This window comes from Pipistrellus kuhlii, unplaced genomic scaffold (genome assembly GCF_014108245.1).
Source record: "Pipistrellus kuhlii isolate mPipKuh1 unplaced genomic scaffold, mPipKuh1.p scaffold_m20_p_21, whole genome shotgun sequence".
In the NCBI taxonomy this organism is placed as follows: domain Eukaryota; kingdom Metazoa; phylum Chordata; class Mammalia; order Chiroptera; family Vespertilionidae; genus Pipistrellus; species Pipistrellus kuhlii.
In genome coordinates this window covers 1021251-1149370 of record NW_023425520.1, presented here as the reverse complement: position 1 = coordinate 1149370, position 128120 = coordinate 1021251, and the positions used below count along the sequence as shown (strand labels likewise).

Sequence of the window (128120 nt, the reverse complement as noted above, 5' to 3'; positions counted from 1 at the left end):
ACTGTGAGAAGCAGAGCATGCTGCTGGAGGGGCACTGATATTTTGTTTTGGGGTGGGTTTTTTGTTCATTTGTTTTTTGGTGGGTGGGTGTGTTTGTGTTTTGTGTGTGTGTGTGTGTGTTTCTGTTGTCACATTTTTATTGGGGGCCATAGGGGCGGCCTGTCAGTGGATATGCTCTCAGTCACTCCAACTTGGGCACTAAGGGTGCTGGGGATAGCTGGGGGTGTCGGGCATGTTTCCATCATCTCCAGCTAGCACTGGGTAGTTGTAGGGTGTAACCTGATTGATCCTGGCCTCGTGCTTGGTGTAGGGGCTGAAGGGGGCAGAAAAATACCAAGGCCTCCAATGGTGAAGAACTCAACCAGCCCGGCTCCTTGCCCAGGCCAAGCACGAGGAAAGCAGCAAGTCTCCCAGCCATCTTGGTCTTGGTGGCCTCCAGTCTTCAGTTTTATAGCAGGCCTTTGTTGGCCTGGCCAGGTAGCTCAGTTTGTTAGAGCATCCTGATACATCGAGGTTGGAGGTTTAATCTCATGTCAGTACACAAACAAGAACCAATGAGCCCTGGCCAGTTTGGCTCAATGGGAAGAGCGTCAGCCTGCAGACTGAAGGGCCCCAGGTTCAGTTCCAGTCAAGGGCACATGACTGAGTTGTGGGCTCAATCCCCAGTGTGGGGTGTGCCAGAGGCAGCCAACAAAGAATAAGACATCTATAATACTGTCAACAATAAAAAATTTTTAATTACATATGTAATCTAAAATAATAAAAGCATAATATGCTAATTAGACCAGATGACCGAATGACCTTCAGGATGAAGCTGGGGCTGAGAAGGCCAAGGCAGCCACTGTGGCTGTGAGGGCTGAACCCCTTGCATGAATTTCATGCATCAGGCCTCTAATTAGAAATAAACAGAACCAATGAATGCATGGATAGATAAAGTAAACTGATGTTTCTCTCTAAAATCAATAAAGAAAATAAGTGTCTTTTTGCATGTGTGTGTACATATGTACATGCATGTGTGTAATGCATGCATAATATGTGTAAATATGCATAATCAAGCAACTTCAGTACCTTTTTTTTTTTTTTTTTTTTTTTGTAAAAGCTAACAAAAACTCAGCCCTAGCCAGGTAGCTCAGTCGGTGGGCAACTCATCCCTGTGCACCACAGTTTCAAACTCTATGCCTGATCAGGGCACATGGAAGTGCCAGCCAGTGGGTACATAGATGGGTGGAACAATAGGTTGATGTTTCCCTCTCTCTAAAAAAATAAAATTTTAAAAAAGAAAAGAAAAACACCCAGATATATGCAGAATGAAAGAGATGTCCCCTCCTTCCCATCCTCACATACCAAGAAAATTAAATAGAAAAATTAATTGTTATAATGACACATCATGCATGCTGCCTAGAGACTCGCTTCCTCACATGACGAGGTCTCAGCAGTCTTTCCATGTGAGTAAATGTTCAGGTGCTATTTGTGAATAAATAACTGGCCAGAATCCAAAGGTACAGATACGGCTTCTGTTTACCCGGCCTGCAGCACCCACATCTCAGGTCCCTACATGTAGATTATCAGCAGGCACATTTCAGAGATGACCTTAAAGATGCAAACTACACTGCACATGCTACTCTGTTGCTTTTTTTTTTACTTAAAAATTTCCCCTCAATAAATTGTTTTGCCATAGACTGTCCTTTATCTAACAAATGTTCTAAAGTAGGGGTGTCGAACTCAATCAGAGAAGGGGCCAAAATCTAAAATCCAGCCTAAATCGCGGGCCGAATGGTTTACTGAACAGTCATAAACTGTCATTGTGATGGAAACGCAGCGGAGTGCAGTGATGACAGCGCGGTGCGGGCCACATTGCAAGGCCTGGCGGGACGGATTTGGCCCGCGGGCCTTGTGTTTGACACATGTGTTCTAAAGGATTGGTCCCTCTACCCTACAACACTGTAAATAAAGCCCTGGAAGTGTCATTTCTGGGGCCAAAGGGCTCTCCCTCCCCAGCATGCCTGTGCAGTCCAACTTGGGAACAGGGGGTAGGGAATGACACTGTCACAGCTCCTGTTTTTCCCAGCTGTGCCTGCCTGGGGCATGATGGGAGCCGTAGCCCCTGAGAAGCACTGGACCACAAACCACGGCCAAGGGTGGAATTTTCACTGTTTACCTCTCACATTTCTGTGTGGTTTGACATCTTTGCTTCTATGATTTTAGAATGATAAAATATTGTGGATGATAAACTCAGCCTTGGGTTTGCTTTCAAAATCAAAGGAGACGACAGATGTCAACTTCAGAGCCTATAGCACAGACTATAAACTGACATCTGATAGTCAATGGCCTCTCTGTACATTAATCCTTGAATCCAGCAAAAGCCAGCCCATTTCCCAATGGAGAAAATGAGGCCCAAGCCAGTCCGACTCCACACCTGTATTCTCAAGGATCTCCCATTGGTCTCATCTGGTTTTGAAGCACATGCACACTTGCAGCACATGCTTGTGTACATACAGCTATGCATGCACATACATTCACACACATATACAAACACATGTATGCACAGGCTCAAAGACACAGATATGGGTACACAAACTTGTATATACACACATGCAGACACAAAGATATGTGTGTGCACATGTATGCTCAAGGATGTACACAGACACCCATGCGCGCACACATCCATGCACATAAACATGCACATACTCAAAGATACATGTGTGCGTGTGTGGGCTCAAAGACACATGCACACAGACATGCATGCAAATATGTGCACACATAGTTGTGCACACGTGCACCTGCAGGTTCAAAGACACATATATAGGCACATGCACACACGTCATTCCTATTTCCCCCCAACCCCATGCTCAAAGCCCTGAGACTGACTCTCAGGAATTGTAGCTCCGTGATGAATCTGGCACCAACCACGTCCCTCAGACCCCAGGAAGGGCACCTCACAAGTTGGCCCTTCCTCTGCTTGATTTTTCTCCAGAGATTTCCCAGGTTGTCTTGGGAGCACAGTCTCACAGCTCCTGGAATTCCTGGTCCGGGAGTGAGGTTCCACTTGGACATTTCAGCATTTATGTTTTTTTGTTGTTGTTGTTTTGGTTTTTTTAATATATTTTATTGATTTTACATAGAGAGGAATTGAAAGGGATAGAGAGTTAGAAACATCGATGAGAAACATCGACCAGCTGCCTCTTGCACACCCCCTAGTGGGGATGTGCCCGCAACCAAGGTACATGCCCTTCACCAGAATCGAACCCCGGGACCTTTCAGTCTGCAGGCCAATGCTCTATCCACTGAGCCAAACCGGTCTCGACCCAACCAGCATTTATGTTTTGATGACTTGCTTTTGCCCAGAGAAAGCTCAGGGCAGAATTTAAGGGTTTGAATCCTCGGCCTTTACACGTCCTCGCTGTGCTGTGTGACCTCGAGCAAGTCATCCACCTCTGTAAGCCTCAGTTTCCTCACTTGTAAAATGGGAGAATAGTAGGACTACTACCAGGATTCTGAGAAGCAGTGCCAGCACTCCCTGAAGCTCACAGATGTCAGATGTTCCATTCCCACCGTTCTGTGTCACCAGGAAGCTGTCACTGAGGTTTTCTATCAGCCCAATTGTCCTCCTAAAAAGAAAGTTCTCAAGTCCTTACCTAAACCCCATGATACGATGGAAGGGCCGCCATGGATGGCCTTCCAAATCCAGTTCACCGAGCCTCAATTTTCTAATCTGTAGCAAGTGGATGACCTTCCTGTCCGGAGTATCAGCTGAGAAGAGTGTCTGTGAAAGGGATTCGGAGGAAAGCCATGCAGCGAAACAATAAACGCCCAAGTAGCAACCCTTCGCTGACAAGAGCCCAGAGAAATGTCAGAATTGCTAACACCTGTGCTTGCTGGCTTCCATGAGGATCACCCCAGCCTTTTCGTTTCTCACTGATGTAAAACTCATAACAAAATTCACTTTTTTTTTTTTAAATAACCACTTGAGGATCCTTTTTCCATCACTTTTCAGAGAGCAGAAGGAGGAAAGGAGAAAGAGACTCACACAACCACAGAGCACACTATCCAGGGCAAATTCCCCATTTTTTTTAAGTGAATAATTCAGTGGCATTTAATACATACACAATGTTTTTTTAAGTGAATAATTCAGTGGCATTTAATACATACACAACCAGTGCCTCTACCTGTTCCAGAGCATTCCATCGCCCAAAAAAGAGACTTTGCTCCCATAAACAGTCACTTCCCATCCTCCCTCCCCAGCCCCTGACAAACACTACTCCCCTTTCTGTCCCTATGGATTGGCCTGTTCCGGATATTTCATATAAATGGGATCAGAGCTGAAAAAGGTTTGGCTCAGTGGATAGAGTGTCGGTCTGCGGACTGAAAGGTCCCAGGTTCGATTCCAGTCAAGGGCATGTACCTTGGTTGTGGGCACATCCCCAGTGGGGGTGTGCAGGAGGCAGCTGGTTGATGTTTCTAGCTTTTGATGTTTCTAGCTTTCTATCCCTCTCCCTTCCTCTCTGTAAAAAAATCAATAAAATATATTTTTAAAAAAGAAAAATAAATGGGATCAGACAACACGTGGTCTTTTGTGTCTGGCTTCTTTTACTTGGCATGATGTTTCGAGGTTCATCATATTGTATCATGTTTCAGTGCTTCTGTCCTTTTCATGGCTGAGTAATATTCCACTGGGCTGGTGCCTTACACACTGGTGCCCCTCTGTTCCCTGAGACAAGCCACAGGGGTCAACCCAGGCTGTGAGTCCTGATGTCCATGGATGTGTCAGGAGCCTTGCTTGCTGGTGAATCCCAGGGACAAAGCAAATAGAGGGAAGGAAGGGAAAACTGGAGGGGACTTCGGATGGGAAATACCATGGAGCCTTTGGAAAAAGGAGTTTGATCCTGGAGGAAAAAGGCAAAGTAGGGGTGTGATTTTTGTAGAATGTTGTAAAATGTAGACAGATGCCCATAGACAGGGGCTTTCAGCTGTATTTGAGCAAAGAGAAGGCAGGTCTGTCCAAAGGGTCCGCCCTGGGAAAGGGGGTCCTGTTCCTGCTCCTCCCCAGCCTTGTGCCTCATTACCCCGAGACAGCTTGCCGGTGCAGCTTAAAACGAAAACCCATTGAAGAATATTCAAGGGAAGTAAAAACGACGAAGCACATGCTGGCGGCAATTGTCGGTCTTTGTTTCAGAGACAGCTGCGGTCTCAGGAAAAAAAGAAGAAGAAGAAAAGCACCAGATTTGATTGGAGACTCTCTCCCATCCCTTCCTCCCAGGCCCGGTTCACATGAGGCCCTCCAGTGTCTCCCTGGCCGTTTCTCAGAAGCCTCCATCCCTCTATCTGTTGGTTCCCTCCTTCACCCACTGGTGACCCTCCCTGAGAGGGGAAAGGGTCAGCCCTGAGCACACCAAGATGCTGATCCTCAGAAGGAGCAGGAACAGACCCAAAATCAAGTCTTCACCCTGAGCTACACACACTTTGCTTTTGACCAAGACATTCACCCCTTCAAGCGCCTCCTGCTTCACATCACCATCCATCAGGCCTGGGGAGCCCTGGACCTGGCCCTGAGTTCCACTCCCGCCCTCTCCCCTTCTCTCTGTAAAATGGACCTTAGGTAGAGAGCATCCTGTACGCAACGAACAGTTCAAGGTCACGCTGGTTCTATAAAAAGCAAAAGTGTAAAGAAGAAACTTTTCTGAGTGACAATGGAGTCCACATTGAGAGACATGTCGGGCCCAGGAGTGAGGAGGTACAATGGCTACCAGGCCCGTAGGAACAGCTGGGGGCACAGCAGAGATAGACCACGTGGCTATGGGCCCAGCGCGGGGAGACCAGCCTCTGAAGGCTGCATTCATCTTCCCAGGAAGGCACAATTCTCTTTCCCCTCAGCCCCCCTCTCCCGCACCCCTCTCCCGCCCTAGTTTCTTGTTTATCCATTCAGGGTCATGATTTATTTTCAGAGGAGAAAGTTGTCCTCCTCATTCTCTGTGGCAGCCCGCCAGAGCCATGTGCCGGCCACACGGGGAGAAGAGCAGCCAGAACAAACCCAGCCTAAATGAGAGAAGGCAGGTCCTTGGGGAAGGTTCCCATCAGGTCTCGCCTTTGACCTTCTGTCATCCTCATGGGCATCCACTAGGAGTGCAGGTGGCCCAAGTCTTCCGATTGCTCCATCCTCCTGAAGACAGGGAGACTGACATGCTGTTACAACACTGTCCCTTTGGTGGGCACGGACAGCGTCATTCAGGAACTGGCCTAGCTGAGCCGCGTGTGGTTCAGAGTGGGCTTCGAAGGGTCCAAACGTAAACACTCCTCAGGTCCTGCAGACAAATGAGTATGCATTCATTTTCATTTTAAATTGTGTTTATTTTATTATTAGATTTTATAAAGTTGAGTTCAGCCAAAACCGGTTTGGCTCAGTGGATAGAGCATCAGTCTGGGGACTGAAGGGTTTCAGGTTGGATTCCGGTCAAGGGCATGTACCTTGGTTGTGGACACATCCCCGGTAGGAGGTGTGCAGGAAGCAGCTGATCGATGTTTCTCTCTCATCGATGTTTCTAGCTCTCTATCCCTCTCCCTTCCTCTCTGTAAAAAAAAAAAATCAATAAAATATATTTTTTTAAAAATAAAAATAAAAAATAAAGTTGAGTTCACTGTCAGTTCCCAACTTTAGTTTGGAAAATTCCTATTCCCTCTCTCTCTCTCTCTCTCTCTCTCTCTCTCTCTCTCTCTCTCAAGTCAATGAACATATCCTCGGGCAAGGATTAAAAAAAAGAAGAAGAAGAAGAAGAAGAAGAAGAAGAAGAAGAAGAAGAAGAAGAAGAGGAGGAGGAGGAGGAAGAAGGAGAAGAAGAAGAATGAAAAATGATACAGGCCGTCCTGGCTAGTATGGCTCAGTTGGTTGAGCATTGTCCTGTGCACCAAAAGATTGAGGTTAGGAGACCCTGCTAGTGGTTCTCAACAGGTTGAGAACCACTGCTGTAGAGCCTAAGACCATCAGAAAACACAGATATTTACATTACGATTCATTAACAGTAGCAAAATTACAGTTATGAAGTAGCAACAAAAATAATTTTATGGTTGGGGGACACCACAACACGAGGAACTGTATTAAAGGGTCACAGCATTAGGAGGTTGAGAACCACTGCTTTAAAAGGATGGACTCTTGCCGGGACCGGTTTGGCTCAATGGATAGAGCGTCGGCTTGGGGACTGAAGGGTCCCGGGTTCGATTCCGGTCAAGGGCATGTACCTTGGTTGCGGGCACATCCCCAGTAGGGGGTGTGCAGGAGGCAGCTGATAGATGACTCTCTCTCATCGATGTTTCTAACTATCTCTCTCCCTTCCTCTCTGTGCAAAATCAATAAAAAATATATTTAAAAAAAAAAAAAAAGGATGGACTCTTGCCCTGGCTGGTTTGGCTCAGTGGATAGAGTGTCAACCTGTGGATTGGTCCTGGGTTTGACTTGGTCAAAGGCACATGCCTGGGTTGCAGGCTTGATCTCCAGTGGGGGACATGCAGGAGGCAACCAATTAATGACTCCCTCTCATCATTGATGTTTCTATCTCTCTCTCCCTCTCCCTTCCTCTCTGAAATCAATAAAAATATAAAATGAAAAAATAAAAAGAAAGACAAGTGTTGGCGAGGTTGCGGAGAAAAAGGAACCCTTGTGCACTGCTGGTGGGAATGCAGACTGGTGCAACTACTGTGGAGAACATAATGGAGCTTCCTCAAAAACTGAAAATGGAACTCCCATTTGACCCAGTAATCCCACTCCTAGGAATATATCCCAAAAAACTAGAAACACCAATCAGAAAGGATTTATGCACCCCTATGTTCATAGCAGCACAATTTACAATAGCTAGGATTTGGAAACAGCCTAGGTGTCCATCAGCAGATGATTGGGTCAAAAAACTATGGTACATTTTACACAATGGAATATTATGCTGCCATAAAAAAGAAGGAATTCTCATCATTTGCAGCAACCTGGATGGAATTGGAAAACATCATGCTGTGTGAAATAAGCCAGTCAATGAAAGAGAAACATCACATGACCTCACTCATTTATGGATGATAAAGAACATTATAAACTGATGAACCAAAAGATAGATATAGAGACAGTAAAGCAACAAGCAGACTGTCAAATTACTGCGGGGAGGGTAGGGAGATCCGAGGAAGATAAGAGATCAACCGAAGGACTTGTATACATGCATATAAGTACAACCAATGGACACAGAACTCTGGGGAGGGAGGGTATGTATGGAAAGGGGGGGCAATGGTATATGTACAGAGATAACAATTTAATAAAACATTAAAAAATAAATAAAATAGAAAGGATGGACTTTATGGTATGTAAATTATCTATATATATAAAAAGCCAGCAACATTAATGGCCATACTGACCATAACAACTGGTCACTATGACGCCCACTGTGGCCAGCAAACCAGCTGATCAGGGGGTGGGGCCGGCCAGCTAACCTCACTGCCCTTCCCCCCCTGGCAGCCTGCCCCTGATCAAGAGCTGGCCTTCAGACAAACACCCCCACACCCCCCCACACACCCCAAACCTGCCTGATCAGCCTGCCCCACAGGATAAGTCAACCCCTCCCCACTGCTGCCCACCCCCCCACCCCAATAAGGGGCGAGGCTGACTTTCAACCTCCTATAGCCCCTCCCCCTGATGACCCCGCCCCCTATGGGCCCCCACACCTTGATGGACCCCCAAGCCCTCCCCTGGGCCGCTGGCCCCTAATCGGCCCCCTAACCCTAATTGGGGCAGCCCCTTCCCCCAGCCTGTCCAAACGGGATCACCCAGATTGATGCGGGCCAGCCAGCCAACCTCCCGCCATCTACTCCTCCTGATAAGTCCAGCCTCCATCCGCCCTGATTGAGGCTGGCTGTACCCCATCTGTGCACTAATTCGTGCTCTGGGTCTCTAGTATCTCAATAAAACTGCTGAGCTTTAGCCAATTTGGCTCAGTGGCCAGAGTGTTGGCCTGCAGACTGGGTGTTCCTGGGGGTTCGATTCCAGCCAAGGGCACATACCCTGGTTGCAGGCTCAACCCCCTCTGGGGGGCACGCAGGAGGAAGCCAATCAATGATTCCCTCTCATCATTGATGTTTCGATCCCTCCCTCTCCCTTCCTCTCTGCTATCAATAAAAATATAAGATAAAATAATAATAATAATAATAATAATAATAAATAAAACTGTTAGAAAAATGAATAAAGAGATCTGGGGTACCCTTAACTCCACTTCCACCCATGGGAACACCTGCATGAATATAGTACATTATCAAAGAAAATTGACAGCAATACATGGACAGACTTTGTTTAGGTTTTGTCAGTGGCACATGCACTCATTTGTGTGCCTCACAGAATCTTAAAGACAGGGTAATAACGGCAGCAGCTGTTAAGAGAGCCAGCTACGCAGCAGGCTTACTGGGACCCAACCTCACAATAGCTCTGGGAGGCGGGCACCATCCCCCAGAAGAGGCTCGGAGGAAGAAAGTCTACCCAACACTGAATCTTGGTGGATGGTGTGAGGCCGGGGCCATTTGTTTTGCTCCAGAACAACTTCCTGAAAAGCGTTTCCGTGTCCGGGCTCACACAGGGACCAGGGATGGGGCAGGGATTCCAATCCAGAAACAGCTGACTCAACAGGGAACAGTCTCCACATCCCATGCGGGCCCGAGTCCAGCAAGCGCTGCCCTGTCAGCACAATGCAGGGACTTTTAAAAGTTTGCCAAAGGAAGCGGGCGGGGAGGTGCAGGCCAGCTCTGACTTGCTTCCTTCCCACAGAATGGTGAAACATCTCACTCAGGCTTCTGCCCACCCAGCCCCTCCTTTTTTAATTTCTTCCTTTTCCTGCCTTCTTCTGGGGAAAGATGGACATCTGGCCGTTTGTCTGTGTTCCTGTGCACCTCTTTGCCAAAGAAGTTCAAGGTCATGGGAGATGTGAACATGAGTCCCCAGGGCCACCCTCCGTCCTGCCCAGGACCCGCCCAGTCTCCCTGAATCACAGAGAAACTCTGCCAGACATCTAGGAGCCTCCTAGACTCCTCCTCCTTCAGCCTCCAGAACATTCCCCTCAAACCCTGGACCAACTTCTCATGGTCACTTCCCACTCTGGCAGGCCATCAGAGGCTCCAGGAGGCTGCCCCAACTCATCTTCGGTTTCCCTGACACTATCGTCCTCTGAGTGCCTTCCCCAACAACAGCCACAGGAAGGTTTCCAGAACTTATAAACCACACTGAGTTACTCCCCAGCTCAAGCTCTCCTAGGATTCCCTTCATCCTGGAATAGACCCTACTCCTGTGATCCCTAAGGAGGCCCAGCCCCTGCTCATCTCCCTGCCCCACCCCCGCTCCCTCACGTACATTCTGTTGGAGCTTCAGCATCCTCCATGATGTTCCTCAAACATGTCCAGCTCCTTTTCCACCCCAGGACCTTTGCATATGCTGTGCCTTCCACCTGGGACACCCTTCCTCCTGACCTCATTGTGCATGACTCCTCCTCTTTCCAAATCCAGCTCAAATGTCACCTCCTCAGAGGGTGCCTCCCTGTACAACCAGGAGACAATAGGGCAGCCCCCACTTCACTCCTCCACCCTAACCCTCATTTGCATGCTCTCCAGGCCATCTCTGCTTCCTGCTTGATTTCCTTCTCAGTGCCTGTGACCACGTGACCCCTCCTTGTTTATATATTTACCTTTTTAAAAATATATTTTATTGATTTTTTACAGAGAGGAAGAGAGTGGGATAGTTAGAAACATCGATGAGAGAGAATCATCTATCAGCTGCCTCTTGCACACCCTCTACTGGGGATGTGCCCAAAACCAAGGTACATGCCCTTGACCAGAATCGAACCTGGGACCCATCAGTCCACAGGCCTACGCTCTATCCACTGAGCCAAACCGGTTTCGGCTATATATTTACCTTTTATGCTTATTGTAACCCCCACATACAGCACAGGGCCCATAATATGGCTAGACCTCAAAATATCTTTGTAAAGGGTACTTGACCCCAAGTTCCAACAATTCGCAGCTGCAGTTGCTGCAGCGTAGTCCTCAGCTTCACGGTGTTTCCGTTGGCCAAAAACATGCTAAGTTGGAAGCATTCAGCAAACAATGGCAAGGCAGGTCCACCAGAAAAGGACGCCTGATTTCCATGACAAATATGGCAATGCTATTTTAGCTAGTGGAGCCACTTCTTGTGTTGCTACATGGACCTATACAGCAACACAAGTTGGAATAGAACGGAACCTGTCCCCTGTTGGCAGAGTCACCTCAAAGGAATGGAGAGATTAGTAATCATCCCAGTTGGTGTGATAATGAATTATTTCGAAACCAACTCATAATTGATGGCAAGTGAAAGCTCTGTGTGCCCATTAAAATATGGCATGATTAGAGAAATAAAGTACATTTGAAACCTTAAAATATATATATCTTTGTAAAATGAATGAGTGAATGGGTGAACAAGTGAATGGACTGAAGCAATAAAGGGACCAGAAGTCACAAGAACTATTCTGATGTCCAGCTACTTTTAAACAGTAACAGTATGACAGTCACAGTGAGGGAACTGTTTACACCTTCCTCAGTTCGGAAAAGACCCCGGCAATGGCCACTGGCATCTCCAGAAGGAACCAGGGCGGGATGGAGATGGGGATGGGTTGCCATGGGGCATCCCCAACGCTCTGAGCTCCAGCTTCCTTCTCTGGAAAATAGGCCTGATAATAACTCTGAACTCCTCTCTCGAATGGATGCATGAATGAAACTATTCCAGGGAGTGATGAGAGCTTTGAAGATGAAGAAGAGGACAGATGGAAAGTGCTGGAAGGGGCATGGTGGGTTGACATGGTAACGAGTGGAGGCTCCCTGGAGGAGGTGACACTGAGCAGAATTTTGGGGACTTCCTGGAAGCCAGAGATCCCCCTCGTTGTGATATCGAATTGTTTTAGTTGAAGTAAAATTTGCATAACACAAAATAATGATTTTAAAGTGTATCGTTCAATGGCACTTAGTACATCTACAATGTTGTGCAATCACTGCCTGTTTCTAGTTCCAGAACATTTGACCCTTAAGACGGCACTCCCCAACCTGCCTTTGGGAGCCTCTGATTTCAATCCATCTCTTACGATGCCAATGTCTGTAATATTTATCTGCAAATGTCAGATATCCAGAGAAACAGACACAGAGCGTGGTATGGAAGGCAGTATGGCCCTAGGTGACCATCAAAGGCTTTGAAAAGGTTCGATTTATTTATTTATTTATTTATTTATTTATTTATTTATTTATTTATTTTAGAGAGCGGAAGGGAGAGGGATAGAGAGATAGAAACATCAATGAGAGGAAACATCATCGTTTGGCTGCCTCATACATGCCGCCTCATACATGCCGCCTCATACATGCAGGAGAACTGAACCTGTAACTTGGGCATGTGCCCCGACTGGGAACTGAACCAGCAACCTCTTGGTTCATGAGTTGACACTCAACCACTGAGCCATGCTGGCACGGCTGTGATTCCACTGTTAAGGCCAGCCCCCGAAAGCATTCCTTGAGGAGGCACCCTAGATGCCCAACCACAGGGGACCAGTTTAACAAATCATGGGAAAGCCCTGATAAAATCTTCCAACTCCGGAGTGCAGACTGATATTAACCGGGGTGGGAAGCGGGCCTCCACTGAGGAGCCATGGGTACAGCGTGATTGCATTGTGGCTGAGAAGAGGCGAGAAAAAGTAGAAATCTAGAATGGAATAGGCCATCCCGTAATAACGGTGATTTCTGGGCATTCACTTTGTCCTTCGATTCTCATTCCCTCAACAGATTTTTACCTAGCACCTGGAGGGTGCCAGCCCATGCCCGCTGAGGACAGGAATGGCATCTGAATTTAGTTTGTTTCCTGGGTGTTTTTAAAAAAAATGTTTTTTTTTATTGATTTCAGAGAGGAAGGGAGAGGGAGAGAGAGACAGGAACATCAATGATCATCAATCGACCGCCTCCTGCACGCAACTACACTGGCGACTGAACCCAAAGCCGGGCATGTGCCCTGACCTGGAATCAAACCGTGACCAGGTTCATAGGTCAATGCTCAACCACTGCGCCATGCCAGCCGGGCTATGCCAGTGTGTTCTAACTTCTCAGTGAACACCAGGCACATTGTAAGTTTTCAGGGAATTAAATACTAAGACAACAGATCTATTTACATTATTTACATTAGGCTTGTTGGTGTTTCCTCTGAAACAGATTTTACGCTGAGTACATATCACTTTGCCAGTCAGAAGAGAAAATACATAAAGCTAAACATGTTAGAAGCCCTAATCGGTCTGGCTCAGTGGATAGAGTGTCGGCCTACAAACTGAAGGGTCCCGGGTTTCGATTCCAGTCAGGGGCATGTACCTTGGTTGCGGGCACATCCCCGGTGGGAGATGTTGCAGGAGGCAGCTGATCGATGTTTCTCTCTCATCGATGTTTCTAGCTCTCTATCCTTCTCCCTTCCTCTCTGTACAAAATCAATAAAATATATTTTTTTAAAAGAAAAATTACTAAACACACACACATTCACAAACATACACACATACATATGTTAGAATTTGCATGGCCCAGCATCAACGTATGAACCAGCAGGTTACATTCCATTCTCGGTCTGCCTGCTCAGTTCCCAGTGGGGTGGCGTGCTGGAGTCAGCCAACCAATGATTCTCTCTTCATTGATGATTTTATTTCTCTCTCCCTCTCCCTTCCTCTGAAATCAATACAAATATATTAACAAAGAAAAGGAAAGAAAATGTATGCATGTATGTCACCACCCTCCCCCAACCCCTGTACCACTGAGGCCACAGCAACTCCTGCTTCTCTCCAAGAATAAGATTCGTACATCCCAGCTTCTGAGGTCTACTCACCAGCCCACTAGCCACTCAACACTCTTCCCACTGTCTCAGGAGGTGGGAGGGTCCCCATGGGTCCCTGGGCTCTTGGCACGTCTCCCTCCCTCTCTCAGACGCAGTTTCCACAGCTGTAGAGATGGCTGCGACAGCTCCCACCAGGCGCAGCTTCTGAGTTTAACACTCGGATGTCACTGTCTTAAAGTTCTGAACAACTTTTCAACAAGGGCCCCTGAATCTTTCCTTGGCGCTGGATCCTGCACATCAGCCAGGCTGCCCTTGCTGGGTCTGCCAACAATCTCGTATCCTGTGCTCTGCCGTGGCCCCCCACCTGGGAAGTGGGCAGCCTGTGCAGAGTGTCTCCCCTGGGTATGCAGTTGGTGCCTAATGTGTGATCCTTTCCCTCAGTGGTCCTCCTCCCCCAGCCCAGGGGGCAACAGATTCCTCTTCTACAGGAAGCAGGTGTTTCCGTCCAGTTGGAGGCCTGGAATTTCAGTGATAAGAGGGCCTTGAAGAGAAAGAGAGAGAGAAAGGAAGGAAGGCCGGACAGGCCAGAAAGGAGGTTATTTAGACAGGCTTCCTCCCTGAGTCCCGGGAGGGGCTCCAGCACAGAGCCGGTGGCCAACTCCAAAGATAGAATAATGGCGCCGATAACAATGCCATTCGTTTATCAAGTACAAACCGGGGTTGCCCTCCGAGTGAGGGTAGCCGGGATGAAAGTCTTAACATCGCCTTCCTCAGGCCTCCTGTCACGTGGCACTCCGGTGAATTATATCTAAAACGGCCGTCCGCAAACTCCTTAGTCAACGGAGCCAAATCTCAATGGGACAACGATTGACGTTTCTTTTGAGAGCCACATGTTTGAAACGTAAACCTCTTTTAAGGCCACTTCTTCAAAATAGACTCGCCCAGGCCGTGGTATTTTGTGGAAGAGCCACACTCAAGGGGCCAAAGAGCCGCAGGTGGCTCGCGAGCCGCAGTTTGCCGACCACGGATCTAAACCATGTAAAAGCAGGTCCCGTCCCTTTCCTGCTCGAAGCCTTTCCCAGCTCCCCAGGCCTGTGGGTATGCAGTCTACATTCTTCCTTCTCCCAGCTGAGGGAGGTCCCTGCCCATCTGGCTCCCCCCTCTCCTCCCCAGTCACCCTGTTCCAGCCACACCTGCCTCCTGGCTGCTGCTCCGGGGGGGCTGAGCACCCCCCCCTCAGGTCCTCCGCACGTGGAGGCCCCCCAACCACTTCCCCTCTGAGCAGCCCTCACCCACCACCTGCGCCTGTTGCTTTGCCTGGTTTTCTCTCCTTTGCGAAAAGCTGTCAGAAGTCATCCTCCTTGACCCTTTCCTTGTCATCCATCTTGTCTACCAGGTAGTTGTGCTCTCCCTGGGGTAGGGCCTCCCGCGGTGCTGAGACCCAGTCAGGGCTCCGTAATCACACGTGAGCAGGAGGGGAACCCAGTCACAGAGGAGGCGACAGGCTCGGGGAGGCCCCCATAGAAATGGGCTCTTGGGGTCCGAGCCCAGATTGCACCAAATTCCTCTCCTGTGGGGAAACCAGGCTCCAGAGGCTGCAGGGAAAGGGCCAAGCTTTCCACCTGGCCAACTTTTGATTTGGGGAATCAGCCTAAGCCCCCTAAGTCTCAGTTTTCTCTTTTATAAAAAGGATGTTTGTCCTGGCCGGTTTGGCTCAGTGGATAGAGCGTTGGCTTTGTGGACTGAAAGGTCCCAGGTTCGATTCCGGTCAAGGGCATGTACCTTAGTTGCAGGCACATCCCCAGTAGGAGGTGTGCAGGAGGCAGCTGATCAATGTTACTCTCTCATCGATGATTCTACTTCTCTATCCTTCTCCCTTCCTCTCTGTAAAAAATCAATAAAATATATATTTTTTTAAAATAAAGTTAGAGCCAAACATCATTTGGTTTGGCTCAGTGGATAGAGCGTCAGCCTGTGGACTAAAAGGTCCCAGGTTTGATTCCGGTCAAGGGCATGTACATTGGTTGCAGGCACATCCCCAGTAGGGGGTGTGCAAGAGGCAGCTGATTGATGATTCTCTCATCAATGTTTCTACTTCTCTATCCCTCTCCCTTCCTTTTTGCAAAAAAATCAATAAAATATATATTTTTAAAAATTATGTTAGAGGTCAGGTCCATGGGGCCCTGCCTTTGGCTGCCACAGCAGGTGTCCTCCACCCTAGTGCCCCCGTTGTGCCCTCTCACACTGGGTGACACTGGGGCCCTGAGAGGTCTGGACCTACACCTGGACTCCAAGGAGCCCCAGTCCAAGGTAGAAGCAGAGCCAGACATGGACCCCTACGGGGACAGGGTTCGAGGAGTGGAAGTAGTCTGGGAAGGCTTCCTGGAGGAGGAGGTGTTGGCAGTGAGGTCAGAGGCTCAGATGCGAGGTCCAGCAGCATGGCCCATGCGATGAGGAGCTGGGTTCTTCCTCGGAGGCCTCCAGGAGAGCAGGAAAGTGGACAATGCAGCTAAAGAGGTCCTGGGGGGGGCAGAGGGAGGGCTTTTTTTTGGGGGGGGGAGTGGCCCAGAATGGCAAATCCTGAGTTCAACCCACGTTTGGAGACCGGGAAAGGCCTCCCCTGGCAAATCAAGAGACAAGGCTGCCACATCTGAGTCACCCAATTCCGGCAGGAACATTCGGCGCTGGGGCTGCCTCCAAACAGGAACACGGCCCCCCTTCTCCCCGGAGCCCCCCCCACCCCCCACTGTCTTCCCCGAGGCCTCCTGCTCTCTGTTCCCACAGCTGTTCCTTCAAGGCCACAGAAGGAGAGTGGGAGGAGAGGGCAGGCAAGGGAGAGACCATGCAGGCTGCTCAGCCAGAACTCAGGCATTTGTGGGGAGGGGAGCTTCCCTGGCTGAAGGTCCAGGGTGCCGGGGCTGTCCGAGCCTCAGAACTCTGTCCAACACGTGGAAACTGAGGCTCACGGAAAAGAAGGTCTGTACACATGCACACCCCGGTTCTCTCCTGAGAGCTAAAATTCAGCCTGGAGCCTGCGGTATAAATCTGATCACCTCCCTCCCTCTCCGGCTCCACACTCTCCCAAGGCTCCCCGGTACCTGGGACAAAACCCACACCTCACCACGGCCCATGAGGCCCTCCCTGGCCCCTCATCCCACAGAAACCCCTACCGTCCTCCCACTCACTCTGCTTTGGCCACCTGGCCTCCCTCCAATGCACCCAGTCCATCCCGACCTCAGGGCCTTTGCACATGCTGTGCCCTCCGCCTGGCGAGAGCACTCTTTGTGAGCCATTAGCCCTGTTTAATCTGTCAAGAAAAGTGCAAAGAGAGGAGATCACAAGCCCAGAAACACACAGCCAGTGGGAGGTGGCCAGTCCCACCCCCAGCCATCTCCCACCAATGGTACCACGCTGAAACTAGGCCTCCCGAACAGCCCACCTCGGAGCTGATTCCCAGCCCCTCCAGGGCTTGCCACCTCAGCTACGTGCCCAAGACCCTTAGGCCTCAGGCCCAAAGTCCCTGCTCAGGGAGCTCCTGGGCCAACCCAACCCCCACATCTCCCAGTGTCCCTCCTGCTGCGATTCCTCCACCCCAATTTCTGCCCTTCATTTGGGCAGATGCTGGAGCCTTCAAGGACGGCAAAGCCAAAAATAATCGGGCGACCTACCTCCCGAAAGTGGAGCAGCCCCGCCCAGCCACCTGGCACCCTGGAGGTAATTAGTGCACGAGGCAACGAGGGTAATTAGGTCTGTGGGATCCAGACCACGGATCCGTGTTTGGAGGTAGGAGGGGCTTCTCCTGGTCCTGGGAACGCGAGCCCAAAACCCAGCGGGTGACCCCATCCATCCCCAAGCCCCTGTGTGCCTGGGCCTACAGGTGCCTGGCTCCGTTACTTCCTGGGTGCTGTTTGTTTAGTGAGTTAACCTTGGCCTTGGGTAGATATTGAGTCGGATCTAAATTTAAAGCAGGGTGACTTTCACACACACACACACACACACACACACACACACACACACACATTTTGTTGTTGTTAATTCTCACCCAAGGGTATTTTTCCCGTTGATTTTTAGAGAGAGTGAAAAGGAGGGGGGAGGGAGCGAGAGTGAAACGTCTTTGTGAGAGAGACACATCCATTTGTTGCCTCCCACACGTGCCCCGGCCGGTGCCAGGGATGGAACCTGCAACCCAGGTTCGTGCCCTTGACTGGGAATCAAACCCATGGCCTTTCAGTGCGTGGGCAGACGGTCTAACCACTGAGCAACCCCGGGGGAGGGCCACTTTCACCGAGACTGGGCCATCAAACTCTCCTGTGCCATGGCCCCCATGCATCCACCCAATGCTGGGAGATGCAAAACCCAAGGGAGGCCTCAATCCAGCCCTCGAGGTGCCCTCAGCGGGGGAAGTCAGTGTTAGACACAAATGTCCCGAGCCCCTTGGCGTCAGGGTTGGACCAGAAGGAGAGGGTGCAGGGGAGTTCCAGAGAAAGAGGAGGGAGGCTTCTCAGAGAAGAGGACATTGAAGGTGGGGCTTTGAGGGATGAAGAGTTTTCCCCAGGCTAAGGTGTGATGCTGGCTCTATGGGCATGGCTGTAGGGGAATGAGGAGGAGGAGGAGGAGGAGGACCGGGCGGGCACACAGGAGGATATCACACCAGATTGGAACTGAGCTCATGCAGGGTTGGGACCCTTCAACCCTAAAAAAGAATATCCTAAGAGCTTTGCTCTGGATTGAAACTACATGCCCAAACACTCAAGAATAAATATGTTTATAACAGAGGACATTTATGAAGCTCCTGGGACCATGCCCTCTTCCCTTCCACTCAGTATTCTTACTGGAAATCTCAGAAGCAGCATTCTTTTTCCTTTTTTCTTCTTTTTTAATATATTTTATTGACTTTTCACAGAGAGGAAGAGAGAAGGAGAGAGAGCTAGAAACATCGATGAGAGAGAAACATCGACCAGCTGCCTCCTGCACATCCCCCACTGGGGATGTGCCCGCAACCAACATACATGCCCCTGACCGGAATCGAACCTGGGACCCTTCAGTCCGCAGACCGACGCTCTACCACTGAGCCACACCGGTTTCGGCTGTAAGCAGCATTCGTAATGCACATTTTCTAGATGGAGAAACTAAGGCACAAAGAGGGGAAACTGACTTCTTTAAAGTCAGACAGCTGGTGTCAACGCAAAAAACATTCAAACCTGTAAAGAATGTTTGTGAGTTTGAGCCGAACTGTCGACAATTGCTGGGAAGCAGAACCTTAACAAACTGAGATAATGCTCCGGAGAATGGTGGGTTTTCCTCTATTTTTATACATGGCAATCAAAGGAGGGACGAAGTTGGGTTGCATGAAATCCACTGGTGATAGACTAGAGAGGCAAGAGAAAGTAAAGTGGGCGGGCAGGGAGAGGGGTAACCCCTAGGACTGGATAAAAAGTGAAATGAAGGACACATACTTAGATAGGTGCAGGGACAATGAACATGATAATGAAGAAATTTGTGTATCTGTTCTGGCACCCACCACATCTGGTTGTGCCCCAAGGGCTCCAGAAAAAGGGAAGTTACAAGTTACCCAGACATTTCAAGGACATGTTATCATAGATGCAAAAAGACAGATAGGCTCAGTCAAGGTAAGGTTGACCTTGTCAGTGAAGATACGGGCCTAGAAGGTGACAACCCAACATAACTGCTTTTAGTTAAAGTTTAATTTCAGACCATCCTTTGTGGTTACTTTAGGTCTCTGAGTTTGCAAGCCCGACATACAGACCTCCTCTGAGCCTGTCAGGTCAGCATGTGGCCCACTCTAGTAAGAGGCAGCAGGGCTGGGAATCACATTCTGGCTCATGTGACTCTGGAGACAACCAAGCACCAAGACTGGAGCCTAGGGATCCCTTTCTTCTGGAAGCATTTACAGCGTTCCTGCTGCAGGTCAGGCTTGCTCTAGGTGTTGGAGCAAAGCTGCAGAACAATTAACATGATGATGAAGGAATCTGAAGGATAATGAAGAGGTGGATAGAACCCAAATCGTGCTATGACAGATCTAGGTGGCCATGGTGACCCATGCCGTGTGGTTGGGCGTGTGGCTTTGGGGAAGAATGACAGACTTCCCCTGATCTGATCGGACAGGAGCCCTCCAGGGAGCAGAGAGCATTTCGCCTTAGTTCAAAGGTTGGGTCAGATGTAACTAGGCAGAGGTCGTAAGTTCACTTGGCAAAGTGCTTCTCAAGAGCCAAACAAGCCATTTCAGTTCCTTTTCGGTCCCTCCTGTGACAAGTTGCTCATTCCCTCACGTCCTTCTTCAACCTGAAGGGAAAGCTGCTGCTCCTGGTCAGCCCCTCTGCCCTGCGAGGAGAAGAGGGCTGAGTCCGTGTCTATATCCAGGGAACACTGAGGAGCCACTGTTGTCACCTGGATCCTACCGGCCTCCTCCCCCACCTCAGCCCTGTGAGCATCAGCCCATTCTCCAGGTGAGAAAACTGAAGTCCGAACTGACAGAGCCACCCCCTCAGTGTGGACTTGACTAAGACAATATCAGGTTAGGGCTGCTCCAGGCCAGCACGATCCCCACTTTCTCCCTTGCTGTTGCCTTCTGCCCACGCGAGGAGGGAATCTGGCCAGGGCCCCTTCCCACGGAAGGGCCGAGTGGCCCTGGCTACAGAGCTGTAGCCTCCGGCATTCCACACGCCCTGAATGGCTTCCAGAAGCCTTGGCCCTGCCGGCACCTATCCGGTTACTATTTTTTTTTTTTAATTATATTTTTGGTAATAAGGAAAAGTCACTCTGCACAGAACAGACGGTATTCTCTTTGTTCATGCATTTCGTGGCTTCGGGCCTGAGAGCAAAGCCAAATCCTTTGCCGGTGCAGATGCCTGGTGAAGCTGAAAACCGAGTCTGTGCTTCCATTTCCCCAGCGAGGCTGGGGGACCAGGATGTCCCGCCCTCCGGAGCGCCCCGATCCGATCCGGCCACAGCTGAACACATGAACAGGTGACACACATCAGGGGTGTCACAGAAAGGGTTGGGGGCATGGGGACAGGACAGGGTGAGATCCTTTCCAAGCCCAGGTTGGTCTGACGAGCTTCTAGAAGGAGAGCGACCACGGAGCCAAGCCTGCAAGGACGAGGCAGAGTCTGTCCTGAAGGAAGGGAATGCCTGGTGGAGGCAAAGTCCTGGAGGGAGTGAACTCAGACCTTGGCCTGGGGATACGTCTCCAGAGTTCACCTAAAGGTAATTGGAAGCTAAGAGCGCAGATGTGTGATTCTTGTCAGGGAAACAGACATGAAAGAAGAGGGAGATGTGATAGAGAAGACGGAAAGCAACGCCTCGGAGTTGACAGAAAGCTCAGAGCTTCAGGGACGCGATGGCATTCTGTGACGTGGGGCAGGCCGGGCGGGGAGGCGGCCACAGCTGTTGCTGGCAGAAGGCCCTGCTCCTGACATGGGTGTGAAGGGGCGCACTGCCTCTGGCCAGAGGAGCAATCGGGTCGTGCGGACCTCCAGGGGACTCGCCCCTTTGGTGGGAACTGGACACCGACATTCACTCCCTCCATCCTGGATTCTGGGACCCTAACACCCATCCTCCAGCCGTCGTTGGCCTCGGCACAGTTGTCTTGTTACAGATCCCTGTCTGCCCGCCTCCGGAGTCTCTGCCTCTCTCCCCAGCCTCTCTGTCTCTGGGTCTGGGTCAATGTCCCTCCCTGCTCACCCCAGTCCCCTAACCCCCCACCCTTACTCCCCGCGCTCCCAGCGCTTTCTCCGTGCCCCGGGCTCTCCACCCCTTCCCCCGCCCGCCCCGCCGCGGAGGCCGGCAGGGGGAGCTGCGGCCCTCGGGACGCGGAGGGCGGGGAGGGAGCGGGAGGCGGGGCGGCGCTGCGTCGGGACCCGCTGCGATGGGACCGGAGGCGGCGCGGGCGGCGGCGGCGGCGCAGACAAAGGCGCGGGCGGCGCGGAGGGCGCGGGGAGCCGGCGCCGCGGGCCGCACCCCACTCCGCCGGGACGCTCGCGGGGAGCCAGCCGGCAGGGTGAGCCTGGCCAGCCGGGCTGCGTGCTGGCGCGGGGGCCCCCGAAGTTGCAGGGCCGAGGAAGGGAGGGCGCGGGGACCCCCGAAGTTCTGGACACGGAGGCGGGGGGCGGTCCGGGGAGCCCCGAAGCACCGGTCTTGCGGAGGCTCCGGGGCCCCAAGTTCCGGAGCTCGAGTCGGGAAGCGGGGACAGGGAGCGAGCGTCCCAAAGTTCCTCGCCGGGAGGCTGCGGAGACGCCTCCGAAGTTCCAGACCTGGGGAGGGCGCGAGGGGACCCCGACTTTCTGGACCTGGGCGTGGAGGGGGCAGGGGGTCCCGAAAGTCCGGGAATCGGGGCGGCGCGGAGGGCCCCCGAAGTGACGGGCCTGGGGTTGGAGGAGGAAGAGCATAGGGTCCCGAAGCTCTGGACCCGGAATCGGGGACGTCACGAGGATCCCGAAGTCCCGAGGTTGGGGACCGCGTGTCCCCAAGTTGTGGCAGCGCCGGGCGCCCCGCTCCTGAGCGTGTGGGGGACCCCGTCCTGCCGGGGCCCATGGGGTGGGCTGCGCCCGCTCCAGCGGTGGAGGATGGGGCGCCGGGCGGGGTCGGGCCCCTCCGGGAGGGAGCCTTAGGGCCGGCGGCGCAGGGGCATGACTCGCTGGTGAGTAACTTTCCCCGAACGTGCGAGTCACAGCGGGAGCGCCCCGCCGGAAGGGCCGGAGTTCCCGGGACCCCGGGGCCCAGCCGGACCCAGGCCTGCCCCCAACCTCGGCCGGAGCTGCCGCCCCTCCCCCGCCAGGGGTCGGGTTTCAGACCCCGTGACCAGGACAGCAGCTGCCCGGGACTCGGGTGGGGGTGCAGTCCCCCTCGGACCACGGAGACCACTAAGCCCGGGTGTCCCTTCCCCCAACTCGCCTCCTCTCCCCCAGGTCCCTCCTTAGTCCCCTGCAGATACCCTGGATGCAAGTTGGAGGGGCAGGGGAGGGATCATCCCCCCCCCCCCTTATGTTCCTGTCCCCCGCAGCTATTCCTGGCTTCTGTGGGGTGGTGGCTAGAGAGAGGCGTGTGGGGAGCCCATATCCCAGCCTTGGTTCCACTCAGCCCCGAGAGGCGATGGAGATCGGGTACTGGGGACCAGGGTGGTCCTGTTAAGCTGCATCTTGTCTTTTTGACGAGATGGGGGCTCCCTCATCGGACTCTGACACGAAGTCTGTGCCTGTGTCCTCGGGTGGAAATGAAGGGGTCCCTCTGGGAAGCCAGTGGGGATCCGTCTCCCAGGAGGCACCTGGGGAAGCCACAGTGTTTGCAGGAGGCTCAGAGGCTTGAGGAGAAATAGGTGAATGTGTGGGAACGTACGGAAGGGGTGCTGGCCTTGGCCTCCTCGACCCACCCTGGGACTGAGGGGGCTTCGCCAAGGACTTAATAACCCGGAGGAGGCTAGGTTTCTGCTGAGATGTCAGGGGCCCCCTCTTGCCCAGGGTGTCGTGGGAGCCTCTCCAGGGGGAGAGAGTCAGGGTCTCCTTGATCTGAGTGATCGACTGATTCTTTTACCTTTTTTGGTTGAAATTCCACGCATGGTGCACCTGGTGGTGAGTCCTGAGGTTAGACCTGCTTGGCCTTCTCCCTCAGCCTGTCCGGGACACACACACACACACACACACACTCACAAGTCCTTTCTCCCCCAGACGCCGAACCAGCCGCTCCTGCCACCTCTCTGGCTGCCCCTTGGAGCCCACCTAGCCCAGCCTGACCAATGTCCACAGCCAGGTGAGCCCCTGCCCCTACCGGCATGGCCCTGCGCCCTCGGGGGAGTGCTGGTCCCCGCTGAGCACCCTCTCCCCGTGCAGGGAGCAGCCCATCTTCAGCACCAGGGCACATGTGTTCCAGATCGACCCAGCCACCAAGCGGAACTGGATCCCTGCGGGCAAGCACGCACTCACCGTCTCCTACTTCTACGATGCCACCCGCAACGTCTACCGAATCATCAGCATTGGGGGTGCCAAGGTCCTGGCAGGGCCTGGTTGGGGGGGTGGGCCTGGGTCTGGTTGTAGCTTGCTGTGTGCCCAGGGATAGGTCATGAGGAGCCCTGACCCTTCCTGGGCATCAGTCTCTTCCTCGCGAAATGGCTCAGACAAGGATCTTGGAGGCACCAATAGAAAGTGATACCCTAGTTGCTCTCATATTCATTATTAACAGTTCCATTGACCTTGAACTTTCCTTTCCTCAGGCCATTATCAACAGTACTGTCACCCCCAACATGACCTTTACCAAAACCTCCCAGAAGTTCGGACAGTGGGCAGACAGCCGTGCCAACACTGTCTACGGCCTTGGCTTTGCTTCTGAACAGCATCTAACCCAGGTGGGCCTCAGGGGTACATGGTGGGAGGGACAGGGCTGGGTCTGTGTCATCTCTTGGGTGCCCTGGGGCCCTGGTCAGGTGCTGAGCCTCCCCTTTCTGGCTGCAGAAGTGGACAAGCCAGAAGCCCTTCCCTGTTCCCTGACTCACATCCCAGCTCTGCAGGACACCTCCAATTTCAGCACCCCGGCCCCTCTCTGGGTTCCACGAATGGGCTGGGCGCTTCCCCATACACACTAGCACTGTGTCATCCCTTCCCTCCGCCCGCTGCTGTCTTTAGACGTCAGTGTTGTTTTATCCATTGTTTCCCTGGATGCCTGGTTTGTGCTCTCGCTGAGGGCATGACGATTTTCTTCTGTTATATTAGCTTTTGTTTTCCTTTCATATTTAGGGCTTGAATTTACTTCTGTGGGTAGTGTATGGTAGTATTTATTCCCACAGTAGTACCCAGTTGATCTTGGGCCATTAAAAAAAAAAAAAGATATATATATATATATATATATATATATATATATATATATATATATATATATAAATTTTTTATTTTTATTTTTTTACAGAGAGGAAGAGAGAGGGAGAAACAGAAACACTCATGATGAAAGAGAATCATTGATTGGCTGACCCCTGCACACCCCCTACTGGGGATTGAGTCCACAACCTGTGCATGTGCCCTGACCTGGAATTCATAGATCGATGCTCAACCACTGACCCACACTGGCCCGGCGATCTTGGGCCGTTTTTGAAAAGACCATTTGCCCCCAGTGAATTACGCCAACCCCTTTGCACAAATCAAGTGGCTGTATATCAGTAAATATTTCCTTTATTAAAAAAAAAAAATTTTTTTATTGCTTTCAGAGAGGAAGGGAGGGGGACAAAGATAGGAACATCAGTGATGACAGAATCGTTGATGGGCTGCTTCCTGCATGCCCCACACTTGACCGGAATCAAACCTGCGACCCTTCAATCCGCAGGTTGACGCTCTATCCACTGAGCCAAACCAGCTAGTACTAAATATTTCCTTTAAAAAGTATTTTCAAACTGCCCTAGCTGGTTTGACTTAGTGGATAGAGAGTCAGCCTATGGACTGAAGGGTCCTGGGTTCGATTCTGGTCAAGGGCACGTGCCTGAGCTGCAGGCTCAGTCCCCAGCATGGGGCATGCAGGAGGCAGCCAATCAATGATTCTCTCATCATTGATGTTTCTATCTCTCTCTTCCTCTCCCTTCCTCTCTGAAATCAATAAAAATATATTTCTTAAAAAGTTATTTTCAAACTAAGGAGATTTATTTTAAAGTAAAAAAAAAAAAGGGGGTGGGTGGGTATTGTACCCTAACTGGAACGCTGATATGGGCAACAAATGTAAAAACATTAATACAGCCTGGCCAGTGTGGCTCATTGGTTGAGCAACTATCTATGAACCAGGAAGTCACAGGTCGATTCCTGTCAGGGTTCAGGCTCGATCCCCAGTAGGGGGTGAGTAGGAGGCAGCCGATCAGAAATTGTCATTATTGATCTTTCTTTCTTTCTGCTTAATATATTTTATTGATTTTTTTACAGCGAGGAAGAGAGAGGGATAGAGAGTTAGAAACATTGATGAGAGAGAAACATCAATCAGCTGCCTCCTGCACAACCCCCACTGGGGATGTGCCTGCAACCACGGTAACATGCCCTTGACTGGAATCAAACCCAGGACCTTTCAGTCCAAAGGCCGATGCTCTATCCACTGAGCCAAACCGGTTTTGGCTCATTATTGATGTTTCTATTTCTCTCTCTCCCTCTCTGAAATCAATAAAAATATTCCTTAAAAACAAACAAAAATTAGTACAACAGAAATGAGAACAGGACAGTCACTCTCACTGGCTAGGCTGTGTCATACCAGGATATTTGCATGTGTTCGCACATTAAAGCCAGATTAGCACCCGCTTGAGGCTCTCCTTGCTGAAATAAGCTGGATGGAGAGGGAGAGGCGATTCCTTTCTCAGGGTGGCTCCATGTAAGCCTCCCCCATGACCATCCCACCCCCTGCTTTAAGCTCACTCTGCCCTCTGGAGCGTCATTTTCCAAGCCCCCTTCCCCTTTCCCCGTTCATGAGCGGAGGGGATGCACAGAGTTCCCTTTGTGAGTGACGGGTGGTTCTGGCTGTACGGTAATGGGCTGGGGCCCCAGGGGAGGGCCAGGGGGTTGTTAACGGACTGTTTCTGTCCTCCCTCCTCAGTTTGCTGAGAAGTTCCAGGAAGTGAAGGAAGCAGCGAGGCTGGCGAGGGAGAAATCTCAGGATGGGGGAGAGCTCACCAGCCCTGCCCTGGGGCTCTCCACTCACCAGGTCAGCACTCCCTGTCCCGTGCCTGCCCGCAATACGGGGAGGAGAGGGGGGTCTGTGCCGGGGTGGTGATGTGCTCGTGCCCAGGTCCAGATGCTCACACACTGTGGCGGGGACCACGGAGGAGGGGAGTGTGGGTGCCATGGAGCATGTCAGGAGGAATGTGACCTAGCTTTGGGGCAGGGAAGACCAGAAAGCCAGCTCACATGGCCGAGGGGGTGGAGTAAAGAACTGGTCCGGGCCAGTTTCCCCCAAGACTTTACTTAGTGCGATTTATTAACCACCTACTGTGTGCCTGGCCCAAGGCTGGACTGGGGTTAGAGAGATGAAAAGGCAGGCTGGCCCCTGCCCTCAGGGCTCCCGAGGTGAATTCATAAGAAATTCAGCATGGCCGAGAGGGCTTCCTGCAATGGATGTTGAAATTTGGCCCCAGAGGGGTACTGTTCCTAAGGTTCCTAAGGTTTGCTCTCCCCCCCCCCCCCCCCCCCCCGCCCCGCACATTTCGAGTATCTCTGAGTTTAGACCACATGTGTCAAACACAAGGCCCGCGGGCCAAATCCGTCCCGCCAGGCCTTGCAATGTGGCCCATACCGTGCTGTCATCACTGCACTCCCCTGCGTTTCCATCACAATGACAGTTTATGACTGTTCAGTAAACCATTCGGCCCGCAATTTAGGCTGGATTTTAGATTTTGGCCCCTTCTCTGATTGAGTTCGACACCCCTAGTTTAGACTGACCTGCTGTCAGGTTTGCTGCTGGGGAGTTGGTGAGAGCTCAGGCAGGCAAGGTTGAGGGCCAGAGTCCAGGACTCTGGTCTGGGGGGGGGGGCCACGGGGAACCCTGGAGGATGGGTGAGAGGAGAAGGATGCCTGCTCTCAGCCATGACCTCAGTAATATCAGTCTTGACCTTAACCATGATCTTCTAACCGGTCATTGGCTGACACCCCCCCGTGACCCCGCTTCTGTCCACACCCTTAGGTGCCCCCGAGCCCCCTCATCAGCACCAATGGTCCCCCCAGCGACGAGAAGCTGTTCCGCAGCCAGAGCGCGGAGGCCCCTGGCCCCGCGGAGCGGGAGCGGCTCAAGAAGATGCTATCCGAGGGGTGAGGGGTCGGGCGGGGTACGGGGTCGCGGCAGGATGTGGGGCTCAGAAGCCGCCCAGGCGCGAAGGGCGGCGGGTCTGACTCTGGACCTAAATCCTGGAGACCCAGAGGCAGCTAACCCCAACCATCCTGCCCCTTCCGGAGTTCGCGAGCCCACCCCGCCCTTGCACGCGCTCCGGCTCAGGCCCCGCCTTCCGAGGGATCCTCTGCCCCCGCCCCGCTCACACCCCCTCCGGGGAGTTCTGCCCGCGTGGCCTCCCAGCCCCACCCCGTTCTGGCTCGGTCCCGCGGGGGCCCACGCCGGGCTCCGCCGCATCCCCATTGTCTCACTGAACAAACCCCCGGCGCCTGTACTGACCCCGCCTGCGGCAGGGATCGCGCCGCCCAGTCCCATTCACTCCTCCGGCGGAACCCGCCTGCCCCGGGCTTTGGCGCCTTGGCCACGCCCCGTGCCCGCCCCTCCTCGGCCCATTGACCAATTACCAGCCCTGCCCGGTATGGCCCCGCCCCCGCCGGCTGCTGCCCCGCCCCTAGCCTAGCGCGGCGGCCGGCCTGGCTCCACCCGAAGCCGACCCCTGTGTCCCCGCAGCTCCGTGGGCGAGGTGCAATGGGAGGCCGAGTTCTTCGCGCTGCAGGACAGCAACAACAAGTTGGCGAGCGCCTTGAGGGAGGCCAACGCGGCCGCCGCCCAGTGGAGGCAGCAGCTGGAGGCACAGCGCGCGGAGGCTGAGCGGCTGCGGCAGCGGGTGAGGAGACCCTTCTTCCCCCTCAGAGACCCTGAGCCCCGGGCAACTGTGGAGCCTCTGCCCGAACATGTCGCGTCTGTCCTGGGTTCACCAACTGGCTGTGTGATCTCTATAGGTTACTTTCCTGAGCCTTAGTTTCATGCTCTGTAAAATGGGTCTGATTTAGAGCCACCTCTCAAAGGGGTGTCAGATCTTAAAAGTTCCCTGCCAGGGCTGGGGTGGTAACCTCAAGCAGAGGGTACAGACTGAGCAGAAGGCAGATTCCCCAGAGAGTTGCTGACCATCCTGTCCACCCAGGTGGCTGAACTGGAGGCCCAGGCAGCCACAGAGCCGATCCCAGTCAGTGAGAAAGAGGGGCCAGGCCAGACGCTGGAGCAGCTGGAGTCCTTAGTGCAAACCAAGGACCAGGTGAGCACTGAGCGTGAGTACCTGTGTCTCCGGGCCTCACCTTCCCTGACCTCCCACGGGAGAGCCAGGACCCAGAACACCCTGGGAACTCTTCTCCACTAGGAGATCCAGACGCTCAAGAGCCAGGCTGCTGGGCCCCGCGAGGCCCCTGACGCCGTGGATCGGGAGGAGACGCAACAGAAGGTGCAGGTGTGTGTGGGTGCCAGGAGATGGGGTACATGGGCAGCCAGCTTCTGGGGTGAGACAGACTTGGTATCTTCCCTCCTGGCTGGCCCCTTTTAGCCTGTTTCTCCATCTATACACGGGGTCAGGAAGACATCTGCCCTAAGGTGAAGGATTGGGAAGAGCAGATTGCATGGAAGGTCTGAGGTTGTTTGTAAACAGTTGTTATCCATACAATTGGTTTTTAGATCCATTTACTCAACAAGCAATTTTTGAATCCCTGTTGAACTTTCTTGACCCCATCAAGTCCTCACACCTCCCCAGCCTGCATTTCAACACAGTTCTGGCTGGCCTGGCTGTTAAAAACTTTACCCAAGAAACATTCGTGGGGCCCTGAGATGGGGCGGGTATCAGTGTGTCTAAGGAACCACAAAGCCAGCGAGGCCGAGTTGGAAAGAGAAAGAAGGGGACATGGATTTCATCCCCAGCCTGATGGGTCACGGGAGGACTCTCAGAAGAGGGACGCGATCAGTTCTGTTTGACTTGGCTGGGGGTCAGGGAGGACATGGAGACGGAGGGGGACTCGGCCCACGGTGGGAACTGTGGAGATGGCACTCAGAAACAGATGCCCCAGTCAGGGCTGGTAACCCTGCCCACCCTCCCCCTGCAGGACCTGGAAACCCGCAACGTGGAGTTGGAGCACCAGCTGCGGGTGACGGAGCGCAGCCTGGAGGAGGCGCGGGCTGAGCGGGAGCGGGCGAGGGCCGAGGTGGGCCGGGCTGCGCAGCTGCTGGACGTCAGGCTGTTCGAGCTGAGTGAGCTGCGGGAGGGCCTGGCCCGCCTGGCCGAGGGTGCGCCCTGAGCTGGGCCTGGCCGCCGGTCCTTGTAGGAGCTGGAGCCTGTGGGAGCAGGTTCCACATGGATGCTTCCCGTTTGGGGCCCGGGCTGGCCGCAGGCGGCCCAGCAGGCCACTTGCCCTGGCAGGGACCAGGGCTGACAGCCAACGGAGGGCCTGGCTGCTTACAGCTCAGGGGCTGTTGGGGGCTTTTCATTGTGTAAGATTTCTAGACTCTCCACCAGGGCACATGCTGGTGCCCAGATTACATTTCTAAGCATGACTGTGTGTGTGGTGTGGACACTAAATGCCGTCATTGGACCTTCTCCCGTCTCCTCTCCAATACGTCTTAGCTGTCCTCTGTTCATGTAGGGCTGGAAAGTCACTTGAGGTGAGCAGGATGGGGTTTAGAGCCCAATTGGGGAGCAGTGCCTAGGCCACTCAGCCTCCTCCACCGCAAACAACTCCACCTCAGCCTCCTCCACTGCGAACTCCTCCACCGCTGGCCCCTTCCCCTGGGGCTCAGCTCATGTCTAGACCAGTGTTTCCCAACCTTCTCTCATGATGAGAATCACCTGGTGGAGTTGTTAAAACACAGATTCCTGAATCCCAACTAAGAAGTGCTAAACTAGAATTTTTGAGAACATATAGGTAAAATTGCATACCTAACTTAAGTATACAATTTTACCTATATGTTCCCAAAAATTCTAGTTTAGCACTTCTTAGTTGGGATTCAGGAATCTGTGTTTTAACAACTCCACCAGGTGATTCTCATCATGAGAGAAGGTTGGGAAACACTGGTCTAGACCAGTTTGGACTCAGGTGGCCCTGGTTAAGCCTCCCTTCACTCTGGCTGCAAACCCTCAATTCGATGAGGTGGGCAGGCACTAAAGCTGGACCACAGCCATGCTCTGGAGAAGAGGATGCTCTCCCCAGCCTCATGGCCACGTTTGAAGGGGATGCTTTCATAGCCTCATGCTTTGTCCATTTTCTTTCTTTTTTTAAAATATATTTTATTGATTCTTTACAGAGAGGAAGGGAGAGGGAAAGGAAGTTAGAAACATCGATGCGAGAGTAACTGATCAGCTGCCTCCTGCACACCCCCTACTGGGGATGTGCCCGCAACCCAGGTACATGCGCTTGACCGGAATCGAACCCGGTACCCTTGAGTCCGCAGGCCGACGCTCTATCCATTGAGCCAAACTGGTTTCAGCGCGAGGCAACTGAGACCCTGGGGACTTCATCAACCCAAGGTCACCCACCTGGAGCAGCCAGCACTGCAGTTCAAAGTTTTGGCTGGCCAACAGGAACGAAGAATTGGGGGGAGAGGGGGGTGTCAGAGTGACATGAGGTTCCAGGGGACTTAAAAGGCACAGGGAGCCATACCCTCCTCTCCTAGTCCTATTCCGAGTCAGACGGTAAGGCAAAAGACCTGTTTATTATCTCCTGCAAATGACACACCTTCACTTTTGGGTCCACAGCTCCCCCTCCAGTGGTCCTGGCTGGAGCCACTGTTTATGGAGATGGGCCAACCACATGGCCAGTGTTCTTCCCTTTACAGCTTGCCCTGGCCAAGGCTTCGAGAAGGGGCCAGCTGGGGCCACAGGGTAGAGCAGCCACGTCCTGCACAATGTGGGTGTCCATGGGCTCCACTGAGGGGGGCTGGGCAGCCTGGGCAGGGGAAATCTGCCCTCCAACACTCCACCCCTCAGTTTGATGGAGTCTTCGGCTGAGCCCTGGGTAGACGGCCCCTGTGGCCAGCCCCCCCGGCCTTCTGCCGCTGCAACGCCTGCTCCACCTGCTCCTTGAAGCGCCGGTTCTTCCGCTTGATCTTGGCCAGCTCGGCCTTGCGCTTGGCCTCCAGGTCAGGGTCCTGGCTCGGGGAGGACAGGGAGGTGGCTGAGCTGGTTATGCCCGACCTCAGGAACCTTGCCTCCCACCTGCTGGCTCAGCCCTCACCTTTCCCTCCAGGATCAGCTGCTTCCGCTTGTTAATTTCCTTCTTTTCATCAAAGTTGGCTGCCTCAAGTTTCTGGGGTTGGAGGGGAGAGGGAGAGGCTGTCATGGGGGAGAGTTCCCATCTTGAAGGGAGCACCCTGGGTCCCAAGGATCAGCTCTTGGACACTCACAATCTCACATTCTCGCCGCACCACGTTGACCTGTGTGAGAATCTGCAGCACCTCAGCCTCCTCCACCGCGAACTCCTCCAGCTTCTTCTCTGTGGGGACACGGGGACACACACACACACGACAGGGAGAGGGATTTCAGCCAATAGTGAGTTCCCAGTGTGAGTGGGGGGTGGGGCATGCAAGGTGTCTGGGGGTCTTAACACGTCAGGTGGGCAAGACCTGGGACCTAAGTAAGATACAGACTGCTCTTTTGTGTGTCTGTGTGGTTACCAACGCTAAGAAATGGATTGGAGGAAAAGTACTTTTTTTGGACAGTATTCTTTAAAGTCATGTTGCTTCTGAATTTGAGGACAGTCACTGGTGATTACACATGCCTCAAAGTCCCTGCCCTCAGACGGCCATTATGGGGAGCTTCTCTTTCAATAACTGGGTGAAAGAAACTCCTCTGGGGGTTATATAGGAAGGAGAGTGAAGTCTAAGTTTGCCTGAGTGAGAAGGTAGGTGGGTATCCCACTCCTGCCCCTTACTCACTGATTTGCTCCTCGATGGCATGAACCAGGTGGATGTCATACTGTGTCACCAGGGTAATGGCCTGTCCCTGCCGCCCTGTAAGGACATACCACAGTCACCTGCTATGTGCCAGGGGCCAGGATGAGGGGCCAAGAGACAGGTCAGGGCTCCTCTTGAGAGGAAGAGAACTTGGTGGGTAGGTGGGGGCAGGTGAAGGAAGCCTGGGGTATCGGGGCTTGGCCCCCAGCAAGACCTGTGTAGAGGTGATCTGTCCCAAGAGCGCTGCAGGACACCAGGGAGAGGTGGCTCTCTTGCGGGCTTGGCCCTCGGAGGCACGTGATGGGGCTGATTCCCTTTTTGGCATGGCCGCCAGGGAGCCCAGGCTGTTATGTCAGCAATAAGCCGGGACAGGCCTCAGCCCGGATTACTGCATGCCAGCTTCTCTGTTCCATTTCTGGGACAGTGATCAGTGCGGGACCTGCACTGACAGCTGACAAGGCCCATGATCCTTGGAGCAGCCTCAGACAGACATCCTGTTCTCGTTACCCATCACTGGGCAAAGCAGTAAGTCCCGAAAGCTGATGTGACCTGCCTGAAGCCACAGGGCAGAAGCGGAAGGGGCTCCACCAGGCATGAGAAAATCTCACAAAGGCAGTGCCTCTCTCTGTTAGGGCTGGGGATCAAAGAGATGGATGCCTCCTTGGTCACTGGCTAGGGTCACAGTGAGGGGTTAAACTTGGACACCAAATCCCACAGGCAGCATTGCATCCACCAGGGCGCACGCAGCCACTCACTGCAAGGTCCCAACTGGCAGCCCTGAGAGCTTAAGAGGACTGAAGTGAGCCAACAGGGACTGATGAGGACTGGGGCAGTATATGCTGTGTCCCCAGAAGACAGATGTACCCCCGTGAAAAAGCCAAAGTACCCCACCTTTACTTTTAAAAGGACAGTTCCCCAATAGCTTTCATTTGGGGCTGTATCCCCCCGCCCCCCCAAATGCCCCACTAGCGCATGACTCTGGCTCCCCACGGTGGGCTCCCCAGAGGCCATCCCACCCTGTCCACTCACCTGCACGGGCTGTCCGGCCGACTCGGTGGATGTAGATCTTTGGGAGCCCGGGGGTATTGTGGTTGATGACCACCTGCACTGTGGGGATGTCCAGGCCCCTAGAGGCGGAGGCCGATCAGCACCACTGTCCACACGGTAAAACCCAGGCTGGGACTGACCCAGGGTCACTTAGCAGTGAAATGGGCTGCCCAATCCTTGCCCGAGCCCAGCCTCCCCCTCTGGCCCTCTGTGGGGGTGTCCCCGGGCCAGCACACAGGAGGGAGTATTCTGGGCTGCTCACCGGGAGGCCACATCTGTTGCGATCAGGATCCGATAGATGCTGGACTTAAACTTGGCCAGGGCAGCAAAGCGTTCTTTCTGAGCCGGATGAGGGGAGAATGGGGGTCAGATACCATCTTAGTCAATGAGCACTTATTGTAGGAGGCCTAGGCCAGGGCTGAGGCCAGGGAGGGAGAGGACTGGAAAAAAGCCAGACAGGGCACAGAGGGTGGCAGGAAGAGTGCCCAGGCAGAGGGAAGAGCCTGGCAAAGGCCCGGAGGCTGCGAGAGTCTCGGGCAAGGAGGGCGGAAGGGGCCGCCTCACCTGTTTCATCATAGAATGCAGAGCCACCGTGGGGAAGTTGAACTTGCGTAGCATCATGCACAGGACCTGGCAGGTTCTGGTGGGAAGAATGCACTTTCAGCCCCTACAAAGCTGGGGTCCTGGGAAAGCGCTCTGCCCCTCCCCCCGCCTCGGACCCCAGGCAGGTGCCCCTGCAGAGAGGTAAGGACAAGCAAGCTGCAGGGTGTCTTGCCCGCTGACATCCTCTGCTGACTCCTCTCCTAGCCTAAGCCAGCCACACCCAGACTTTTCAGGTAGCCAGTAAGTCCTTTGGGGTCCCATCAATGTGGAATGGACTGCCCACCTACTGGCTCGTGTCAAAACAGCCCACAGCGTCTTGACAATCCCTTCACCTGCTTCAGAAGAGTCCAAAGTCCCCTGGGCTGCGGGGAGCACAGCCCCGGGTGTGGGTGCTGCTGTGCTGGGCCTCAGGGACCTCAGACCTAGTGAACAGGCTGCTCCGAGGATGGGACAGCCTGGCCTTTCAGGTTAAGGGCAGATCTGAGGACCCCCCCCCCCCCATTCCTGCTCCACGTTTAGAAAAGGTCACCCTGGTGAGTGGCTTGTTCTCTCTGAGCCTCTTTGAGCAAATCTCCCAAGACCTCCGGTCTGAGCAGAGGCCCCGGAGTGCGGAGACTGGCTGTGGCTCCCCGTGACCTCGGGCCACGGTGGGGCCTCCGTGGGAGTCTGCGGGAAGCGGGCCCAGTGAGCTCACTTGCATGTGTTGGTGAAGATGATGATGGACCAGTCTTCATGCTCATCCTGGAACTTCTGGATCAGGTGGACCAAGTAGGCATCCTTGACCTTCTCAGGCACCAGCAGGTAGCGCTGGTCTAGCTGTTCTACCGTGCGCACCCTGGGAAGGGGTAGGCCTCAGTTTCCCCTTCCTTTGAATTCGGCCAATGCCCTGCCCACCTATGGGCAATAATCCCCACTGGGTGTACTGGGTGTAACTCCACCACCACCTCTGTCTGCCACCCTTCACCCCCCAAACCCCAGAATGTGGCTGTGGACTCACGGGGCTTGAGCCTCCCAGAAGAAGGGCTGGTTGGTGGCCAGGCCCTGCAGCTCCTTAAGTGTGTCAGTCAGGGTGGCACTGAAGAGCAGGGTCTGCCTGCGGGCGGGCACAGCTGCCAGGATGGCTTCCAGGTCCACGGTGAAGTCAGTGCAGCCCTGCTCCAGCAGCCGGTCTGCCTCGTCCATCACCTGCAACGCCAGCAGCAGTGGGCAGTGGTGGTGGGTCTGGGATGAGCGTGCTGTCCAAGGCTGGCCAACCTCCCCCATGTTCCTCCTTCCCAGCTCTGACCGTGAGCCTGGGACACTCTCCCTTGAGGCCTTGGAGGCCCTGCTCCCTCACCTGTCTCAGCTCCAATGTCACTTCCCACCCACCTTCACTGGGTCTACCTCTGTGGGTCTCTGAGCTATCTGGAAGTTCCTAACATTCTGCTGGATGGCCTGTGGGACACGTTTTCCAAATGGATGAGTCAGTCCCCAGGCCAACTCACCAGGAAGCGGATTTTCTTGATGCTGAACGTGTTGGAGCTGCGGAGGTGGTCAGCCAGGCGCCCTGGCGTGGCGATGACCACGTGTGGTTTCCGGGAGAGCTCCAGGGCCTGGGCCACCATGTCTGCAGGTGGAGGGCAAAAGGTGGGGCTGGGCAGGTGGCCCAAGACTGCAGGGGTCCCACACCCAAAGCCGCCGTGGGGCCCCCGTACCCATGCCGCCAACGATGATGCAGTCTTTCAGGCCCAGAGGCTTCCCCAGGACCCGGAACTGCTCTGCGATCTGGTAGGCCAGCTCCCTGTGGGTGTGAAGGAGCCAGGCTGGGTCACACAGTGGTTCTGTACCTGCCTCCCATTCCCATCTCCACCCCAGGGTTTCCTGACTTTCTCTCCTCTGTTCACATGCCCCCCATGGCTTCCAGTCTCCTTTGGACAAAACTCTGACAATTAGTGTCGGAGGCCTGTGTGGAGCCTTCCCCCTTACCAGACTGGGCCCCAGAACAGCCCCCTTCTGTACTAGCCTCTCCCTCTCCCATGTTCTCAGCCATGGCCTTGACACCAGTCACCAAAGCCTGAAACGCTCCTCCCCTGGGGGTAGCCAGTGTCCAAGTGCCCTCTTCTCTGCCCTTGGCCCTGGCTCCAACCAGGCCTTTCCTCAGCCCACGTCCCCACTTCCTGGCTTCTTGTCTTGCCCTCTCCCTCAGAATCAATTCTATCCTGGCATTCAGGGCCCTTCTCAAGCTAGCTCTAATATGCCCAGCCCCCAATGCCCTTCCTGTTCCCTGCCCTCAGCTCTGTATGAATGTACCTCTGCCTAAATTACTCCTCCCCAAACTTGTCCCTTTGAGAGACCCCTCTCATCTTTTCAGGCACCCCTGACTGAAGCCTTCCTGACACCTCCCACCCCCAGGCCACACTCTCATAGCATGCAGTGCCTACCTCTCCTGTCATTACAAAACTTACCATATCAACCACCACATCTTTATGACCAAGAACAGGAGAGGTGCCTATTCTGAAGCCACACGGCTGCTGACAGTTCGCTCCTGGCCAGTGCTTGCCCTGACTCAAGCTCTGTACCAAGCTTCATTCACACAATGTCTCCTTTAATTCTGCAGCACTCTTAAGAGGGGGACATGATTTCTGTCCCCACTTTGCACACAGAGTGAGTATGGCAAAGAAAGTCGCTCATCTGGGAGAATGAAAACTGGTTAACTCACCCAGGAGGCCTATGGGGGGCTCACCTGGTGGGTGTCAGGACAAGGCAGAAGATGCCATAGGGATCCTCCGAGAGCTTCTGCAAGATGGGCAAGACAAATGCTGCCGTCTTGCCGCTGCCTGTCTTAGCACAGCCCAGGCAGTCCCGACCTGGGCAGAGGGCAAAGCAACATCAACAGTTTAGGTGTAGACAGGTGTTCCATGGAACAGTTACTGGTACTGGCCCATGCCCTTTCCATTCCGGGCATACTGACAAATTCTATTATAGGAAGGAGAGACCATTCTCATTCCCATTTAACAGAAGGGGGAACTGGCACTCAAAGATTTGCCCAGGGACACAGCAGACTGGACTGGAACCCAGATCCATGACCCAAGATGCTTCTAACTAGTACCTCATTTTGACAACCCTCCCCACCACCATCATCACCTGAGCCCGGGGAACTTGGAATGCCCTCCTCCAATCTGCATCTTACGCTCCCTACTGATTCTTTCACCTTTGTTTATTAGTATTTAATCCAACTTGCCACAGCCTAGGCTTCCTGTGGGCATCTCTGCGATGGAAAAACTGGCTTGGGCCAGAAGAGTGGGGAGAAGTGCAGTCACGGAATCAGAGTCCTGGATCTACCAGTAAACTTGACAGCCTCGGTTTCCATTTGTAAAATGAAGAAAGTAGTGCAAGTTCTACTCCATTTTCCCAGTACTGTCGGTTAGCAATTCACAAAAACCTCCGAGTTCTGAGACTACAGAGGTTTCAGGGTTACATCACTTGTGCGCGGACTCACAGTGAGTCGTTAACAACACTGCCGTGTCTGCCTCCGGAACCAGGCTCCCCGAAACGCGCAAGGCTGCCCTCGCCTCTCCGGACCAGCATGGGCAAAGGGAAAGGAGGCGGCAGCAGGAGCGGAGACGCCTCCTAGGGAAGAGGCCCGGCCACAACTCACCTTCCAGGATGGCGGGGATGCAGCCGAGCTGCACGGGTGTGGGCTGCTTCAAACCCAGCTGCCGACACTGTTCCACGAGCCATGAAGACAGACCGAGCTCAGCGAACCCGGCCATCCTCGCTGCCTGCGCTGGACTCTCGTGAGCCGCGCTTCCGGCGCGTGCCAATGACGTATGAAATTTCCCATTGATTGGTTCCGACTCCTGCGTAGTTCCACCCTCTTAAACTCTCTCTGCCATTCCCATTCCATAACCTTACCAGGTTTTCCTGAGTCCCATTGGCTCGCAGGATTAAATCAAACTACAATTCCCAAAATGCCTTGAAAAACGCACTTGCATCATTCGCCCCTTTACTCTGGTTTAGGAATCTCTCATTGGCTGGAAGGAATAAACTACATTTCCCAGCGTGCCCCGCGGTGATGCCCGGCTTTCTGTAGACGTGTCCCTCCGGAAGAGGAGTGGGTGACACCTGAGCGACATGGCGCCCCCTGCTCCCGGCTCGGCTTCCGCCGGCTCCGGAGAAGTGGACGAGCTGTTCGACGTGAAGAACGCCTTCTACATCGGCAGCTACCAGCAGTGCATCAACGAGGCGCAGCGGGTGAAGGTGCGGCCGCTCCGGGGCCGGGGACTGAGGGGTAGGCGCTTCCGGCTGGCCGCGGGTCGCGCTCTGTTTTTAAAAACTTCTGGCGGCGTTTAACGCCCAGGCGTCTCTTCAGAGGCGGTGAGGAGTGATCCTCCCATCACAGAACCCGAAGCAATAGCAGGTTTTACTTCTCAGAGCGCCCGATCTGCGTCCTGGAAGGCGTTTGAGTTAGGGGTTTATGCCGCTATAATAATGGCAGTGATTCTCTTTTGTTGGGCGCCCACACTGGCCGCCATACCCTCATTCCCCATGATGTAGGGACTGTTTCTCTCATTTTACAGATGAGAAAACTCACTCTCAAAAGAGAATTTACTTCCCCAACATTACCCTGCCCCACTAGCCCGGTTATTTCTCCCCAGTCTCCCTCATTCATTCATTCATTCCTTAGTGAGCATCTCAGTGGGTCAGGCAATGTGTGCTTGTGCTGAGCTCAAAAGAGTGACAAAATAGACAAAACTGTTAGCCTGACAAGGGAAACAGTAAACAAATTAGTAAACAAGTCAGGAGGTGGTGTGATGGAGAACGAGGGAATGAGCTTAGCCGTTTGAGAGCTAGAAAATAAATCCTCAGGCAGAGCCCAGCCAGCAAGGAGCTGACGGCAGGAGACAGCAAGGGCTGGTAGCAGGACCTTTCAGAGAGGGCCATGGACCTTCTGTTGCTTTGAGTGAACCATTGGAGAGTTTTTTTTTTAAGAGTGGTGAATATGGCAGGGTCTTTGCCTGTGTTCACAGCCTCGTATTCCAAAGAGAGTAAACAAAGGGAGGGATTAGTATAACTTGAGCACAATGTGTGGGCAAGGGGAGATAAAAAGTCCTCAGTCCGAAATTGGGGAAAGGATGGCTGCTTCAGGTGGGAGTGGTCCAATCAGGCCTTCCCTTGCCCATTGTCATTTGAACCTGAGGCTGAACTTTGAGAAGCTTCTGACCCCGGAAGTTATTGCAGAGGTGCTGTGGCAGGTGTGAGCTCTGGGTAGTTAAGGCATAAGAGGCCAGTGTAGCAGAAGTGGGGAGGCTAGGGGGGCACATGTCGAGGGAGAGGATGAGAATGGTGTGGGCAGGGTGGGAGGCAGCAGGGTTTTGGATTTATTCCAAACTGATTAGGATGCTATCAGAGCACCAAAGAAGGGAGTGGCAGATGTCCTCACCGAGGCAGCCAGACGATTGGGAGGAATTTGGACTCTGAAGTAGAGGAGGCTTGCTTTCCCTGCCTCTCATCTTCGGCATGAACCTGAGGTCTCTGAGCATCTGTGCAAATGGGGACTTTGGGAAGCTGTTAAGGTTTGTTTGTTGAGATAACATTTGCACCGTTGTGTTAATTTTCTGTTGCTGCCTTGTCAATTTACAACAAAGAGAACAAAACAACATTAATTTATGAATCTCTCACCGTTCCTTAGATCAGAAGTCCAGTATGGTGCTCACCATGCTTCTTTCAAGGTGTCATCCAGGCTTTGTCTTTTCCGGGGGTTCTAGGGAAGAATCTGCTCTCAAACTCTTTCAGATTGTGGGCTGGCCACCAGGGGTCACTCTTAGCTCCCAGAGGTTTTTCTCCAGTCTTCAACCTGCCTGAGTATACTCCACCCGGTCCCCAATTCCCCTCTTAGAACCTGCCATGGGGAAAGTCTGGATTTCCCCTTCTGCTGCATTCCTTCTGCCTAGTCTCTGCTTCTGGGGCTTCCGAGATTAGACTGGGCCCTCCCAGGTAACTAGCATACTCTTTCTATTTTAATCATATCTGCGAAGTCCCTCTGGGCAGCCTTATTTGGCCACCATCAGGACCGTATGTGCCTCCTGGCTAGGGTGGGCTAGGCTCTGAGAACATTGAGATGGACCTCGGCTCAGATCCCAGTTCTTTCATGTTGTCTCTGCAGCTAGGGCTGAGCTTCCATTTCTCTTCCTGACACCTCTCTCAGTAGGGTCACTGTGAAGTTCAGCATTGCACTCATGTTCACCTTTTGGCTTCTGCCATGTGTCCGTGCTGCTTACGTCATAGCAATGTGTTATTTGAGTCTTCTCACATCCTGATACGTAAACGTTACATGGCTGCTGAAGGAACCAGTGTGATCTGCTGTATGTACAGTGACTGAAAACAAAGGAAACGTACAGTGATCCCTCTCGCTGGAGGCACACGCAGCCCAGCTTCTGAGCCATAGACATTGCCAAGACACAGCTCCAAGGCATCCAGAGAATGGGAGCGCTGTCCTTGCCGAGCCATCTGATGTCAGTGGATCCTGGTCCATTGGAGCGTCTGAGCCTCTTAGGCAGCCGGTGTTGCATTGAATGCTACCCCAAAAAGGATGTCCAACCCAGAGCCTATTAGTGTGACTTATGTGGCTCAATGGTGGGTCTTTAGCTGAGATCAGCTGGGGTTTAGGAATGCCCTAAATCGTGGAATTGGTGCCCTTCGAAGAGGAAGGCAGAGAAGATGGAGGCAGAGGCTGGGGTGATACAGCCATAAGCCAAGGAATGCCCGGCACCACCAGAAGCTGTATAAAGCAAGCAGTAATTCTCCCCTAGAGCCTTGGGAGGGGTGTGGCCCTGATCTTGGACTTCTGGCCTCCAGAACTGTGAGAGAATATGTGACTCTTGTTTTAAGCCCCCAGTTTGTGGTAGTTTGGTACAGTCTCCCCAGCAACCTCCGAGGGGCAGGACCTGAGGTGGTTCCGGGTGGAACACTGGTATGCCCTAGCCCTGTGTCACCATCATGCCCCTGTTTGTTGGACACTTTTCTTTTTTTAAAAAAATATATTTTATTGATTTTTTACAGAGAAGAAGGGAGAGAGAGAGAGAGCTAGAAACGTCGATCAGAGAAACATCGACCAGCTGCCTCTTGCACACACCCTACCGGGGATGTGCCCGCAACCAAGGTACATGCCCCTGACCGGAATCAAACCTGGGACCTTTCAGTCCGCAAACCAACGCTCTACCACTGAGCCAAACCGGTTTCGGCTGTTGGACACTTTTCAAGTGCCCACAAGATGGCAGGCACACCAAGGTATTGGGGACAAAACAGAAGAAAGCCTCAGAGGAGCTGACATCTAGTGTGGTCAGGTGACTCTCATGGCTAGAAGGGGAGGGGATGCAAACATCCCCCCACCCCCACTCCATCATGGGCCTCCCCAGATAGTACCTCCTGCTCTTAGGCTTCACTGCACCTCACCACTACCTGGGGCAGGTAGGACCACCTGGGGGCAGACAGCATTGACAGGCATGGGCCTTCTGAGTTCCCAGGTAATTCCCATGAGCTGTCAGAACTGGGGACCCAGAGTTCCACAGAGCGCTCAACTCACCTGGTGCCCTGGTCTGTAAATATTTTTTTAATTTTTTTTAATTTTATGTTTTTATTGATATTTAGAGAGCTAAGGGAGAGGAATAGAGAGAGAAACATCATTAATCAGCTGCCTCTTGCACACCCCCTACTGGGGATCTAGCCTGAAACAGGGCATGTGACGTGACCTGGAATCGAACTGGTGACCTCTTGGTTCATGGGCCTATGCTTAACCACTGAGCCACACCAGCCGGGCTGTCCTTGTTCTTACGCCTCTCAGAAGCTCTTCTCTTTCCGACTGATTGAGAAGGTCCCAAGTGTCCACATGTGGCTTTTGGTAAGACCTTGGCAGTCCTGCAGGGTTGGTGATGGTGGTGCCCATTTAACAGATGGGCAGGCTAAGAGTTTCCTCTGGGACTCAAGGGTTCCCCCACTGTCTTCCTTTGAAGACACCAAGAGCCAGCGTGTCTGTTGTTTTTTAAATTTAATTTTGTTAGCCTCACGTGAGGATATTTTCCCCATTGCATTTCAGAGAGTGGAAGGGAGAGGGAGAAGGGGAGAGGGAGAGACATACCAACTGGTTGCCTGCCGCACATGCCCTGACGGGACGCGGGGGGGAATGACAACTTAAAACCTAGGTGCGGGCCCTTGTCCAGGAATGGGATCCAAGACCCTTCGATGCATGGACTTTGCTCTAACCATTTCGCCACACCGGCCAGGAGAACATGTCTGTTTTTCTACTGAAAGTGGTGTGGGGGACCCCATATGGGTTGTCCACACCAGTATCCACCTCTGAGGGTCATTTGGAAGTCACTTATTTAGCAGATGTGCCCGGTCATGGCCAGATCCCAGCCTGGTCTCCACGCTCAGAGAAAGCCCCTGGGACCCTGCAGTGAAGTTGGCCTGAGTCAGGCTGGACCAGGAGCCAGGCTTCCTGTTTGTGGTCTCCCGTGGCCTGAGAGGAGGACTCACTCACCAGCCTCACCCCACCCCTCAGGCTGGGAGAAGATGGCATGGCGACAAGGATCTGGTTCTCACCTGGGGGAGGGCAGCCCCGGTGTACCCCCACCTGTGGAACCCCAGACCCCGTGCTGTGGCAGCTCTATAGGCCATCTCTCTGTGCTTGCTGGGAGGCCACCGAGGTGGCTGGGCCCTCTTCCCACCTCACTTTTCTCTCCCAGCCCCTCAGGTAGCCTATGCCAGTGCCCCCACACCCTCTGTCCACCTGTCCTAGGCATCACAGGGCCTCTGGGAAGTTGGCCAGCACCCTGGGGTCCAAAAGCTGTTCTCCTAATAGAGGCTCTCTCACCTGCCTCCAGCCTCCCGGGACCTTCCTCAGTCCCACAGTGGATGCTGTGTGAGGTCATGAGGACACCTCACTTCTGCTCCTTGGCTCTCTCTAGTGGTTAGGCTGAGGCGGTGCAGTCTGTGGACCTTGTAACCCAGTACAGAAAGGTCCCCGAGGTCTCACCTGGCCCGGGCTAGTCACAGATGTCCTTGTGCTGGGGCCGCAGAGCTGAGCTCTCCCGGAAAGGTCTTTTGCGTGAGGCAAACCTTTGTCTCTTCTATGAGTCATGTTTAAATTAAAGTTTTAAAACAAGAGCAGGACAGGAGCAAGCTACATGGAAATATTTGTCACAGAAAGTAAAGTCCTCGTCACACATCTCCACCCAGGTCCCATTGTTCTCCAGCATCACCTGTCCCCTTGACTTGTGGCTAGAGCAGTTACGGCACTTCTGTGCCCAGGTCCTTACCTGGATGAGTGCTGACAGTTGAGCCTCCTTCCTGGGGTGACGTCAGGATGGGAAAGATCAGGTGCCCACCATGCTGTGTGCCCTCAGTGGAGGCTGCTTTCCTGCTGGCCAGGGGCACAGGAAGTGTAAACCAGAGCCTGGACTCCACCTTGTCTGCTCCTGGCCTCTGAGGGCCTGCCAGGCACATGGCCCGGTGGGTCCTGACCTGCCTCTGTTTCCACAGCCGTCGAGTCCGGAGAGAGACGTGGAAAGGGATGTCTTCCTGTACAGAGCGTACCTGGCACAGGTGAGCAGAGACTATGCCTCCAGCATCCCTGGATGGGAGAGTAAGGAACAGTGGGAAGTGGGGGTGGGGCGCCTGGCAGGATGAGGAGTCCTGGGGGCGGTGGGTGTAAGTTCTAGGAATTGGAGCTTCGTTAGGGTGAGGCTGGACCCTGAGAAGCTCCCTGTGTTCCTGACAGTGTGCTTGTCTCACCGCAGAGGAAGTATGGCGTGGTCCTGGATGAGATCAAGCCTTCCTCAGCCCCGGAGCTCCAGGCTGTGCGCATGTTTGCGGAGTACCTGGCCAGCGAAAGCCAGAGGTGAGGACGGAGGTGTGGGGGCAGTCCTCCCTCCCTGCCCCCTCACCTTCCTGTGCTTCGGTTTCCCCTACCTGGGCAGCGGTGGATTGTCCTGGCGCCCAGAAACGGAATGTGACTTCCCGGAAATGGGGTCTTTGCAGATGTAAGTAGTTAGGGTCTTGAGATCATCCTGGATATAGGATGGGCCCTAAATCCAGTGACTGATGTTCTCAAAGAGACAGAAGAAGAGGTGACCGAGGAGAAGGCAGACGCAGAGATTGGGGTGAAGGGGATATACCAACAACTGCTGCGGCCGCCAGCACCAGGAGAGACCTGAACCTGACTCAGAGCCTCCAGAAGGAGCCAGCCCTGCCCACACCGTGGTCTCAGACTTCTGGTCTCCAGACCTCTGAGAGAGTCACTTCCTGTTCTGATTCCCCAGTTCACGGTGCTTTGTGCCGACAGCCTCCTGAGGCCATCGCTTCTCCCGCTCTGTACTTCCTTAGCCGGGGTGCGAGCCCGTCCTCATGTGGAAGGGAGATGACCCTGGGCCTTCAGGGAGCGATGACTGCTGCCACCATCAGAAAAGAACCACAGAAGCACAGGGCATGGGGAGCTCAGGGAGACAGTGGCACTTGGTGCCACCGTCCCTTCAGTACACACTGCTGCCCCTGCAGACAGCCGGCAAGCAGGCGGTGCCGACAGGCTAACTGCAGAGTGTGAGAGGAACAGTGTGCCACGCTGATGTCACAGCGACAACAGCGGCAGCGTGTCCACACCTGTGTGCCAGGAACCCGCAGGAAGCTTCCAGAGATGGCTTCAGGGGCTCCTCACACTAATCCCAGGTGGCCTTTGTACACGATCCCGCCATGCAGGTCTGGGAATAGGCTCGTGTGAAGTCCTTCGTCCTTCAGCACCCCGTTGGTGGTTGGTGGGTGTGGACAGTGACGGGCATGTCCCTGCCTTCTAGAGGCCCTCAAACACATGGCCAATAGCCCCCCAGCACCTGCATGGCACATGCATTGAAGAGACTGGGCCCTAAATAGCAGTGGTGATGCGGGCTGGACCCACACTTCCTTTCTCTTGTCAACTCCAGCAGCCCACGGCCCCCTTTAAAACGCGGGGTCTTAGCTCCATTTTCATGCCCCGTGGGGCAGTGGGGTGTTTAGCTGATCCTCGGTCCAGCCTCGGTTCCAGGTGGGCTGCCAGCCCCTGGCCCAGCGTAGCCTGGCACCCACCTGTCAGGAGTGGCTTGCCCGCTGGGCCGGGACACAGGACTCCTCAGGAAGGCAGCGACATCACTGGTGTGAAATTCACTTGTGCAGCCTCATGTCCCTGCACAGACACCCCTGCCGAGTCAGCCTGTCGCTCTGTGCCAGGGCCACAGCAGCCTGGTAGCTCGGAGGGCCGGGGGACTCTAGGCCTGGCTCATCACCCGTGCTGCCTAGTGGGCATGGCCCCTCCTGCACCACATCTCCCCACGAGGCCCGGGTTTCCCTGCTGTGAGGGTGAGAAGTGCCTCGTGGGAAGGCGGTGAGGCTGGCACGCAGTGGTGCCGGACAGACAGCTGGCCCTGTTCGGTCCCTCCGCTGCTGTGCACCTCGGTACGTCTGCTCGTGCGCAGGGAGCTGCGTCCTGCCGCCCCGGGCCCTAAGCACCGTGTCTTCTCAGGGACGCAGTCGTCGCCGAGCTGGACCGAGAGATGAGCAGGAGTGTGGATGTGACCAACACCACCTTCCTGCTGATGGCCGCCTCCATCTACTTCCACGACCAGAACCCGGATGCTGCCCTGAGGGCGCTGCGCCAGGGGGACAGCCTGGAGTGGTGAGTGCCCGGCCCCCGGGCTGCTCGGGCCTGTCTGTCCGTTGTCATGGGGACGGGGAGGTGGGGGCTGCTCTGAGACATCCTCAGGGTCCAGGCCTCCCGTTCAGGCTGCAGTTCCCGTTCTCTGTCCTTTCTGCACGGCTGGGCCACTGCTGAAACCCTGTCTGACAGCAGAGCAGAAAGCACCTTTGTCTTTGCCCGTGGTTTCTGCATACACACCCCTTTGTGTTCTGGCCCTGGCCTTCCACAAACTCCTGGGCCCCCAGCCCTCCCCTGAGACAGGCCCTTGTTTGGGGCACTCCGGGGCTGGGGCACCGCGTAGTCAGCTCCAGCCCCCCTCCAGGAGGCCGCTCTGGGCCTTCGCCGCACCCAGGGTGCGTGTCCAGAGCTCTGGGCCTCTCCCGTGAGCTCTTTGGTGCCCGCCTTCCCCAAGTTAGTCACATTCTGTTTACATCCCAGCTCACTCCAGAAAGGGTTTGCACCGGCTTAGAGACAGGTGTGGTGCAGACAAACCTGTAAGTGTTTCTCAGGCTCTGTGAGGGCTGCTAGGTTGTGTTCTGGTGGAAACCTTGAGAATGAGTGGCCACATAAGTAGTGGACAGTCACAGCTGTCTAGGGCCAAAAGGGAGGAACTGGGTTCAGGAATTGTGACTGAATTTGGGAAGGGAGGTGTGTGGCATGGGTATGGTGCCCAGCCTGGACAGAGTGCCCGTGCGCCTGGAGCCTGTACCCTTGGGGCCGCACAGAAGCTCCCAGCCCCAGCGCGGTCAGTGTGAGATGTGGGAGCCAGGGCCCTGGGAGGTGGAGTGGGGCTTGGCCCAGGGAGGGGTGCCCAGGTCTAATCCAGCTCTGCCGAACTGGTGGCCAGCCTCAGTGTCCTCTCTGCAAGGCAGGGCCGGTGGCCTGAGCACTCATAGGAATGTCCTGGAAGATGGCACCCACGTGGAATGAGCCCTGATGAGAGTGGAGTGGGGAGGGTGTCCACTGACCATCTGCCCTGTCCCATAGCATGGCCATGACGGTGCAGATCCTGCTGAAGCTGGACCGCGTGGACCTCGCCCGGTAAGCCCCCCTGCCTGTCCCCACCTCGGGCTGCTGGGCTGGGGCCTGGGCATCAGGTTGTCTGACAATGACAAGTCCACGTCAGGCCCCCATGTTCTCCAGAGACTGGTCCTCTGCCCTCAAGGGGGCATTCAGAATGGGGACTGTCCCCGAAACCACCTTGAAATTGTTTCTCCAGTTATTTCATCCCAGTCCACTGGATGACACACCATCCTCACCTGCTTTCCCTGCAGGATTGTGGGGTGGCGATGCCCATGCCTCAGTTTCCCTCTGTGATGTAGGTGTTGGGGTGGGCTTTTTGAGTGTAGTGGAGCTGGCATGTCCAAGCCGAAGGTGGGGGGAGGGTGGCTGGGCCAGAGACCATGAGCCACCATGTGTGTGCACCCCATGACCAAGGAACACGGGTGTGTTGGGGGGCACCGGCCATATCACTTTGCTGCCTCCCACCTCTCTACCCCCAGGAAGGAGCTAAAGAAGATGCAGGACCAAGATGAGGATGCCACCCTCACCCAGCTGGCCACTGCCTGGGTCAACCTAGCCGTGGTGAGCCCCTGGCCGTGTAGGGGACTTGGAGGCAGGGTGCAGGAGCATGCGAGCGCCCGGAGGTGGCCCTGAATCCAGAGCTGCTGCTCCCATGGGGGAGTACAGACACGGGGCTCCAGGGGTACACTGGACTGATGCTTATTTGGTGCCAGGGTCCCATTACCCAGAGGAACCCTCCTGGCATGTTTCCCGCTTTACTGAGCCTCAATCTCAACCCCATTCCGGGCTTCTCGCAGCCAAGTGGCTTCAACCAGACTTGGGCATATCTGTCCACACGCCTCTCCAGGGATGTGCCCCCTCTAAGGTCTGGTCCTGTGCCTGGAAACTGCTCCACCTGCTCTCAGGGCTCCTAGTTCTGGGCGCTTGCCAGTGTCCCCTGGCACCTTCCTCCGTGCCCAGCCCCCTCCTCACATGCCTGGGCACCCCATCTCTGGTCTCCTGGCAACAGCCCCTTTGCTGGTTTCTGGCCCTTGGCTGCTGTTCCCTGAGTCGCTTCTTTGTGCTGTTCCCCGAGTTACAGCTTGAGCCTTGTAAAACGTGCTCCTCACTGTGTCCGCACTGCCCTCGGGTGAGGCCGCAGCACGCAGGCTTCCAGTGTGTGTTCAGTGTATTGGATGACCCTCTGACAGCACTCCGGGAGCCTTACCTGTTTTTGAAAGCACACCGTGGTCTCAGGTTCCCTTGCAAATTGGCCCTGCACCTTTATTTATCGAAATATATATATATTTTTTTTATATATATATTTTATAGATATATATATATTTTTAATTGATTTCAGAGAGGGAGAGGGAGAGAACCATCAATGATGAAAGAGAATCATTGATTGGCTGCCTCCTGCACGCTCACCACTGGGGATTGAGCCCTCAACCTGGGCATATGCCCTGACCTGGAATCGAACCAGTGACCTCTTGGTTCCTGGGTCAACACTCAACCCCTGAGCTACACTAGGCTGTGCTGGCCCTGCACCTTTAGCAAGAGGGCAGAACTCAGAACCTGGTGGGCAGGGGCAGGCCGCTGGGTACAGAGAAGAGGCCACCCTTCACACCATGCGACCCAGTGGAAGCATCAGCTTCACGTCTGTAAACTGAGGGCTGGGGGAGCCAAGTATGAGGGCTTCTTGCTGCCAGGCTGTGGGGTCTCTGCACAGGTCAGCGTCCAAGGAATGACTGCCATGGGCTGGCCATGCCAGAACACCCATTGCAGAGTGCCGGAGTTGCTCTGCTCTGAGGGCATGGGCTGGTGTAGGGCCAGGCAGCAGGGTGACAAAGCAGTGATGTCACAACTGTCCCCACAGGGTGGTGAGAAGCTGCAGGATGCCTACTACATCTTCCAGGAGATGGCCGACAAGTGCTTGCCCACTCTGCTGCTGCTCAACGGGCAGGCGGCTTGCCACATGGCCCAGGGCCGCTGGGAGGCTGCTGAGGGGGTGCTGCAGGAGGCACTGGACAAGGTAGGGCAGGCCCAGCCCATACCCAGGGCTCCTGGAGAAGGATGGCAGGCGACATGGGCCACATGGGGATTTCACTGCCGAATCAGCTAGAGCTCATGGTTATAAACAAAGATCCTGATTCAAGCTTCTCTTGGAAACGGGAGGGCCTTGTCAGCTGGGGTCTGAGTTGGCCTGAGCTGGCGGACAGCCATGCCCCAGCCCTTCCTTGCTGTGACCTTGGCTGCCTGGTGTGGGGGTCTCAGAGTGACGCCTCATCTTGGTCTGTATTTGGAAGAGACACCCACTATTCCCTATGAGGGAGGGGAGAGTGGGCTGCAGACAGGAGGCGGGCCTGGACCTTGCCAAGAAGAGGATCCAAGAATATTCATCTGGGGGGACCACACGTCTCTTCTCGCCCCTGACACCTGAGATCTTTCACTATATTTTTATAACCAGAAGAGATATCAAAGCTTCTTCCATTTTTAGGAAACATCTTTTTTGTTTTCTTTTGTTTTTTTTGTTATTGTTAATGCTCATCCAAGGATATTTTTCCATTGCTTTTATTTTTTTATTGATTTTTATTTTTTAGAGTGGAAGGGACAGGGAGAGACAGAGAGAGAAACGACGATGTGAGAGACCTTGCCCGTCGATTGGTTGCCTCCCACACACCCCGAGAAGCCGGCCTCCGCAAAGGGCAGCACGGGTGGAGTGGGCCCGAGCGGCCACGCGCCCTGGGTGGTGCATCTCTGCTCCACGGGCCCCGGCAGGGCTCCCCACACCCTTGCCTTATGGCCTCCAGGGGCTCTGGCTGAGGTTCCTGGCGGAGGCATTGGCTAACCCGTTCCCAGAGCTCCTTGTGCCTTAGAGCCCAGCATGGCCAGTGGGGTGATGTCAGCCTCCTGGAGGCTCTGGCAGTCTCCCAGCCGCTTCCTGCCAGGAACAGGTGGGGTCTGAGGCCGCAGGCAGACCCGCCCTCCGGCAGGAGGGAAGCTGGCTGTGGCAGCACTGAGGCTGCCTCTGGCCGGGCTTTGTCACTCTGGGCTTTGAGATCCGTGTAGTAAACAGGCCCCTTCCAAATGGTCCCAGCAAGGGGCACTGTCCGAGTTTGAGCTGATGAGGCACCAAGTTCAAGTGGGAGAGCAGGTGAGAGGTCCCGGAGTCACCATCTTGCAGACTGGCCAGTGTGGGGAGCACTCAGGGTCTGGAGCCTTGAGCCTGTCCCACCCCTGAAGGTGTGGCCTTGTGCAGGTCACATCCCCACCCCAGGACTGTGGGGGAGGGCCTCATCCTGCCCGAGATGGGGGTGAGCAGGTCGAGTTTGGGGCCTAGAGATGCTGACCCTGCTTGCCGGTGTCCCCGTGTTTTTAGGATAGCGGCCACCCGGAGACGCTGATCAACCTCATCGTCCTGTCTCAGCACCTGGGCAAGCCCCCTGAGGTAGGTCCCCGGCCCCAGCAGGTGCACGAGGGTTGTCTGGCCCCCATGAAGCCAGCCTGGGGAAGGTGGGGGTTTGGTGTGGCCAAAGCAAGGTCAGAGCCTCAAGGTCTGGACCTCAGGGTTGGCCTGGGGTATGGGCAAAAAACTACTCCTGTGGGCAGGTACCATTGCTACCAGTTGCCGTTGCTAATGGGGCCGGGGGGGGATTGGAGTTGCAGCTGCTCTCCCTGGGCCCTCACCCTGGCCAGGGCCACAGGTCTCTCCCACGGTCCTATGAACAAGGGCCGAGACTTAGAAAGGGCACTAGGGCTGGGACCCTGACCTGTGTCTACCTCAGGGTAGGGGGTGGGCAACAGGGTGGAAAAGGGGCTCGGGAGTGACCCTCACCTTGTCAGGGTAGAGCGGGAGGAGGATGCTGGAGCACTGCTCACTTAGGTGACTGGCCCAACTGGCCGGGGCCCAGCCAGGGATCCGAGCAGTCACTTCCTGGTCCTAACGGAAGGGTTCTTGGTCAGCCTCAGCTCGGGTGATGCAGGACAGCTAGGTTGGTTGACCCTTCCAGTCACCGTAGAAATGGACCCAGACTCCTGGTCTCAGGGAGACAGAGCCCAACAAATGCCCCAGCCCCATACAGTCAGGGCTGGGCCTAGCAGGTGGGGCAAGGCTGCCAGCAGAGGTTCTGCTGGGGCCTGTGTTTCAGTCCCCAGGCCTCTGCGTTCCTCAAACTCATCTTCCTTCCCAACTCCGTTCCCCCTGACCTCCCTCCACCCTCTGCCAGGGCCTCAGGTCCCCGTGTTGCCCACTCCCGTGAACACTGGTAATCCCTCATTCATGTCCAAGCCTGGGCACTGTTCCAGGTGGGGCACAGGAGGACATGTGGGAGATCCGGGCTCCTGGAGGGAGTCTGCTGAGTGGCCCTTACCCCACCCCACCCTGCCCCGCAGGTCAGAGCCACGGGTCCCCGTGTCCAGTTAACCTCATCTCACCTTCCCCACAGGTGACAAACCGCTACCTGAACCAGCTAAAGGACGCACACAGGTTCCACCCCTTTATCAAGGAGTACCAGGCCAAGGTGAGCCCCAGCCCCCCAGCCCACAGGGAGGGCCTGGAACTCGGGTTTTGACTCACACGTGTTTCCTTTCTCTATTGCCCCCATTTCATGTTGCAGGAAAATGACTTTGACCGGCTAATACTGCAATATACTCCCAGCGCCTGAGGCCGCCCCATACGTTTCCTCAGTGGGAAGGTGAGGCCCAGCCTGCTGCCCTCCCGCTGGGCACCCGCCTTCACCCATTCTCCCTCACTGTGGCTGTCAGAGGCAGACGCTGGAAGCCCAGCCCTCTTCTGTCAATAAACGTCTCCACCCGGCTCTCCCCACCGGAACCATGTGTGCACTAGCTGCTTTGAGAGGGGCGTTTGGGAACCAAAGCTGGGACAGGAGGCGCCTGGGCACAGGGTCCTGGAGACCGGGGTCTATGAACAGCAGCCGAAGGGACTCCTTTTGCTCCTCAAAAACAGCTGCCCCATGCTGCTGAGCTGAAGACACAGCTGTGTCCCTCCAGCCCCGTTGGCATCCAGGGACACTGAGGCACAGAGGGGTCACAGCCATCAAGGGGAGCAATAGGATTCAAACCCAGGACTTCCAGGTGGTCTGTGGCTGGTGAGGGGGCTGGAAGTGCTCAAGCCTCAGCGTGGCTAAGCAAGGGAGGAGTGTACTGAGTCCTCATGGAAGAACACCAGCCTCCAGGCCCCTGCTCCTTGGAGTCATCGGCCAAGTTTGGACCTGCTGTGATTAGGGCTCTGCTGGAGCACAGGGTGGAGAGAGAAAGGCATAGTGTTTGCCCTTCGAGACAAGAGGAAGCAGGACAACAGCGAGAGGGGTGGGTAGGTGGCCTCTGGGATGAGGTTACCATCAGGCTGTGTCCACCCAAACTAGAAGTTGCTGTCAGGCCGGTTCTGGGGGACAAGCATCTTAAGCAGCAGGAACAGCCCATGCAAAGACCCTGAGGCCATACTGGGCTCCAAGAGCTGGACGTGTTTCTTGGGTTCCCATGCCTGGCCTCATCTGCCCTAGATGGCTACCCAAACTCAATCCTGGTTGCCAGGACAGGACACAGCAAGGGCCCCCTTCAGCAGAGCTGGCCCCTAGCCTCTCCCTGCCTGTGAGGGCTTAGCAGGGAGAGGTGCAGAGAAGGCCTCCCAGGCAGGGGCATCAGTGGGGGGAGAGGAGCCTGCCCTCTCAGATGGGGCAGGGAAGCAGCACCAGCCCCTTACCAGGCCCCTGGTGCCCGGGAGCCCTGGTTTCCAATTGCCAGCACCAAGAGCTACTTTCCATTTCGGCCCTGCACCCACTGTTGGTGGCCTCCTCTCTGGGCCCTGCCAGAATGAAACTAGAGGCAGGGCTGGGCTGGTGGGCAGAGCCCTCTCCCATTACTGGTGGACACCGGATAGTGCTGGGCGGTGGGGAAGACCCGGGCTACTCCACAGGCCGAGGTGGGCCTGTGGGGGCATATCCAGCCAGCCAGGACCTCTGAGCCTCTCTCTCTGCCTGCCAGGTTGGCTATGGAATTAGTCACCCAATGGGATGGATGGAACACCGCCCCCCCTCCCCAATCCATATCACATTCAAAAATAGTAGGAGGTACAGCAGGACAGATGGTGCCAAGTGCCAAGGAGAAGACTGATTGGGAGGGGGGTCAGGGAGGTACACAGAGCAAGTGTCATTTGTAGGTGACGCCTGAAGTTAGAGGAGATGGCTGCCATTGCCTAGAAGTGGTCAGCAAACTCAGTCAGTAGAGCCAAACATCAACAGTACAACGATTGAAATTCCTTTTGAGAGCCAAAATTTTTAAACTTCTAACGCCACTTCTTCAAAATAGACTCGCCCAGGCCATGGTATTTTGTGGAAAAGCCACACTCAAAGGGCCAGAGAGCTGCAGTTTGCCGACCACTGACCTAAGGGAACAACATTCTGGGCGGAGGGAACAGCCAGTGCAAAGGCCCTGGGCAGAAGTGTGCCTGAGGTACTAGAGCAGTGTTTCCCAACCTTCCCTCATGATGAGAATCACCTGGTGGAGTTGTTAAAACACAGATTCCTGAATCCCAACTAAGAAGTGCTACACTAGAATTTTTGGGAACATATAGGTAAAATTGTATACTTAACTAGTGCTCTAAGACAGATTTTATATACAGAGCACTAAGTTAGGTATGCAATTTTACCTATATGTTCTCAAAAATTCTAGTTTAGCACTTCTTAGTTGGGATTCAGGAATCTGTGTTTTAACAACTCCACCAGGTGATTCTCATCATGAGGGAAGGTTGGGAAACACTGTACTAGAGGACCAGGGAGGAGCCCAGTGTGGCTGTGATGGAGCCAGGTGGAGAGGAGGCAAGAGGGCAGGTGGTGAGTCACAGGAGTTGGGCTTTTCCTCTGAATAATGGAAACCAGGGGGGCTGTGAGCAGAGAAGGCTCCTGCTGACCTCTGCAGGGTAAGGAGAAAGCCAGGGAGTCAGACGGGGCATGAGGTGGCCGGGACCACATGAGACGGTGCAGGTGTCGAGAAGTGGCTGGATTCAGGAATATTTGCAGGTGTGGCTGTGCTGCAGGAGTGGTTGGGGGAATGAGGGGAAGAAATGAGGGCCCTTTGACTCCTACCTGTTTTCACCTGTTCATCTGAAGGTCAAATCAGGCTGCATGGACTTCAGAGCCCGCACTGATGCCTGCACTCTGCACCTCAAAGGCTAGGGGCTAACATCCCGGATGTGGGTAAAGGAGGGACACAGGTGGGTGGGAGTCCTGGGGGCTGGGATGGGAGCTGTCAGTGCCCTCAATGATGGCTGCTGGGGGGCTTCAGGCACAGGGCCCATCAGTGGAGAGTGGAAGGTTACCTGGGGTGGATCCAATAAAGCCTGGTTTTGAGCCAGCCTTTGAGTCCCCGCCCCCCAAGTGGGCACCCACTCCCTTGGCCTCCCCACAGCCTGTGTTAACCTGCTGCAGGGGAGTCCTGCCAGGCCCTTGGGGTCATGGAAGTCCATCAGGTGGCCTTCAGACAACGACCTAACTTCTCAGGCCCCCTGGCCACTCCTCCAGGGGACCCCTGATGCCTGCAATCTACCTTACACTTGAAACCCCTGAATCCTGGGTGGGTGCAGAGGAGCAAGCCTGAGTCCACATCCAGGTGCCCAGTCCAGGAACCCTGGCACACTTCTGCCCAGGGCCTTTGCACTGGCTGTTCCCTCCACCCAGAATGTTGTTCCCTTCGTCACTAGCAGGAATCTTCACCAGGGTTTCTTCGCCTTAGAGTGGTCAGTGTCCTCTTGAGAATGAGAACAGGCCTTCGTTTACAGTAAACCTGGATGTAGTGAGGTCACTGGGTGCACCAGGGCCCTCTGGCTGCCTCAGGGAATGGTGAGGGCGGGGAGGAAAACGTGCCTGCTTGCTTGTGCCCCCTTGCCCCTTGCCGAGGGCACAGCAAAAGGGTGGGGAGCCCTGGAGGCTCTGCGCCTGGGATTCCTCCGCTGGAAAATGGGGCCGAACATGGGTTTCCTCTGCCGCAAAATGGGACGCCACGCGACAACACCAAGACCTACCCGCTGGTGGTCCCTGCCGCCGCCTCCTGGGGATCCAGCACCTGCGAGCCCCCAGATCGTGGCCTCTGCGCCCGAGCCCCGCGTCCCCCGCCGGGGCGGAGCTTACGGCTGCCCCGCCCCGCGGTCCCCGGCTCCGGCCGCCGCGCCCCCCGCCCGGCTGCGGCGCGTGACGCGGGGCGCGCAGCTCGGCGGGCAGGCGCGGGCGGCGGACACAGCCGGCCGGCGAGCGGCATGGCGGCGGCGGCGGCGGCGGCGGCGGCGGCCTCGGCGGACCCGGCGGGCCCCGAGCCCATGCCGAGCTACGCGCAGCTGGTGCAGCGCGGCTGGGGCAGCGCGGTGGCGGCGGCGCGGGGCTGCGCGGACTGCGGCTGGGGGCTGGCGCGCCGCGGCCTGGCCGAGCACGCGCACCTGGCGCCCGCGGAGCTGCTGCTGCTGGCGCTCGGCGCGCTCGGCTGGACCGTGCTGCGCTCCGCGGCCACCGCGCGCCTCTTTCGGGTCAGTGCGGCCGGGGCCCGGGCGCGGGCGGGGGGCCCGCTGTGCACCCCTTTCTGTCTCTGCGAGCTCTGGCTGCGGGGTCCTGGGCCGCCCCGCGCCCTTCTCTGTCCGCGCGAGATGGGGGTGGGGATGGATGCGGGGGTGTGGCCGGACCGGGACACCCGCGAGGTCGGGTCGGTGACACGGGTGGGGTGTTCGTGATGTGGGGGAACCGAGCACGACCCGTTCCGGTCCGTGCGGGGAGGAGGCCTCTGTGTGTAGCTGTGGAGGCCTGGGGGCACGGGGCAGGTCTGCGTCTGGAAACGCCGGGCCTTGCGGGGAGGGCGGGGGCCTGGAGCCCAAGCCGGAGCGGGTCCGGGGCCTGTGCAGCCGGCAGAGCCCCTTGTCTGTGGCTACGGGGAGGGTCGGCGTTGCCCTGTCGCTGCCTTGTGGCTGTCTGGAGTCCGCGCCGCCTCCGGGGAGGCAAAGACCTGGGTTCATCCGCCTCGCTGGTGGTCCCAGCCTTGTGGGAGTCGAGGGGAGGGGGGTTAGGGGGTTGGGAGGGCCTGAGGCTGCTTCCGAGAGGCGCTGACGGAAATGCCCAGTTTTCAGTGAGCCCGAGAGGCCACCGCCCCGGCTGGACCGGAGGGTGACCATGAGGTGACATTGGCGCCTGGCCTCCCTCCCATCTGGGGAGGGGTCCGCTCTGGGGGCTGCTGGGAAGAGGGTTGGCCCCCCGCTCAGCTGCCGCTCCCTCCTGGGCCAGCCCCAGGCTGGCTGGACGTGGCTGGGGCGCAGGGACAGAGCGCCCAGACCAACAAAGGGCCTTTCTCTGCGCCTGGGAACGGCTGGCTTTCGTTAAGTTGGGAGGGGGTTGTCTGGCTGCTAGTGACCCCACCCCCTCCCGCATCACCTCCTGGGGAGAGACCCTGGCCGTCACCCCGTCAGGGAGGCCAGGCAGGTATGACAGAGTCCCCTCCACAGTTAGCCTGGTCCCAGTTGGGCTTTATTGCTCCCCCACCTTCCCAACCTCCAGCTGGGAGTGGGGAGTCCAGGAGGATGAGGGCCAGTGCTCAGGAGGGGGATGTGGTCACTCTGGGGCCACCGAGGTGGAATGGGGTCCCCGCCCGTGTTCCTGAGGGGCCTGGGCTGGGACAGCAAGGGCAGGTCCCCCCTGACTTTTGGAATCCCTTCCCGGGCTGCCCTCCCTCAGCCTCTCGCCCCAATTCGAGGCGCGCCTTTCCCAGGAATAGGCGGAGGGGCTGCGCAGGCCGCTAAGGCTCATCTTTTTGGCAGCAGCCTGGTTGCCAAGGGTTACCAGAGCTGGCTCTGGCTGTCTCTATGACAACTGGAGTTGCTCCAGTCCCCTCAGCCTCTGGAAAGGGGGCGGGACTTGGCCTGACAGCCCCGCCCCTGAGGAGCTTGAGGCCCCGCCCCACCCTGGACCCCAGAGTGAGATTCCTCAGCACCTCGTCATTGCATGTCCCCACCTTCCTCATGTCCTCCCCCAAATACCCACTCCATCTTCCCCAGACCCTGGTTCCTCTCTAGTCTCCCCAAATTCCTCCCCGGAGGCACCCTCTCCCTCACATTTCTGCCCCGTGAGGCTCTCTTGCGGTTCCAGCACTCCACGGCCCCCCCCCCCCCCCCCCCGCCCGTGTCCCGTATTCCCCTCCGTGTTCTCTTACAGGCTCACAGCCTCGGTCCCGCCACGTCTTTTCCTTAACCCCCTCCTGTTTGTCATACCCCCAGGTCCCCGTTACCCACAAGCTGCTTACTCCCCTGTGCAGACCCCGCTGACCTCCCTTGCTTTATGCTCACACTCCCCTCTCCGGGCCCTCAAGCTACACTCACATTCCCCTCCGGCCCCCGTCACTCCTCTCTGCACACCTCAGCCAGACAGCTGGGCACTAAGTTTAGCTCTTGGCAGGCACACGTGGGCTCTGGTTACTCCAGGCGGCTGTGGGCATCCAGTGGCCCCTCCCCAGCTCTGCCCAGCCCGGGGAATCCCTGGGCCTCGGCCCCCCCCCCCACCCCAAAGGAATGGCTCCTGCTCTGATGGCCCCCGTCTTCTCCCCCACAGCCCCTGGCCAAGCGGTGCCGCCTGCAGCCCAGAGATGCCGCCAAGATGCCCGAGAGCGCCTGGAAGTTCCTCTTCTATCTGGGCACCTGGAGCTACAGTGCCTACCTGCTCTTTGGCACCGACTACCCCTTCTTCCACGACCCGCCCTCGGTCTTCTACGGTGGGTCCCCAGCGGGGTGAACGCAGAGGAGAAGGCACGTGGGGAGCTGGCACTCTCAGCATCCCGTTCTGGGTGTCCGCCCCAGACCAGGGTGATCGGGGGCCCTGGGGACATGAAAGGGGCACCTGCACGTCTTACGGCTCAGGGCGGCATCCCAGAGGAGGTGACCCCTTTGTGGGCCCAGGTGGGCACTCCAGGTGTCAGGAACAGCACATGCAAAGGCCCTGGGGCATACACAAGCGTGGTGCGAGAGAAAGGCAGGAAGGCAGCAGAAGTTCGAGTGTATTCTAAATGGGATAGTTTGTGGATTATAAAAAGCTTCCTCTGGCTGCCAGATGGAGGCAGCAATTTTACTCTTTTCTGTTTGTTTTGTTTTTTTTGAGTGAGCGAGAGGAAGAGAAAGAGAGGCATCGATTCATTGTTCCACTTATTATGCATTCATTCGTTGATTCTTTTATTTTTTTTATTTAGTTTTTTATTGATTTTGTACAGAGAGGAAGGGAGAGAGATAGAGAGTTAGAAACATCGATGAGAGAGAGTCATCGATCAGCTGCCTCTTGCACACCCCCTACTGGGGATATGCCCGCAACCAAGGTACATGCCCTTGACCGGAATCGAACCCGGGACCCTTCAGTCCCCAAGCCGACGCTCTATCCATTGAGCCAAACCGGTTTTGGCCATTCGTTGATTCTTGTATGTTCCCTGACTAGGGGTTAAACCTTCTACCTTGGCATAGCAGGACAGTGCTCTAACCACTGAACTACCTGGCCAGGGCTGAGAGAGCCAAGTCTTGGGTGAGGATGGTAGCAAGGTCTAGGGTGGAAGGGAGGGACCAGTGTGGTTCAGACCAGCTTGGCAAAGGGACAGAGACGGTGAGAAGTGGCTGCACCGTGGATTGGGTTCGATGTGGGGGTGGTCAAGGACTGAGCTCTGGGTGGGATGGACAGGAGGGTGTCTGCAGTGTCCTCTGTCACCAAGCAGGCCAGGATGGGAAATGCGGCCGGTGATGGGGGGAGGGTGCCCGGTGGCACCATAGGAGGGCCCGGCATGGAGCTCCTGCGTTGCAGGGTCCTGGTAACAAGCTCTGGGTTTCCCCGGCGCCCGGCCGTCTTCACGGGACTGTGCGGCCCGCCTGGCCGTTTTCCTGGGAGCCTTTCCCACGTGGTAAGTTTCTAGAGGAGGAGTGTTCGCTGTCATTCAGTGTCCCTTTATGCAAATGAGCCATAACTGAACTCTGAAAATGTCAGGCATGGGCGTTGCCTCTGGCTTCTTGTAAAACATGCTGCAGCCCCCTGCTTGTAAGTTAACTGCCTCTTCGAAGGCTCATTCTTTGAGAACCAGCTGTGTGCCAGGCTGTGAGCAGGTCAGAGCAAGCCCCCCGACAGACGGTGACAGAAAACCTGCCTCCAGCAATCAGTGCTCACGAGAACGCTTTGGGGAGCGTGGGGTGTCTGAGGGGAGCGCAGGTTCTACTGCAGCAGGGATAGCGGCTTTTGAGCGAGGGCCCGGAGGGCCTGAGGCAGGCGGGAAGCACATTCCTGGTGCGTCAGGAGCAGAGCAGCTCCCCTGGCCAGGCCAGGGGCAGGAGGGCAGAAAGGGTATTTACCATGGGGCTGTGAGCAGAGAAGGGGGCTCCAACCAGGACAGGCCTGGGCAGAGGAGAGAAGTTGATTTGAAAATGTTTTAGTCTGGCCGGTGTGGCTCAGTGGTTGAGCGTCAGCCTGTGAACCAGGAGGTCATAGTTCAACTCCTGGTCAAGGCAAATGCCCAGGTGTTGGGCTCGATCCCCAGTAGGGGGCGTGCAGGAGGCAGCCTATTGAAGATTCTGTCATCATTGATGTTTCTATCTCTTTCTCTCCCTTCCTCTCTCTCGGAAATCAATAAAAACATGTGTTTTTAAAAGAAAAATGTTTTGAAGGCCGAGCTGGTAGGATTTGCTGCCAAACCAGAGGAGGGTCTGGGCTCCTCAGTGAAATGGGGGGTCAGTAGGGTTGGGTCTAGGGGTGACCGGGAGCTGGGTTTGGGAAGCCCAAGGCCCTGATATTGGAGGTGGGAGAGGGGGTGACATGAAGTACCCAGGGCAACAGGTGGGACGTGTGGAGAGGAGGCTGGGGTCCGTGGACAGCCGCCCTCCATCATGTGGGGAGGGGCAGGTGAAGTCAGGACGGTGAATTATATGCCTGCTCCCCCCTGCCTCATACTTGGGGCCCGAGGCTGGATGCTCACCCACTGTGAGTCTTCCCGGTGGAAGAGGTGGAAGGCTCTTTCCTACCACTCTGTGCATCGAGGCTCTGCACGCTGTCCTTGTGAAGAGGGACAGGCGTCTGGCAGGTGTGGGGAGCGGGGTGGGGGTGGGGGTGGGGCCCTCCAGCTGCAGCATTCCCGGTTTGCTGTCAAACTTTTCGAAGCCCCTGGATGTGTTAGAGTCGGGGAGATGAGATCTGATTTCGTGGGGAGTTTTGCTTTCTTTTATCGGGTAAAATGCTCGAAACATAACAGTAACCGTTTTGGCTGGACACAAAAAGGTAAGTACTGTGAGTGCATCCATAAGAGGTCCCAGAGGAGTCAGGTCCCAGAGGAGATAGGGCCTGGGAGAGGGGCGGGGCGGGGGTATTCAACAAGGACAGTTCAGTTTTGCAGCAGCAGAGGGTTCTGGGAAGGATAGCAGCAGAGGGTTCTGGGAAGGATAGCAGCAGAGAGTTCTGGGAAGGAGAGCAGCAGAGGGTTCTGGGAAGGACGGTGGGGATGTGAATGTGCCTGATGCTGCAGGACTTAAAGTGCACGTGGACCGTCTGCTTGTGGCTTCTTTCACTCAGCAGCGTGTTGTTTTGTTTTTATATATTTTAAAAAAATATTTTTTTATTGATTTCAGAGAGGAAGGGAGAGGGAGAGGGAGAGAAACATCAATGAGAGAGAATCATCGATTGGCTGCCTCCTGCACGGCCCCCCACTGGGGATCGAGCCTGCAACCCGGGCATGTGCCCTTGGCTAGAATCGAACCTGGGACCCCTTAGTCCACAGGCTGCCACCCTGTCCACTGAGCCAAACCAGCCAGGGCTCGGCATCGTGTTTTCTGGGTTCATCCACGCAGTGTGTCAGCGGGTCTGTCTTTTTTATGGCTGAGTGATATTCCACGTGTGGAAGGACCACATTTTGCCTGTCCTTTATCTGTTAATGGGTTCTTTCCACTTTCTGGCAACTGTGACTAGTGCTGCTGTGAATATGCACGTCTGAATGCCTGTGTGAGTCCGTGTTCATTCCCTTGAGCACACGCCTAGGAGTGGAATTGCTGGGCAGCGGGGTCTGTGTTTTCACAGCCTGTGAGCCCCCATGGGGACACTCAGAGGCCAGGAGGCGCTGGGGCAGTGCTGGTGCCTGGACCAGAGTAGGGGCAGTGGGGGTCGGGGCAGTGAGCTAAGACATGGGCCGAAGAGGCCCCGATGGGGATCTGTGTGGATCTCCTTTACAGGAGAGGCCGGAGCACAGACGAAGAGTCGTCTTGAGCAGGGGCCTGGGTGGAGCCTAGGAAACTGAAGGCTCCAGGGGGGGTCACTGAGTTAGGGGTGGGCAGAGGAGGAGCGCCCAGTGAGCAGAGAGGCCCGGCGGTGGGCAGAGAAGAAAACGGGGGGTCAGCGTTGCCAAGAAGGGGTGAGGCCTGGGTGAAGGTGGCACAATGCCAGGAGTGAAGGAGGCGGCAGGCGGCGGGGAGAGGAGGCTGGGACCCGCCTGGGGAGAGCCGTCTTCCTTGGCAGCAGCAGGGTCTGTGACTTCTGCTGCAGCTGCTGTGCCAGCGCCAGGAGGTGGGCAGCAGCCTCCATCCGTCCTCCATCCGGTTGGTAATTGCTGGGGGCCGGGGCGGCTAGAATGGGAGCGTACTCGCTGGCTGGAGGTGCCTGGTAATTAAGAGAAAATGGGCAGAGACCGGTTTGGCTCAGTGGATAGCGTCAGCCTGCTGACTGAAGGGTCCCGGGTTCGATTCCAGTCAGGGGCATGTACCTAGGTTGCGGGCACATCCCCATTGGGGGATGTGCAGGAGGCAGCTGATCGATGTTTCTCTCTCATCAATGTTTCTAGCTCTCTATCCCTCTCCCTTCCTCTCTGTAAAAAATCAATACAATATATTTAAAAAGAGAGAGAGAGAGAGAGAAGGCAGGAAGGGCAACCAGGGCAGAGTCAGAAATCCTGCAAGGGATGGATTCCCGGGATAGGAGCTTCTATAGAACTGAATCCGCTCCAGAAGGGAATGCTCATTAACGAAAGGTAGCTGGTAGAGAACAGGGGATGGAAAGCCAGTGGCCGGTGCGACTGCAGAGACACGGGGGGACTCATGCCTGGCCCGAGAGGTGTGGGGGTCACTCGTGTGGAGGCCCTGCAGGCCCCCGATGACCGGCCCGGCTCTCCCCAGACTGGACGCCGGGCATGGCGGTGCCCCGGGACATCGCGGCCGCCTACCTGCTGCAGGGCAGCTTCTACGGCCACTCCATCTACGCCACGCTCTACATGGACGCCTGGCGCAAGGACTCGGTGGTCATGCTCGTCCACCACGTGGTCACCCTGGTCCTCATCGTCTCCTCCTACGCCTTCCGGTGAGTCCGGGTGGGGAGGGCACTGCGCGAGCAAGGGGGGCAGCTGGCCCAGGGCAGAGCTCGTGCCTGGGGGAGGGGGATGGAGGGGAGGCATGAGGTGTTCATGGCGGAGGGTTCCAGAGAGATCCAGAGGGATGGGGTGGAAAAGGTGCAGGGAGGCCTGCCCCATTCACCCCCCCACCCCCACCCCCACCCGGATGGCACCCTGGACCAGGTCACATAGCAAGTGTTTCCTGAACCCCTGCCATGTGGCAGGTGCTGCTGGGAGCACAGCCACTAACAGATAAACCTGAAGGCTGAGAGCCCACACCTGCTCCGATCCCATCCAAACTGCGACCTGCGATTGTTTTCACATCCACCCCTGTCAGAGGCAAAGGGACACACATATCTCCCCAGGCCTTCGCTACATCATCACATGTTGAAATAACAGTATTTTGGGTATACTGAGCTAACTAGGACATTATTTTATTTTCTTTTTTAATATGTTTTATTGATTTTTTACAGAGAGGAAGGGAGAGGGATAGAAAGCTAGAAACATGGATAAGAGAGAAACATCGATCAGCTGCCTCTTGCACACCCCCCACTGGGGATGTGCCCACAACCAAGGTACATGCCCTTGACAGGAATCGAACCCGGGACCTTTCAGTCCTCAGGCCGACCCTCTATCCACTGAGCCAAACCGGTTTCGGCTAGAACATATTATTTTAATTTTTCTTTCTTTTTTTAACATGAGTGATAGGATATCTATTAATAAATGAGGTCTATACTCTTTTTTTCTTTTTTAATATATCTTACTGATTTTTTACAGAGAGGAAGGGAGAAGGATAGAGAGTTAGCAATATTGATGAGAGCCGAAACCGGTTTGGCTCAATGGATAGAGCGTCGGCTGAAAGGTCCTGGGTTCGATTCACTGCTCCAGCTGCGCCTTCCAATATAGTAGCCACTGATTACAAGTGGCTACTTCAACTTTAATTAAGCTTAAATAAAATCACACATTCTGCCCCTAGCCGGTTTGGCCTTAGTGGGTAAAGCTCCGGCCTGCAGCCCAAAGAATCCCGGGTTCGATTCCGGTCAAGGGCATGTAGCTTGGTTGCAGGCTCCTCCCTGGCCCAGGACACAAGGACACGTGCAGGAGGCAACCAACTGATGTGTTTCTCTCACATCGATGTTCCTCTCTGTCCTTCCCTCTCTCTCCCACTCCCCCTTAAAAAAAAAAATAAATGGAAAAATATCCTCGGGTGAGGATTAACAAAAACGACAAAAAATCACACATCTGCCGAAAGTGGTTTGGCTCAGTGGATAGAGCGTCCGTTGGCCTGCAGACTGAAAAGTCCGGGGTTCGATTCCAGTCAAGGGCATGTACCTTAGTTGCGGGCACATCCCCAGTAGGGGGTGTGCAAGAGGCAGCTGGTCGATGATTCTCTCTCATCAGTGTTTCTAACTCTCCCTCTCTCCTCCTCTCTGTAAAAAATCAATAAAATATATATTTTTTAAAAATCACACATCTGTCCCTCAGGCACACCACCCACATTTCAGCTGCTCCGTGGCCACATCTGGCTGGTAGCTCCCATGTAGATAATGCAGGTATAGAACATTCCCATTGTTCTAGAAAGTTCTCAGCACTGCTCTGGAGGATAAAATCAGATAACAGGCCCCACCTCTCAGAAAAGGAAAACGAAAGAAAGAAAAGACTAATTTGTTTGCAGGTATTAACTATGGAGAAAAATCAAGTCCGAAGGTAAGGACTGCAGGGATGGTGAGGTGTAGGTGGGAGGGAGGGGGGTGACAGGTGAGAGAGAGAGGAGGTGAGGAAAGGCTCTGCCAGCACCGGGAGGCACGTGTCGGGTGCTGGGAGCAGGAAGGCCAGGTGGGGACAGAGACATGGCCCCGTGCAGGCTGAGCTCAGGACTCTTGGCTCAGGCAGTGGGAAGGGGGACAGCTCTCCGACTCCCTTAGCCCCTGGTGGGCACCTGCAGCCCACAGCCAAGCTCAGGTAAACCCCATAGACCTGGGAGTGTCGGCCAGTGTAGGGATCAGGACACAGAAGGCCCTGGCCTGTGGGGTCAGCGTCATGGTGGGTCAGAGGTCACAGGAATGAGGATTAGAGAAAGGACTTCCAGGCTGGCTGTGGGCCTCCTGGGCAGCGAGGTGGGGACCCAGGCGGACGGTCCCCTGAGCACAGTCTGGGTGCTGCCGCCGACCTGGCCCTTTGGGGGTTGGGCAGGGCTGGTGAGCCAGAGGGGTGGCTCCGAAAGGCAGGAAAGGGGTGCCCTGGGCCTGCCTTGGGGTCCTCAGTGCAGGGATTTGGACCCTGTGTGACCTGCCCTCTCCTCTCTCCGGCCCGGCTCCTCTCAGGTACCACAACGTGGGCATCCTGGTGCTCTTCCTGCACGACATCAGCGACGTGCAGCTGGAGTTCACCAAGCTCAACGTCTACTTCAAGTCCCGGGGGGGCTCCCACCACCCTCTGCACGCCCTGGCCGCCGACCTGGGCTGCCTCAGCTTCAGCCTCAGCTGGTGAGCGCCGGAGGGCGGGGCGGGGCCTGGCGGGGATGGGGCGGGGCCTGGCGGGGATGGGGCGAGGCCTGGCGGGGATGGGGCGGGGCCTGGCGGGATGGGGCGGGGCCTGGCGGGATGGGGCGGGGCCTGGCGGGATGGGGCGGGGCCTGGCGGGATGGGGCGGGGCCTGGCGGGGATGGGGCGGTGAACGGACTGGGCAGGGGCGTGGTTGGCAGGAGCAGAGAGAAGGGTGGGGCAGCCGGGCGAGGAGGGTGAGGACGAGCAGGGACAGATGGATGAGGCCAGATGGCATCGGACAGAGACAGAGATGGCGGGGCCACCCCCGCCCTCCCGCCCTCTCTTGCCCTCGGCTTCCCCGGCCCGTTCTCCCCTCCCCAGGTTCTGGTTCCGCCTCTACTGGTTCCCACTGAAGGTCCTGTACGCCACGTGCCACTGCAGCCTGCGCTCCGTGCCCGACATCCCCTTCTACTTCTTCTTCAACGCGCTCCTGCTGCTGCTCACCGCCATGAACCTCTACTGGTTCCTGGTGAGTCGGCTCCGTCCTCCTCCGCCGGCAGCCCTGCCCCCCGGGGCGGGCACGTGGGGACCAGCCGCGCCGGGGCCCGCGGCAGCGGTGCGTGGCCCTCCGAGGGCAGCTCTTCTTACCGCGTCTCCCCCCTCCCCCCCCACAGTACATCGTGGCGTTTGCTGCCAAGGTGCTGACCGGCCAGGTTCGGGAGCTGAAGGACGTGCGGGAATACGACGCAGCGGAGGCCCCGGGCCCCAAGCCCAGCAAAGCTGAGTGAGTCTGGAGGGGCTGCCGCCCCGTCCGTTCCTTCGGTCACACCGTCCGCTGAGCGCGCACTGGGGCCGGCCTGGAGACACAGCGGCCGCGAGGCTGTGGCAGACGCTGCCCCGGAGTCTGCGTCCAGAACAGACTGCAGTGAGGCGTGGGGGACGTGGTGATGGCGGTAGATGCTGAAAGGATAGATACCGAGGAGGAGAAAGGGAGGTCAGGAGTGAGGGGCAAGCACCAGGGCGCCAGGAGTGGAGCCGTGAGGGCCAAGCCAGGGGGCCCGTGGGTGGGAAGGAGCAGCCATTGGCCAGGCAGGAGGTGGGGCTCCCCATGCTGCTGCTCCCTGGCCCCCTGAGTACCGAGCGGGAGACGGCCCAGGGTGGGTGCTAGGGAAGGAGAGAAGAGGTCAGGCATCCTGGAGGCGGGACCCCGGGGCTGTCAGCCCTGGGATTGAGCCCCGGCCTGCGGGGCCCCAGGTTTGTGAGATAAGCAGGGCCCGGTGCGCAGCGCCCAGAGGCAGCCTGAGGGTATCGGAGCAGCTGGGAGGTCAGGTGCTGACAGAGCAGACCTCCAATCAGCCTCCGGAGGGAGTGGTGGCGTGGGGAAGCAGAGGGCTCCTGTCGAGGAGGTGGTAGGGGTGGGAGATCAGTGAGGCCTCAGCAGGAGTCTGACTGACCCTCCGAGGCGTCGGACACAGCAGAGAGGAGCAGAGGTTTTCAAATCTACGTGACAGACGGGAGACGAGAAGCAGAGGCCGGGGTATTGCTCGATCGGAGCACGGGACCCAGGGAGGCCCTCAGGGCCGGTTCCAACAGAGAAGCACTTTGTGCGGCCACCATGGGCCACAGGCGGGGGCACCCAGGCCAGCAGCCAGCGCCCAGGGTGCGGAGGGGTCGGACGGGCGGACGGAGATCGTGGACACGAGAGGGCTGCGGCCCCAGTGGTTAGATCCCAGCTCCGTGGCAGCACTGACCAGACTTGCCTTGGGCGTAGGTGAAACCGAGATAGAAGAACCCAAGGTGACCCAAGACTTTGGCTTGGGCTGCCGTTTACCGAAATGCCACTTGCCAGCCAGGGCTCTGCAAGCCAGTGGGGTGGGGAAGGCAGTCCTTGGGGGCGTCTGACTGTCCATGTCCAGGGATCCTGAGTCAGGAATTCTGCTGGGAGATCAGTGAGGCCTCAGCAGGAGTCTGACTGGCCCTCAGAGGCGTCCGGACACAGCAGGGGGGGGGCGGGGGTGATCCTGCTCGGCCAAATCTGAAAACCTGAAAGCTCTTCCTGCCGCAGAGCAGGAAGCATCCGTTGGAGAGTCCTTGTGAGTGCAGAGCCCACGGCCGTACCCCAGCCTCGCCTGGTGCTCCCTGCTCTGTCTTCCTGAGAGCGTCTGTCCGTCTGTCCGGCCGGAATGCGGGCTGAGGGCCTGTACCTGCTGGCATGCCCTCTAGGGGAGCAGAGTATGAACTGCACCGAGAGGTCAGGCTGTGCTGGGGGACACGGTGCACGGCCAGGGCCGTGGGCAGCGCCAGCGACCTGGGTTCCCCAGGATGGCCAGAGCCGGCACAGCCCGGTGTAGAGACGGGGTGGTCGGGATGCCCCAGACTGTCAGGTCGTGGGAAACAAGGAGACTGCAGACCTGTCCCGCACGAGGCGGGATCCCGGACAGAAAGAGGACGGCCTCGAGATCGGGCCGCCTGCAGCGTCCCGCACCGGCTGCTCAGCGGTGACGCCGGAGGCTGGTCAGGGCTCCACTCGAGTTCTCTGGACTGTCCCTGCAACCTTTCTGCAAATCAAAATCATTCTAAAATAAAAGGTTTATTCAAAAAATAAAAGGCAGAGTGACCTTCAAAACAGCACTGGATGTCACGTTACTTTCCTGGGGCGGCTGGACCCCCGTGCGGCAGACGGGGCGGCTTAAACGGAGAAACTTGCTCGCTCACGTTTCTGGAGGACGCCCGCTCTCCCTCCGAAGGCCGGGAGGGTCCTTCCTGCCTCTGCCGGCTCCGGGGGCTCCGGGGGCTCCTTGGCTTGTGGCTGCATCACTCCAACCACTGCCTCTTTCTTCACGTAGCCTTCTCCTCTCCTGATGGTCTGTTCAACATCACTTAATTACATCGGCAAAGGCTCTTTTCCCAAATAAAGCCACACTCACAGGTTCCGCCCTTCAGCCCGCCAAAGCTGTCAGGGCTCACATGATCAGAAAGCTGAAGAGAGAATCAGTAAGCTAAAAGCTGTGAAGAAATTACCCAGAAGCAGCAAAAACAGATGGCAGCTATGGCAGCTAGGATTTTAAGGATGACCTGGCCTAGCTGGATTCTAATAGACGGGTGGGGAGACAATACGAGAGACATCATGCTGAGAATGTTCCAGAAAGTGGCAGACATCCGTCGTAAGCAGGATGAGCAGAAAGGAAGAGACGGCCTGTGACACAGACTAACAACGGATGCTAGATGTCTATGGAGTCAAGTGTCACCTCAAATGCTAAGACGAAATAACAAGCAACGAGGAATTTCATACACAATTTTAAAAAGTATTACTCAAGCCCTGGATGGTGTTCCCAGTGGTTAGAGCTGCCCACACACTGGAGAGTTGTGGGTTTGATTCCCTATCGGGGCACCTACCTGATTCTTGGCTGGGGAACATGTGGGAGGTGGTCAATCCATCTCCCTCCCCCTCCTTCTTTCCTTCCTTTCACCCTCTGGAAAAAACAACAGAAAAATATCCTCAGGTGAGGATTAACGACAACAAAACACACACACAAAAAAGAAGTTACTTAAGAGACAAGAAAACACTAAGAAAATTGTATTTCAGAAAACTCTCTCAAGAAGCAGATCAGCAGAGAAACTGATACATATTTGGATAAACATTTTAATTCCCTAATTTGAGAGAGATAAAATAATTAGAACTTGCCCTAACCGGTTTGGCTCAGTGGATAGAGCATTGGTCTGAGGACTGAAGGGTCCCAGGTTCGATTCCGGTCAAGGGCATGTACCTTGGTTGCGGGCACATCCCCAGTAGGGGGTGTGCAAGAGGCAGCTGATCGATGACTCTCTCTCATTGATGTTTCTAACTCTCTATATCTCTCCCTTTCTCTCTGTACAAAAATAATAAAATATATTAAAATAAATAAATAAATAAATAAATAAATAAAAGTTAAAAGACTTCAAGGTACATAAAAGTTGCAAGTGAAAAAGGACAAGAAGAGAAATTTGGGTGTGATTCTTGATCTGGAATGTTCCACATGACGCAGTCCTGAACCTTGGGATGATGGGACCCCGAGAGGTACAGTTCATGCTTTGTGCTCCTCACCCAGCAGCTCAGAAGCAGGTGAACAGATGTTCTTTCTTAACCCTGGCACATTTCTCAGAATTGACCTCAGCGAGCCACAGAGCAATTGCTTAGAAACCAGGATCATACAGATAAACAAAATAAACAGGATCACATACAAACAAAAACTCAGGTTTGAAAACTAAGACCCTGACAACAGAATCACTTTGAAGTAACGCAGGGAACAAACCTTATGGCACTTGAGCAGCACTGATCCCTTCCTCTGCCAGCCCCTTCCTCTCTTCACTCCTCCCTCCCTCCGTTCTCTCTCCCGATTCACTCCACAGCTGGGCCACTGTTCATCTGGTAGACCATCCTCCCGAACCGATTCAGCCTCCTGCCCCCTCCCTGCCCTGGTCATAATCTGGCACCTTGGTCTGAAGGGCATCATCCTCAGGGCGGCCGGGACTGCCATCCACCAAGGCCCTCGCCCCATCCAGGGTGTGGACCTACAGCTGACACCTGGCTGCTCTGTACATCCAGTTCTCAGCTCGGCCCCCCGCGCCGATGAGCTGGGACTCTCCCTGCTGCACCAATAATGGGCCAGAGGGTCCTTGGTGATGCCCACACTGCGCCAGCATGCCTGTTCTTCCTTGGTTCTCCCTTATCCTCAACCGTCACCCGCCATCACCATCATCCCTGGCTGACAAGCTGGCCTGCGTTCCCCCAGGAAGCAGGAGTGGCTGGAGAGCCACCGTGCCCCGCTGGCTGCTTCAGGGCCTGCTCCATCTCCCTCCAAGGCCCCCACCAGGCCGGGACCCCAGCCTCTTGCTGTTCAGGACACTCTGACTCAGGAGAGAGGCCTTCCTTCCCCAGCCTCTGCCCCAGCGCCCACCAGCCTCCCTGGCAGCAGAGCCCTCCATCCCACACCCACCCACTCCCTGAGACTCCTGTGTGGCTCCAGCAAGGCCTTCTCGGTGCTAAATCCAGGGTCACCTACCCCCTCCTCCTCCTCCCCCCTCCTCCTCCTCCCCCCTCCTCCTCCTTCTCCTCCTCCTCCTCCTCTTCTTCCTCCTCCTCCTCTTCTTCCTCCTCCTCTTCCTCCTCCTCCTCTTCTTCCTCCTCTTCCTCCTCCTCCTCCTCTTCTTCCTCCTCCTCTTCTCCTCCTCCTCCTCCTCCTTCTTTTGAAAGCTATTGAGACAGAATTCACACACCATACAATTTGCCCATTCACCCTGTATAATTAAATGGTTTAGCCCCTTTGCGGAGTTGTGCAACCATTACCACAGCCAGTTTTAGAACATTTTCATCACCCCCAAAGAAGCCTTACTCTGATCCCAGGACCCCCTTAAGCATGCGTCAGTCTACTCTGCTTTTTTTTTTTTTTAATTAAGAATTAGTATTTATTGAACAAGAAACAACAGATCTTGAAAACAAATATGATGGATGACATTTTAAACCTGCACCAGAAATAATGGGGGCAAGTCAAGAGCAAATTGTTAATATGATATTGAGTGGACTTCTCCAAAATTAGGTAAAATGTTCAGAATGTATGAACTGAAAGTTATCGTGTGATAAATGCAGAAATTCCAACATGTGACCAGCTGTTGGTCGAGAGCAGAAAATAGAGCGGAGGGGAAATAATAATGAATGCTACAGACTTTACTTTCTTTTTTAATATATTTTATTGGTTTTTTTTACAGAGAGGAGGGGAGAGGGAGAGAGAGTTATCAATAGAAACATTGATGAGAGAGAAACATCGATCAGCTGCTTCCTGCATACCCTGCACTGGGGATGTGCCTGCAATCAAGGAACATGCCCTTGACCGGAATTGAACCCAGGACCTTTCATTCTGTAGGCCGACACTATCCACTGAGCCAAACCAGTTAAAGCTACACACTTTTCTTAAAAAAAAAAAAATTATATATATATATATATATATATATATATATATATATATATATATATATATATATATAATTGATTTCAGAAAGGTAGGGAGAGGGAGATACAAACATCAATGATGAGAGTCATTGATCGGCTGCCTCCTATACGCCCCTATTGGAGATCGAGCCCACAACCCAGGCATGTGCCCTGACGGGGAATTGAATCGTGACCTCCTGGCTCAGAGGTTGATGCTCAACCACTGAGCCACACTGGCCAGGCCCCACTTTTCAGTGGCAGAACAGTTCCTAAACATGAGACTGTACTTGCTACTCAATCTGGCGCTAAAGTTCTAAGTATTCTTTCAAGTCACTTGAAATGTGTCAGGCGAGTCTTTCTGCTCAGGCCTTCCCGCTGGGCACCGTCACCTCGTCCTGGCCCGGCTGCAGGGGAGAGTTCAGGAGCTGACAGATTCAGCAGGCCGGCTGCCTCGAGCCCGCGGTTCCCAGGCAGCAGTGGGACTTCTTCTGCAACATCGGAGTCTTCACCGCTGGCTCCACCAGGAAAGCCACTGAGAGGACCTAGTCACAGCAGACAGACCAGCGGGATGGGGGGCCCCACGGTGTAATCTGCTGATGTGGCACCGGGGGAGTCTGTCACCCAGATCGATCGAGAGCTGGTCACTGGACTCCGAGGCCAAGAAAGAAGCCCCTGTTGGTTAGCGCACGCCGCTGTGGTCCCCGGCCAGTGCCGGCACTCTGGAAGGTAGAAGCCGGTCTCCGTTCCTGCTGGACCTGAGCTTTATGGGAGTTGAAGTTCCTTTCTTCACAAGAGAAACTGTTAAATTCAGTCGCGGGCCTGGGCTTCTGGCACTGCAGAAGCACGATTTCTCCCCTTCGGCGGGCTTGGAGGGAAGGTTTAGGTAAATATCCATCTCTTCTGAGTCTCTTTGGCCAACACGCAGCCCAAGTAAGAGGAGGGAAAGGAATTCAGGGCTCATGCTGATGCTGACACTTGACCCAAGGACCCGGCTTCAGGAGGGGTTTTAAACCACAGGAGGAAGGAACGCTTGATGTGGGTGGTGGTATCTTTGCTCTTTTTTTTTGGAAAAAAAAAAAAATTATGAGTCTATTAGAGCCCAACTGATGACATATGCCAGGAAGCAAGTTATCCAGTGCCCCTCTGCTCCCCATCCTTGATGTTCTTCACTCGACCTCTTGCTTCCTGCCTGGTCTCTGGCCGCTCCCTCCCCAAGAGCCCTTTTTCACTTAACCCACCCCAACTTCCAAGCTCCTCTGCCGGCTCCCAGTGCGCCCTGGAGCACCATTCTGTCTCCAGTGTCTGCCTGTCCGTCCTTTAGACAAGCAGAAGGAGGTTCTTCTAAAATTTCCCAAATCAACCCCAGGCCCACGACCTCCCCCGAACGTTGGTCTATCACCGGTGAGGGCAACTCGGGGAAAACCTGGGAAGCTCCAGGAAGCCCCTCGCTCCCCTTTTCCTCCTGCTTCTCCAGGAAACATCCGGGATCCATCGCAGTGACTGGCTGTGCTCATGCCCCACCTCCCTCCCTCGCCTGACTTTCCCCACAGGGTGCGCTGAAGCCGGAAAGTCTAACTCTGATACCTACAGAGGCAATGACCCCTCCTCTCCAAAAAATTACATTGTTTTTGATGAAGGAGGGAGGGGCACTTAATCACCAGGAAAGCTCTGGTGAAACGGCATGGGGCAGAGGCATTAACGTACTATCGCCCTACCCAGTTTGGCTCAGTGGATAGAGTGTGGGCCAGCGAACTTGAAAGGACCCAGGTTCGATTCCAGTCAAGGCCACACGCCCTGGTTGTGGGCTTGATCCCCAGCAGGGGGTATGCAGGAGGCAGCCAATCAATGATTCTCTCGCATCATTGATGCTTCTCTCACTCCCTGTCTTTCCCTCTCTGAAATCAATAGAAGTGTTTTTTTAAGTGCTATAAAAGTACAGGAATTAAAAATGTGGGGGAACACAGCCAAATCATTACCCTTGAGGTCACCAGGAGGGAAGGGAGGACTGTTGGAACACGGCGGGACACTCGGTGACCATCTGGAGAGTATCTCGCATCAGTTCCCAGGCAAACGCCAGTGGCTCAAAGATGTGGACGTAGAAAGTGGAAACAGTGAACTCCGACCAGAGTCAGAAACGGACACTGTCATCTGGCAACTGGACTGTGTGTTGGAAGAGTCCAGAAGCCAGGAGCCTCCTGCGTGTCTAAAGGACGACAGGCAAAACCGGAAACGACAGGCGCACGGAGACCCACGTCGGCCTTATCTCTGACTTCACAGATAAAGGGCTCCTGCGGGCTCAGCGAGAGAAAGGGCAGTGACCGCAGGAAAAGCAATGAGGACAGGGTGGGGGCCCCCAGGAAGGGACGGCCAGGAGTTCCGGCCCAAGGGAAGGAAGGATTAAAGGGAACAAAACTATCATCTCCAGGAAAGTCTTCGTTCTTATGGAAGAGAGTGTCTGCTAGTGTCTATAAGATTATATCCCAGGATGTCTAGATCATGAGAACATATTATTGGTTCAAAAAATGTAATACGTTCAGCTGGTGTGGCTCGGCGGTTGAACGTTGACCCATGAACCAGGAGGTCATAGTTTAGTTCCCGGTCAGGGCACATGCCTAGGGTTGTGGGCTCAGTCCCCAGTAGAGGGCATGCAAGAGGCAGCTGATCAATGATTCTCATCACTGATGTTTCTCTCTCTCTCTCCCTCTCCCTTCCTCTCTGAAATAAGAAATAAAAACATGGAATGAAAATAAGGGCTGCAGCAGTGTAGACAGGTGGTGGATGGAGAGGGACAGGGCAGAGAAGCCTGTCCAGTGGGGCTATGAGCCAGCCAGCGCCGCTGGAGCAGGCAAGCCTGCTTGGAGGGCGGCAGAGGCCTCCGCAGGCCTGCGTTTCCGAGGGGAGGAGGATGAGGAGCAGTGTTGATTGGGGTTGAGGAGGAGGGAGCATGTCAGGCAGAGGGAGTAGGTGGGATTTGCTCTCTTGTGGTGGCCAGGGCCTGGGGTGGGAAGGAAAGGGGAGGAGCCGGACGAGGAGCTAGGCTGAGAAAGAGGATGTGGACAGCCAGGCGGGCGGGCCAGGGAGTAGGGGGGAGCGTGGGGTCCTAGGCTAACCTGGCGGGTTTTGGCCCCCAGGAAGCCGCTGAGGAACGGTTTGGTGAAGGATAAGCGCTTCTGAACCCTTCGACGCCTGTCCCGCTCCCCCGGACCTCACCCTGCCCCACCCTGCCCCCTGGGACAGCTCCCCGGCTCCCCAAGACCCTGGCTCCCTCCAGCTCCGCCCCTCCCGGGCCTGGGCCACTCCCGGGACCGCGCCCAGGATCGGCTCCCGCCCGGAATCAGTGCCTCGGCCACGCCCCCGGGACCCTGACCCAGCCCAGCCCGGACCCCAGCACCCACTCCTCCGGCGCTGCCAGCCAGGAAGATGCCGCCGTTGCTCCGCCATCCCGGCCTCCGCATCCTCCTCCTCCTCCTCCTCCTCGCCCTGCTGCTGTCCCCGCCGGTCCCGGCCCGCCGCCCCGCGGCCCCGCGCCCCGCCGCCTCTCTGCTCCAGGCTCTCGGGCTGCACGACTCGCCCCGGGGCGCCCCAAAGTCCCGGTCCGTGCCCCCCATCATGTGGCGCCTGTTTCGTCGCCGGGACCCCCAGGAGGCCAGGCTCAGCCCACGACGGACGCCCCCGGGGGCCACCCCACGACCGTGTCACGTGGAGGAGCTGGGGGTCGCCGGGAACATCGTGCGCCACGTCCCGGGCCGCGGTGAGTGGTGCCCGCTCCGGGGGCGGGGGTCTGGGAGGGCGATCACTCCTCGGGCACCCCAGCCCCCCACGAGCTTCCAGTGACTTCGAGGGTCTCCACCCACCCAGTCCAGCCCCACGAGCATCCTGAACCCCTGTGCTCCATCCCTCTCCCGTGGACACCTGCGGGGACCCGGTGAGTGGCCACAGGGCCAGGCTGCCCTGCACCCGGCAAGGCCTTTTGCTCGCGGCTGAAGCCCTGCCCCCACTCTCCCTCCCTCCCGCCGCTTCTCAGCATCTAAAGCCTTCCTGCGGGTGACACTCCGCCCCGGCCACCCGGGCGTCTGCTCACCTCTGCCCCCTGCCTGCGTTCCCTGCATTGGGCAGGCCTCTTCCCTGCTGGCGATGCCCGCCCACACCCCATCTCCCCCTCCTTCACACCCTTTGATGCCAAGTAACAGATGGTGTGCCCCCAGCCTCCGGCACTAACCTTCCCCCCAAGTTCCCACCGAGTCCCAGAGAGCTGAGCCCTCTCCCGGCCCCATAGGTGTCCGCGCCCGGACCGCGGAGCCCTCGGCGCCAGAGCGGTGCCCGACGTGGACTCTCCTCTTCGACCTGTCGTCTGTGGAGCCCGCCGAGCTCCCGAGCAGAGCCCGCCTGGAGCTGCGCTTCGCGGGGGAGGGAGCGGCGGCGGAGACGGACGGCAGCTGGGAGCTGAGCGTGGCGCAGGCCGGGGACGTGGGCGCGGGCCCGGCGCCGCTCCGCCAGGCCGTGGCCTCCCTGCGGGCACCGGTGCGCGCCGAGCTGCTGGGCGCCGCCTGGGCCCACAACGCCTCGGTACCGCGCAGCCTCCGCCTGGTGCTGGCGCTGCGCCCCCGGGCCGCGGGCCCCTGCGGGCACCTGGCTGAGGCCTCGCTGTTGTTGGTGACCCTGGACCCGCGCCTGTGCCACCCTTTAGCCCGGCCGCGGCGCGAGGCCCAGCCCTCAGTGGGTGGCAGCCACGGCGGCTCCTGTCGCGCCAGGCGGCTCTACGTAAGCTTCCGCGAGGTGGGCTGGCATCACTGGGTCATCGCGCCGCGCGGCTTCCTGGCCAACTACTGCCAGGGCCAGTGCTCGCTGCCCGCCACGCTGCCCGGGCCCGGGGGGCCGCCCGCGCTCAACCACGCCGTGCTGCGCGCGCTCATGCACTCGGCAGCACCCGGGCCCGCCGGCCTGCCCTGCTGTGTTCCCGCGCGCCTGTCACCCATCTCCGTGCTCTTCTTCGACAACAGCGACAACGTGGTGCTGCGGCACTACGAGGACATGGTGGTGGATGAGTGCGGCTGCCGCTGACGGCGGGCAGGAGCGGGGACACAATAAACACTGGGTGGATTGAGCTGCCGTCTTCGGGTCTCCTCACCTGGGGCTGGGGAGTGCTGACATCCATCAGGTTGGTGGGGGAAGGGTGGTCTGGAGCCATCGGCCTTCTAGGCCCTCTTAGAAGGCCGTTATAGGGGGACCCTAGGAGTCGCCACCCACCACCCCACACACCGGGCAAGCACAGGCACAGAGGTGCTTTCCAGTCCACTGACCCAGCCCTTCTTAGCTTTGCCTTTCAGATTGCAGGACCCCAGACCAAGTGCTCTCCCACCCGCTGTAGCTTATCCAGCTGTGACACAAGCAAGAGTTGTTTTTAACATTTTATTGGTGACAAAAGAGCTTAAAACAAATTGACCAAAAATCAGAAGTGACATTGCCTTGGTACAAGATGCTCCTTGATTTGGAAAACTCAGAGTAATTGCTGCTAGAAGGTGAACAAAAGCCAACAGCACGGAGCGAGGTAGAGCACTCCAAAGAACAGGGCGGGAGGGCACACGGGTCAGCAGAAGCCTATCCAAGCGCAAGGCCTCTAGGTGGCCGACCAGAAGCCCTACAGCAACGGGGCAAGAGGCCTTGCCGGAGGAGGTGCCTGTGTCCCCCTCTCTCCGTGTACCAGATGGCATCTGGAGGCTTCGGGATAAGGGCCAGTGTCAGACGCACGGGGAAGGGGTGCTGGGGGCCGTGGTCACTAGGACCAAGGGTAAGCAGGAAACAGTTTTCAACTTGGTGGTCACCGGGACGATGAACACCTACCCCACAGGGGACCTTTCCCAACCACAAGAACTTCCACAATGCGGATCCAGGTTGGTGCCCATTTGTACGGCTGAAGTGACACACTCCCCCAAGCACCTTCAGCACAGAACCAACTTATTTCTGGAACTTCTTTTCCCAAATAAAGTGAAAATCACCCCAACTCACTGAAGCTATGCTCAGGTAGAAGGGCTCAAGATCAGGGAGCGGGGTGAAGAGGGAGGGGGAGGCTCTCGCTGTCTGATGGCCACAGGGCCTGTGGGCACCGCCCGGGGAATCCGCTGGGTCAGGAACGACGGCCTCCCCCCCTCCAGCCTCGTCCTGGCCTTCTGGGCCTCCAGGGCACTGAGTCCACTGCGTGAGAAGTGCCTCGCTCCTCCGAGTCCCGCGGAGCCTGTGGGCCCAGGGATGTTCTCACTGCCCTGACGCGCAGGGAGAAGCTGCTGGAAGCTAAACTGAAAACAAAAATCGTCCTCTCCATGATCGCGTCACAGGTGTTCATCCTAACCTCGTTGAATGGCTCGTCTAAACTTCGTTTCTGGAAGCTTCTTGCATCTCCCAGGTCCACCACTAAGATTTGAGAGACAAACTCAGGAAAGTATTTTTCAGTACTCCTTTGAAAGAATCTTTAAAAACAAACAGAAAACCCCAAACACCACATTTTCTTTAAATGAAAACCCGGGCAGCGTGACTGCAAGGTCTCGGTGTGGACAGAACACGCCTCAGCGGGGCTCTCTTGGCTCGGCTGCAAGGAGCCTGTTCAGCACAGAAATGTGAGTTGTTCCTGGTAAAACGTAGTCCCCTTTCAATAAAAGAGAAAAAGAAAGAAAGAACAGAGGAAAGGGCTACTCTGAGATGAGGGTCTTCCTCCCTCCTCCTGGTCGCAGGCCCAGGTGTAGACGCGGCGAGCTGGGCCTCCTTGGCGAGCTGGCTGCAGGGCTCTCGGGCTGGCCGGCCCCACCTCCGCTCCCTGTCTCCTCGCCGCGGTGCCAGCAGTGGGCGCTCACTATCTCGGGCTGCTCTCCCTCGGGTGCTCCTCTCCCTCTCCTGTTGCTCACAGTGGTGCTTCAGTTTTAGCAGTGGAAAACAGGTATCCATTTATTTTTATTTTTTATTACCCAGGATAAGATGCTGATGGACTAAGCCACAAAGCTTAGCTCTTCCGCTGCCACCTATAGAGAGAGGGGAGAGGGCACAGACTATCAGAGAAGGTAGGAGCCCAGCCTTGCCTGGAAGGCAAGGTGCTTTCTCCCTACTTCCACTAAGCACCCATGTTCTCACCTGTAAAATGGGACCTCACGTGCTAGACAGCCCTCGGACCACTGACTTTCCACCAGAGACAGAGACCATCAAAAGCTAAGGCGACAGCCTGTGCCGTAAGAGGGCCCCCCTTCTCCCAGCAGTGCCAGCACACAACTCCGCTTGGCACACTGACAGCCCTACAGCAATGGGGCCTTGGAACTACAGACATGACTCACAGGCCCCTTCTGCAGAAGTTCCGTGCCCACCTAGTGCCAGGACCCGTCCCCTCACAAGCTGCCAGTCAGGGAAAGGTTATCCTCCTCCCTGCCTGCCCAGGGGACTATGGGCCTCCACAGTCAGCCTTTCTCAGGAGTTCTAGGACTCTCAGGAGAGGACATAACACAGGGAGAGGTGCAGGGACCTGAAGTGACAGGTCACAATGATGGACTTGAGACTCCCACATTCGGACAAGCCCAGGCCCGGGGAAGCCCTCCTCCGGGGTTGGCTTGCCTTCTAGTACTGGGACAGCCCCGTCACTCCACCATGCTGGTACGCCCGCTCTCCCTGGTACGTGGAGTCTTGCGACAGCGCCACATCAATTTGGGACTTAAATTCATCACCAAGGTAACTGTCCTGAAAGACACAATTGGGGAGATGAGCAGCCAGAGAACTGGCTCATGTCCTTGCAACTTTGAGAATCTGCTGTGTGTTCAGCCCCTCCCAAGCCCAGAGAAGAGTCTGAAAAAGGAGTCCTGAAACCTGAGCAGCAGGAGACCCATACTGGTGACCTCACCACTGAGACGGGTGACCTAGGGCTGTCTGAAAGGGCAGCATCGTGGACAGAATGTTCTAAACCCGTACCACCACTGCTGAGGCAGCCATGCAGGCGGCCATCCTCCTCCTGAGTCCTTTGGGGAGTGTGAAGGGTAAGGGTGTGTATGCGCGTGTATGCATGCATGTGCGTATGGCACCCTGGGTTTGCCTAACTTCTCTGCAAGTGGGATGTGTTTTAAGTTCAGCGCAGCCAGCTCACCTGGGACAGCTCGGGCTGGGAGAGACCAGGCTGGCTCATCTGGGAGGGTTGGCTCATGGAGATGTAGCCCTGTGTCAGGGCCCCCTGAGAGAAGGGCTGTGATGCCACATCCTGACTGGCCTGGCTGCTGGGCAGGTTCGTCTGGCTGGGCCCAGGAAGGCCAAAGCGGTTCTTCTGGCGTCCACCACGGCCCGTCTTGCCTTTTGGGGTACCTCGGCCTGAAATACAGTGTCCAAGGTTCCTTGAAGGGGTCTAAGCCTAAATGACAAGTGATTTTTGCTCCGAAGGCCTGGTGCTTGCTCACCTGCAGCTGGCCCATTAGCCTGTCCAAAATACCCTGGAGGTGGCATGGGTGGCATGACCAGGTTGAAGGGGATGGGAATGTTCATGGCGGCCACATGGCTGGGGCCAGCACTGATCATGCCGAGCTGGTCGTGGGTCTGGAAGTACATGTTCGAGGGCCGGCCTGTAAAACAGGGTACATGGCAAGTTCTCCACTGTGTACAGGTGAGTCTACTTCCTACTTCCTTGGAACTACAGACATGACTACTTCCTGTCAGCTACTCTGCCGGCAGTGTTTAGGGTGTCCCCACAGCAAGAACTGCCAGTTGCGGATTCTCACCATCAATCCCCTTCTCAACCTGCTGGGGTGGTGCCTGGAAAACCATCTTTTTTCCTAGGGGATTCTGACAAACTACAGGGACTTGACAAACTGAGAACTACCACTCAATATTTCAAATAAAAATGGTCCTTTCTGTGCCAAAACGTATGTTCATACCACACACATCAAAAAGCAAGAGAGCCGAAACCGGTTTGGCTCAGTGGATAGTGTGTCAGCCTGCGGACTGAAGGGTCCCAGGTTCGATTCCGGTCAAGGGCATATTCCTTGGTTGCGGGCACATCCCCAGTGGGGGGTGTGCAGGAGGCAGCTGATTGATGTTTCTCTCGCATTGATTTTTTCTATCTCTCTCTCCCTTCATCTCTGTAAAAAAAATCAACTAAAAAAATAAAAAACAAAAAACAAGAGAATGCTTAAGCTCCACAGAAACTTGCTGGATGTGGTGATGAAAGATTGTTGTTGTTAGAGAACACGATCTCCAATCTGAACCCAGGGGTCAGGCAAATAGAGGGTCAAAGAAAGGGGGCTGCCTAAAACATGTGAGAAGAGGAGCCGGGGTACACCTCCTCTCAGGATGAGTACCGAGCACAGGAGGGAACAGAGCCCACAGTAAAAACGTGGGCAGGTGGCACTGAACTCAGTGACAGGGCTGTGTCGCCCTCTGTGGTGACTGGGGCGGGAAGGGTCCCAGCAGGCAGGAACCTGGGGGATGAAGGGGAACCGTCTACACTGGCTCAGGCAGGAAGAGGTGTTCCAGCCAGCAGGGTCAGACTCAGCCTTTGGACATGGAGACTCCACATAGGAGATGAGTACATTCTCCCAACTCAGAGCTCTGACAAAGCAGGAGACTTCAGGGAGACAAAACCTGAAATGAGGTTGCAGGCCACTTGGAAGAACTGCATGTGTGAGTTCCCATTGAAAAGGGGAGCACAGGGCAGGTGGGGTGGGAGCATGGGGGCAACCTGGCACAACTGTGTTATTTAAAAATATCTTATTTTTAGAAACTGCCAAAGACCAACACTTTGATCTCAGAGGGAAGCTGAGAAGGAACTCGTTGTCAGGCAGGCTTCTGTGGACAGATGCAGTGCAGGCGTGGGAAGGGTCAACACCCTCAGTGCTGGCCCAGGCCCCCCAGAGAGGACTCACCCTGGCTGCTCCGATCGTAGACGGATCCCGGGATGATGGCCTCGCGGGCGTCATACATGGCTGTGGTCATGAAGCGGGCTCCCTGCAGAGGGTTTGGGGAGTGAGAAACCCCACTCCTCTTTCAATAACCCAGCCTTTGATGCTCAACATTCCATCTCTGGCTTCAGTTCAAGCAGCCCTGTACCCTCACCCCCCAAGGCACCCTGGGTTCACAAGGTTTCCTAACTGCTGTGTCTCACTCTTAGATATCCCCAGGACTTCGGCCGTACCCCCCAGGCCCCAGGACACTGGTGTGGGGAGCTAGCACACATTGCTCCTCTTCACACACTGATATGCACACACTTCCCACAGGCTACATCAGCATTGCTCACTGCCAGCTGCCAAACGGGGGCTTGGAGAAACAGGGGACCCATCCCTCGTGACCACCGGCCACCGCTCACAGGGTTGATGGTGTTGACCAGCTTCCGGGGCTTGCTGAACTGCATGAGGCTCTCCCGCAGGTTATTCAGGGGCCCCTCCACCAGCACCTTCTGCTCCTTGTAGTAATTCAGCAGGTGGTTCCACAGGGGCTGCTTGGACAGGGCCTTAGGGTTGCCCACAATGATGACCCCATATCTGCAAGGTGTGGGCGCAAAGAACATGGTGCTTATGGCCTCATAGCAAACACCACTCAGAACAGTCTGAGGCCAAACAAATTCAAAACCCGAGTTCAAAGTCACTGATGGCCACCCTCAGCCTCCCTGCCTAGATGCCTGGCACTAGGCCCACACTACAAGCTGTTAACACTGTACTGAGTGTATGTGGGAGCGCATTTCTAAGGGCTCAGATGACAAAAAACCCGGCTGGCAGGTTAGCTCAGAGACCAGTTTCCTTGTTGTAGCCTCAGGTCAGCCTCCTAAGATGCCTCAGGGAACCTGACAAGGCATGTAACCTGATCCCTAGCTTCTGTGGACACTTACCCTCACCCAGCTGTGCTAGGGACACGTCCCCATGCTGGCCACCAAACCACAGTGTACCACAGAAAGGGTAAACATGGGTGGATGTAGGAACATGAGCCTGACCTCCAGCTGGCACAGGGGCAGCACGAGAGCCACCTTGTTCTCCACGTCTCTTCCTCTGTTACCATTATTTCAGAGCAGTTACATCCCAGAACCAAAAAGGAGTCAGGGCCAAAACGTTAGAGTCATAGTTCAACAACTCGACAGGAACACATGCCTGGCACTGGCTTTGAATCTCAAGACAGAGGGGACAGAACGGACATTGTCCATGAGACTGAGACCACAGAAAACCACCAGGACACAGAACATACTTGCTGGTGAGCCCTCCTTTCTAAGTTGTTGCTGTCATCCTTGGACCTCAGGAAATGGCAAAGCCCCCATCCCAGGCCCTGTACTGCCAGCCCAAGGTGTGGCTGGGGTGCGAGGACTGTTATCGGGAGGACCAGGAAGTGAGAGGCCTCCCAACGTCACACCCGGAGTAAAAGTCCCTCTGAAGGACCCTGAGACAAGCGCAGACAGGATTCAACATTGTACCTGGCTCGGGTCAGGGCCACGTTAAGCCGCCTGGGGTCATTTAAAAACCCGATGCCTTGGTGCTCGTTGGCTCGCACACAGGAAAGGATGATGAAGTCCTTCTCACGCCCCTGAAATGCATCCACACTGGCAATCTCCACCTCCTGCAGGGACACAGGGTCATGGTCAGTCAGCAGGCTGCCCTCAAGGCCCGTAGGGAACATGAAGCATGTCCAAATGCACCACTGAATCCCTGGTCCCAGGCCCTGCTCGCCTGGCCTTCCTGCTTTGTCTTTTTATTTTCGGTAACTGTTTCCCAATAATAAAAGCATACTTGCTCATAACACCCAAGACTATTCCCAAGTTAACAGGGTGCCCTACACACATGCATGCCACATGAAAAAATAATTCTGTTGTCCTGCACCTTCATGATATACACTTAAGACATTTTACCCAGGTATTTACCAGAAAGTGGACAGCATCCTCATGGATAAGAACTACAAAGCAGCACACACCACACCCCTAATGGCCAACCCTGGAGCCTTTTCAAGTTATGCTCTGAAAAGTATCCTGAGAAAAACAACTTTATGAACCTTGCCTCACACTTCTAACTCTTAAAGACAGTCTTGATTTGCAGGACTCAGCAGAAAGGTTAACATTCGAATGCAAACCTCCCTGGCCAGGTGATCAAGGTCAGAGTGGCAGAGGCAGATGGAGCTCGCACCTGGTACAGCTTGGTGTGCAGGGAGCCGCTGAACTGCATGTACTGCACCAGGTAGGAGCGCTGGCCCTCATAGGGTGTGATGATGCCAATCTGGTCCGGCTTGGCTCCTGCCTTCAGCAGCTTTGTGGTGATCTTCTCAACATTTGCAGCCTCCGTCCTAAGGAAAGCAGGCATTCAGTTCCCTGGGCTGCACCTGTGGGCCCCTGAGACCAGAGGCTATGGGAGGTCAGGGGCAGCTATGCCCATGTGGTGGGGCCATCCTGTCCTGGACCAAGAGAGTCACAGAGGACAGAAAAAGCTCACCACACATACATACAAAAACAATCTGCTCAACATAAAACAACACGCTGAAAAGCAAAACGAGAACATGCTGTGGCCTGAGAAACCTGAACAGAACAGAGTGAGGAGGGCGGTTTCAGACCAGCATTACATACATTAAGAGTTGGCCAAGCTGCCACTGAAGCCATACCTGTTCAGGTAGGAGGTACCCGAACTGGCGATCTCCTCCTGGCCCTGGGTCACATAGAAGAACATCGGCTTATCAGGCTGGGGCCACTGGAAGTCAAACCCCTTCTTCACTCGATCCGCTGTCATTGGGGAGGAAAGAGAACACCTCCAATCAGAGAAGAAAAACACAGCCAGAAGCCATCCCAAGGATCCCCTGCCCAAGAGGCAAGGACTGAGTGAAGCCGTGCACAGGACACTCGACAAGGAGCTGCTCGTTCCCTCAACAGGTCTTACTGGTTAGCGCTTCTACAGCTCAATTACCAAACCTATGCTCATGCCCATGAAGATGTTCTATTTCCTTCTAGAGCTTTACTACTGCCCTCACAGGACTCAAAAGCCTCTGCAACTGGCTTTTGTGGATGACACTACTGAGCAAGCTCTCCTGTCAGAGGAGCATGTCTATCCAGCAAATCTGTGTGAGGAAACTGATGTCTCTGCATGGCAATAGCCTAACATCGAGGTGCAAGTATACATGGTATGCCGCCCTTTCACGGCGAGCTAGAAATGAGATCAAGTCTGTCTTTTATCATTCAAGTGAGGACAGAGGCCAGATGGTGAGTGCCTATTAGCCCAGGATCTGCTGCCAAATGTCTTTCTTTTTAAAGTTTATTTTATTGTTGAGTGTATTACAGATGTATTTTCCCTTTTGCCTTCCTCCACCCATCACCCACCCTGTCCCAGGCCTTCACCTATTGTCTGTATCAATGGGCTATGACTAATTTGTACTTCTAAATCCCTTCACCTTTTTCACCCATACCATTTACCTCCATCTAATCCTGCAACCATCAAAATGTTCTCTGTACCTATGAGCTTACCTCTGTTCTATTTGTTCATTTTGATCTTTGGATTCAATTGCTGATAGATATGTATTGCCAGTTTACTGTTCCTATTTTTTTTTTTAATCTCCTCCCGCCCCCTTCTTCTTATTAAAGAAGACCCTTTAATATTCCATGTAATACCAGTTTGGTATTAAGTGATGAACACCTTTATATTTTTCTTATCTGTGAAGCTCTTTAGCTCACCTTCAATTCTAAATGACAGTTTTGCTGGGTAGAGTAATCTTGGTTATAGTCCTTGCTGTTCGTCACTTTGAATATTTCTTGCCACTTCCTTCTAGCCTGCAAAGTTTCTGTTGAGAAATCAGCTGAATAGTCGTATGGGAACTCCCTTAGGGTAACTGCTTTTCTCTTGCTACTTATAAGATCCTCTTTATCTATAACCTTTGGCATTTTAATTAGGATGTGTTTTAGTGTGGGCATCTTTGGATTCATCTTGTTTGGGATTCTGTGCTTCTTGGACTTGTAAGTCTACTTCTTTCACCAAGCAAGGGACTTTTCTGTCATTTTTTTTAAGTAGGTTTTCAATATTTTGCTCTCTTTGCTCTCCTTCTGGCACCCCCATAATGTGAATGTTGGTATGCTTAAAGTTGTCCCAGAGGCTCCTTATATTATCTTTATATTTATTGGGTTCTTTTCCTTTTTACTGTTCTGATTGGGCGTTTTTTGCTTCCTTACATTCCAAATTGTTGATTTTATTCTTGGCACCCTTTACTTCGCTGTAAATTATTCATTTAGTTTATCTTTCATTTCTTACTGTTCCTTTTTTATGTTGCTTATGTTCTCATAAAGTTCCTTCAAGTTCTAAGTTTCTTAAAGTTCTCAGTAAGTTTTTTAAGCATCTTATAACAATTATTTTGAACTCTGTATCAGGTAGTTTTCTTGCTTTCATTTCATTTAGTGTTTTCTGAAGAATCTCTTTCTGTTCTTTCACTTGAGACAATTGTCTCTGCATTCTGGCTGCTTCCCAGTGTTTGTTTCTATATATCAGGTAGATCTGCTATGTCTTCTGGACTTGGTAGAGAGGCTGTGAGTAGTAGGTGTCCTGTAGGGTCCAGTGACTCAGCCTCTCCAGTTACCTGAGCTGAGCACTCGGGTGTGCGCCTGGGTGAGCTGTGTGCACTGTCCTGCTGTAGCTATGCTATGCCTTGATTGATGTTGGCATCACTGGGAGGGACTGACCCCCATGCCAATTGGTGGTGGGGATCAGCTGTGACTAGAGCTGAAGAGCTGCTGTATAGGAGCAGGACTTGGTTTAGTGGGGCTTTGGTGCTCACCGGGTCCCCCCTTTGAGTGTGGTAGGGTTGTAAACTGGCATGGTCTGAAATTGACCATCAGGTGCACAGACTCTGGGGCCTCCCAGGAGGTACAAAGTCAGCCACTGTCTATGCTCTTCTTGGGGCCACCCCGCATGAGCTACAGAGCAATCTGTAGATGGCTGCTACTTTTGTTGGGCTTGAACATGTCCAAGAGAGGCCAACCTCTGTATCAAGGAAATCTGTTGCTAGTGCTCAGCCTGGGGTCACTTACTGAGAGATACGGGGCACACTCAGGGCAGTTGCTGCTTGAGAAATTTTAACAAAGTCCAAAGCCTGAGGCAAGAGATGGAAATAGCTTGGATGAGCCTGCAAGTAGGGAGGTGTGGGATTTCAGGGAATCACCAGAGTGGGGTGAAAAGTATGAGCCAGGTTGATGGAGATTTAACTATGGTGCTCTGCCTGCTGGCTTGGGGAGGGTAAGTGGGGGCGCACGAGCACAGTTGAAGAGGGAGGAAAGGACTCAGCAAAGAAACAATGGCCTCGCCCTAGCCGGTTTGGCTTAGTGGATAGAGCGTTGGCCTGAAGACTGAAGGATCCCGGGTTGGATTCCGGTCAAAGGCACATGCGTGAGTTGTGGGCTCAGTCCAACCTGCAGGAGGCAGCCAATCAATGGTTCCCTCTCATCATTCATGTTTCTATCTCTCTCTTCCTCTCTGAAATCAATAAAATTATTTAAAAAGAAAGAAAAAAAGCCTCTGCCAGCACAACTGTCTGGGAGAAAACTGCCCCTCCAGCTCTTGCTCTAATTCTAGACAGATTAGTTTCTCCTTGAATGTCTCAGGTTCCTTTTTAGCAGCTGCCCCAGTGCTGGAACTCAGAGGAGGTGACTCCTGAGAAAGAGCCCTTTAAGAGAAACTGCCTGGGCCAGCAGCTGATTCTATAGCTAGGAATTGTGGGGACTTCTCTTCTGGTTCTGGAACCCTTGGCTAGGGGGCCTGGTGTGGGGCTGGGCCCCTCACTCCTCAGGGAAACCTCCGTAGCCAGGATATCCATCCTGATTTTATTTTATTCTAAAAAGTTTATTGATTTCAGAGAGGAAGAGGGAGATAAAAATGATGAGAATCACTGATTGGCTGTCTCTTGCACGCCCCCTCCCCCTCCCCCTCCATCGAGCCAACCGGAATCAAACCTGGGACCCTTCAGTCCACAGCCCTGCACTCTAGCCACTGAGCCAAACCAACTAGGACTGGTGACATATTTTATAGCTTTTCCCACAACTGTGGGATTCACTCAATTCTCCACCATAGCTAGACAGATGGTGCTGGGCAGGCCTGTGACCAAAGCCGCTCCCCTGCCCTATGCACGAGACAGCCTTTGACCCAAGTGCCTTTGCAACACCCTCGCTAGCTGTTAGGATGAGCAGTATCTACTGATTCTCCTCAGTCACTTAAAGTCACCACCTTAATCTCATCAGAAAAACTAGTCAGCACAGGGAACACTTAGCTCATGCTAGGGGACATGAGGATTCTAAAATATTAATTTTTGTTGAATCCTCAGATTTTATCACTAGTGATAAATACTGTTAGTTGTTTTTCTTAAAGTCGTAAGTTTACTTTGTTTTCAGGAAAATAAATACTCCCCTAGCTGAATGACCAGCGAGTCCTTCATTCATCAAGTACCTTGCATACCCACCAGTGTCACAAGGATATGCACTTAGGGTGGTTGCCATAAGCGTGGGGCACCATCCAGACTCCTGCTGAAATCCCTGCTGGTTCCCAGTGCTCTTTTGAACCATTCGTGCAAGTGTCAGCACAGCAAAGGGCATATGCCAACTTCACTCTGAAAGGAGTCTTGCCTTCCCATCTTGTGGACTCCAGGCCATGAGCTCTGAGAACTGGCCATCCACACTACAGAGTGACCACGGCACCTCCTGGAGGCACCCTCACACACAAATGGTTGCTAGTAAAGCCACTCAGGGAGGAAGGGACTGCATGTTTCCATTGACCCCCTGCCAAGTATTACCTGCAGTGACACCGTTCTGCAGAGAGCCCTCGTAGAAGATGTTGGAAGGGAAGGCACTGAGTGCAGGGTGCATCCGATACTGAACTTGCAGGCGGATTGGACGAATGCCGAGCACCACCAGGCGCTCAAACAGTGACTGAGACAGCCCGGCCTTGGCTGCCTTCTTGCACATCACCACGGGGCCCAGCTGGCAGTGGTCACCCACAAGGATCAGCTGTGATGAGAGGCCCACACAGGTGAGAGGTTCAAGCATGAAGCAGCTGGGACATCCATTCTCAGAAGGCTAAGGGGTCCAGGGTCCACATAACCACCAAGTCATGCAAATTCCAGTGGTAAGATACTGACTGGGCGTGGGAAACTGTCCACCACAGACATGAAACACACTCAGTCATTCATTCAGGACCCACACAGAGATGCTCTCAAAGACCCCTTAAAAGGCTCACCATGCATCCTTGAGCTCTGTCAGGGTGTCCAGGATGTTTAAAAAAAAAAAACAACCCAGCCTTACAGGATGTTATAAACCACACACAACCTCCAGCATTAAGAATTATACAGAACTGGAACAGGAGAGAATGCACACCAGTTTTCAAACAAGAACACCATGAAAGGGGTTGGCCCACCTGCTTGGCTCCAAGGACCACAGGGACCATGCACTCTGGCTCCGTGGCCTGGGTGCTCTCGTCGATAAGAATGGAGCGGAACTGCATCTTGGCAAGCCTGGGGTCCCCTGCACCCACACACGTGCAGCAGATGACGTCTGCATTCTGGGGAAGAGATTACGTGAGCATCAGGACACCTGCAACAGAACAGGTTACCAGGCGCCAAAGGGCAGGTCGGCAGAACAGAACATGATACCACTCTGGTCCCTGCCCTTCTGACACCACAAAAACAAGCTGTATCTCCGACAGCATGTACATAAACTTTTGAGATCCAGTGGTGGGCCTCACCAGAGAAAACCTCTCAGCACAGACGGCTCGGTGCTTGAGCAGCCTCTGGGGAGCAGTGCTGAGCTGGGGAACAGGTGCTGGGCTGGGATCTACTTCTGGTTGATTTGTCATGAAATAACAGACCACCCAGAGGGTACAGACCAAGACCCCAAGTTCCCAGCAGCAGGGAGGTTGGCAGGCAGTAGAAACTACTAAATAATCTGTCTGCATGGTCTCAGGGTACCTAAGCTTTCTCCCAAAAGTAGGCACAACCTAACTGAAGATGCCATCATATGCCCTAAGGCCCAGGACCTCACCATGAGCAGCTCCCTTTCAGCTGTGCGCTTCAGGGCTCGGTACCGCTTCTCATCGGCAGATGACAACTCCCCAGTCTCGTCCTTCAGCTGCTGCAGCTTCTGCAGCTCTGGCATGCTGGAAGCACAGGCACAGCAGTGGGCACGGAGGACTTGCACCAGGGCCACACAGAGGAGACCCCCCCCGCCCCGCAGCCAGATACCTGACACCCACCTATCCATGTTCCTGATCTGGTTGTGTAGGGCCAGGAATGACACCGGGGAGTCAATGGCCTCGCGGCTCTTGGCACAGAGCCGCACAACTTTGAGCCCAGTCTGGTGGATCTTCTCAGTCAGCTGATCCACAGCTATGTTACTTGGAGCACAGACGAGCACAGGCCTTAAACATAAAGCGAATGAGTATCTCAGTGCTTGCCCAGAGGAGATTAATGAAATGCTATGTCCCTACGACTGTTGTTTTCAATCTCAGGCAGGGCAGAGAAATCAGACTAAAAGCCAGGAGCCCTAGCTGCTTTGGCTCAGTGGATAGAGCATTGGCCTACTGACAGAGGGTCCTTGGTTCAATTCTGGTCAAGGGCGCATGCTTGGTTGTGGGCTTGAGCCCCAGTAAAGGGCGTGCAAGAGGCAGCTGATCAATAATTCTCTCTCATCATAGATGTTTCTCTCTCTCTCTCCCTCTCCATTCCTGAGATTAAAAAAAAAAAAAAAAGGCTAAAGCCAGGAATGGCACAATGCAGGAGCTAAAAGCCCAGCCAGTCTAGGGCTCCCTGTCCCCAATCAGTTTTCACTCTACTTTGTATTGCTAATAACAGATCTGCATCCTCACCTCTCTCCATCTCATGGTGAAGACTTTCCAAGTTGAGGTACAGACAGCACACCACCACCTGGGTGAACTGACAATACTGCCTTTAAGAGCAGTAGGCTTGCCCTGGCCAGTGTGGCTGTTAGTTGGGTGTTGTTCCATGTACTAAAAGGTTGCTGGTTCGATTCCTGATCAGGACACGTGCCCAAGTTCGAGGCTCAGTCCCCATAGGGGAACATGTAGGAGGCAGCTGGTCAATAATTCTCATTATTGCTGAAACCAGTTTGGCTCAGTGGTAGAGCATCGGTCTGCGGACTGAAAGGTCCCGGGTTCGATTCTGGTCAAGGGCATGTACCTTGGTTGTGGGCACATTCCCGGTAGGGGGTATGCAAGAGGCAGCTGGTCGATGTTTCTTTCTCATCGACGTTTCTAGCTCTCTCTCTCTCTCTCTCTCCCCCTTCCTCTAAGAAAATCAATAAAATATATTAAAAATAATAATAGTAATTCTCATTATTGATGCTTCTATTTTCTATCTTTTTCTCCCTTCCTCTCTTCAAAATGGAAAATATGTACGTACACACACACACACACACACACACATACACACCTATATATAAATCTTTTTTTTTAAATATATATTTTTCATGTTGTTTTTTAATTTCAGTGAGCCAAACAACTGGTGTAGCTCAGTGGTTGAACGCCCACCCTTGAACTGGCCATCTCTCTAAAAAAAAATCTTAAAAAAATAAAAAAATAAAAAGAAGAGCAACAGGCTGCAGGCTGTCTTATTAAAAGCAAACAGAGGCGTGATCTAATACAAACAATGTAAAACACAGTGAACAGGTAACCCTCCCAAAACATTCCTGCAGTCAGGCCTGCTGATCCATACCCATTGCCCTGCCGTGCCAGGTGGTAGACAATGGTGGCAGAGGTCACTGTCTTCCCTGTTCCTGGCGGTCCCTGTATCAGGCTCAGCGGTCTTTGCAGCACAGTCTTCACAGCGTAAACCTTCAGATACAAGTGGCCATTAGGGGGTGCAGATGCCCTCAGGCCCCCCCCCCCATATGCAGCAGCTCTTCGGGCCAGGCCCAGCCACTTCCAAGCTGACAAGAACCTGAGAGTGGTTGAGGTCAGGCAGCCCCTGTGCAGTGAAGCGCTTGGGCAGCTGGCACTTGATGATTACGTCCTCCACCTCATGGCCAAGCAGCTTATGGTAGATATAACCTGATACAGAAGTTTCATCGACCGCAAAAGTCTTTAGTGCACTCTGCATCCTGTGGCGAAGTAACAGGTTGTTAATGCTCATGTAGGCTGGTGGTAAGCCCACCCCCAGGAAAGGAGAATCACCTAGAGCTGGGGGCAGACGCACCTGTCAAATGAGGTGGACTTCCACACAAAATCCACCTGGAAGTTATGGGTCACCTCCACAGGTGCACCCACACTGCTCCGCAGCTCAATGGCAATCTCATCGCCATAATCTGCAATGCCGAGTTAAGGTTCATCTTTGTCATAAACTGGGTTTACCTTTCTGAGGAGCTCTAATGTGGTTACTGAGAGACATATCCCTCCCATTAGCCAAAAGGTGACAATGCAGCTAGGAACACCCATGTTCTGACAGATTCTGTCCAGTGTCTCGGTCCCCTGCAACTTCTCCCCACCCAAGCTACCCCGTGACCCTTGGGGTGTCATCCAGGATGACAGTTTGGATTGGCCACGTCTAGAATCCAGGTTCTGACTGTGAGCTTCAGAGATGAGGTGAACATCTCAAACCATCCTGGCTCCAGGTAAAGCAGTGCTTCTAGTAGTTTTATATAAACATGTGCCCTCAGCCCCAACTGGTTTGGCTCAGCGGATAGAGCTTCAGCCTGCAGACTGAAGTGTCTCAGGTTCGATTCCAGTCAGGGGCATGTACCTTGGTTATGGGCAGATCCCCAGTGGGGGGTGTGCAGGAGGCAGCTGATCGACGTTTCTCTTTCATAGATGTTTCTGGCTCTCTATCCCTCTCCCTTCCTCTCTGTAAAAAGTCATTAAAATATATATTTTAAAAAAAATATGTGCCCTCAGAGTTCAAATGAAGGGCTCAGTGGCTTGAAACAAACTTGACTCAAAGGGGTGTCTCCAGCCATGGCCATACTCTCCACCCAAGGCCCCAGGACTGGTCTGCACAGTGACCAACACACAGAAACCCCGTGCTAGCTCTTCGTCACACAAAGGATACTATCAGGGACCTTGATGACGTGGCCAATCCCTTTCCACAGGGGCGCCAGGTCCCCTTTGTACCGCAGGCATATCTCATCCCCTTGCATGAGCCGCATATCTTCAGGAAAAAGAGCAAAAAAATTAGCGTTTTCAACATGTGCCTAGGCTACCACGAAAGAGTTTAATTTGAGGGATATTTTACAAGGGCAAACTAGGAATTATGCTATTTATGGTCACAAATATTTTAAAACTTAAAATCACCTCTTAACCAAATTATGACTAAATCCTCATTACCAGAGTCAGTCTTGGGTAAAGTGAAGTAGGCGATTCTCTTCTTGTTAAGGCCCAGGTCCCACCTGACCGTGATGTTGTCTTGAGTCTGAGCACATGGAAAACAAGAGCCCTGTCAGCCTGTGACACGGACGGCCGGGACCCCTGTGGCTGGGGACCCACAGGCATGTGCCCTGCGCAGCTCCATGAGCCGTGAGCTGGTGCACCAAGCAGCATCCGACAGCCTGAAACACCAGCCAGGGCACCCCTGGGAGAGAAGTCATTAGGACCTAAGAACCCGCAGAAGACAACCAGGATCCCCCATTCGACGACTGCTCTCCAGAGGTCCTCAGAAGAGAAGGAAGCCAGCAGCTGAGGACACGGTCCAGGAGCCCGCGGCTCTTACTTCCTAGACATGCTCTCCGTGGGACTAGCACAGAGTGCCTTCTGCAGACCTCGGCTCCTTGGATCTGACGCTCGTAGCAATGGGCAAAGGCTGCAAATCCAACTGTGAGGGATTTTTAAAATCAGGCTAATGTCTAGCTCTGAGGGACAGAGCATCTGCCTTTGATCCATGGCCCTGGGCCGAGGCCCACGATAGTGTTGGCAACCTGCAAGTAAAACCATCCTAACAGTCTCAGGAGAGATGTGTTAAAACAACCATACCCTCCTGCACACACCACATCACCTGTGACTCTTTCAGTTTCTTGTCATAGTCAGCCTCCAGCTTGACCAGAGGCCCAAATATGTTCTGGTACTGGTAGGCATCCTCATACCGCAGGAGGACATGCTGCGGCTCCTCATCCACTCCGGGCTTCTCTAGGTCCTCCAAGGTGGCAGAAGGATTCTCCTAGAAGACAAGACCCACACCGAGTTTGTCCCCAATTCCACCTGTGTATGAATTAACTACATGCGAGCTCACCAGTCACCAGAGGGATGGGAAACACCCATCACTCCTCAGGACAAGTCAAGGTTGGGCTGTTGCTGAGAAGGGTGTCAAGCAGTCAGTGGTGCCAACCCTGTGGGAGAGCCCTCATATCAGGAAGTTCATGTGGCATAGGGAGTTGGATGCCTGTTGTTCCTAACATTACCCTACAAGGTTACACCAATAGGGATAAGTCTTGGTTTTGATACTCCAGGAACACAACTAACATACCTACACCATCAATTGGCTGTGTCCTCCACAATCAACTGGCCCTGAACTGGGAGGGACAGCACTTCTTCCAGGCTGCCAGAAAGACCTCCAGCTCCTCTGGCTGTGCGAGCAGAAGAGGAGCCTTAACCTCCCCACTTCCTCCTCATCCTACATCGCACCAAAAGGGCTACACTCTTCCCTGGCAGGGACAGACAGTATCTGGGCTGCTGAAATATAAACAGGAACAGTGAAAATGTGGTAACTTGAAAATGGAAGTGAAAAGACACCTTGCTAGACAAGGTCTGAAAAACAATCTTTTAAAAGTATGTCTTTATTGATTTGAGAGAGAGAGGAAGTGAGAGTGTTTAAGGGAGGGAGGGAAGAAGAGGAAGGGAGGGAGATAGGAGAAACAGAGAGAAAGAGAGAGGGGGGGGTAGGGAGGGAGGGGAAAAGGGAAAGGAGGGAGAGGGAGGGAGGGAGGGAGAGAGAGAGAGAGAGAAACATCAATCAGCTGCCACCTGCACGTCCTCTACTGGGGACTGAGCCCCAAGCCAAGCATGTGCCCTGACTCGGAATTGAATCAGTGACTTCTTGGTGCATGAGATGACACTCAACCAACTGAGCCACACTGGCCAGGGCCTGAAAAATACTTTAACTTGCACTCAAAGTAAATTTACATTTGAGAGGTGCCTAATTAAAATTCCTATACTTGTTATTAAAACTTTATAGCAAAATCTAAACAGAAAATCAGAGAAGGACTTCCCTAGAGAAATGGCTACGCAGGCAGGGCAGGTGCCCCACCGTGAAACCTAAGGAAGGCCCCTCTCTCCTTCAGCTATTGAGCTGAGGGTCTCTGACTTTTGGGACTGTGACCTCTTTCTCACTGCACACTCACCACAGTTTGGTATTTTCCTGGCTCAGATACATCAAAGGCAAGCAAAATTTTGAAATGCACCCACAGGGGAGAGAACCAAGATTGAGCATAGGTAAACACACCTATATTTGCTGCCTCCCACAACCACATCAAAATTACATTTAAAATACAGAACAGCCATCATTCAAAACTGCCTGAAAGAAGTCCTACAACTAGAGAAGTAAAGAAGAAAGCACATTGAGACCGGTAGGAGGGGCAGAGGCCAAGAACAGGTTGTTCTAACACTCATGTGTGCCTTTTTTAATCAGGAGGGAGCTCATCTCCGAGGAGGCTGCCTGTGAGGAACAAGGGGTCCCAACCCTACCAGCCCAGGGTTCTAGAGCAGGGAAGAGTCCCCGTAACTACGGGCTGTAAACATCAGTAGGGGTTGTGGCTGAATGACACAGAGGCTGCTGGAGATCCAGGTGTTCCATTTAAAGAGCCAGAACACGAACTTACTCAGACTCTTAGCACCAGATGGCTTTGGGGACCCAGACACATATGGGGAGGAACTGGATTGTCTGGCACAGGGCAGAACTCAGGGGTAGCGTTCTCCCAGACGGGTATCATAAGGGTCATTGTTCCCGTGCTGGAGCCTCTCATATTGCAGAGCTGGCTGGCAGCCATATTTGAGTCTCCATCAACCTGGAACATACAGTTTGTTCTACTCTGGGGATTCCTTGAGATCCGGTCCCATCCAATTTGCAGCCTCACCCAAGCTGTTTGCAGCAGCTTTTCCTTATGAATGGCATGTCCTGGTTTAGGCTTCAGACTTTGCTAAAGATCTCTCAAACAGCTGCAGCTGGTGATAGTGTGCCCAAATCTATCAACAAAAGGCACAAGACCTGGCATTAGCATCAGTCTACCTTGCTTCACAGATGGGCCTTCCCTGGGCACCTCCAAGTCCAGTACAAATAGCAAATAGCAGCTGCCTACAGAATCCTCTGTAGCTCTTGCTCCAGGCAGTGACTGACTGCACTTCCCTGGAGGCCCTGGAGCCAGTGCACCCAGTGGAAGGTTTAAGACCATTACAGATTACAACTCTACTCATCCACAAGAGGCAGACTCAGTGAACACCAAAGCCCCACTAAAGCAAGACCTGCACCATACAGGTGTTTCATGCACAGCAGCTTTCTCACTGTAGTTGCAGCTGGTCCTTACAGCCAATTGGCATGGAGGTCAACTCCTCCAAGTGACATCAACAGCAATCAAGGCTCAACTACAAGACTGTGCACACAGCTCACACAGGGGTACACCTGGAGTGCCCAGCTCAGATGACTGGGGAGGCTGAGCCATTGGGCCTTAAGGACATCTACTACATAAGGCTATTTTTATTCTACCAATTCCAGGAGACAGCAGCTCTACTTAATACACAGAAACAAACAGGGAAGCAGCCAAAATGTGATGACAAAGAAACATGTCAAATCAAAGAAATAGAAGCAAACTACTAAATACAGAATTCAAAACCATGGTTACTCAGGATCTTCATGAGACTTTCAAGGATCTTAGTGCAAACATCAAAGACATGAAAAAGGACCAATTAGAAATTAACATGTTAAGTGCCATGCCTGTTTTGTCTTCCTTTCTGTTTAGCCCGAGACATCCGATTTTACCTATATGCTGGTGGCACCAGTGACTGACTGGTCTGGACAAAAAGTATAGTGTCACTTATATGGCGCTTAACATGTTAAGTATATACTAACTGAAATAAAGAATAATTTACAGGGATTCAACAGTAGATTAGAAGATTTCAAGAATCAAATCAATAATTTGGAATATGAGGAAGTAAAAAACACCCAAGCTACCATAGCCAGTTTGGCTCAGTGGATAGAGCATTGGCCAGCAGACTGAAAGGTCCTGGTTTATTCTGGTCAAGGGCACATACCCAGATTGCAGGCTCAATCACCAGTAGGGGGCATGCAGGAGGCAGCCAATCAATGACTCATCATTGATGTTTCTCTCTCCCTTCCTCCTTAAAATAAAAAAAAATATTAAAAACAAACAAACAAACAAACAACAACAATAAAAAACATTCAAGAGCAAGAGCAAAAGGAATAAAAAAATATGAAGATAGTGTAAGGAGCCTTAGGGACAACTTCAAGCATACCAACATTCACATTATGGGGGTGCCAGAAGAGGAGGAGAGCGAGCAAGATATTGAAAACCTATTTGAAAAATGACAGAAAACGTCCCTTACCTGGTGAAAGAAATAAGACTTACAAATCCAGGAAGTACAGAGAGTCCCAAACAAGAGGAACCCAAAGAGGCCCATATTAAGACATCATTATTAAAATGCCAAGGGTCAAAGACAAAGAGATAATCTTAAAAGCAGAAAGAGAAAAACAGTTAGTTACCTATAAGGGAGCACCCATATGACTGTCAGCTGATTTCTCAACAGACTTTGCAGGCCAAAAGGTACTGGCAAGAAATATTCAAAGTGATGAATAGTAAGGATCTACAACCAAGATTACTCTACCCAGCAAAGCTCTCATTTCGAATTAAAGATCAGATAAAGAGCTTCACAAACAAGAAAAAGCTAAAGGAGTTCAACACCACCAAACCAGTATTACAAGAAATGTTGAAGGGTATTATTCAAGAGGAAGAAGAGATAAAAAAAAAATATGAACAATAAAATGGCAACAAATACATATCAACAATTGAATTTAAAAGTAAAAATAAATGAACAAGGAATCTAATGAACTAAATAAACTGGTGAATAAAATAGAATGAGAGATATGGAAGCATGGAACAGACTGACAAATCTCAGAGGGAAGGGGACGAGAAGAGATTAACCAAAGATCTTACCTATGGACACAGACAGTAGGGTGGTGAAGACCTGGGGAGGGATGGAACTAGGTGGAGGGGAGCAATGGGGGGAAAATGGGGACACCTAGAATACTCTCAACAAAAAGATTTTGAGCTGAAACCGGTTTGGCTCAATGGATAGAGCGTTGGCTTGGGGACTGAAGGAACTCGGGTTCGATTCTGGTCAAGGGCATGTACCTTGGTTGCGGGCATATCCCCGGTAGGGGGTGTGCAGGAGGCAGCTGATCGATGACTCTCTCTCATCGATGTTTCTAGCTCTCTATCTCTCTCCCTTCCTCTCTGTACAAAATCAATAAAATATATTAAAAAAAAAAAAGATTTTGAAAACAAACAATGGAAACAAACAAAAAATATAATGCATTCACAGTCCTATCTACTAAGGCCCAGGCTCCTCTGGACATGTCCACCCATAGCTGCCCAGGGCCAGTTCCTGCCCAGGACTCCTCCTGGTAGTTCCAGAATTCTTCCAGAATGTCCTATTTACGAAGACAGCATCCCTTGCCCTGCCTTACGTCTACAGGAATCTAGTACTGAGGAAGACTGCATTCTCAATAGGCCTCACCTTCCAAAGCTCCTCCAACTTGTTGATCTGCTGGGCGGTAATCTGCCGGGCCCGAAGCTGCTCCTGCTCTGAAGGGATCTTGACCAGCCAGGAGAGGAAGCAGCGATCCTGGATTAGGGGCTGCCACTGCGAGCTGTCCCAGTTGATGTCCTTGAGGCTGCTCTGACTGGCACAGGGCTGCCTATAGGAGCCCCAAGGAAAGAAGAGCCCAGGTGAAAATGGCCTCCACCCCAAGACTTACCTTTCACCCCAAGGTGGCAGTCCCTATCTTTCATTATGTGATCACATTACCTTTAAATTGTTAGTAATAAATTGCATCTCCCCACACACTTGAGCTCTGAACTCTTAAAACTCAAAACAGACTTTGGTTTTATAGAATCATTTTTATGATTTAACCAGAACACACCCGCAGAGTTACTTGACAGTCCTAGCTCTCCAACAAGCCCCAACCCCCAACCCCTGAACATCCCAACATCTAGCCAGTCAACAGAAACCATTTTAAAGTTCCACCGAGTCAGAGCTGGCCCCCAGGGAAATCGGGGAGCCCTCACCTGCACAACAGCACCACCACTGAGTCAGCCTTGGCAGGGATGAAGCCAAGCAGGAAAACGTTGCGGCAGCCACAGTTGTAACACTCCAGAACTGTCTCACCAAGAGGCCCATCCTTGTGCAGAGTCACCTCTTTGCATTTTGCCCTCACAAGGTGATTTACAATGTGGCTTAAATCAGGAAATGATAAATAGTTAACACTCAAAAGTTTGGCTTTTCACCACTTCCAATTCTTGAGCCCCTGTTAAAAGTTCCGGTACCATTCACGGTCCATTAGCAGGGTTGGTCACACCTCATCCATCTGGTGTCCCAGGAGACCAGCCGCCCCTGAACTGGCTCCCCATTGAGCACAAATCCGCCTTGAACCACTTTTAAGGAAAACTTTCCTAACACATTTCACAGTTTCTGCCTCTTACTCCCACCCCCTCCAGTTCCTGCTTTCTTAAGTCCAACTATTGGGCCTCACTGAATCGACAGCTGCTGCCCCTTTCCCAACTCCTCTTGCTCCTTGTAACTTCTCTGATGCTTCTTTCAAAGTCACTTCTCTGGCACAGGGCTGCCTATCGAAGCCCTGAGGAAGTGACCTCTGTGCTCGCTGCCAGGAGCAACGACTCCTAATATGCTGCAGGCCAGGAAACTTGATAAGCAAGCATATTAAAACCTGAGGACAATAAAAAATATCAAATAGGGGGCTCAGGGCTACTCTCAGGAAGCACAAGGCCAGCAATGAAATCCTCAGGAACACCGCTGTCTCGGTGTGTCCGGGACTGCCATTGTTCTCATTTCCAAGCTACAACTCATCTAATTCATGGATGGAGCCACTGGGGCTTATAGATGGCACAGGCCCTACCTCGGGCTTTCTGTAGGTTCATGGAACACTACTTGTGGCAGCCCTCTCTTCGCAGCAGTAAACCCTTCCTGTCACGAGGTTAGGCTAAAACCCTCTCTGGCCCCACAGTCTGTCATCAGATAATCTAACCAACCATCACCCCTCAGCACCCCCCAAAATCCTCTACTCCTCTCTGGAGCCACCGCCACTGGGCATGTTACAAGAACCAGTGGTTTCCCCTTAATCCATCTGTATCCACTTCGTCCCCCTACAGTGGCAACAGGACCCTGTCAGCTTTCACTCAAGCCTTGTAAAGAGCATGTGATGCTGGTTGACTGAGCCCGTTTTCTCATGGAGACCCTTCCCTCACTTCTCTGATCTTAACTGCTGTCCAGAAGGTAGGGTTGCCAACTAAGACAAATTTTATTTAATTGCTTTCCCTGCAGGAGAGGAACTAATGCAAACATGGTAACACAAATTTTCCAGAACATTCTGAAAATAGGACTACAATCTCGTTTGGTCACCTTGGAGATGCTTTTCCTTTTAAGTGTTTGAAAAACATTAGCCCCCTTTTTTGCCTTGCTCAGAACCCCACGATTTGCATACTAACTGTGAGATGACCCAAGACCCAATCACTCTGTGTCCTTAGGCAGCATGATGTTAAGGCCTGGCCCACGGCTCTGAAGGTACAGGAAGGGTGGGTGGGGCTCTGTGCACATAAACCTGCCTGTAGATTTTTGTCACTTTACTTCTCTAAAACATGAACCTCAGAAGATGCTGCTTCCTTGCTGGAGCCCTGGAGCCCTGGCCCATGAGACTGCTCTGCTTCTGGTGGCACTGCAGTGAACCCAAGGAAGGGGCCGAGGAGTCCAGCACTTGAGCTAGACAGACCGACTCTCCCTAGAAACTAAGCACCACCACCACACTGCTCTCACCCCAATACCAAACACAAGCACGGGTTCAGTCACAGTGCTGGTGATCAGGAGGGAGCCCAGAGCCATTACTGGTCACATGAACGTGATTTAATCCTGATGATTCAGGATCTGGCCCGTGTTAGCCTCTAACCTACTCAATGAGCTCAGGCCTGAGGGAGCCTTCTCAGGAAGTGGCTCTCATGGATGCCCGTTACTATCTTGGGAACATCCTCCCCAGGCACCCCATAATGAAGATGAACAGGAATGCGAGGAGCTCATCTTGCAGAAAAATATAAATAAAAACTAGGAATGAGAAATTAAGCCAACCATACTGGCATAATAAAAAGAATGAGAGAATAAATCAAGGGTAAATACATTAAGGCATTCACACAGCACCATCTGTTTCAAGTTAAACCCGTCACAGAGAAGGAAAAAACCCAGGTTTGTTAGCATGATTTTATATTGTGCTTCGCTTTAACATTTCCATAATTTACACACAAATCTGAGCACAGTCTGATTAAAGACACATGGCAGTCTGATACCTACCTGCCAGAAGTATTTCCACGTCCATTACAGAACCACTTCTTGCTGGTATTACAGTAAACCACGCAAGCAGGATCATGTATTCCGCAGTAACTAAAAAGTAAAAATGAACAGTTCAAGCTGGAAGATCTCTCTCTGGTTTTAATTTGGCAGAATGTAAAATTTTTTCCTCTTACAACATTTTAAAGTTTTTCATTAAAAACATACTCAATCCCAACAATCCTACTAACAAAATCCAATCAGTTAACTGTTGAGGTTTCCTGTTCCTGGGAATGCAGAAAGGAGTTGGGGTGCTGTCGACGCTCAGAGGTACCGCAGACTGCAGCAAAACCCCTTCCAAGCGGGGAGCAGGGGCTGTGCGAAGGCAACCTGGTCACCCCTATGGCCTTCAGTTTCAGGAGTGTAACTTATGAAAGGGATGTCCATAGGTAGCTCTGGGCGCTGGGAAAGTGAGCTGTGACTATGCTTTGCTCACTCCAGCAGAGGGCACCATGCTCCCAGGAACGCTCCACGCAGACCCAGCAGCAGAGGCTCCTGGGGAACAGAGCTCAGCTCCACAGAGCACATCAGGCGAGTCCACCACCAAAATACCCCCCAACTTGTTTTTCAGAAAGTCAACAAACCCAAAACAAAACTACTGGCTCTCCAAGAGTCTGTATGTGTATGAAGCCAAGACTCAGGCTCAAACCAGAGTGTGCTCCACCAAGAACCTTCCCCCAAACCCTCCACACATGGACAGCCGGGAGGGCCCAGGCTTGTATAGACTTTAACCACTTGCAGCTTCACTAGGACTGGCAACTGTGTATATAACAGGAACACTAATACATCACTTATATATATGCAAAAACATTTATAAATGAGCCCTGGCTGGTGTTTCTCAGTGGTTAGTGCTTTAGCCCATGCACCAAAGGATCACAGGTTTGATTCCCAGCCAAGGGCATATACCTGGATTCAGTCCCAGACCCTGGTCAAAGTGGGAGGCAACTAAGTGATGTTTTTCTCTCACATCGATGTTTCCCTCCCCCTCCCCACGCCTACTCTCTCTCTAAAAAAAAAAAAAAAAATCAATGGAAAATAATATCCTCCAACGAGGACTAACAAACATAAAAACAAACATTTGTAATGAAAGCGAAGAGCCAAAATAAGGTAAGCTGGGGGAAGTAGGGGTGGGAGGATGCAGCGCTCTGTCCCTTGGTGGGTAGACACTGGGGGCAGTGTGCCCAAAGGGCAGGCAGGGCTGAATAGAGCCCCAGACTCAAAGCTGCCCCAACTGGCTGAGTGCCCTAAGCAAGATCATTTCACCTCTTTTGGTCTCAATTTCCTCCTGTGCGTATAACAAAAAAGCAAAAATAAGTCTAAATGTAAGGGATGGGGCCTGCTCTAGATGAGAATTCCAAATTTGGTCAATATGCAGGTCTCCCACTGACTGTCCACTTCCAAGTTTTTAGGAAGCAGACATTTTAAAGAATCCAACAGTAATCGCTCTGTAAGAGAAATCTTAGTGGCTCTATTTACCCTATAAGCCCATGCTCACCCAATGAGAAGAGTTCTTCTCGATGAGGAGACAGGTACTAGGAACACCCCCAGGACCTGAGGAAGGCCAAGAGGGGGACCTTTCCCTTCCTGCTGGAATAGCCAGGGGTAACAGAGGGTACTGAGTCCACCCTCCTGCCTGGTAACGTGTACACAGGCCTAGCAACCTCTTTATTCCCAAGGACATGTGACCAACAGCGGTCTCTGGGATGCCTCGGCTGTTGATGCTCACCTGCAGGCATGTACTGGTAGGTCCTTTGTGTAATAGGTATCTTCTTCATCTTCTTCGAAGTTCAACTCGGCCAGCAACTGGCTGGTCTTGGCCACACTGTCATCCACAGCCCCATTCTGCAGGATGCCCTCAGGTCCTCCAACCTACCACAGAACAGCAGCATCACCATGCAAGCCTATACAGCCTTCAGGCATTGGGCATATTGCTTCTCCCCAAGTGAGTAGCCATGGCAACCCTCCTATGAAGCACTGGCCTGCTCTCCACTTTGAGACAGTTCAGTATCTTCTGCTTTGACATTTCACACTCTCCCCTTCCCTATCAAACCTGCTCAGACCTACCCTAGCCAGTATGGCTCAGTGGCTAGAGCACCAGCCCATGAACTAAATGGCCCTGGGTCCAACTCCGATCAAAGACACATACCTTGGTTGCAAGCTCCGTCCTGGCCGGGGCCCTGGTCAGGGCTCATGCAGAAGGCAATGATTGATGTATATACTCTCACATCAGTTTTTTTTTATCTTTCCCTCTCTCTAAAATTCAATGGAGCCCTAGCTCAGTAGTTGGCAAACTCATTAGTCAACAGAGCCAAATATCAACAGTACAATGATTGAAATTTCTTTTGAGAGCCAAATTTTTTAAACTTAAACTTCTTCTAACACCACTACTTCAAAATAGACTCGCCCAGGCCATGGTATTTTGTGGAAGAGCCACACACACTCAAGGGGCCAAAGAGCCACATGTGGCTCATGAGCTGCAGTTTACCGACCACTGCCCTAGATGGTTTGGCTCAGCAGATAGTGTCAGCCTGCATACTGAAGGGTCCCATGTTTGATTTCGGTCAAGGGCATGTACCTTGATTGTGGGCTTGATTCCCAGTAGGGGACATGCAGGAGGCAACCAATCAATGGTTCTCTCTCATCATTAATGTCTCTATCTCTCTTTCCCTCTCCCTTCCTCTCTGAAATCAATAAAGAAATGTTTTTATGCCGAAACCGGTTTGGCTCAGCGGTAGAGCGTCGGTCTGCGGACTGAGGGGTCCCAGGTTCAATTCCGGTCAAGGGCATGTACCTGGGTTGCAGGCACATCCCCAGAAGGGGGGGGTGCAGGAGGCAGCTGGTCGATGTTTCTCTCTCATCGACGTTTCTAGCTCTCTATCTCTTTCCCTTCCTCTCTGTAAAAAAACAATAAAATGAAAATAAAGAAATGTTTTTAAAAGAGGAATGATATATTTTTTAAAAAAAACAATGGAAAAATATCCTCAGCTGAGGATTACAAAAAACAAAATAAAAAAACGTATTCAAACTGAAACAGGGCAGACAGACTCAACCCCATGGAGCCACAGTGACAACCAGGATGCAGAGGGAAATGCCTTGTTTCCATCACTGAGTGCCACAGAAGCAAGTGGACTTCCTATAAGCCAATTATGGTCTCCTCTGGGGACAGCTGCACAATGTCAGGCCAGAGGACAATGGAATCCCATACAGTGACGGGTCCTTCCACAGCCTAAGTCCCTGAGTCTAGATTGTGAGCCCTGGAAAGCAGTTATCTCCTTAGTAGACAGACTACCTCCATCCCAGTACCCTCTCAAGGACGGCAGTCCTCCTTGATTACAAATTAGAAATTGAATTCAGTCAATAATCTTACTAAATATATTATCTTTTATGTTATAACAACAAAAACACACAAACCGACAACTTTAAGTAACTAAGCCATAAATTTCACAGGCACTACCGACGAGCTCTCAAGTCCATTCAGGGGTGCACAGACTCAGCTCCCCCAAGGGAACAGGAATCCTAGCATCATCCCTATAGGAACCTCAGGTAGCAGTCAACAGTCTGGTCATCCCCTCCCAGGGGCCACAGCCCACACAGGCTAGATCAGGCAACAGGCGCTTCCAAGGAGTGGTGAGGAAGCCTAGAGAGGGATGACAGGAGCCCCGGGGGAAACATCAGCTCTATTCCCTTGCAGAACCTGCTACCTAAAGCCAGGGGACCAAAACCCAGAGCCGGCACGGCCTGCGCCAGCAGTGCCACCCTCTGTCTGAATCACCTGTACAAGCCTGAGGACAGCTATTCTCATGAGAAGGGCGTTACATTTGGGGAAGTCAGCATCCTGTTATAAGAACACCTATGTCTGCAATGGTCTCAGCCAAGATCAGAACCCTATTTCAGTGTCAGCCACCACATATGCTTTTTTCAGGATGGCAGCAACCAGGTTAATTATATAAGAAGATTAGAGGCCCAGTGCACAAATTTGTGCACCAGTGGGGTCCCTTGGGGTGACCTGTGGGGATTGGGCCCCAGCTCGTGGGCCCCCCTACCCCCCCACCCCCGCTCACAGCCCCACCTTGGCCTGGCACCACCCCCTCACCTGTTTTACAATCCCGCCTGCGGGTGACCGGTTGTCCCCCCACTCAGCCATTGCCCAACTCCCCTCAGCATCTGGGAGCCAGGCAGCAGCCCCACTCCCTGCCACTGGTCACCATCTGCAGAGCAACAGGAGCAATCAGGCCCTGCTCACACCTGCATTAGCTCCACCATCCCAGTGCAGTCCGTTCTCATCAGGGCCCATTGGGGCTGGCAGTGCCTCCACTGCAGCCCGCTGCCAGCTCCGCATCGCTGACACCAGCCATGTTCCGCCCTCTGGTGGTCATCACACATCATAGTGAGGGGTTAAACTCCTGGTCTCCCAGTAGAAAGACCGCCCGGGGGTACAATTTGCACATTAGGCTTTTATTATATAGGACTGTATGCTTTGTTTGAAAACATTTTTTTTTTCTAAGAGTCAAAATCAACTTTTAGATTTTATGCAAAACAAAACAAAACAAAACAAAAAACACACAAAACTATAACATCATCACAAATACCTCTTTGTGAATCCCTTACCTTCTTTTTAAAAATATGATAAAATACACTTAACATAAAATATACCATCTTAACTACAATACTTTTAAGTATACAGTTCAGGGGCATTTAAATATATTCACATTAGTATATGACCATTCTCACCATCCATCTCCAGAACTTTCCATCTTCCCAAACTGTGTTCTAATTAAACACTGACTTTCCACTGGCCTCCGCCCTGGCACCCACCATTTTATTTTCAGTCTATCCGAATTTGACTCCTATAGGAACCTCACATAAATGAATCACAAGGTATTTGTCCTTTTGTGTCTGGCTTATTTAACTCAGCATAATGTCTTCAAAGTTTATCCATGATGTAGTATGTGTCAGATTTCACTTCTTTTTTCTTTTCTTTTTTTTTAATATATTTTATTGATTCTCTACAGAGAGGAAGGGAGAGAGATAGAGAGCTAGAAACGTCGATGAGAGAGAAACATCGACCAGCTGCCTCCTGCACACCCCCTACCAGGGATGTGCCCGCAACCAATGTACATGCCCTTGACCGGAATCGAACCCGGAACCCTTCAGTCCACAGACCGACACTCTACCACTGAGCCAAACCGGCTTCAGCTTCACTTGCTTTTTAAAGCAAAGTAATATTCCACTACATAGTCACTCCCTTTCATTTATCTAACCATGTGTCAGGGGACACGGGTTGTTTCTGCCTTTTGGCTGCTGTGAATACGGGTGAACAAGTATTTCTTAAGAGACCCTTCTTTCAGTTTTTTGTTACACACCCAGAATTGGAGCTACTGGGTCACAAAATCATTTTAGGCTTAACTTTTCGAGGAATCGCTAGACTATTTTACTCAGTAGCTACACCTTTACATTCCCACCACAGTGCACAAGGCTCCTATTTGTCCACATCCTCATCTACATTCGTTATAATATTTGTTTCTGTTTTTAAAAAAACAACAGACCTAGCCGGTTTGGGTCAGGTATAGAGCCTCAGCCTGTGGATCAAAGGGTCCGAGGTTTGATTCCGGTCAGGACACATACCTTCACTGCAGGCTCCTCGCTGGCCCAGGCCCTGGTCAGGGCTTGTGCAGGAGGCAACCAATCGATGTGTTTCACATCGATGTTTCTCTCTATCTTGCCCTCTCTCTTCCACTCTCCCTAAAAATCAATGGAAAAATCCGCAGGTGAGGATTAACAAAAAAACAAAACAAAACAAAATAAAAACAGAGTATTCTAATGAATATGAGGTGGTATCTCATTGTGGTTTTGATTTTCATTTCTCTGATGGTTACATCTTTTCATGTGCTTGTTGGCCACTTGTATATTCTCTTCGGAGACATGTCCAATTTATAAAGTCCTTTGCCCAATTTTAATCTGATTGCAAAGTTTTTGTTGGATATAACTTCGAAGAGTCCCCTCTTCATCTGGTAATGCCTCTCCTGACACATACAGTGGCAACACTGGTGTGAGGCTGCCAAGAGGACTGGTACTGCTGGCTCACAATGTCCCTTGATATGAATGTACTAGACACATTCGTGTTGGTTTTCTGAAAGTGTGTGTCCAGCTCATGGCACCTGGATTTCAGTTCATGGCGGAGGGAGGAAAGGGAGGGGTGCGGCAGCATATACACTGAGTGGCCACACTATTATGATCTTTGAACGCATAATAATCTGGCCACTCAGTGTATATCCTATATAATAAAAGGCTAATATGCAAATTGTCCCCTCAACCAGGAGTTCAACCACCAGGTAGGACAGCCAGCCACCTATGTCCCCTCCCCCTGGCCAGGTTGGCCTGACCCCACTCATGCACAAATGAATGCACCGGGCCTCTAATATACCCAAAACACACACACTGACTGGCCAGATTATTATGCATTCAGAGATCGTAATAATCTGGCCACTCAGTGTATATCATGCTGCAGGAAGGGGCTGAGAAGTAGTCTAGACCAGGATCAGCCTGCAGGCCACCCTCTTAAGCTCCGAACAGTATTTATATTTTTAAATGATTGAACTAAACACCCAACAGTAGTTTCAATTTTGTTTCTTGTCCCACAAAGTCTAGTGTATTTACTATATAGCCCGTCAAGAAATTGTTTACTGACTCCTAGTCTAGAAGAACTCCTAAGATCTCTTATCAGGTAGTACAAACTTTAACATATAAAAAAATAGCCCAGGTGGCGTGGCTCAGTGGTTGAGCATCAAACTGTGAACCAGGAGGTCACAGTTCCATTCCCAATTAGGGTACATGCCCTGGCTACAGGCTCAATCCCCAGTATGGGGCATGCAAGCGACAGCTAATCAATGACTCTCATCATTGATGTTTCTCTCTCTTCCTTCTCCATTCCTCTCTGAAATCAACACACACACACACACACACCCAAAACAAACATTCTTTGTGGTATTTGAATCTTTTCCTGAAACATCAAAATTACTAGTAGTATGTGAAATAAAAGGGAAAGTGCCCACCATCTGGGTGGCCCTCATCCTGCCCACTCCTGCCTCACATTTCACCTCCCCTGCCAGGGAGAGGGATAAGGCACCTCAGGAGCATGTGAGGCTTGTAAGGGAGCCTGACCAGCCAAGCCTGACTAGCCACGTGGCAACCCTCTCTAAACCCCCTGATCCCTTCAGGCTTAATAAGTGGCGGAAATCTAAGTTCACTTTTGGAACTCCAGGAAGACAACAGAATATGGATCCAAGTTAGGGGTACTATCCTCGCCCCCCACTAAAGCCAAGGAGAAGTACAAATTCCCCAAGGCCCCAGGGCCCTGAAGCTGCTTGGCTGGGGAGTGTGGTATGGCACTCCTCACTCACACGCCTGAGTGCAAACACTCCTAGCTCCCGTAGCCCCACTCCTGCCCAGCTGTGAACTGGCAACAACACAAGAAACAAAATTGAAACTATTATTAGGTATTTAGTCCAGCTGACCTCTATAGCTGGGTTATTAGTTTCTCCCTCTACTGCCTGTAAAGTTTTAATATAACATTAACTTCAAAAATACATATGACCTTGCCCTGGCCAGCATGGCTTGATGGTTGGAGCATCAGGCTCCGCACTGAGGGTCTTGGGTTTGATTCCCAGTCAAGGGCACATACCATGGGTTCCAGATTTGATCCCTACTCCCAGTTGGGGAAAGTGTGAAGCAACCCATTGATGTAGCTCTCTCACATTGATGTTTCTCTCTGCTCCCTCCTTTCTATCTTCCCTTCCCTCCCTTCCTTGCACCCTTTAAAGAAAATAAATAAATAAGTCAGCCCAGCCAGTGTGGCTCAGTGGTTGAGCATAGACCTATGAACCAGGAGGTCAAGGCTCGATTCTGGTCAGGGCACAGGCCCCGGTTGTGGGCTTGGTCCCCAGTAGAGGGTGTGCAGGAGGCAGCCGATCAATCACTGATGTTTCTCTCTCTCTCTCTCCACTGATGTTTCTATCCCTCACCCTTTCTCTCTCTGAAATCAATAAAACATATATTTTTTTAAAATCAATAGAAAAATATCCTCATTCCTCAGGTAAGGAATAAAAAAGAATAATTTGCTCTGGCTGATTTGCTCAGTGGAGTGTCGTCCTATGGACTAAAGCAGGGGTCCTCAAACTTTTTAAAGTGGGGGCCAGATCACGGTCCCTCAGAGAGCTGGAGGGCCAGACTATATATGAACTACTAATTCCTACTGTAACACCTCGGCTGCGCTCACTGCCCAAAAAACCTGGCGGGCCGGATTAGACTCCTCTGCGGGCCGCATGTGGCCCGAGGGCCGTAGTTTGAAGACGCCTGGAAGGGTCCCAGGTTCAATTCCAGTCAAAGGCATATGCCCTGGTTGTGGGCTTGATCGCCAGTGTCAAGGGCATGCAAGAGGCAGCCAATCAATGATTCTCTCTCATCACTGATGTTTCTTATCTCTCTCCCTCTCCCTTCCTCTCTGAAATCAATAAAAGTGTATTTAAAAATAATAATAAAACAAAATCCTCACAGCTTCATTAAAAAAATAACAAAATAAAAGCATTGAGGTTTTAAAAAGTTTTGACCTTAGAAACTGTAATTAAATAAGTTAAAGCACTAGAGAGTAGCTGGCACGGAGAAGGCCCACATCCCATGTCAGGTGATACAATGGGAGGAGTGCAGGGTGTCCTCGTCCTTAGCTGGCATAGGACTGAGGTCCTCCAAGGTCACCAAGCCCTCACTTCCAGTCAGGACCTCTGGATCCTGCTGGGCTCAAAAGGGGCAGGGCCTCCCTGCACCCATGGGCACCCTAAGCCTACCTTAGGCACCACATCACAGGGTAAACAGTTCCCTCTCCACCTGTGTTCTAGACACCCACTACACAAAGTCTATCTATGAGCTGCTGAGCTGATCAACACCCTAAGGGTTTTCTGCCACAGACAGTTCCATACACCCCACTACAGAACTCAGACGGTGAGTATCAGAGCATATGAAGAGAGGTCATTTCATTATCACAGAGGAAAAGCATGTACATTCAAAAACTACCACTCAATGTGCTGGAAAAATACTATACCACAGTTTTTACTTCAAACTTCGTAAGCATCATACCACTCAATATGAAACAGACCTTCCTCTCCCTCAGTCTCTCAGACAGCAGGCACCAGGGGCCCTTGCCACTCACTGTCCCTTGGTCTCTGCACATCTGGATCCTGGTCCTTCAGGTCTCAGTTTATAGGGCACCTCCCAGGAGGCCTCCCCTCACCCGTCTGGGGGAACCCAGTGAGGCCACTATGCCTGTTCTGTTCCCTGCTATGACACTAGCACCCGAACTGAGTCCACATCCCAGAAAGCCCTCCTGCTAGCAGTGGTTAAATCAATACATCTCACCCAAAACACAAAGGCTGTAAAGTGATTCATCATTTGTTCTTTTATACCCGGGATTTAAATATAAAGGAGGGAGTGGGGAATCACCTTTCCCTCAGAGTGGCCTAAGGCAGAAACCTCTGAGCCCTGCCTCAGGAAAAGAATAACAGAAGATTCAGCCTCCCCCAACTTTTGAAAAAGTTTCAAAATTAAGTAAGTACCCACATACCTGGCACCTGGATCCATTTAGCCACAACTGCTCTTTCCTTCTCACTCTGCACAACACACTTCTATTTTCCTGATCCACTCAGAATTGTGGAGCCCAGGACAATGGCTTCCTCCCCATAATCATAATAGTGGCATACCATGTTTGACTGCGCTTTGCAAATCTTATTTTTTGTTTTTGTTTTTCAACAAATTGAAGGCAAAATCTCCCAGCAGCAAAAAGATTACGACTTACTGAAGACTCCAATGATGGTCAGCATTATATAGCAATAAGGTATCTTTAAAATAAGGTATGTGCATTATCTTTTTAGACAAAGCTATTGTGCATTTAATAGACTACAATATAGTATAAACATAACATTTATACACACTCGAAACTAAGACAGTGGCATAATTGACTTCAATGCGGTGGTCTGGAACTGCACCCACAATGTTTCCAAGGCATACCCGTACAGACATCACGCTCAGGAGCAACACTGATTAGCACTGCTATCTAATATTCACAGGCACATTTCCCCAGTGTCCGAGTAATGTCCTTTACGGTTATTTGAATTCAAGATCCAATGAATGTCTTATTAGTGATGTCTCTTAGCATCCTCTAACTAGGGGTGTCGAACTCAATCAGAGAAGGGGCCAAAATCTAAAATCCAGCCTAAATCGCGGGCCGAATGGTTTACTGAACAGTCATAAACTGTCATTGTGATGGAAACGCAGCGGAGTGCAGTGATGACAGCGCGGTGCGGGCCACATTGCAAGGCCTGGCGGGACGATTTGGCCCGCGGGCCTTGTGTTTGACACATGTGCGTCTAATCCATTTGTTTTAACCACATGAAACTGTGAGCTGACTATTTTGGATTTACAATGAAGACATGGTCCCACCCAACAGAGAGCTGGGTTCTATAATATATAGATTCAAGGTACTCGCCCTCCTCCCCCTTAGTGGACCCTTGTTTGATCAGCATGCTGAGTCCACCTCTGTAATTCATTTCCATGCTCCGAGGGTACTGGACATGCCCTCAGTCACCTTGGGCTGCCTCTTGTCTGCCCAGCAAAGGAGCCCGAGGACTGAGTAGGAACCCACCTCACACATATAAGGAGAAGTCAAGGTGTATCCAGAAGGCAGGACACCTCACAGGACAGTGACCCAACTGGACACCAGCTTAGTATCATGAAAAGAAAAGAATGGGGCTGCCCTGGAGAGCAGGACAGGTAAACATGACAATCACATTAACGCTGGACCTTGAAGGGGTTTGGACCAAGCAAAGGCGACACTTTCTAACCAGTGAAGAATCTGATTGTGGCCAGGACCGGCTTGGCTCAATGGATAGAGCGTCGGCTTGGGGACTGAAGGGTCCCGGGTTCGATTCCGGTCAAGGGCATGTACCTTGGTTGCAGGCATATCCCCAATAGGGGGTGTGTAAGAGGCAGCTGATCGATGACTCTCTCTCATCGATGTTTCTAACTCTCTATCTCTCTCCCTTCCTCTCTGTACAAAATCAATAAAATATATATTTTTTTAAATAATAAAATAAAATCATAAAAAAAAAAAAAAAAGAATCTGATTGTGGAGAAAGGAAGCCCCACGTATTAGGAGGTCCTGAAAAACTGCTGACACCATTCACCTGACAGCAGCAGTAAAACCACAAAGGAGAAGTACCCTTTTTTGTTTCTAGAAATGCAGACTAAGTACTGTAGGGCAATGGTTGGGCATCGCTAATTCTCATGGAGCAATCTCAGAAGAAAGCTGAAGTGACACTTTAAAACATTTCAGTGAAGAAAATCATAAGAAGGGGGAGAGGAAAACCTTCATAACTGTCAACTCATGGTAATGGATGGACAGGGTTTATTTTCACTACTTACACATTAGAGAATTCATAATAAACATTTTTACACAATATAGGTGGCGACCCGAAATCCCCAGAATCTCTATCATATGCCCCCCACCCAAGGTGAGGAGAGCCACCTCTCCAGGCTCACCGTCATCCCTGGCAGAGGAGCTCTGTAAGGAGCTGAAGTAGATGGGCAAGTGGCATCAGTGACAAAGGGCTCAGCTCAGCAGGCAGCCTGCATCTCTTGTATGTCTAGAAGCCTCCTGGCAACAGTCCACAGGGATCCTGAGAAGCCTGGCTCAGTTGCCTAGCTTGCAAGCTGCTACTAGACCAACACATTTAAAAAGGCACAGGACCCTTTGCAAGCCACAGGTCCACTCAGCCTCTCACATTTATCAGAAGCAGCAGCAGCATTCTGCTCTCAAGGAAAGCTCTTCTGGCAAGAAGAGTTCAAGGACCATTGAGACCTGGAGACTCGGCTAGACTCACTGTCCCCTCTGCTCTTCCCAAGGCCACACTCTGCTCTGGGTCCCACTGAACACACCGGGCATCATGGTTCTACTCTGTGGGCTGAACAGTTCTGCACCACCACAGCTGCCAGAAGCTGCCCCCTCCAGGCCCCATGCTCATCAGCTCATCACTCTGGTGGGGCCACTCCATCCAGGAAGGTCCTTGCTTGCCCCTCTCAGGTGGGGCCTCCAAAGAGTATGCTGACTGGCACTCACTCCTCCAATCCAAGGGGAGCCTGCCTCAGCCTGGGATCCTAGACCCTGATGAAAATCACAGATAGAAAATTGTGTCTGCTCTAGTCATAACTCCTTGTGAGGACTCAGAGGCTACGAGACATCCAGTGCAGAAGCATATGCCCAGGAGGAGGCCTGACCACTGCGGCAGCCTGTTACCGTAGTAATTCACATATTCACTGAGTGCACGAGGCACACATCCAACCACAGCACCGACCAAACTCTCCTCCTGGCCTAGGCCACACTCTTGCAGGGCAGATCACTCCCTCTTCTGGGCCCTCACCATTCCTAAAGTCAACTACAATTTGGGCAGCACCTGTCATTTCTAACAAAGTAGCTGCAGTTGGCAAAGGACTCGCTGTTTGCTGTGCCTGAAGATGGCACAGCGAGCAGAATTGCTGAGGGCAGGAGTCAGGGACCAGGCTGAAGAGTTTGCCTGATGGCCTGCACAGAGGGGACAGAAGTAAATGTGATGCCCAGGCCTCACTTCCTGCCTCTGAACAATCCCTGTGCAGAGTCCAGTACACGGGAAAGCACATCTCCTTAACATATGACCGGGAATGGCTGAGTAGGGGTCACCCAATTTCCCTATGTTATAGCTGTTGACCAAAGACTATAAAGATGAGCAAGAGAAAAATGGAGGAGCCCTGTCCTGTGTGGCTCGATGGGTTCAATTTTTGGTCAAGGGCATGTACCTGGGTTGCAGGTTCAATCCCTGGCCCTGGTTGGGGATGGGAGGGGCAGAGGGGGAGGATCAATTGATGTGTCTCTCTTATCTCTCTCTCTCTCTCTCTCTCTCCCTCTCTCTCTCTCTCTCTCTCTCTCTCTCTTTCTTCCCCTCCCCCCAATCTTCCATTCTCTCTAAAAATCAATGGAAAAATATCCCCAAGTGAGGATTAACAAACAAAAAATAAATTTAAAAATGGAGAAAAGAGCCGAAACTGGTTTGGCTCCGCGGTAGAGTGTCGGTCTGCGGACTGAAGGATCCCAGGTACGATTCCGGTCAGGGGCATGTGCATTGGTTGCGGGCACATTCCCAGTGGGGGGTGTGCAAGAGGCAGCTGGTTGATGTTTCTCTCTCATCGATGTTTCTAGCTCTCTATCCCTCTCTCCTCTTCTCTGTAAAAAATCAATAAAATATATTTTTAAAAAAATGGAGAAAAGAAAAGGTGGCATGAAGGACAAATCAAAGGCAGCAAGTGACTATGGTAATGGTCAGGCATATCCTGGAAATTTACTAGAAAAACACTGACTTGCACATTAAAAATGAGAGGGCTCTACAGTATGTGATCATACCTCACTGTAGCTATTAGAAAGATGTCTTTTTCTGGTATGTGGAAGCTGAGAGAAAACTTTAGTTTTTAGTTAATATTGGTATTGCATTGGCATTAATTTTCTCCATAATCTTCCTGAATCAGAGTGAAGAAATGAGTAAATTGAGTATTAAATAATTTTATTTATTCACCATTAACTGACACAAAACCTCCTTTTGTTCTAATTGCTAGCTAAGTTCTCAGTATCTGGAAACAAACCTGGGAAATACAACAAAGAGAAAGTGATGAACACTTCTTGGACTCCTGCAAGGTTACCAGAGTCTTATCTCTGATTTTCTCAAGGCTTGCTGAACTGCATAGTCACAAAACCAGATGGAAAAAGTCACTTTTAGGAATCCCTGAACTGTATCACTCCTCCTCTTCATAAGCTACAGGCCAGTAAGCAGAAGAAAATATGTTTCCCTGATGGTCAAGGATATGTGGGGACAGCCTTCCATGAATTCGAAGGCAGCAGGAGTATGGTTTCGAAGAACAGATTACAACTCTTTGTTAAAGTATCTTCCCACTTGAAAAGGAAAAAGAAGCCCAAGTTTGTGTTCTCAGGACTACAACTGAGTAAGAAGAGTCTTTGTGTACCTGGTCACCTGTTTACAGCCACTGGTTGTTTTCAGTCTGGGGCTCTCACGAACCAAGCTGCTGTAACACTCTGAGCAGCCCGACATTTGGGCAACTGCCTTGTTTCTCTGCTGGGCCACAGAGCTGGTTTTTACCTTACAGTGAGATACAACTGACATACAATAAATGACATGTTTAAAGTGTTTAATTTATAAGTTGACAGATGTCGATGGATGTAAACACCCATATTCACTATCCCCAAATCCCCTAGTGCCTTTTGTCATCCCTCCTTTCTTTCTTCCCTCTCAACCACAGACCTGCTTTCTATTACTCAGAGTCCGCTAGCACTTTCTAGAACTTTATATCACCAGAATCATATAGAGTATATACGGACAGTTCCAAGAATTATGATTTTTTTATTTATGATCATGAGAAAGCAATGCACATTCAGTACAACCATACTTTAAATTAGTATCTTTTCCTGGGCTAGATATGTGGTACGATATACTCTCAAGATGCTGGGCAGCTACAGCAAGATGATTTTGTCCAACTGTAGGCTAATGTAAGTGTTCTGAGCAAATTTAAGGTAGACATGGCTAAGCTAAAGCATTTAGTAGGCTAGTTGTATTAAATGCATTTCTGAATTATGATATTTTCAACTTACAATGGGTTCAATGGGATATTAACCCCATTGTAAGTTGAGGAGCATCTTTTCTTTTGTCAAAGTGTTTTTTTCACTCAGTGTAATTATTCTAAGATGCATCTACATTGTTGCATATATTCACAGTTCATTCTTTTATTTGATTGGCTAGTACTCCCAAATCTCAGATTTTCATAATTCCAATGCTTGGAGGAAAATTATAGAAAATTAAGAAGAAATAATTCACCGAAACTGGTTTGGCTCAGTGGATAGAGCGTCAGCCTGCAGACCAAAAGGTCCTAGGTTCGATTTCAGTCAAGGGCATGTACCTGGGTTGCCGGCACATTCCCAGTAGGAGGTGTGCAAGAGGCAGCTGATCAATGTTTCTCTCTCATCGATGTTTCTAGCTCTCTATCCCTCTCTCTTTCTCTCTGTAAAAAAATCAATTAAAAAAAATATATATAAGGAAATAATTCAACTAGACAGATCAGAAGGGTTGCAACACCAGCTATTATTAGGCAAAGGACTTCTGAAACTACCTTTCCCTGTCCTTTGAGGGTGGGGGGGAAAGACTCACAAAAGAGTCAGCTGTGCAAAAGAAAACTGTCTTAGGACACTTGGAAAGACTGTGTCCTCACCACTTTTCATCCCAGGATCTGGAGGGACCTGATAAATATCATTCATTGTCATTTCACAAACAAGAAAATAAGTGTTACTTGAACCAACTCAAGAACTCAGCAGGTGTCATTCCTGCCTGCCATTCTCTTACCCTGGCTGAGACATTCTCTCATTCTGCCTCTAAACAAACTCCAGGTAAAACCAACTGTGCAAAACCGGCAGTCAGGACTATCAAAAGTGGCTGCACAATGGAAAACAGTCTGGCAGCTCCTGCAGGAGTTACCCAGAGTTTCACTGAAGACACACATCCACAGAGAACCGTGTACACCAAGGTTCACAGCAGCACTATTCGTAAGTAAAAGTGGGAACAATCCAAATGTCCACCAACGGATACTACTATGTGGATAAACAAAATGTGATCTGTCCATACCAAACTGGCTACACAGCACTTGATGCTTTACAACCACTCATCCAATAAGATCAAAAGGCATTCAGAATGGGAGAGTTTTTTAGTCTCTCTGAAAGCCCCATCATACAGCTGGTTAAACTGATAACTCCTGAGGACAAACAAGAAAAATCTTTCCAAATGCTGTAGATAGCCAATGCCACCAACTGGCAAAGAAAATAACCAACTTTTTTTCACTTTCCTATTCTAGTCAAACTCTCCTTACCCTAAGTCCAGGGCCTCATCTTTGACAAAGAATATTACTCCACTCCCCCAAATACAAATCAAAAGTTAGAATACAGGAGGATGGGTATCAGGGTTAACTACCAGTAAGGAAAAGCAGTCTCTTTTGATATCATCAGAACTTAAGTGAGCTCAACTGCAGTGTTTACCTCCAGTGAAGTTTTATTGCTTTTATTCTGTACAGCTCAGTGTTCAGGTGGAGGAAGAGAAGGTCATGCTCTTGATTAATCAAAAACACCAGGAACAAAACTAGAACCAGAGCTGCTCCAGGTTGGCCATTTTGTATTGGCTACAGTTAAAAAGGATTTGTAATAAAACCATTACCTTTTACAACCCTGACGGACCTCGGGCAGGTCACCCCACAAATGGTGGCACATTGCTCAAACCAAGAAATCTTTTTTTTTTTTTTAATATATTTTATTGATTTTTCACAGAGAGGGACAGAGAGTTAGAAACATCGATGAGAGAGAATCATCAATCAGCTGCCTCTTGCACACCCCCTACTGGGGATGCCCACAACCAAGGTACATGCTCTTGACCGGAATCGAACCCGGGGCCCTTCAGTCCGCACGCTGACACTATCCACTGAGCCAAACCGGTTTCGGCTCAACCAAGACATCTTTATCCTAGGGCTTCCAGACACAGTGAGCACAAGTTACAGACAGTACTTCCTGGCCCATTCATACAGGAGTCCAGGTTTCATGTATGTTTAAAAGTAACAAAACTAAAACTGCTATGCCACGTTTTACAGCTGTGGAAACAGAGAAGTCTAGAGTCGATACTACAGGTATGATCATCCACCTACAGCAGCTCATTCTTCTCTCCAGGCAAACACTTATCTCTCTCCTTCCTCCCTCCACCACATATAAACAAAACGGGGGGGGGGGGGGGGGGGATACACACATACTTGCACACCTGTTCTCCCTGAAGCACCACCCATCAAATTTCTATTTTTAAGGTATCTGGGGTTAGAATGAGTCAAATGTTTTCTGCTTCTAGAAGGGACTAAAAGAAAGCCCAAGTGGGAGGCCTACCCACGGGAGTGACTCAACCAACTTGATAGACACCCAACCAGAATGCAAGCCCCCATCCCCCAGGATAGGTTTTGAGTTCACTCTGGCTGAGGAAGGGGTGGCTCCCCCACCTTGGCACTGGGTCCTCAGGCCACGGGACACCTGTGACAAGGTGAGCCTTGTCGTCTTCCCTGGCTGAGAATTCAGGGAAATGAATCCGAGGGAAGTGCCAGGCGCAGGAAAACCTGCTGAATGGAATCTGAGGTCTAGAGGATGATGGGGACATTCCCTGGGACCGCAGCCCAAGACCCGACCTCGCCAGGCCCCGCACAGGTCCAGGAAGTGTACGCCTGCTACGTCTCATAACCCAAACCCAGATTTAAAATACCCAAGCAGCTTTGGCTAAATGTTCATATCATCAAAAACAAATTTCCGATGTAGCAGATCCATCTTCGTAAAACCCACTATCACTGCCCACTGCAGGAACAAACTCAAACCTAACTTTTCCAAGGCAGGGCTATGGAGTTATGTAACACGACAGTTTCAGCAACAGGCGATGCAAGCAGGAAAAACAAAGTGCAACCTCCCTTTAGAATAGCATCTACAGGCAGCGAGGATGGGATTCTCCCCTGGAAGCAAAAATTCCCTTTCTGCTCTAGGAGCCTCCACTCTCCCCTCGTCAGAGTCCCTGGGCTTGGGGAAATTTGATCTGGAGGCTCGGTGTGTGAATGCAGGGTGCCCAGATGGCGCGACCACAGGTGGGGGTGGGGCAGGGCTTCGGTTCCACCGAAGGGCCGGGACCCAGGTGGAGGGGCACCCAGAGACAGGTCACCCCGACGGACCTAGAGCAGGTCACCTCGGACAAGCTCAGAAGAGGACTTGTGGCAGGTCACCTAAGACCTGGCCTCAGCTAGATCCAGACCCGGTCTTAGAGGTGCTCACGACAGATCACCCAGACGAAGGAGTGCGGCAACCGGGATAGGTTACGCTGGGCCTGGTCAGAGTAGCTGCTCCTGAAACAGATAACTTCGGAGCCGGCGGGAGTGAGGGATCCGGTACAGGTTACTTGGGGGCCAGCCTGAGTCGGGGAACCGGAGCAGGTCCCCAGGCGCCAAGGCCTGGCCCGGTTTCCGGCGCCGCCATGTGCCACTCACCTGAACGTCAAGTTGTCCAGCAGCAGCGCCAGCACCTGCGCCGACCGGGACCCCCGGGCCGCCACCTCCGGGGCCGCCGGGGCCTCCGGGAGGCGTCTGCGTCTGGCTGGGGAGGGTGAAGTCTGTGAACTCGAACTCGGAGCCTTGTGTGTCGGCGCCGAGAAGCTCGGCCTCCTCGGTGTCCAGGAAAGTGAGCGTCTGCGAGCTGGGCCCGTATGCCTCCACGCTCATGGTGCCAACGCGCAGGGCCCGCAGGCCGGCTCCGCGCTGCACTCGAGCCCGCCGCCGCCGCGCTGAGGCCTAGGCCGCAGGCCTCGGGCCGCAGCCGCCGCCTCGCCCGCGCCCCTGGGCCGAACAGAAACGCCCACCGCGGCGCGAGCCGGGCCGCGAGCCGCCGCCGCCGCCACCTGTAAGCCCCTCGGCGTCGCTGCTCCCCTTGTAGCCGCCAGCCGCTCGCAGACCCCCGCAGGAACGGCCACCACTGCCGCCGGCGCTGTGCGCGTGCGCGAGCCCGACGCCAGCGCAGGTGCGCGTGCGCGAGCCCGACGTCGACGCAGGCGCGCGCGCTCACTGCCGTCGCCTCCAACCGCGCCGGGAGTAGTGCCTAGCGAGCCGACAAGACGCGCAGCACGCACGCGCGGGGGCGGGGCTTCCAACTGCCTGCGCGTTGGCTGCCGGGACACGTGGTCCCGCCCCAACCCCTGCTTCCTGGTGACCGGGCGGCGGGCTTTGGGGACTGGGGGGTCTTCGCCCCCTGGGTTAACGGAGCGCTAATCGAATGCCCTACGTAGTGGAACACCCAGTTGTGGAGGCTTGGCGGGACGGTGTAGCCCTCTCTCTCAGAGACGTCCCCTGTAAACTGGGGTGCTTGCACAAAAATAGGTATTCAGTGTGCATTTGTTGAATAAATGAATCAGGAACTTCCTTAGCACAGAGCCTGGTGCTCCGAATGGTGCCTGTTGGCTCGGATAATAATAGTAAGAGGCAGGATATAGCAAAGTGATTGGGAACACTTGCTCTGGGGTGAAATCCTGACCTGGCCACCTACCGGCTGTGTGATTTTGTACAAGTGACTTCACCTCTCTGAGCTTCCAGTTTACTGGGAAAGGGAAATAATAACCATTAAGATGGGATAAAGAATAAATGATGCCAGGGACTGTACAAAGTACTTAATAAACATAATCTAATTTAATACAGTATTAGTTGACGAGTGTATTTTATAGGCTAGGAAAATGTATAAGAAGGTTACATAACTTGTGGGAGGGGGAGGCTGCACTAAGTGGCACAGCTGAGAGTCAAACCACCTCTGTGGGAACCTACAACCAGCGTTCTTACCCTGTTTCCCCGAAAATAAGACAGTGTCTTATACTAATTTTTCTCCCAAATTTGCGCTAAGTCTTATTTTCAGGGGATGTTTTACCTTTCCATGCGCTAGGTCTTATTTTCAGAGGATGTCTTATTTTCGGGGAAACACGGTATCACTGCGCTCTAGGATAGGGAACTCTGGATTACAGACATTTACGATTATCTTGTTCAATTCCCCCACCCCTTATTATAAATGACAGAAGGATCAGTAGTACTAGAATCCCAGAATTCCTACTATTTGTCCAAGGCTTTTACTACTACGTGTTTCCCCGAAAATAAGACATCCTCCGAAAATAAGACCTAGCGCAACTTTGGGAGAAAAAATTAATATAAGACACTGTCTTATTTTCGGGGAAACAGGGTAATCATGATGTCTCTCTAAGTGCAGTTGGGTGTTTTTTTGTTTGTTTGTTTACAAAATGGATTCACTATAGGATTCCTTTATGTAACAAATTTCCATAATGCACTTTAGCAGTAATTTGATATTTATACTTGATCTATATACTTTTTTCAGGTGTAACATATGTCATAAATGATGGCATCCTGATTGCTAGAAACAGTTTGTCCAAACATGTAACATTAGGTTGAGCTTTTTTTCCCCCCTAGATAAGCTCACTAGGCTTTTATTTTATTTTTTTTTCCAGCCTTGCAGCTTAGATACATTCTTTTTTCTTTCTTTCTTGTTTTCTCATTTTTTTAGTAAGGTATTATATGTGTACATACCTTATCAATCCCCACCCCACACCCACTCCCATACATGCCCTCCCTCCCCAGAGTTTTTCGTCCATTGGTTATGCTTATATGCATGCATACAAGTCCTTCGGTTAATCTTTTATCTCCCCCATATCTCCCTACCCTCCCCCCTGTCATTTGACAGTCTGTTTCTGTATGTCTCTGTATCTATCCTTTTGTTCATCAGTTTATAATGTTCTTTATTATCCATAAATGAGTGAGATCGTGTGGTGTTTTTCTTTCATTGACTGGCTTATTTGACTCAGCATGATGTTCTCCAATTCCATCCAGGTCGCTGCAAATGATAAGAATTCCTTTTTTTATGGCAGCAAAGTATTCCATTGTGTAGATGTACCATAGTTTTTTTATCCAATCATCTGCTGATGGGTTAGGTTAAGCTTTTGAATGCAATGGAAATGTGCACATTTTCCTGGTGGGGAAAAAATGCATGAAATTCTGAAATAAATATTATTGCATTTACTTGAGTGGGGGGAAAAAAATAAATGAACTTGCCTGGCCGGTCAAGGGCACGTGTCTGGGTTGCAGGTTTGAGCACCAGCTGAGGAGCAGGGAGCATGGAGGAGGCAGCAATGGATGTGTCTCTCTCACAATGTATGTTTCTCTCTCTCTCTTTCTCTTCCCTCTTTCTCCCTTCCATTCTCTCTGAAAATCAATGGGAGAAAATATATCCCTGGGTGAGGATAAACAACAAAAAAGAATAAATGAGCTGCTAGTTACTCCCTTAATATTTATGAAGTTCCACTTGGACAGGGGTTGGCTTTGTTCATGCAGAGAATAATAACCACATACAAGAGGTGCTCAGTAAAAGGTTGTCCAAGTTCAGCCACTGGTTTATGAATATTAATCTCCTTAAATTCTGAGGCTCAGCTTTTTGGAAAGTGTCTTAGAGAACCCCCCACTTCCCTTTCTGTCCCAAGATTCTGGGGCTCTCTAAATATGGGCAGTCAGCTCACAGGACTCCTGGTTCCTCATCCTTCATGGTTCCTAATTTTCCAGTATTCCTGTCATGACATGATAAAAGGTTCCTTTTTCTTAACATTTTTTCTGGCCTCATGCACTGAAATGTGGGGATATGGAAAATGAATAATTAGGTTCTCCCTCTCCAGGAAGATACCGTTTAAGGGGGAATCCCAATAAGTCAATAGATAGTTTCAAATAAATCCAAAGCCCATCGACTAATCATGTCAGGTGCCTTAGGAGGGAGCCCAAACAGATAATGTGGTCTGGATCAGCTGATTCTCACGCCCCAGTGACATGGTAGCCAGGATTCCAGATCCATTCCTTAGCCTTCCTTTTCCTGTCACCCCCAAACCATCCTCTTCCTTCCTCTGATGGAGCCCTCATTGTAGCTTGCATTGATCATAACTGTGATTAAATTATTGTCAGTGTGCTAATTTGTCTAATGGACACCATTTTTAAAAATATATTTTTATGTATGTCAGAGAGGGAGGGGGAAGAAGAGAGAGATAGAAATATCAATGATGAGTGAGAATCGTTGATCAGCTGCCTCCTTCACACCTCCTGCTGGGGATCAAGCCTGCAACCTGGGCATGTGCCCTGACCGGGAATCAAACCCTCAGGTCCTGGTTCATAGGTCGATGCTCAACCACTGAGCCACGCTGGACAACATTTTTGTAAAGGATGCTGTGGGTGCCTTGACGAGAGAATTTTTACTGGCTGGTGCATCCCTACACCAGCTGCTGCAGGTATTGGCTGCTAACAGCTCATAGCCATCCCTTGTGAATTGACATCGACCAAACTGCCTCATCAGGCTGGTCCCACACCTGCCAAAACACACACACACCAGGGAAGCCCACAACAAGGACTGAAGGGTACGGGACATAAGAGGCCAGACCCCTTGCACCAAAATGGGAACACTCTAGGGGTTGTCAAATTCCAGGCTCTGCCCTCACCCGGATCAGAGGCTCCACTCCAATTGAACCCACTTCCTTGCCTCCTCCTTCCCTAACTTGTCCTTATCCCTTACTCCTTCACACACTTCCCCCAAACTCACATGATCCTGAATCCCATATCAGGCTCTGCTTCTAAAAAAAAACAATTCAAGCTGAAACCGGTTTGGCTCAGTGGATAAAGCATCTCGGCCTGCGAACTGAAAGGTCCCAGGTTCGATTCCGTTTGGGGGCATGTACCTTGGTTATGGGCACATCTCCAGTAAGAGGTGTGCAAGAGGCAGTTGATCGATGTTTCTCTCTATTCGATGTTTCTGACTCTCTATCCCTCTCTCTTCCTCTCTGTAAAAAATCAATAAAATATATATTAAAAAAAAAAATTCAAGCCAAGGTAGAAGCTAATTCTCTGAGGGCGGGAACTCTGTCAGTCTTGTTTGCTGTTTTTGTTCAACGACTGGCACAGTAGGGAACACACAGCAGGTGCTCAGCAAATGTTTTATGGGACAACTCATGAGCCCTTGTCACTGCTTGGAGAGAAAAAGTCCTATTATCCATTTTTATAAGTTGAAGGAATGACTAAAAGGATCACATTTTGTAAAAATCTTCTATTCCCAGTCACCTCTAGCACATTTTCCCCACAACCCCTCTAGAAATGGCTATCATGACAAAGACTGACACTATTATGAGCTGGCAAGGATGGGGAGGAACCACAACTTTTGTCTAGGCTGTTGGATGTACAAACCAGTGCAGCCACTTGGAAAGGCATTTTGACAGTTTCTTCAAAAATTAAATGTAGCTGAAACCGGTTTGGCTCAGTGGATAGAGTGTCAGCCTGTGGACTGAAAGGTCCCAGGTTCGATTCCGGTCAAGGGCATGTTCCTTGATTGCAGGCACATCCCCAGTAGGGTGTGTGCAAGAGGCAGCTGATCAATGATTCTCTCTCATCAATGTTTCTAACTCTCTATCCCTCTCTCTTCCTCTCTGTAAAAAATCAATAAAATATATATATTTTTAAAAAGTTTAAATGTGCACCCATTTGGTATTTACCGAAGAGAAAGGAAAGCAGACTTTGAATACAAATGCTCACAGCAGCTTTATTTGCAATTGTCCCAAACTGGAAACAACTAGAATGTCCATCGTCAGGAGAATGGATGAACATACAACAAAATACTTCTCATCGAGGAAAACTACGAACTTCCGGCATTCAAAACAATGTGGATGTACCTCCAAGGCATTGTGCTGAGAGAAAGGAGCCAGACCCAGAAGGCTAACACTGTATAATGCCATTTAAAAGCTGTTCAAGAAGGTGCAAATGAATGAATGTAAACAGACAGGAAACCGGTCAGAAGGTAGCCTGGGGAGGGGCCAGGGCCGGGATGACAAAGGCAGGAGGGAACATTTGGAGTGATGGCTGTGGTCGTTACCTTGATAAAGGTGACGGTTTCACAGGTGTAAACACATGCCAAACACATTGAATTGTACATGTTAAGCGTGTGCGGTTTTTGGCATGTCAATCGTAAGTTAATAACACTGTTTCTAAAAAGCAATGTCCATGACAGTATTATCTGAAAAATGTGTGTGTGGGGGGAAAAAAACAGGGTAGGGCAAAAGTAGTTTTACAGATGTTCATATGGAAAATAATGCAATAACTAATAAATAATAGTAGAAGACTAAACTGTTTTGCATCCTGACCATTGTAAAGCCACTTTTGCCCCACTGTATAACAAAGAAATTAAAAGCTGGGATTCACAGGTCCTTGTACACACATTGCATAGCAGCACCAGTCACAGTGGCCAGAAGGTGGATACAAACCAAATGTCCATCAGCTGATGAATGGATGAACAAAAATGGCCTATCCATACAACGGAATATTACTCAGTCATGAAAAGGAGTGGCGCTGATGACACACTACAGCATTGATGAACCACGAAAATATCACGCTGAGTGAAATAAACCAGACTGAAAACCACAGAGGGAATGATTCCATTTACATAAAACTAGAGGCCTGGTGCACGACATTCGTGCACTGGGGAGGGGTCCCTCAGCCCAGCCTATGCCCTCTCGCAATCCAGGAGCCCTTGGGGGATGTCTGAGAGGGGTCCTGAGCACTGTAGCGGAGGCGGGAGAGGCTCCTGCCACCACCGCTGTGCTCGCCAGTGTGAGCCGGCTTCTGGCTGAGCAGCACTCCCCCTGTGAGAGCGCACTGACCACCAGGGGGCAGCTCCTGCATTGAGCGTCTGCCCCATGGTGGTCAGTGCACATTGTGGTGACCAGTTGTTCTGCTGTTCGGTCAATTTGCATATTAGCCTTTTATTATATAGGATATCTGGAACAGACAAATCCATAGTAACAGAAAGTGGACCAGAACTTTCCAGGGACTGGGGCAGAGGGAGATGCTTAATGGATACTGGGTTTCTGTTTGGAGCAATGAGAAATTTTGGAAAAACATAACGGTGATGATTGCACATTTGGTGAATGTACTTAATGCCAAGACATTTAACAGGCAAAATGGCAAATTTTATGTTATATTTTACCAAAATGAAAGTTTAAAACAATGAAATTCAAATAAAAGGAAACATATAGCACATGGCTCTGTTTTAACCATGCAGGACAGATCATTGCTGATTTTGGGTTAACTCGAAGAGAAGGTTTGGATTCACATCGGCTCACTGTGTGAACTCTCTCAAATGTCTTGGCCTCTCTGTGCCTCACCTGTGAAACGCGAATCTAATGCTACCAACCCCTCATAGGATGTTACGTGAAGAGCTGGGGACAGCACCTGGCCACCAGCCATCAAATGTCAGTTCTTTGCAAATGCTCAGTCTTCTTTACTTTTCTACATTTTAACAATTCATCATTGAAAAAAAAACCCACCCATAAACATTTCAGACCACACAAAGTTCCTTAGGCCTCCACCTCAGGTGTGTGTTTCTCTCGGCCCAGGTAGATCTCAACGAATCCTAGTCCCATCCCACTTGGTGATGTAAGCCAGCCTCACTTCAGCCCCCAGTCCTGAATTCTCAGCTGTGCTCCCCTGGCCGGCCCCGCCCTCCTCCAGTGCCACATCAGCCTCCAAGTTGAGGAAAATGGGATTCTTCTCTCATAGCAAGAAAGATCCCTTGAGAGGGAAAGCAGCCCATGGCTACCACAGGGAAATTCCGGGACTTCAGGAAAAGGACATTTAGGATCCTGCAGCCGCTTCCCTCCATCTAGCCATCAGCCTCTTTGAAACCCTCTGTCAGGCTCCAGGCTCCCACAGGCGTGGCCCTTGAGACCCGGCCTTTGCTGAGAGGTGGCCAGCCCTGTGGGACCGGGAACTGGACCCTGTCTGAGGCTCCCCCAGGAACAGCGGGGGCTTGTGGGTTCCCTTTCTGCAGCTCCATTCTGGCTTCAAAGGAGCCCCTTGTGGGACACAGATGTGTGGCCAGGGCCCCGGTGATGCCGGTGGGAAAAGAAAAAATAGGCGTGTGTGTGTATTTTATTGCCTCCTCTGCTCCTGAACGGTCTCTTTGAAGGGGACGGTGGGTTCAGAGCAGGCCTCGGGTGGGGGTACGGTGGGGCGGCCACCTTGATTCTGATTCAACCACAGGTTGCTTTTGGGGAGGATGTGCTGAGGTGTCTGGAGATGTGGGTTATGGCTTGGCATCAAAGCTTCGGCTCCCGCCGAGACTCAAAGCTGCTATTGAGGGAGTGAGGGCCAGCCAGGGTCTCCTGGAGGAAGACAGCCCCTGGAGACCCCCCTCATTTCCTCCCTCGGCTGCAGGCTGGCCTATATTTTGGGTGGGGTTTCACCGTGGCTATTTTAGAAGGTGTTGGGCTGGGAAACTAACACTGACAGGACAGTTAGAAGTGGTTATGATGGTAAATTTTACCACAATTTTTTTTTTTTTTTTTAAAGAGAGAGGATAAAGAGAGACATAAGGGACATGATAACCAAATGGGGACTTCGTTTGGAACCGGATTCTAACACACTGACTGCAAAAAGTCAACTTTTGAAACAGCTAAGGAAATTGGATTATGGATAACACATCAGGGTTACATATGAAAATCCTCGTGTTTTTGGAGCAAAGCAATAGAGAAATGCCTTGAGGTCCTGGATTGGTTTAAAAGATTTCAGCCAAAACCGGTTTGGCTCAGTGGATAGAGCGTCAGCCTGCTGACTAAAAAGTCCGAGGTTCGATTCTGGTCAAGGGCGTGTACCTTGGTTGCGGGCACATCCCCAGTGGGGGGGGTGTAGGAGGCAGCTGATCAATGTTTCTCTCTCTTTAATGTTTCCAACTCTCTATATCTCTATCTTCCTGTCTGTAAATATTCAATAAAATATATATTTTTAAAAATAAAAAATAAAATATTTCAGCAAATAAAGTAAAAATTTTTAATTCAAAACAAAGAAAGGCGAAACTGGTTTGGCTCAGTGGATAGAGCGTCAGCCTGCGTACTGAAAGGTCCCGGGTTCGATTCTGGTCAAGGGCATGTACCTTTCTTTGGGAGCACATCCCCAGTGGGGGGTGTGCACGAGGCAGCTGGTCGATGCTTCTCTCTCCTCGACATTTCAAGCTCTCTATCTCTCTCCCTTTTTCTCTGTAAAAAATCAATAAAATATATTTAAAAATAAATAAAAATAAAAAAATAAAGAGAGTAAGTAACCTTGAGAACATTATGTTCAGTGAAAGAAGCCAGACCCAAAAGGTCACATGCATGATCCTCTTTATATGAAATGCCCAGAACAGGTACGTCCACAGGGACGGAAAGCAGATCGGCGTGGGGGGAGGGACAGAGAGTGACTGCTAATGGGAAAGGGTCCCCGTGAAGAGCGATGGAAATGTTCCGGGACAAGATAGAAGTGCTGGCTGCACAGCATTGTGAAGGTGCTAAACGCATTGCTCATTTTAAATGGTGAACATCATTTTACAAAAAAACAAAACACCACTCTGGAGCTGCTCTGCTTGTCCCTGCCCCACCTCGGGCGGGTGAGCTGCCGCCCTCCCTGGCCTCCGTTTTCAGCCAGTGACGTGGGGTGATACCCACCTGAGGGCAGGGCGGGTCCCATCTATTCCCACTATGTTCCCCCACCAACCCAGAGATCGATCGGCACCTGGTGGGAGCACAACAGGTGCCTGTTGAAAAATGCACCACCTAGCCGAAACCAGCTTGGCTCAGTGGATAGAGCACTGGCCTGCGGATTTAAAAGGTCCCGGGTTCGATTCCGGTCAAGGGCATGTGCCTTAGTTGTGGGCAAGTCCCCTGTGGGGGGTGTGCAAGAGGCAGCTGATTGATGATTCTCTCTCATCGATGTTTATAACTCTCTCTTCCTCTCTGTAAAAAATCAATTATATATATATATATATATATATATATATATATATATATATATATATATTTTTTTTTTTTTTTTTTTTAAGAAAATGCACCACCTTGGGGCTGCTGCGTGGGGATGTCCAGAGGATTTCTCCCAGGCAGAGGACGGGGGCGAGGGGAGCTTGGCGTGGCCAGAAACCCCCGCAGCGCCCAGGCCCCGGCGGAGGGCAGGCTGCATTCACGCGGCTCTGCAGCAGGAGCAGAGGTGTGACCGGGCCTTTCCACTCTGAGCCAGGCTCCTGGCCCCAAACGCCGTCAAACAGCCCAGCTCGGACTGGAAACATTTCCCTTCATATGTTCCTGGAGACGCTGGCAGGGCCCGGTAGGAAAATTCCAGGGGAATAAGGAAAGCGTTCTCTGGCATCCACGGGGGCCGGCAGGGGGTGGCC

The 128120-nt window shown here is 52.6% G+C and overlaps 6 protein-coding genes, 1 long non-coding RNA gene and 1 pseudogene across 11 annotated transcripts; 6 read left to right on the top strand and 2 right to left on the bottom strand.

Annotated features, from left to right (window-relative positions):
* Positions 1 to 9864: 9864 nt before the first annotated feature.
* On the top strand, positions 9865 to 11415 carry LOC118726120 (annotated as a pseudogene).
* Positions 11416 to 21715: 10300 nt separating this feature from the next.
* Positions 21716 to 30077, top strand: HOMER3 (homer scaffold protein 3). The gene is made up of 10 exons (XM_036450426.2): positions 21716 to 21845; positions 23509 to 23590; positions 23671 to 23827; positions 24051 to 24182; positions 26393 to 26500; positions 27476 to 27600; positions 28190 to 28346; positions 28644 to 28754; positions 28857 to 28943; positions 29587 to 30077. Exons 2-10 carry the CDS (start codon positions 23577 to 23579, stop codon positions 29776 to 29778), a joined length of 1083 nt encoding a protein of 360 aa, XP_036306319.1. The 5' UTR covers positions 21716 to 21845; positions 23509 to 23576; the 3' UTR covers positions 29779 to 30077.
* Positions 30078 to 30252: 175 nt separating this feature from the next.
* Positions 30253 to 30638, top strand: LOC123652875. Its single transcript, XR_006742416.1, has 2 exons — positions 30253 to 30282; positions 30538 to 30638. It is a non-coding gene; the product is annotated as an uncharacterized LOC123652875 (long non-coding RNA).
* Positions 30639 to 31171: 533 nt separating this feature from the next.
* On the bottom strand, positions 31172 to 37881 carry DDX49 (DEAD-box helicase 49). The gene is made up of 13 exons (XM_036450421.2): positions 37716 to 37881; positions 36801 to 36924; positions 35773 to 35858; positions 35563 to 35684; positions 35076 to 35263; positions 34773 to 34913; positions 34040 to 34115; positions 33738 to 33814; positions 33458 to 33555; positions 32411 to 32485; positions 31880 to 31968; positions 31711 to 31782; positions 31172 to 31624 (listed from the first exon to the last, which is right to left on the bottom strand). Exons 1-13 carry the CDS (start codon positions 37828 to 37830, stop codon positions 31460 to 31462), a joined length of 1428 nt encoding a protein of 475 aa, XP_036306314.1. The 5' UTR covers positions 37831 to 37881; the 3' UTR covers positions 31172 to 31459.
* Positions 37882 to 38140: 259 nt separating this feature from the next.
* COPE (COPI coat complex subunit epsilon) lies at positions 38141 to 51608 on the top strand. 3 transcript variants are annotated; one of them, XM_036450430.2, is made up of 10 exons: positions 38142 to 38317; positions 43598 to 43660; positions 43855 to 43955; positions 45606 to 45758; positions 46767 to 46820; positions 47282 to 47363; positions 48658 to 48813; positions 50161 to 50229; positions 51227 to 51301; positions 51398 to 51608. In XM_036450430.2, the coding sequence occupies exons 1-10, from the start codon at positions 38192 to 38194 to the stop codon at positions 51443 to 51445; spliced, it is 927 nt and encodes a 308-aa protein (XP_036306323.1). In that variant the 5' UTR covers positions 38142 to 38191; the 3' UTR covers positions 51446 to 51608. The 3 variants fall into 3 exon arrangements, with proteins under 3 accessions (XP_036306325.1, XP_036306323.1, XP_036306324.1); XM_036450431.1 differs by lacking the exon at positions 38142 to 38317 and adding an exon at positions 41931 to 41957; XM_036450432.2 differs by lacking the exon at positions 48658 to 48813 and having other exon boundaries at positions 38141 to 38317.
* A 3366-nt stretch (positions 51609 to 54974) lies between these two features.
* Positions 54975 to 73912, top strand: CERS1 (ceramide synthase 1). Its single transcript, XM_036450427.2, has 7 exons — positions 54975 to 55314; positions 57377 to 57536; positions 61942 to 62122; positions 64478 to 64639; positions 65021 to 65168; positions 65314 to 65423; positions 73736 to 73912. Exons 1-7 carry the CDS (start codon positions 55051 to 55053, stop codon positions 73776 to 73778), a joined length of 1068 nt encoding a protein of 355 aa, XP_036306320.1. The 5' UTR covers positions 54975 to 55050; the 3' UTR covers positions 73779 to 73912.
* Positions 73913 to 73994: 82 nt separating this feature from the next.
* GDF1 (growth differentiation factor 1) lies at positions 73995 to 75708 on the top strand. Its single transcript, XM_036450424.2, has 2 exons — positions 73995 to 74355; positions 74881 to 75708. The coding sequence occupies exons 1-2, from the start codon at positions 74025 to 74027 to the stop codon at positions 75663 to 75665; spliced, it is 1116 nt and encodes a 371-aa protein (XP_036306317.1). The 5' UTR covers positions 73995 to 74024; the 3' UTR covers positions 75666 to 75708.
* A 291-nt stretch (positions 75709 to 75999) lies between these two features.
* UPF1 (UPF1 RNA helicase and ATPase) lies at positions 76000 to 118877 on the bottom strand. Of its 3 annotated transcripts, none has more exons than XM_036450418.2 (24): positions 118346 to 118875; positions 101889 to 102031; positions 100127 to 100216; positions 97840 to 98007; positions 97289 to 97469; positions 92541 to 92702; positions 91844 to 91961; positions 91602 to 91700; positions 90753 to 90861; positions 90498 to 90657; positions 90273 to 90391; positions 88796 to 88960; positions 88585 to 88699; positions 87962 to 88105; positions 87342 to 87555; positions 83187 to 83304; positions 82718 to 82874; positions 82015 to 82157; positions 80923 to 81097; positions 80483 to 80564; positions 79022 to 79183; positions 78718 to 78935; positions 78195 to 78317; positions 76000 to 77614 (listed from the first exon to the last, which is right to left on the bottom strand). In XM_036450418.2, exons 1-23 carry the CDS (start codon positions 118574 to 118576, stop codon positions 78198 to 78200), a joined length of 3393 nt encoding a protein of 1130 aa, XP_036306311.1. In that variant the 5' UTR covers positions 118577 to 118875; the 3' UTR covers positions 76000 to 77614; positions 78195 to 78197. The 3 variants fall into 3 exon arrangements, 2 of the variants coding, with proteins under 2 accessions (XP_036306311.1, XP_036306312.1); XM_036450419.2 differs by having other exon boundaries at positions 91877 to 91961; positions 118346 to 118874; XR_004990205.2 differs by lacking the exons at positions 76000 to 77614; positions 78195 to 78317; positions 80483 to 80564 and having other exon boundaries at positions 78794 to 78935; positions 118346 to 118877.
* Positions 118878 to 128120: the final 9243 nt, after the last annotated feature.

Excerpts from the sequence above, each read along its gene's own strand:
- UPF1 (XM_036450418.2), bottom strand. The coding sequence starts at position 118,576 with ATGAGCGTGGAGGCATACGGGCCCAGCTCGCAGACGCTCACTTTCCTG. Across the intron at positions 102,032-118,345 it reads CTGGACAACTTGACGTTCAG|GTTGGAGGACCTGAGGGCAT; the intron begins GTGAGTGGCACA and ends GTTCTGTGGTAG. Across the intron at positions 90,658-90,752 it reads AAGTCCACCTCATTTGACAG|GATGCAGAGTGCACTAAAGA; the intron begins GTGCGTCTGCCC and ends ACTTCGCCACAG.
- DDX49 (XM_036450421.2), bottom strand. The coding sequence starts at position 37,830 with ATGGCCGGGTTCGCTGAGCTCGGTCTGTCTTCATGGCTCGTGGAACAG. Across the intron at positions 35,264-35,562 it reads TCAAGAAAATCCGCTTCCTG|GTGATGGACGAGGCAGACCG; the intron begins GTGAGTTGGCCT and ends CTGGCGTTGCAG. Across the intron at positions 34,116-34,772 it reads ATCTTCACCAACACATGCAA|AACCTGCCAGGTCCTGTGCA; the intron begins GTGAGCTCACTG and ends TCTTCCCACCAG.
- HOMER3 (XM_036450426.2), top strand. Across the intron at positions 24,183-26,392 it reads CTGAACAGCATCTAACCCAG|TTTGCTGAGAAGTTCCAGGA; the intron begins GTGGGCCTCAGG and ends CTCCCTCCTCAG. Across the intron at positions 28,755-28,856 it reads TAGTGCAAACCAAGGACCAG|GAGATCCAGACGCTCAAGAG; the intron begins GTGAGCACTGAG and ends CTTCTCCACTAG.
- CERS1 (XM_036450427.2), top strand. The coding sequence starts at position 55,051 with ATGGCGGCGGCGGCGGCGGCGGCGGCGGCGGCCTCGGCGGACCCGGCG. Across the intron at positions 55,315-57,376 it reads CCACCGCGCGCCTCTTTCGG|CCCCTGGCCAAGCGGTGCCG; the intron begins GTCAGTGCGGCC and ends TCTCCCCCACAG. Across the intron at positions 62,123-64,477 it reads GTCTCCTCCTACGCCTTCCG|GTACCACAACGTGGGCATCC; the intron begins GTGAGTCCGGGT and ends GGCTCCTCTCAG.
- COPE (XM_036450430.2), top strand. The coding sequence starts at position 38,192 with ATGGCGCCCCCTGCTCCCGGCTCGGCTTCCGCCGGCTCCGGAGAAGTG. Across the intron at positions 45,759-46,766 it reads CAGGGGGACAGCCTGGAGTG|CATGGCCATGACGGTGCAGA; the intron begins GTGAGTGCCCGG and ends CCTGTCCCATAG. Across the intron at positions 48,814-50,160 it reads TGCAGGAGGCACTGGACAAG|GATAGCGGCCACCCGGAGAC; the intron begins GTAGGGCAGGCC and ends CCGTGTTTTTAG.
- GDF1 (XM_036450424.2), top strand. The coding sequence starts at position 74,025 with ATGCCGCCGTTGCTCCGCCATCCCGGCCTCCGCATCCTCCTCCTCCTC. Across the intron at positions 74,356-74,880 it reads GCGCCACGTCCCGGGCCGCG|GTGTCCGCGCCCGGACCGCG; the intron begins GTGAGTGGTGCC and ends CCGGCCCCATAG.